This window comes from Neomonachus schauinslandi, chromosome 12 (assembly GCF_002201575.2).
Source record: "Neomonachus schauinslandi chromosome 12, ASM220157v2, whole genome shotgun sequence".
Taxonomy (NCBI): domain Eukaryota; kingdom Metazoa; phylum Chordata; class Mammalia; order Carnivora; family Phocidae; genus Neomonachus; species Neomonachus schauinslandi.
This window is the reverse complement of record NC_058414.1, coordinates 33,419,498-33,563,676: the sequence shown is the minus strand read 5'-3', so window position 1 is coordinate 33,563,676 and position 144,179 is coordinate 33,419,498. Positions and strand designations below refer to the sequence as shown.

The following is a 144,179-nucleotide window of genomic DNA, read 5'->3' as shown; positions in this document are numbered from 1 at the left end:
AAAACATAGTGAGCTTTAGTGGCTTTGTTAGAGTCACAGGGGTACAACAATGAATGTGACAGATAATGTTCCTGCTTTTGTGGGCCCTCCCTGCTTTCTAGTGAGGTAGACTGCTAAGTAAAAAGCACAATAATTTTAGTTAAGGAAAAAAAATGAGCAGGGTAATGAGAGGGAGAATGACTGCTGGGTGGGAAGGGGAACGGAGACAGTAGATGAGGTGCTCAGAGAAAGGCCTCTTAAAGGAGGTGACATTTGAGCTGAGAGCTGAATAACGAGAAGGGGTCAGTCAGGATCTGGGAGAAGGGCATGTTAAGCAAAAGTAATAATTGCCAAGCCCTTAAGGCAGGAGAATGTTAGCCTCAGCTAGGAACTGTCCAAAGCCCAGTGGGACTGGAGTTGAATGAGCCAAGCAAAGAGCCATCAGGGATCAACACAAAGGCAGGACCAAGAAGGACTTTGCAGACTGTGAGAAGGGTTTGGATTTTGTTCCAGGTGCGTTGGAAAACCATATTGGGATTTGCTTGCTTTGTGAAGAATGAATAAGGAAGGGAATAAGAAAGCATAAAAGGAAAGTCAAATCACATGTTTCCAAAATCATAATTCTAATGCAGATACAATTTTGTGCCTACTTTTTTATTCTATATCATGAGGACACAACCATGTCATTAAAAGGCCATTTGAAATAATTTTTTAAATGAATGAGTGGAAGTCCTTTCTGTGTCTTACCTTAGTCTATTTCCCCTATTATTGGAAATTAACTTATTTCTAATTTTGTCTGTGTTAACTATGACAGCCCTATTATATTTTTATTTAATCTTTGGCTACATTTTCCACTTCATTAGGATCCATTCCTAAGTGTGGAATGGGACTACAGGATCAAAAGATATGGGTGCTGGGTTGTTCTATTCTCAACTTTGTTACACTGGAAACTATATTACCCAGAATTCCTTACCCTGCACACTTAGAGGTAGAATTGGCCAAGAGAGGAACTCATGTGAAGTTTGGGAAAGAGAAGTGAGGCAGCAGCTTGGCTTACTCTTTGAAGATCTTTGTTGTCAGAAACTGAGCTGCTCATCAGGTTCCTGGTTGTCCCCACACTTCTCCTGGTACCTTGGCACCCAGCCTTTCTTCTTGTCCCTTGGCCCTGCTGATGGATAGTGGCCCAAGATCAGCCATCCTGTCTGGCTAGGGATCCTCAAAGCAATGGCCCCCCAGAGACATTCCCACAAATCCCCTTTTGCATATCTCCATCAGTTTCTCAGATTTGCTCTGCCTTGTCCACCCACCCTGGTGCTTGAGTATTGGTTAGTGACTCCTTCTCTGATTCTCAAATCCTCTCTGGGCTTTTCCCACAACTAACAGCTCTATTCATATAATAAATCCCATTTTCTGTAACCCTCATCGTGGTTCTACCTGCCTGACTCGTACAATTTATGAGTGTTTAGATGGTTCGTGTTGCATATTGCTAATTGCCTTCCTGAAAACTCATACCCAGTTAAACACCCACCAGAAGTTTATGAAAATGCTTATCTCACCACCTCTTCAACAGTATTGATGTTTTAAATCACTTTCGATTTTATGAGGAAAAGTTGGTATCTAGTTTTTATTTCTCTTTGATTACTGATAAAGTTGAACTATTTTTTCTGTGATACTCTGATATTTCCTCCCTCCGCCCCTCTTTCTTTCTATTGGGGACAATTACCACGTTTGTAAAGATCTTTGAAAACTTTGTAACAGCTTTATTCATACTTGTCTCTTTCCGTCCATCTTTTCATTTGTTGGTATTTCCTGACTAAATTCTTTCATAGGTTGTAAGGTTGTTGTTGGTGGTGGTGGTGGTGTGTGTGTGTCTGTGGTTTAGTTTTGAAGTCATAGTTCAATGTGGTCAATTTATAAATCAATAGATAGAAGGTGAATCATAGCTTTTAGAATGAACACCACACAAATCAAGTCTGCTGAATAGAAGGACAATGGAATTATATGAAAACTCATAGAATTTATGCAAATTTTGGAGGCCTGTGCCTAGATTCAGTGAGTAAAGTGCCAGTGCAGGAATAGTACATCCTATCAATGTCCATTTCATTTTTACTCTATTCAAGATTTAGATGCCCAGGCATTAGCTTTAAGTTGACGTAGCTTACATCAAGTGTTAGCCCCCAGCTCCAACTGGTTGTAGAATAAAAGGCTCTGGTAAAAAAAAAGAACCTCCAAAGGCCCCTTTCTCATCTGTAGGCGGCAGGGAAGAGACCTTAACATATCAGTTTACCAGGAGTATTTCCAAAGCAGAAGGAGTAATTTCTCAAAGGAAACTGGGTGCTGTTAAGAAGGAGGAATGAATGCTGGGTGGCCAAAGTCCAAGGACCCATGAGCAAAATCTAGCTGCCTCGGTGCATTTTCACTGACATTGATTACAGAGTAAATAATTTTGGAATCTCAGATTTCTTTTTATCCACAAGTATTTATGGATTACCATTTAGAAACCTCTCTAGGAAATAAATAAAGTACATGAATTTCCCTTTTAAACTTTTATATGATCATCTGAGCTTTGTGGCTTTCAACAACCACTGGTAGATCAAAATTTTGACTGAAATATTTTGCATGCATTTATCATACCATATAGGAAAACCTTATTGCTAAAAAAACTACAATCATGTGGTAACAATTTCTAATGTGTGTGGCACCTTTTCTAAGAGGACTATTTCTTTTAAAGGATGTTTTACTAAAAAATAGAAGGGTTTAACACGGTTAGCAAGCCTTGTCAATAACTTTCAGCCTCTTTTATACATTTCTTCTTTTTTAAAAAATACATGCCTTCTCTTGTGGTCACATAGTTAAAAAACCAGTGTATATAATCAAACAACTGTGAAGCTGACTTTTTTCCTACTTGTCATTATGGCAGTCTTTTTTTCCAGTTAGAATGAGGACTAAGACATAGTTTTCTGAATTGTTGGTTGAAAGCAAGCACTTGTCTGGCAGGTAAATGGGCATTGTAAATAGGAAGGTCACTCTGGAAAGAAACTAAAACTTGAATTTATAATCAACTTAGAATTAAAAAATAAGGACTAAGAGAGGACTAAGGAGTTAGAATCGGGATCTAAAAAGCTGTGGAAACCAGGCAGTTTCCTTCTCATTTGCCCTCTCTCTGGTCTTTGGTCTCTAGTTTCTATCTCTCTGTGCATCTGTCTTTTTCCATCTCTTTCTTACAACAGCCTTGGCTGCTTCTGTACCCAATGCCCCTTTCTCACTTAGTCCATTACATAAAGTCATTGCCTGTTTCTGGCCCCTGTCCCCATTAATTGTCCCCCAATACGCATTTGCTCTTTTATCCACAGGGAATCGTGTTCTAGCTAGGCCCATGACTACTTAGATACGGACATTTTCTCAGCCTTCCTTGAAGCCACCAGTGGATTTATGACTCTCTTTTGACTAGAAGCAACTTCCAGGTCATGCCCTTAAAAGGAGTGTGTGTTTCCCTTTCCTCCTTCTTGCTGGCTGTGATGCGGAGGTGGCGGTGAGAACCAGAGGAACCACCCATGCCAGACAGAAAGTGAGTGCTGGGATAGCACACAGCCATCCAGTGGGCCTGGGCTGCTCACCTTGGAACTCTGACGTGGGAGAGGAATTCCCACCTATTTTACGTCACAGAGGCTTAAACAGCATTCTAAATAAAAGATGCCCCTCGAGACTGAAGCCTTTACAAGGGTAAAGCTGTTCCCAATCTTTAAAATAGCTCATATGAGGTACTCAAAAAAATATTGATTAAGTGTTGTTATGTGCTGCACTGTCCTCCCACCCGCACCCCAAATTAGGATGTTTAAGTCCTAAGCTTCAAGTACCTCAGAACATGACTGTATTTGGAGGTAGGGTATTTTAAGGAGATGATTCAGGTTAAACGATGTCATTAGGCTGGCCCTCATCCAATACGAAGGGTGTCCTTATAAGAAAAGGGAATTTGGACACAGGCACAGAGGAAAGACCATGTGGAGACAACAGGGAGAAACACAGCCATCTACAAGCCAAAGAGAGAGGCCTCAGGAGAAACCAACCCTGCCGACACCTCAATCTTGGACTTCTAGCTTCCAGAACTGTGAGAAAATAAATTCCTCTTGTTTAAGCCCCCCAGTCTGTGGTACTTTGTTATGGCAGCCCTAGCAAACCAATACAAATGTTTAAATGATAAGGACGTTTTTATAGACGTTTGTTTTTGTTTTCTGTTTTAAATAAAAGAAAGCATGGGGAATAAATCAAGGTTAGAAAAAAAAAGGGCAGATAGAAAATACTTCTTTTCTTTTACTCAAGGACAACGTCACTGTGTGCTAGAATCACTGAAATATAGAGTACATAGAGACCATTAAAACCAAGAAGTGAAGGTCAATATCTTCAAGTTTGCTGATGATTTGAGTCACTATGGATTTTAGCAATTGATTAGAGATCTAATTATTGTTGAGAAATTCAGGGGAAAGATCTTTAAAATTCCATGAACATTGCAAATTACACTATTCACATTATCCACAGTAAAAAGGACTGCTTTAAATAGGACTTTCTTGTTCTTTCTATTCAAGAGCAAATTCTTTTTTTTTTTAAAGATTTTATTTATTTGAGAGAGAGAGAATGAGAGAGAGTGAGTACATGAGAGGGGGGAGGGTCAGAGGGAGAAGCAGACTCCCTGCCGAGCAGGGAGCCTGATGCGGGACTCAACCCAGGGACTCCAGGATCATGACCTGAGCCGAAGGCAGTCGCTTAACCAACTGAGCCACCCAGGCACCCGAGCAAATTCTTGTTTAGACAATAATTGCAGAATTTCAGAATATGCTTAGACCAAAACAAGTCACTCTTGAGATTTTCTTTAAAGTTTAATGAGCTGAAAATCCATGATTGTACACAAATTAGAAGACAAACTTTTATAAAGCATATGTTTGTTAAGAATTTCCATTTGAATTAGCAAAAACCTACTGGACCTAGCCTAAAGAGGAAAAAAAATTTTTTTTTCTTGGAAGTCTATGGGGAATTTCTCAGAGCTAATAGGCAGGAATCAAAGGTGGACCTCAGATGAGAGTAGAACCAGGAACTGAAAGCTGTCAAGATCCTTGGCCATCACTCTTGCTTTGGGTATGCAAGTCTCTTTGTGGTCTCTCATCTTGGTCTGTCATCTTTGTTTCTTTGCTTGTCAACTTTATTCCTGCTCCCATTCCCTTCCTCTCTGTGGCCAAAGGTGAATGCAGTGGTGATGAGGCATGTGTATGAATAAAGCAGACATACCTTCCATCTATGGGAGCAGGGGACAATTTTTCTTAGATAACTAGGGATTCATTGTAGTTGGGTTAATGTCCAGAGAAGTTTATGTTGTGATATTCACTTTTAAAAATATACATGTATGGCCCCATCTTCAATACTTTTCTTGGTTAAAAAAAAAAAATCACACACTTCACTGGGGCATGATTTCATGGGGAAAGTAGTGATATATCAATTGAAATTGATAAAGTATTTTCTTTCATTTATTTATTCATTCATTCATTATCATGTAGTGTTCTATATGACCTCAGAAAGTTAATTTCTAGGGTTTAGAGTCTCTGTTAGGGGGCCAGAATTCTGAGCTGAACCTTTATTAACTGGGGCTAACATCAGATGGGCCATTGGAGATGGGAACTAGGAAACAAAACTTTGTACACAAATACACATCTTCTTAAATTATGAATGCTACCTGTCAATAAACAAAAGAACCAGTTTTCAAAATAGGAGTATTTATTTCCTTTCTACATGTTTGGACTGTCCTTACTGAGGATGCTGATAATGAAGAATTGATGCTTTCAAGACTATAGTGTTCATTAGGTTGTTTGAGTCTTTTCTTTGTGGTTTATCACATTGAGGCCTATTTTCAGTTGGCTCAACTTTTGGGTGTTATAAATTTAGCAATGCTTTAATGAGTGGATTATTGTTTGGCAGTTGAAAGCTCCTTCCATTTACAAACTAGGAGAATGTAGGTATGAGGCAGGCTGGTCCCTAGGCAAATGGGGCTGACAAAGAAGAGATTGTCAAGACATTGGACATGGAAGCCCCTCCCCACCAGGGTATATGGGAGGAGGTAGGGGAACTCTTTCATTTGAGGAGATTGGTTAGATCAAGGTTAACCCCACAGTCTTAGGAAGCAGAGCAGCCCAGACATGAGTCATTCACACACCACCATTAAGAAGCCTATATCAGACATGATTCTTTCAGTTGGCAAGTGACAGAAATCTCACCCCAAATTGGCTTAACCAAAAAAACAAATGAATCAGCTCATAAAATGGATAGTCCCAGGATGAGGTTAGCTTTAGGTGTGGCTTATTATATGGAGTCTCATGTGATATAAACATAACCCAGTTACCTCCATCTCTTGGTTTGGCTTGTTCCTCTTTGTTATGTTGGATTTATTCTAAGATAGGTTCTACCCTCATGGTTGTAAGATGGTTTCCTGCATCTAAGTGCTACCCTTAGATCCAGGCAAAAGGATCCCCTCCCCTGGACTTTGCACTATAGAGAGTTTTTCTCCGGCTCTCCTCCAGCCATGTCCCCTCCCCATGGTGCAAAGAGCTCTGGAGCCAAAGGCATGTACTCCCCTAGAATCTTTTCATATCCCTCTAGATTATAATCTGGGTACCACAGACCCAAGAATTCTCTGCCAAAAATTTCCAAGCTAATTCTCAGCCCTATGTAGGCCTCTTCCTCGAGTCTATCCACCTAAGGGTGAACTAAATTGCCAATTTGCCTACCTTTAGGTCCAAGAGTTGCTTGTTTGCAGAAGATGTGTATAGAGTTCGAATGAACAGTCTGAGGTATTCATACATGGCTCATTAATCCTCTTGTGGTACAGAATTGAGGCAGGAGTGAGAAGAAGAGATGAGCTAAACTATGTGTGACCTTTTCATGTTCCAAATTAGAAATCTAGGTCTGAGAATTTTAACCTGAACTTACAGGTCATTATGAAAATATATTCATCCAGATAGGAGAAAACAATAATTTGTTATTTAACATTGTGTTTGATTTTATAATTTTTACATATTTAGGCATATGTTTCCATGTTTAGAACATAGACCTGTATTTGTTTTATTGTTCTGTAACCTGCAAATATTAAGGTCAAACTTGCTTCAGTTATAACCTTTCAGGTTTAAATTTAACCAAAGAAGAAAAAGCAACTATCCTACAACTTCTAGGGGAAGTCCTACCATTTTCTCTGCTTCGTTCATTTTAGGTCACATTCCCACCTCTGAATCAATTATTGTGGGAACAGGCTCTCTTGGGTCCCAAACTTCATCCTCTAGGGCTTAGAATAGAGGCCTACCCTGTCTATTTGACTAAAATGGGGGGGGAAAGGTGGATCTCAAACAAAAGTTGGGACTGCTTCTGAAAGGAGGAGGAATAGTGTTTAAGCCAGGAGGCCAGCCATAATACTGGAAAATATTGTCTGGTGCTCAGTTCTAAGATATCGATGACTTGTTTTGCAGGATTGCCTCACAGGACCTGCTTGATCCTAGGAAGAGAGGCATTACTCTTAGCTAAGGAAGGTGAGAAGGCAAACAGGGTGACTGAGGCAGATGCTGTATTCATGGACAAGCCCACCAGGGGAAGGGAGAGAGGAGAAAGGAATCTAAGGCACGGCAGAGACTCCAAGCTTGTCGAAAACAGACGTTTGAGTGAACAGCTCAGAGATTCAGGTCTGGTATGATGAGCTAACTCCGAAAAGCTTGCAGATAGTCTGCGGAATTTATTACTAAACAGAATTATGGGTGGAATTAGGAATAGAGGGCAACCTTGGAATAGAGGGCATCCTTGGAAAAGACAAAGGAGAGGAAATGAGGCAGGGCGATGAAAATGGGCTGGCTTTCCCTAACATTACGTCCAAAGAAGACTCTGGTCAGAGAAAACCTGTGGTTTTGACAGTGATATTTGCGATGTTAGAACCATTATGACCAAAAGAGAGTTTGAGCACTTTTTAAAAAGCATTTGGTGAGAATATCATTAGTTTTAAGATTCCCAAGTCAAGCTTATATTTGCTCTGCAATAATTCATAACATTTTAAGTCCTTTATAAACAGGTAGCTTTTATTAATAGCCAAAAGCATTCAATGTACTATCATTTTATAGATGGGAAACTAAGATACAATTTAATTTAAGCCACAAATTGCAGGATTTTCTACCTACCCCTTCCTGCCACTAGCTCTGTCACTTGTTTTCTTTGTCCAGGGTTTCTAAGATGATGTCTACATTTCTATTGGCTTAATTGTCTGGCCCTAACACTTTAACTTTTGCATAAAATAAAAGCATAGCACCTTGTACATTACAGGTATAAATATTCAATTTATATGAAAGAAAGTAAAATAGCCTTTACTAATTTCCTAATTCATATCATAATTATTCATAGAAATTTGAGCCTGGAAAAATATTTCAAGAGCCCTCTTTTCCATCTTTTCTAGGAAGAGGAGAAGCCTATCCCAGGTGGAGGTTAATTGCCTTATGTAGGCATTTCAAGCACAGATGCTGGACAAATAGGAACATCCCAAGACACCTGAAAATCTCCACTTCTTGGCCTACACATAAGGCAGGCTTTAGATGGATTAAGACTTAAAAACTTCCATTTCTATCAATAACTTGGAAACACTGATAGTTGCTTTTGAAAATAGAAAAAATTCCATTGGGGAAAATGTTTACTTCTCAGGGATTCTCAAGAGTGGGATAGGCCTTGCATTTCATTTAGCTTAAAACCTCATTTGATGTAAAATCCTTTTTTTCTTTTCTTTTCTTTTTTTTTTCTTTTTGCCTTGAAAATAAATAGTAAATTCTTGAAAGGTCAGGCAATTCTGAAACATTAACACACCCATACCAAGAGAAAATGGTTTTGAAACATTGGATATTAGTTAACAGGTGGTAGCAGCAACACCACAGAAAGCAAAAGAGATAGAATAGTTCTCGTGACCTCCTGGTGCAAAAGACAATTCCATTTCATCTCATTTAAGCTGAAATTTCAAAATTGTAAAGTCAGAGTAGCGTGAAAGTCACCAAGTTACAAAATACCTTAATAAGAACGTCTAAGGACCCAAAGAAAAATGGGTGAGGTGAGATTGCCTGGCTTAGCCCATCTCTTTTTTTATATTGTGATCAATATAATAACAGGAATGTTGGGAGTTCCAGCCTAGGTTCTGCTTCTCAGCACTTCCTTGAGCTTCTTACCAATTATTTCTTCCATTATGATAACACTGAGCATGTATCAGCTTTTGATATTTGGAATGCCTGGAAATCTTTTAATAGCTTGGCCCTAGGCAACTTTTAAAACTCGTGTTCCTAGAAATGACCCTGAAAAAATCATGTTAGAGTTTACTAATGTTTGCATTCCCTGGGTTATATATTTTCACCAGCAAGAAGAGTGCAGTAACTTCATTGAAATGGTTTATGGATTTTGAGAACCATGGGATGATAATGGAGCTGAAGGTCCCAGTTGGATCAAGTCAAAAATTCATCTTCCTCATTTTATAGTTGAGGAAACTGAGGCCCAGATCAATCTTCGAGATCATTTGGCTGGTGAGTAGTAACCCCAGGGCTGGATAATTTAGTGTCTCAATCACGTCATCAAGGGCCTAGGTTCTTTCCAATTTTCAGTTTTGCTCTTCTCTAGGTATCAACTTTTTCCAGACTTGTTTGTCTCATGATAGGAAAGTCGTGGAAGCAGCTCTGGGAGTCACATTTAGATATAATATTGCCCAAATAGAGAAGAGGAAGGTGTCTTTTTTGTGTCTTATCTAAGAGTGAGAAATCCTTTCCTAGAAACTTCCAGCAGATTTCTCATTTCTGATTGGTCAGAATTGGGTCATGTGTCCTTTCTAAAACAATTACTGGCAAGGAAAATGAGAATGCCCTAGACCAATTAGGATTTACCCTCTGGGGCTGGGAATGGGACCAGACTCTCTGAGTAGATGGCCACATGGAGGACAGCTATTTGAACAAAATCAGGGTCATTTTAACATATGCATATAAGGAAGTAGATATTGAATAGGCAACCCATAGAATCTTCTACACTCTGTAAGTAGCTAGAGCGTCAAGTAACAGCTGAAGATCACTAAAAATGATTTATTTTAGAAACCAACAGAACATTTCTCTGCTGTCTCTTGCTCTCCTATGCCTATTTTTTCCTTCTTCCCTATCTGCCTTACTACCTTTTCCCTCTCTCTGCTTCCCCTAAACCAGCTATGAATCGAAATTAGTCTATGCCACTTTGATGGCCTACTGTATGCAAAGCATCATATTAATATAACTTAATCTTTAAGGAGTATTTATTAAAATGCTATAAGCCATATTACTTAAAAGGCAGTTTATTATTTTATAATATTAATCAATTTCTAAACTAAATTGCTACTTAATATCAAAGATTTGCTTGTTTCTTTTTACCCTGTTAATAAAAAAATATCTTCCACAGAGAAAAGATTTCCACTGAGTTGCTGGCACCAAAATACATAAAAATCCATATCAATGCATGGACTTTTTTTCTTCTTAAGTGTTCACTATCTCAAAATGCTTATAAGTATATTACTATCTTCTACTAGTCATTTCACTCTATCCTCAGTATTATATTCTCCACTAGTGGGAGGTCTTTTTTTTTTTAATTGACATATAATGTATTATTTGTTTCAGGGGTACAGGTCTGGGATTCATCAGTCTTACACAATTCACAGTGCTCACCATACACATAGCACATACCCTCCCCAATGTCCATCACCCAGCTACTCCATCTTTCCCACTCCCCTCCACTCCAGCAACCCTCAGTTTGTTTCCTGAGATTAGGTCTTTTGTTTTCTTAAAATCCTTTTCTAATACAGCTTCTTGTCCCAAAGACCATATTGGTACCACTGAACTAATTGACAAAAGTCAGTTTCTTTGTGTCCCAAAACTTGCTGGAGTATTGAAATGAATATTATTCTTCGGCTCTGAACAAATCTATTGTGAATGATCATGAATTATGACATAAATATATAAGGGATGATCATAAATAAGATGATTATTTTTTAACATAATAATCCTTCATTAAAGAGAGACCAGTTCTTTCACTGGCCTGAAAAGCATAGGAAAGCACATAGATTTTTCAGGAAAGAAAAAACTAGCTGAAGTGTCCATGGAAATATTTACTATTTTTGTGGCTTTTTGCAAGTTGTTTATAGTCTTAGTTTTCTTTTCTCTAGCATTAAAAAATTAAAAATACAAAGGATAGGGTCATCCTTTAATTTACTTTCCAACTGGAACACTTCCTGCATGCTTCCCTCATGGAATATTTCAGGCTTTTTTTGGGGGGGGGGAATGTTTTGATTGAAGTATAATATATATATACAGAAAAGTACACATATTATAAGTAGATTTTCACAAACTGAATAAATCACAATACCCTACTTAAAAATCTATGAAACCAGCACCCAGACTAAGAAAGAATAATACCAACATTTGAGCTGAAATACCTTTGAGAGTGAAAGGTGGCATTTTTAAAAATGTGTAATTGAGGTATAATTGATATATAATAAACTTTACCCATTTAAATTTACACTTTGGTAAGTTTTGGCATATACTTGTGAAACTCTTGCCACAGTCAAGATGATAAACATATTCCTCATCCCAAAAAGTTTCCTTGTGTCACCTTGTAATCTCTCCTTTCACCCCCCTTTTCTATTCCCAGGCAACCACTGACCTCATTTTGGTCACAAGTTTGCTTTTTTAGAATTTTATATAAACAGAATCATATACTAGGTCCTCTTTTGTTTGACATATTTCACATAGAGATTCTTATATGTTGTTTCAATAATTTTTTCCTATTTGTTTCTGAGTAGTGTTCCTCTGTACGGCTATACCATAATTTGTTTGTCCATTCTCCTATTGATGAACATTTGGGTTTCCAGTTTAGAGTTATTACAAAGAAAGGTGCTATGAACATTCATGTAAAAGTCTTGGTATGGACATATGTATTCATTTTCCACATGTAAATATCTAGGCATAAAATGGCTGGGTGGTATGGTAGGTGTATTTAAGTTTTTAAGAAATTATCAAATAATTTTCCAAAGTGGTTGCACCATTTTACATTCTTTACACAATGTATTAAAAGTATAGTTTCTCCACATCTTCATCTTCAGCAACAATTGGTAGTCAGTGTTTATAATTTGAGCCATTGAGTGGGTGTGTAGTGATATCTCATTTTGGCTTTAATGTGCATACTCCTAATGACTAACCATGGTGAACATGTTTTCATGTGCTTATTTGAGGGGGTTCTATTTTTAATTACCCCAAGACAACAGGTATAAAGTAGGATGGTCCTGGGAAAATTGGGACATATGGTTACTTAAACAAACATAAATGAAAGACTTATTTGCAGATATTGAAACATCCTTGCATCCCTGGAATAAATCCCACTTGATCATAATGTACATGATATAAACATTAACAACATGAAGGATAAAAATCATATGATCATGTCAATAGATGCAAAAAAAGCATTTGACAAAATTTAATATCCATTTCATGATAAAAAAAAAAAACTCTTTCAGAAAACTAGGTATAGAAGGAATGTACCTCAATATAATAAAGGCCATTCATGTCAAGCCCTCAGCTAACATCATGTTCAACAATGATAAGCTGAAAGCTTTTCCTCTAAGATCGGGAACAACACAAGGATGTCCACTTTTGCCACTTTTATTCACCATATTACTAGAAGTCCTAGGCAGAGCCATCAAGCAAAAAGGAGGAAAGAAGGGGGTACCTGGGTGACTCAGTTGGTTAAGTATCTGCCTTTGGTTCAGGACATGATCCCAGGGTCCTGCTCCCCACTCAGCAGGGAGTCTGCTTCTCCCTCTCTCTCTGCCGCTCCCCTGCTCATGTTCTCTCTTGCTTGCTCTCTCTCTCAAATAAATAAATCTTAAAAAACTTTTTAAAAAGGTGAAAGCAAGGAAAGAAAGAAAGAAAAAAAAGAAAGAAAGAAAGGGCATCCAAATTGGAAAGGAAGAAGTAAACTGTCTCTATTTGTAGATGACATGATATTATATATAGAAAATCCTAAAGACTCCACCAAAAACTGTTAGAACTAATAAATGAATTCAGTAAAGTTGCAGGACACAAAATCAATATATAAAAATCAGTTTTGCATTTCTACATACAAATAAACTATTAGAAAGAAAATTTCAGAAAACAATCCTATTGACAACTGTATCATAAAGAATAAAATACCTATGATTTAACCAAGGAGGTGAAAAGATTTACAGAATAAAAACTATAAAAAAATGATGAAAGAAATTGAAGATACAAATAAACTGAAAACTACTCCAAGTTCATGGATTGGAAGAATTAATACTGTTAAAATGCTTGTACTACCCAAAGCAATATACAGATTCAGTGCAATTCCTGTCAAAATTCCAATGACATTTTTCACCAAAATAGAACAAACAATCCTAAAATTTGTGTGGAACCACAAAAGAATAGCCAAATCAATCTTGAGAAGGCACAAAGCTGAAGGCATCACACTTCCTGATTTCAACCTATATTACAAGCTGTAGTAATCAAAACACTATGATACTGGCATAAAAACAGGCACACAGATCAATGGAACAGAATAGAGAGCCCAAAAATAAATCCACACATATATGGCCAATTAATTTATGACAAAGTAGCCAAGAATATACAGTGGGGAATGGACAGTTTCTTCAATAAATGGTGTTGGGAAAACTGGACAGCCACATGCAAAGGATAAAAGTGGACCCCTATCTTACACCATTTATAAAAATAAATTTAAAATGGATTAAAGATCTGAATGTATGACCTGAAACCATAAAACTCCTAGAAGAAAACATAGGGGGTAAGCTCCTTGACTTTAGTCTTGGTGATGATTTTTTTTAATTTGACACCAAAAGCAAAGGCAACAAAAGAAAAATAAAAAAGTGGAACCACGTTAAACTAAAAAGATTCTGAACAGCAAAAGAAATCATCAACAAAAAGAAAATGCAACCTGCAGAATGGGATAACATAATTGTAAATCATATATCCAATAAGGGGTTAATATCTAAAATATATAAAGAACTCATACAACTCAATAGCAAAATATGAACAATCCAATAATAAATGAACTGAAGAACTCAATACACTTTTTTCCCAAAGAAGACATACAATGGCCAACAGGTAAATGCAAAGGTGTTCAAATTACAAATTACCAGGGATACACAAATCAAAACCACAGTGAACCACCACCTCACACCTATTAACATGGCTATTATTCAAAAGATAGGAGATAACAAGGGTGTGGAGAAAAGGGGAACCCTTATGCACTGTTACTAGGAAAGTAAATGTGCACCTGCTATGGAAAACAGCACGAAGGGTCCTTAAAAAATTAAAAACAGAACTATCATATGATCCAGCAATTCCACTTCTGGGTATTTCTTCAAAGAAATGAGGTCACTCTGTCAAAGAGATATCTGCACCCCTGTGTTCATAGCAGCATTATTTACAATAGCCAAGACATGGAAGCAACCTAAGTGACAGATGAACAGATAAAGAAAATGCAGTGTGTATACACACACACACACACACACACACAATGCAGCACTATCCAACCATAAAAGAGAAGGAAATCCTGCCACTTGCAACAACATGGATGGACCTTAAGGGCATTATGTTAAGTGAAGTCAGACTGACAATGACAAATTCTGTATGATCTCACTTATATGAAGAATCTAAAAAACTGAACTCACAGGTACAGAGAACAGATTGGTGGTTCCCAGAATTGGGAAGCGGAAAGTGGGTAAAATAGGTGAAGGTAGTCAAAAGGTAGAAACTTGCAGTTATAAAATAAGTAAGTTCTGGATATGTAATATAAAGCACAGTGACTGTAGTTAACAACACTATATTCCATATTTGAAAGTTGCTAAGAGAGTAGACCTTAAAAGTTTTCATCACAAGAAAAAAATTGTAACTATGTGAGGTGATGGATGTTAATTGAATTTATTGTGGCAACTGTTTTGCAATATGTACATATGTCAAATCATTACGTTGTATACTAACACTAAATGTAATACGAGGTCATATGTCAATTATATCTCACTAAGACTGAGGGAAAAACCAAAAAAATGAAGGAGGTAAAGGGAGAGGACTATGGGGAAAGAAGAAAAAAGCCTCTTGTTGGGTTATAAGATTCTGACAATGCTTTGTTATCATAAAGTTACACAAAATTTTACCCTTGTTATTGCATAAGTTAATAATAATAATTAAATTGATTCATTTTCTTGCCAAGGAGAAGTATGGCAAAATTATGTTCTTGATTAAGGGATCTGAGGGTCAGTATTTTTATAAAAGTTAGCAAAATGTTATGTTTAAAAATGTATATATAGGGCGCCTGGGTGGCTCAGTTGGTTAAGCGACTGCCTTCGGCTCAGGTCATGATCCTGGAGTCCCGGGATCGAGTCCCGCATCGGGCTCCCTGCTCGGCGGGGAGCCTGCTTCTCCCTCTGACCCTCCCCTCTCTCATGTGCTCTCTGTCTCTCTCATTCTCTCTGTCTCAAATAAATAAATAAAATCTTTAAAAAAATAAAACAAAATAAATAAAAAAATAAAAAATAAAAATGTATATATATATACACACATTATTATATACATTTATATATAAATACGTATATATCAAATGACATATACTACGTAACACTTCAAAAACTTTATACTAAATAGAATACTGTAATCATCTCCTAACATCATACTTAATGTGGCTCAATGTCATAGAACATTGTAAGTGGTTCTTTCTCCTGAAGCAATCTAGCCTTTCTTTTCCCCTTAGTACAAACCAAATGTGCTAGATTGTAGAATGATGAGGGCTCTTTTGGAGAAACTTTGCCAGGCATCTTTGAGGAGACAATTGGAGAGAATGAGAGACATTTGATTAAGCATTTTGAAACATGGATGTTTTGTTCTTCTGCCCTCTTTTCATACCAAAAAAAAAAAAAAAAAAATCATACTGGCAATTGCAGATGTTTATAAACACTCAATCTTTTTTTTTGGTTGCAATTATCTTTTCAAATGAAATAACCTCCATCTACAACAGTAAGTTTATGCAAGAGGATATGAAAATATCCTTTTAGTTAGAATCTGTATCTACAGCGTATGATATCCAGGGCATTATGTAATATTCTTATATGCAGTGTTGTTATTGAAATTATTCTGAACAACCTATAATGCTTTGTACATAGTAGGGTCTCAAATGTTGTTAGGATTAAAAACTCAACATAAATTCATTTCTAAATATAGAACCTGATTCCTCATGGAATTTGATTTTCAGATGACTAGAGGACTGCCCTTAATATATATTAATTGTATGTGCTTTGGGAATTTCACAATGATGAACAAAGAAAACATTTGAGCTGGAAGTCACTGGAAGTGTTTGAACCAAATAAAAGGGTAATAAAAAGTAAACCTATCCTTAACTTTATAACCAAGCATGGATTTTTCTGGTTTACTGTTGCACAGTTGAGAAAGCATTTCCTCCAGAATTGTTCAGTTTCATTGACAGAAGTATTTTTCTAACACAATAACCTCCTTCTTGTGTGATTTTAGACAAACTTAAAGGAAATTTTTTAGCTATAATCTCAGAGAGAAGCAGTTTTCTTTTTTTTTAATGATTTATTTATTTATTTTTGAGAGAGAGAGAGAGGGGAGGGGCAAAGAGATAGGGAGGGGAATCTCAAGCAGACTCCCTGTTGAGTGCAGAGCCCAAGGGGCTCAATCTCACAACCCCGAGATCATGACCTGAGCCCAAATTAAGAGTCTGACATTTAACCGACTAACCACCCAGGTGTCCCAGAGAAGCAGCTTCCTATGAGACAAAAACTATGTCTTTTCAAGCTTAGCTCCACTTCTTAAAGCCAAATGGTCTTGGGCAATTCATTCTACTGTGTCAAGCTTGTTTTTCAAGTTCCTTAACTATACAATTGGGGCACTCTTACCTGTCTGTCTCAAAGGATTCATTAGAAAATGAGAAAAACCACCCTTTTCTCGAAGAAATCTGTCAAGATCACAAGTAGTTTAGGGTCAGACTAGGTCTCCAAGTCTAAAACTTGGTCTCTTCTTCCAAGCATAACATCAATCTCACGACATAAGACAAAGAAGTTTGGACAATTAGTATGAAATTTCAGCTGGCAACTGGTATTAAGTTGATCTTTTTTTTTAAGATTTTATTTTATTTATCTTGAGAGAGAGAGAGCATGTGCACACACACTGGGGGTGGGGCAGAGGGGGAGGGAGAGGGAGAGAATCTCAAGCAGACTCCACGCTGAGCACAGAGTCCAAAGGGGGCTCAATCTCACGACCCTGAGATCATGACCTGAGCGGAAACCAAGAGTCGGAGGCTTAACAGATTGAGCCACCCAGGTGCCCCTAAATTGATCTTTTTTGATCCCTCCCCAGATTGTAGCTTCTGAAGTTGAAAACCACCCCAAGTTCTGGTTAGAATGGTGATTCTCTCTGAATCTAGGCGCCTTTCCCTCTTTTCTAAAATTTGCTTCACTCCTTTTGTCCAAAGCTGACATTTCCTAGAGCCATCTTGACTCAGCATTACCTATGCAAATCAAGAGGTTTCTGAAACTCCACAAAGCCAAGAAGATGTCTCCTCAGTAAGAATCACACAGGATGGTACAAAAGGGAGAGTAAGGGAGTAAGGTTTTTGGCCTAGAATAGAGCCTTAGGAAGAATTAATCAGAGTCCGTTTTAATTTATATGCTGTTCACTTTAAATCCCAATGTGGATATATTGAGCTCAGAATTATAAATGAAAATCATTTAAAACCTCAGAGCTTCGTGGGCTGCCAGTACTTCCAAATGATTGCATTCTTTCAAAGCAGTCACCATGAAAAACACAACTCTTTTTTCAACTGCTGCAAACATTTTGGATTTTTCTTTACAAATGGCTATCATAGTTGGTCTGCCCCCCCCCCCTTTTTCCTCCCTGCTTTTTCATTTTCTTCCTTTCCTGTGCACATAAGTTCTTTATAGTCTAAACCTGACTTTGACCAAAAATGGGTTATCTGCAACAATCTGTTACCTGTTCATCACATATGGCTCTGAATGCCTTTCTGCCTTTCAAAAACAAATTCTTTGTTCCCATTCTCAGCCATCCTCAAAGAATGATGACCTGTCACTACTAAAGATGTATTTTAAATGTTTTGCAGGTTTTTAAGGACATTTCAAAGGAAGAGGTCCAAAGACATTTTAAGTAATATCAGCAGCATTGGAAATAAGTGAATAATTTCTAATGGTACATACTCTTATGGGAGAAAATTAATTTTGGTACTTAATTTTAGTGTTTGTTAAAAAATGAGTAAAAGTGGGGCACCTGGGTGGCTCAGCTATTAAGCGTCTGCCTTCAGCTCAGGTCATGATCCCAGAGTCCTGGGATCGAGCCCCGCATCCAGCTCCCTGCTCCGCGGGAAGCCTGCTTCTCCTTCTTCCACTCCCCCTGCTTGTGTTCCTGCTCTCGCTAACTCTCTCTCTGTCAAATAAATAAATAAAAGCTTTTTTTAAAAAAAAATCTGTTTCAAAAAAAAATGAGTAAGAAAAAAGATCCGTCAAATTAAATTTTTGTTATGCTTTATATATGGATACACACTATGCATGCACATGTATGTATATAAACTTAAAATCTCTTGCATATTTTTAAAAGAGTTAGAATTGAAAGCCAGCAGCAGCAGAAAAGCCAGCATGTAAAATGCCATGGGAGGGCATACCTGCTGAGAAAATATAAATGTAAGAGATCTGACAGACTTCCTTCATAATTTTACCCAAGGAAGCAGTAATAGGAATAAAAATGCCATTAAAAAAAAAAAAAGCAATAGCACTTCAATATTTTGAACACATTTAAAGGCTCTGGTTCCATAATCAACCTGTCAGGAATCTAAAAACCTTTAAGAACCCTTTGTTTTTTCATTTTTTTTTAAAGATTTTATTTATTTATTTGACAGAGAGAGACACAGCGAGAGAGGGAACACAAGCAGGGGGAGTGGGAGAGGGAGAAGCAGGCTTCCCGCTGAGCAGGGAGCCTGATGTGGGGCTCGATCCCAGGACCCCGGGATCATGACCTGAGCCGAAGGCAGACGCTTAATGACTGAGCCACCCAGGCGCCCCCCCTTTGTTTTTTCAATAATCAATTTCAATATGCATTTTATTCCATGATTTTGCTTGTTTGTTTTAATTAGTGAAGTGTTTGGGATAAGTTTTAACTTTATCAACTTTAAATTTTATGTCTTATTGATATACTTGTAAAGACCGCATTTACATTTTATCTAGGTGTTTCATTTGTTATGTACTGCTGAAAATTCAGTAATCACAAATGCAAAAACCTTTTACTCCTATAGCACACACACAGGGTCTTTTCAATAATTCAAAGAGCTTTCTACAATGATGAAGTCATACTGATGAACTCAATAGGAAAATTCTAATACTATTACATGTAACTTAAATAATTCACTGTTAGAAGCCAGGCGTAATAGAGCAAAAAAATAATAATAATAAATTCTAAGTGCTCAAAATATTTTGCTTTTTCTTATGCCAAGGCATATTTCTTAAATCATAGTGACAATTTTTCCTCTCTTTTGTTGGAGTACATGACAGCTACTCATATACTGGGGCAGGTGCCAGAGATAAATGCTTCCCTATTAAAGTCAAGAATGTCAGCATTCTGTGTTCAATGATGGGCAGCCCTCTATCATTTTTGCATAAGATCTCTCCTGGGAAACCTATCACCAGACCTTATTACTACACTATCAACTTACTCTCATCTCAAATTGTTATTCTTCAAAGACAGCCAGCTGAGTTGCACTTTACTTTTTTAGATTCTCTAATAGGTGATGAAAGAAAAAAGTCAAACAGAGCACAAGAGAACAAGGTTATTCATAATTTCATTTAACACCAAACAAATCCAAAATCACTAATTCTTTAAATATAGTATTTTATGATACATTGATAATTATTCAATCTGATCATATAAAGTAAGAAAAAGTTGAAAAAAGTCAGTAAATAATTTTTTAAAATATAGAATTATAGTAGATTCTAGAATGAATTAATTAGGGCCATTAATGAAGAAATTAATTGAAAATTCTACTACAATTACAATAAAATAAATAAAGCATGGCTTAATACTTTTTATTTCCTTTGGTGTTTATTTATAGAAGTCTTTTTTCACGTGGTTATAAATCAAGAGCCATACTCAGGTTGTGTGATTAAAGGATGATTTTTTTTTCACAATTTATTGGAGGTGACATGACATTCTACAGAAAATAACAGTCCATACTAAATTGTTTTTGAAGTGAGAAATGAAATTGAAATTTGTTATGGTGAAAGGAGAAAAAGATGAAACTCTCCCAAAGACATCAATTAATAAGATTTTGAAAAGTTTGTGAAAACAGCCATATGTAGAGAATTAACACAAAATGGATATATTTTTAACATTTTGAAAGTTAGTATGCTTTGGAGATATCAATCTTTCTAATAAAAAAGATATATTTAAACCTGTCAAATGGTAATCTTATAAACAGGAAAACAAGTACTCCTGGTTATTCTTCAAAATTTTTCTACACCTTTACCTAGAATTATGAGCATAAAGCTTCCGTCTGTAACAAGTTTAATAAAACTTGCATTTCCTGGGCCCCATCTGTCTGCTATCTTAGAACCAGCAATGCGTTTACAACTGAAGAATGAGGCTGATTGGGTTCGCATTGCATATATAAGCCCAGAGAAAGCTACTGAAAAACATATTACCAAAAAAACCCATAAAGGCAAACTGAGAGTTCTATAGGACTATGTATTCTTTTCACAGTGAGGTTCAGTATTCACCCTAAGGGGTGTGTGTGTGTGTGTGTGTGTGTGTGTGTGTGTGTGTAACAATGGAGTATTATTCAGCCATAAGAAAGAAGAAAATCTTGCTATTTGCAACTATGTGGGTGAACATGGAAGATACTATGCTAAGTGAAATTAACCTGCCAGAGAAGTACCAACTACTATATTATCTCACAAGTGGGCTCTGGAAAAAAAAAAAAAGGCCAAATGCACAGAAACAGAGAATAAAGTGGTGGTTACCAGGCTAGCAGGTGGAGGAAATGGAGAGAAAATGGTCAAAGGGTGCAAGCTTTTAGTCATAAGATGAATAAATTCTGGAGATGTGATGAGTGATGGTGAGTATAGTTAATAATATTGTATTTCATACTTGAACTTTGCTATGAGAGTAGTCTTAAACATTCTTATCACACACACAAAGGTAACTATGTGAGGTGATGGATGTATTAACTAAACTGATTGTGGTAATAATTTTACAATGTATATGTATGTCAAATTGTCACTTTAAATATATATGATTTTACCTGTCAATTATACCTCAATAAAGCTGAGGAGAAAATAAAATAAGGACAAAGTCCAGGAAATGAGCTGAAGTGGAAAGACATTACCTGAGGCAGACAGGAGAGAGCCTCGATTGACTAGATGGTCTATCACTTCATGGGGGAAAAGACAGAGGAAGTTCTTGGGTTTTGGTGGAACAAGACAAATTACTTATTTCTATATTGCTGCTTCAGTTCTTCAACCAAAGTCAAATTTTCTGCCAAACATAGAAATCAATCTTTGATCCAGTGCAAGATGTGTCTTGCTGTATGTTATGGCCACCTCAACTTAGACAAATTTGGTTTCTCCTAGCTCTAGTAATTCCAGTCTTGATATCTTGGGCAGGGGGGGGGGGGGGAGTCTAAATATATAGAATCAAGCTTTATTCATCCTCATTATGACAATGGATCATTTTCTTCACAATTTTTGGTATCAGATGATCCTCCCTCCCCTGTCAAATTTAACTAAAGCCACATTAGTTTTATATCAAAGTACGGCAAATAGCAACAATATCACATATAAGTTTATGCTTCATCTTCCAAATTTTGCCTAAAAGGCAGAAGTTAAAAAAAAAGTTGGTGAAACACACTTATTAATTAATGTATCAAAACATTACTGAATTTTAATGAAAAAACTACCTGGTATTGGTAGTCTGGCATAATTTTGCTCTATTAAAAAAATCCTCTAGTATTTTCCTTAAATTAAGAGGTTAAGAGTCTTCACCTCTTTTAAAGTATCTACAGCATTAAAAATATGTTGTCATTAATCCGCCCAAAGTGTCATCAACACAGATACTAATGATACCAAATATTACCTCAGATTTGCTATTCCAGGGAAGATTTTGAATAGTGGAGCAGGGTTTTTTTGGTAATAATAAATATAAACAAAATTAGAATTTGAGTGTTTATTGTCTGGTAACACTGATTAGAAAACAACAATGTCATACGTAATCTTGGGTGTAGCCTCTAATCCCTATGCCATATTTAAATTTACATGTTGGATGTTTGAACATTCTATATTTATACCACTTTATGTTCCAAGGAAAGAACATTAAGATCGTAAAACTAGCTAGGAAGGAGATTATTTAGAAGTTTTTAAAAGGTTTTTGAATTCACCATAAAATCTTGTCTCAAGAGCTTTTTCAACCCTTATGATCTCAAATTACTGAACAAGTCATAATGTAAAAGTAATGAAATACTCTACAAAAATTTTCAATAGAATTTAAAATTTTAACTTAAGGGAATTTGAAAGTTCAATCATTTTCAAAGAGGCTGTAAGGATGATTAAAATCCTGAAGGAAGCCTGAAAGAAAAAGGACACAGTCATTACGGAAAATGTAATACAATGTAAACTCTCAGGTTTCATGTTTAGACTAGAAAGCTTAAATTCAAGGCCTTTACACCAATTTTCACAGAAACGTAATGCTTTCCAACTCATGGTCCAACCACTGAAAAGCTGTGCATGGCTAATAATGACTATCAGCTCAAGTTAGTCACACACACGGGGGTAAATTGGAAATGAAAAGCCTTCAGTTACCAAAACTAACATAAATGATTTCTTTCCTTCTGCTGACATGAAAGGAAAAGAGTTGAATGTTCGTGAAGGATAGCATTTATGCACCCTGCCCGAAGGTCAGAGAGCTCACTCAGCACAAATATTCCCCGAAAAAGTTCAACTGCTCAGAAAAGAAACCATCTCTTCCAAAAGGTCACCACGTCAGGTTGACATTTTGTCTGCTCTGAGAAAGAGCCCGTCAAAGTTGGCTACTGTAAGGCCGTCGCTGCGCTATATATAGTATGATGCCCTCCCAAAGAGAAGCTTCTCATACGCACCAATCAGCTCCTCTTCAGACTATTTCTTGCCTTCCCTGACACCATTCTTAGTCACAATCCCATGACTTTGCTCTTCCATCTCAAATACCTACTCCCCTACATTTAACATAGGCTTATTAAACCCAGCTGAGAATCACACCCTCTCAGTCAAGTCTAGTGCAACCCAAACTCCTTCTAATGGCCTATAAATGCCCACACTATCCGATCCTTGCTCACTCCAGCCAGGCTGAACTTCAGTTTCTCCAAAACGGCAATCTCTGTCTCATCCCAGTCTCCACCTGGTAATGTTCCTTCCCCCTACCTTGCTCCTGGCTAACTCCCTATCATATTTTGGTCTTTGCTTAAACCCCACTCCCTCAAGGGGGCCCTCCCTTTTTTCCCCAGCCGGTTCCCCCCCCCCCCCCCCCCCCCCCCTCAAATTCCAGTCCCATCTTTTCTTCCAAGCAACAGAATTATATTCCTTTGCTCCTCACTTTTTTTGTATCTACACTGGGATCATTGTCTTTCTTTCTTTTCCCAGCTTTACTGAGATATAATCAACATACAACGTTGTGTAAATTTAAGGTGTGCAGTGTGTTGACTTGATACTTATATATTGCAAAATGATTACCACCAGAGCCTTAGCTAACACCTCCATCAGCTCACATAATTAGCATTTCTTTTTTGTGTGAGAACATTTTAGTTCTACTCTCTTAGCAACTTTCAAGTATATAATACAGTATTATTAGCTATAATCACCATGCCATATATTAGATCCTCAGAGTTTCTTCATTTCTTTTTTTTTAAAGATTTTATTTATTTATTTGAGAGAGAGAGAGAATGCACATGTGAGCGTGAGCGGAGCGTGGGGTGGGATGGGGGCAAAGGGAAAGGGATTCTAAGGGGAAAGGTAACATCTGCTGAAGGGAGACCAGGAAAATTTGGTTGAAGGTGACATTAAGGTGAGATTTGAAAAAAAGTTAGAGTTTTGATAAATGTGTACCAGGAATTGGTGTAAGAGGCCCTTATCAGAAAGAAAATAGAACAAAGATACAAGGAAAAGATATAATAAGTGTGCACAGGAGATAGAGATAGTAGAGTTTTTACATGTTGTCCCATCTCTTGAGCCCAAATAGGGAAAGCCCTTGCCTTATCACCGAGAATTTATCTGTTGTCAAAAAAGGAATGAAAATATAATTAAGATTTTAAGATAATAATTACTTCGGACCTATTCTCTAAGTTTTTGGTTATCTCCCCACTTCATTATCTATTTCTGGTGGTTATTCTCTCAGCAACTGGATTTTAAGTTTTTTGAGGGCAGGCACCATGTCTTACACTTTTGTCAGAGGGGTTGAAAATAGCAGCGAACACGAGGAAAAGTCAGAGAGGGCTAGAGAGCAGCTGGGCGCTACACACAAGTGACAGCAATGGTTTGGTGATAAAATAGTGCCCTTGCCGTCAAGGGGTTTATATTCTGACACAGGGATGAAATGATTGGTATAGTCTTACGACACAGTAAATAGGTTAGAAGAAATACAAGAGGCTATAGAGCACTAGAATTCTGCAAAGCAAATCATTTTAAAATTAATTCTAGTAGGTATTTAAATTATAATGGTATTTTCCAAGAGTGTTTATGGACAACCTTTTTAAGACTGAGAACAGTAAATTTTAGGGATGAAAGGCACAGCATAGGGAACAGAGTCAATGTTCCTGTAATAGCCTTGTATGATGACAGACGGAGGCTACCCTTTTGGTGAGCACAGCATAATGTATAGAGTCATCAAATCACTGCGTGGTACACCTGAAACTAATAGCACATTGCTTGTCAACTATACTTCAATACAAAATGTTTTGGGGGCGCCTGGTGGCTCAGTTGGTTGGGCCGCTGCCTTCGGCTCAGGTCATGATCTTGGATCAAGGCCCGCACCTGCTCAGTGGGGAGTCTGCTTCTCCCTCCCCTCTGCTGCTCCTCCGGCTTGTGCTCTCTCACTTGCACTCTCTCTCTCAAATAAATAAATAAAATCTTTAAAAAAATTTTTTAAAAATGTTTTAATTAAGAAAAAATAAAATGAATCAATCTATTCTGTATTGGGGTTATTAAAAAATAAAATTAACCTAGTGAGTCATTAAAAAAGACGGTAAATTTCTTTGATAAGGAGTCCTTATAAAATAGAAGTTTCTCTACATCAGTTATTCACATAGAACAGTGGAGAGTCTCATCTAAAACTTTATTAATGTGGTTACCATAAATTCCCCTCAGCGAATAATTCAACTCAGCGTTTGCTCTTTATGTTCCCCGCCTGTGGTTTTCTATAATCAAAGTCCTTGACTGGAGAAATTTAAATAACCTTTTTTCATCTTACAGTAAAAAGCAATTACTTTCAATTCCCTTTACATAGTCCCACTGTACTCCCAGTAGAACATTTATCTAAAGTCCCAAACAACTAAATACACACAGACACACACAGGCACACATACACACTCCACACTTGCATTAAGTAGTTAAAAGCTGAGTTGAAGGTGTGCAGTCATTCTCCCTTATATATTCTGCTGAATGCACATAATTTTTTTTCATTTCATTTATTCACTCTAGAAAGCCCAACATCCAGCTTCATTTTACAAGTCCTAGCACTGGAAAACTGGGCTACAAAATCATGAAGAGTCATTTGCTTTTTTAATTTTTTTTAGTTGATGTGTATGATAAATGGGGTTCTGAGAACCATAGAAATTTAGAGTTTTCACAATACCTTAGAAAGCATCTAATCAAGAGAAGACCAACTTAGAAACAGTATTCCCTACCCCTTTCAGAGTGGAGATATTGCTAATAGATCTCAGTGTTCTTTCCCACTGAGCCTGCGCATTGCTCAGATTCTACATGATGCTCCAGGCAACCTGTATCCTGTCAGATAAACCATTTATTGTGCATGGCCCTTCCCATAGGACAGAAAATGTATCCTGAAATTTAAGGCACTTTAGAAAGCTATAATCTATTTTCAGCTACCATAGTGCCTAGTACTTAGCAAAGTGCTATTCAGTATCCTGAAACATCTTAATAGTATAAAAACATGACTGCAGTTTACAAAACAGACTATGTGTATGGAGACCTCTTGCCTGTGGCATGTGTGTGGTGCTTCTGACTGCCCTTATTCTACACCTTAGCATTACTACCTCCTGGTTTGCTCACTGTGTGAGTTGCTCCTCCATCTTCTTGCCACATCCTAGATTAAGGCCATCCTGAAGGAGCCATCCTTGACCTTCTGTTCTTCTCTTGACACACACCACAGTATTTTCACCCACACCCGTGGCTACATATACACTGTTTCCTCATTTAGGTCTCCAGCTCAAATTTCCTCCATGCCACACCCATGCTCCCAACTCTCCGTCCTTTTTTTTTTTTTTTTAAGTTTTATTTATTTAAGTAATCTCTACACCCAACGTGGGGCTCGAACTCACGACCCGAGATCAAAAGTCGTGGGCTCCTCCGACTGAGCCAGGCAGATGCTCTCCGCAACCATGCTCTCAACTCTGGAGTGTCTACATGCATTAGAAACTTGCTATTACCACAAATTCAACATAAAAACCTCCTCCTTCTAACCAAAACTCACATATAATCTGTGCTTTTTCACTTTCGTGACCTTTATTGCACATTCTGCTTCCTCTTCCAAACATTCTCCCCCTAACAAGCTCCAATCTCTGCCTGTAAATATGCTGCCCACCCTCAAACTCAGCTGAGATGCAACAATGGCCACCATGTAGTACTACTTGATCCTGCAAACACAGGTTCTCTAGACTTTAACTCATCTCTCAGGTACCTATGGACCCCCATTATGGAACCTACTATATTTTATACTACAGAAACTTATACTTATCTCAAGGTCTTATCTTCCTTAAAAGATTTTAAAGTGTCTCAAGTTACCCTCTAAGGTTCCTTTACATGTTCCCAAGTGCCTACAGAACTATAGTGACATTATAGGCTTATAATATGCAATAATAGAACCCTTTATTGAGTACTTACTAGGTGCCAGGTACTATAAAAAAGTGCTTTACATACAGTATTTAAGTTACTTCTCACACAACTTTCATAGTTTTATTATTTCCCTTTTAGATAGGAAGACTTAGTATTTAAATAATTTGCTCAGTATTAACTAGCTAACAGGTGATGGGCAGAGAACAGAACCCAGGAGCTTGCTGGTTTGGGGATTGGACTCTTTCTACTTGATGGTGGTATGTTGTCTGGCTCTTTCCCCTGCTCAAGAGCTAGCATTTGTTGATTAGATATTATCCTCCAGGAGCTTTCCTACATTATTCCTAAGCTTCTTTGCAAAATGATTATTATTATTTCTATATGCATAAAGAAATCAAAGCTCAGCGATGTTAAGCTATTTACCTTAGATCTCACAGCTAATAAATTCCAGATGCAACTTTTAAACCTGACTGCTTAACTCCCCTGCCCCCACCAACCAAAAAAAGCACTTGTCATATTTTAGGAGGAGTCCCTTAAGAAAAAAAAAAATACTACTGCCTTTCTGATTATAATAATAATTATTATTTTATTAGTCACAGGGTTTCATTTATGTGGTTCTATTTCATTTAGATATCCTTTTGATAGAACCATCACTGTATACATTTATAGAAAAAATGTTACTCCTGCATTACATTTTTTTTTAAAGATTTTATTTATTTATTTGAGACAGAGAGAATGAGAAACAGAGAGCACGAGAGGGAAGAGGGCAGAGGGAGAAGCAGACCCCCTGCTGAGCAGGGAGCCGGATGCGGGACTCGATCCCGGGACTCGATCCCGGGACTCCAGGATCATGACCTGAGCCGAAGGCAGTCGCTTAACCAACTGAGCCACCCAGGCGCCCTCCTGCATTACATTTTGTCAACTTTTTTCTTTATATATTGACTACACAATCTTACATAACCCTATAAATAACTTGTCCAAAAAAAAAAAAGCTTGTTCTTCCAAGAATTTGATGGAGTTTTACATTAAAATGATCTTGACATCAGAAAGATAAGTTATTGATAGAAAATGATTGCTTATGTAAATAACACTAGGTCAGGAACATGCTGAGGGATCTATATTTAGTACTGTCTTTATTAATTTCTCCAGATCATTATGTTTTGCCTGGTACTTCTATTGCATTCAGCTTGGAAGGTCAAGATAAAATACTACACCTAAAGAAATAAGTGGGTACTGATATAAATGCCAAAATGAATCTGAACTAAATGCCATGCACAGAGAGAAGAGAGGGAAAAGGAAATATGCAGTATCAGAATTAACCATTAGATTTTAAAGGAATACAAGAATATAATTTTGAAAAGGAAAAATTAGGGGATGGTGATTTTACTAGAAATTGCCTGACTTATTTATGAGAAAACAATACTCAATACCAAATTAACATGCATGCAGTAACTACCAAGATAATTAAAAGATACTTAAAATACAGATATTATTTAATGTTACATGACTTGAATGTCATTATTCAATTTTGCCAATGCTACTATTCGATTGGGAAAATCCTATTGGTTTTGAAGGGGGAAAATGCAGGTGAATGTTGAAAATTAATAAAAACAAAATCATTCCAAGCAAAGAAATAACTCCAAAAAAGTATCCGTCGTTATAAAAGTACTAGTTTCTAGAGCTCCCGGAGGATGCTTTTTTTTTTTTTTTAAGATTTTATTTATTTATTTGACAGAGAGAGACACAGCAAGAGAGGGAACACAAGCAGGGGGAGTGGGAGAGGGAGAAGCAGGCTTCCCACTGAGCAGGGAGCCCGATGTGGGGCTTGATCCCAGGACCCTGGGATCACGACCTGAGCTGAAGGCAGACGCTTAACGACTGAGCCACCCAGGCGCCCCTCCCGGAGGATTCTGAGTAAAACTAGACACACTTGCAATGCATTACAAATGCGTAATTACCATTTAAATGGAGGGAGAAAAACTGGTGAGTGAAAGGAGAAAAAGGCATTTTCTTACAGCCAACCAGACGCTGGCATTTCAGGCAATGATCATCTAATCTACAGAGTCAGGTTAACAAAGCTATTGTCATTCTGCCACTCACCCTCAGTCTTTTAACTGCCCCTCTCCTCCACCAGAAGGACACCCAGGTTAAGACTTTCTCCTTGATTATCAGTCACAATTTGCTCATTAGGCTCTGGTATGCCTAATACGTAATTCAACAGCATATGTTTCCCAAAAGACAGCTAAGAGACATAAAGCCTTCTGATTCCCGTTTTTAATTACTTGGGCACCGAAATCATAAGAGTGAATGAAATTCTGAAGCAAATCTCTACTGGCTGTACAATTGTGATTGTTAGGATCATCTCTTCTCCCCTACAGTCCAACAAAGGCTTTCCTTAATAACATCCCTGTTTGTGGATTTGGCTGGGTGGCTACTTAGATGTGAAAAATACTGCCTTATTCCAAAAAGGCATTGAACATCATTTTCAAATGAGTTTAAAATGTGTCACGTAGATTTCAAAACTCTGGAAAAGTACCAAATGTGTTTTTATCAGATAGCTGCATAATAAAGTGTAGGAGGGTAAAAGATTTGTCAAAAATCACACAAATTAAGTGGAAAGATCCCTTCCCTGTCACGTGTATTCCTGAAGTCTAATCTATTCCTTTGGGTTGCTGCTACATTTCTTATCATGAGATTAGCTACTTCTTATGATGCGTTTGTTGAAACCCATTTGGATTTATCAGGGTGGCACATGTTGGTTGGATTAATCATTGCTTCTATCTCAAAAACTGATTATTTCCAAAGTAAGCATATAAATGTGAAGCATGAAGAACTTAGGAAATCATAAAGTGAAAGGCTGTGCATAATCAAGCGTGTGACAGAAGGGATGGGGTTATGAGTTACATGTGGCTACTTTATTCTAGCTTTCTCTTTGTATCTTCCTTTGGCTATTTTATTTGGTATCTTTAAAAAAAACTGTCACAGTGGTGCATGGGTGGTTCAGTCATTTAAGCATCTGACTCTTGATTTTTGGCTCAGGTCATGATCTCATCTCAGGGTTGTGAAATAGAGCCCCTGTTGGTCTCCACATTAAGCGTGGAGCCCGCTAAAGATTCTCTCTCTCTCCCTCTCCCCCTTCTCCTGCTAGTGTGTACACACTCTCTCTCTCTCAAAAAAAAAAAATATATATATATATATATAGTCACAAATCAGTGTAACAAGTTAGTCAAACACAGCCATTCAGCGGTCTTTTTTTGCCATCTAAACCAGGGGTCCACAAACGATGGCTCAGACCAAATCTGGCCCTCTGCATGTTTTTGTAAATAAAGTTTTATTGGGACATAGTTATGACAATACATATTTATGTATTGTCTATGGCTGATTTTGCACAATGACAGCAAAGCTGAGGAGAAGACCCCAAAAGCCTAAAATATTTACTATCTGGCCCTTTATAGAAAATGTTTGCTAGTCTGTCTTCTAAACTGTTGCATCTCTCAATGTTCTAGAAGGAGATTATACTCTCTGGCCACAATCTACTCCCCCAGTTCCGGTCCCTTTAGATCTGTTTGCTTCTACTTCCTCAAGACATCCCATTTTTCAATTACCTTCTTTTTCGAGTAAACCTACCATCATCAGTTTACGTATCTTGCCCTTCTCAGTCACTATCACAATTAATCCCATTCCAAAATTTATTTAACCTGAAAATAAAGCTGGTCACATCGACCCAATCTCTGCATTGGGTCAAATCATCCTCCCCATCATCACCATCATCAATTCAATAACAATGGAAAGATAGAATTAAAAGAAATGTAAATATTTACTGAGGTTGTATAGAAAGCATTTAAGTGGTGAAGGAGGATTGTGCCCTTAATGAGCAGTAGAACACTTCAAAATCCTGTCTTCCCAGCATCACTATTCTTAGTATTCCCCCAAACCAATGACAACTGCTGTGGTAGATGCTACTGTGCACTGCCCAGCCCACCGTTTCAGGATCAGGCACTCATTCTTCCAGCTGCCAGGCTCTTTTTGGGAATTGCCTTCAAAGGGAGTCGCTTCACTCCATATTAAGCCTCCTTTTATTTATTTATTTATTTTTTAAAGATTTTATTTAACCAACTGAGCCACCCTAAAGATTTTATTTATTTATTTGACAGAGAGAGAAACAGCGAGAGAAGGAACACAAGCAGGGAGAGTGGGAGAGGGAGAAGCAGGCTTCCCGCAGAGCAGGGAACCTGATGCAGGGCTCGATCCCAGGACCCCGGGACCATGACCTGAGCCGAAGGCAGACACTTAATGGCTGAGCCACCCAGGTGCCCCTAAGCCTCCTTTTAGAGAGCGTCCCACATCTAAGGATGGTTGATTTGGGGTTTGGGCTCCTGTGCCTCAATTAGGGACACCATCCAGGTTCCAGAGCTCACCTTAAGAGTGTCCCAGGTAGTGACCGTATGACGATTCAACTCTTCCCCCTGCCCAAGTCTGTTTATCTCTCTTACAAGTGTTATTCCTACAAGCATTCCCCAGTAAAGCCCTGTAGGCCAATCTCTGCCTTGGAACCTATTTACCAGGGAACCCAGTTTAAGACAGCTGCTTTCTTCAAATGCTTTCTCATCACCCAAACGAAAGCTTCCCCAGTCCCAGTCTTACTCTTTCTGTCTCTCTCCTCACAGTCCTGTGTCCTAACAAGCCTGGTCAATTCCTCTTCTCTCAATAGAATTCACTATCTTTTCTTTAAGTCTACTAATTCGATATGAAAAAGAATCTGTAAGTAGTTCTATAATTTGTGCTAGTATGTTTTCAATGTCTTATTCTAAGATTTTAAGGTGTTGCCATAAAGAAGTTTTACACTAGAATATCAGGTCTAATTTTTTAAATGTTTCACTGTTTTATTTTTAACACAATATCTAACCAAAAAGCATTAAATATTGCCTTTTATATTATGCGCTTAAAGTCTTTATATGATTATCATAGGGTCAACTGTATAGTGAAAGCTCTTCTGCAATAATCCCCCACCCTGCAATAGCATTTTGATTCAAAGTCAAATGTTCTGATACAAAAGTTAGACAACAACACAGCATGAGAAGACATAAAACATTTTAAAACAATCCTATTATCATCAAGTTCCTCTTTGATGAGTCTGCTTCTGGATGGAAGGAAGGAAGGGAGGAAGGAAGGAAAGAAAAAAAAGAGAAAAAGAAGAAAGGGGAAAAGGAAGAAAGACAAGAGAAGGAAGGGGAAGGGCAGGGAGGGAAAGGGAGAGGAGGGGAAAACTAAGGTGAAAGAAAATCAAGAGGAAATCATTGTAAATTCATGAATTACTTCGCATGCGGCACACACACACACACACCAAGCCAAATTAGTAACTGTTTCCATCCAAGTGACAGTCGCAAGCTGTTCATCATCCAACAGGCTGGAGATGTTGATAAGAGGGTCCTAGCACTGGATGAGGGTTTGGGCAGGATGACCTTTATACCCTGAGATGTAAGTGCCAAGATTCGGTGACTACTCTAGGAACACTGGTGGTAACAGTAGTAACAATGTCGGGGAAAATTCTAAAAATTTTACCTGTAAAATCTCATTTTGTCCTCAGAGCTACCCAATGATTTAGTCACTATTATTAGCTAATATTAACAAATGGGTAAACTAAAGCAGAGACAGATTTAGTTAGTTGTCCAATATGACATACTTAGTCAATGAAGCCCAGATTTCAACTAAGGCAGCCTGACTGAGGAGCTGTTATATCTCCTTTTTCTGCTGCCTTCTACTACATGTTTTCAGGCACTGAAAATCATTTACATTTTACAGATTTGGTTTCAACTTACTTTCTTAATTAACTCTGATTACATTTCTTAAAAGTTGCTTAATAGGAGGAGGGAAAAGGCATGCCGACAATTCATACAATACAACTGGGAAGCTTACCATTGCAGAAACCATCTTTCTCTCTCTGGAAATCTATCTTTTCCAGTTATCTATTCATCATATCCTATGAAAAAAGAAAATCAATTTACCTTTACAAAGTCTTTCTGAAAAGTCAATGATGACTTACCTAATTTTTAAAATGCTAAACACAAAATATTTGTAAATAACAATATGATCTCTACTCTGAGATTTTAACATTACTGTGATTTTAACATTTAGGGCTCCAAGAGACTTAAGGTCTTAACCGGCTTGGGTATGAATTTAACACAGAGGAAAAGGTCAAATATTTTGTGGTGACCACAAGACTAGTTGTCTCCAGTGACAGAAAACCTGTGGATACTCAATGAATCCATAATCCCAGCAAATCATCTTCTGAATTCACTTGCTAGAGAAGTATAGACCAAGGACTAAGTGGGGGGGATATTACCATCACTCCTGGAAAACAAATGTGGGTGAGGAGCATCATGGTCAAATAATACAAAGTGTATAAGGTTACTTACTTTCCTCTTCCATAAATCAGAAGTCCACTTATTCTATGTCTCAAATAAATAAATGCTCATTAGACTATCACCTGCAAATAGGTTACCAGTAACTCCCCAATTTGTAAATCCAAAGAACACCCATGAATCTCTCTCCCTCCATATTCACACCCTCCTTTTTTGATCTCTATGACACCACTATCTCCCATTTTTCCATCTTCAATTCCTTTTGAAGAATCCTGTCTCCTTTACTCAACGCTTTAATACAAGCATTCCCCCCCGGGGTTTGCAGTTTATTCACTTGGGCGGAAAATAATCCTGCCTTGTTAATTTGATTTCATTGTAGTCCCTACAATGAATCTAGTGTCACTAATTGTTCTCAATCTGTGAATAGATAACTGTTTCTACCAAAATAAATAAAAACCCAACCCTGTGCTCTTTTCAAAGCTTTTCTCCTAGCCCAGTTTGCTGTGAAGTTTTAAATGGAGGGAGAAAAACTGAAACACAGAACTATTCTCTGCAGTCCTCCGGTTTGATTTCAACCCCAGGAAACAGCAATCACCCTGAACTTCAGCTCCCCAACTCAAATAGCTTTTTGGAACACCTCACGATCCTGTTTACAAAAAAAAAACAAACAATTTTTACGTAAGAAGATCTAGGAGTTGGCAATGGAATGTGTATGTGTTTGGCCTTTCATCCTTACCCCTACAAGGTTCACCCTGCTTCTTGTTCAGATTTAGTATTGTGTCCTACAGGGCCAGAACAGCACAAAAACCTGGATGCCCCCCAAAGTTATTTTAAATAGTAATTATGAAGCACTTTGTAGTTGTCCTATTTCAGTTATAAAACACTTTCCTCAGCCATATTCTGACCTAAAATTTTTTATGGTCCAATTACCCAGGTGAAAGGAGGTGGGGAGGGTACAGTTCTGACTCCAGTTGGGGTTCTAGGATCCAGGCCTGGGTAGCAGGGGAGTCGGAGGACCTGCCCAGGAGCTATGCATGGTGAGCTGAAGGAAGCCAAGATTTGAATTTTGTAAGTAAGGGAAAGTTTAAATAATCAAGTTGAGAAGAGTGGATAGAGGGTCAGCCAACTAGGTAGGATGAAGTAAATTAATTCCTCAAGGCAAAGGTCATCTTTTGTTGAATTGCTTTTGTGGAGTGGGAGTTGGGGGAACTGGGAAATCTATTAATATCCCATTTGGATTGGAAATTTTTACCTCTTCTCTATCAACATTGTGGCTTTACCCATCCTAGACTAACTACTGAGGTCATAAGAATGTGTCTTAGAAATTAGAACAAAGAGGGCGCCTGGGTGGCTCAGTTGGTTAAGCGACTGCCTTCGGCTCAGGTCGTGATCCTGGAGTCCTGGGATCGAGTCCCACATCGGGCTCCCTGCTCAGCGGGGGGTCTGCTTCTCCCTCTGACCCTCTTCCCTCTCGTGCTCTCTGTCTCTCATTCTCTCTCTCATAAAATAAATAAATAAAATCTTTAAAAAAAAAAAAGAAATTAGAACAAAGAAATCTGCTATTGTGTTTTCTACCCACACTTTAATTTTGATGCCTAAAAAAAAGTAAGGGCAAGACTTCCATCTGGGGGTTACTGAGGGTCTGCGACATCCCATCGAGTAAATGAAAACACTTGCCAGCAGTAGGCCCACGGTGAATATAAACTGTGCGTGGTCTTCCAGCAACACAGACTTGAGCTCTGTTCAAAATGACGATGAACTTAGAATTAAAGAGGTTTATGTTCAGAATAGTCAAGGTTATCATTGAAATTACAGTTAACCCTTGAACACCATGGGAATTAGGGGTGCTAATCACATGGCTGAAAATTCATGTATCACTTTTGACCCCCCCAAACTTAACTACTAAGAACCTACTATTGAGCCTCACTGATAACATAGTTGATTGACACATATTTTGCATGTTATATGTAATATGTACTGTACTCTAACAAAGTAAGCTAAATAAAACATTACTAAGAAAATAAGGAAGAATACATTTACAGTACGGCACTGTATCAATTGAAAAACATCTGCATAAAAGTGGATTCACACAGTTCAAACTTGTGTTGTTCAAGGGTCAACTGTATTTCATTACATTAGACTGCATTTATGCAACTTTTTATTACTATTGGTTTATTAAATTAAATTCTCCTTTTATGTATCCACCATGGGGATTTTAGTGTTTAAGAAAAACACAATTAAAATAAGTGGAATATCAATGAAAATATCAATAAGTTAGCAATAGAATTAACGATTGCTTGTTTGACTTGTCTGTGTCCCCTTAGTAGAGTATATTCTCACCATGAAGGTAAGGATGTGATCTTTTTTTTAGTGACAACAACACTGCCTAGGGCATAATAAATACTCAATAAATATTTGCTGATATAGATGAGAGTCAAGGAGGCACTAAGTACATTAGCAGTTAAACATTTATATTCTTTAACATTTGGAACTTTTAAAAGTGCTTTAACTTTTAAATCACATCTGCTGAATAAAAAGAATATTAGATCAAATGTAGTCATCAATATTTTGATGCTCCATTAGTCATTCAAAGGTATTTTTTAAATGAAAGATGAATATTTCTGGAATGCAACCAGGATTTTTGGATTATGGAGTGCAATAAGTCCTTAATATGACAAATTCTTCTAACAGTATACAGTGTTCATTGAATTAACAATATCTAGAAGATCTCTAAAGGAAACTGAAAAGGACGAGATGGTGGGTGAATAGCAGAGCTAACCAGAACTGAATACAATTGTTGGACCGTATTTGCTGAGAGGCTTCAGGGTTTTCCTTTGAAACTACATGCAAAAGAAGCTTCAGTGATGTATGTTTGCTCAGGTCCCTACTCTCTTGTGGGCATAATTTGCCACTTTACTCAGCACTGTACAAAAAAAGGTATGACACTTTAAAGATGCCAGAATCCTGGGAAGAAAATATAAAAAAGAAAAGTACAATGTATTTGCCACAACTTCTTACCACACATGTAATATATACCCTATTGGTTCTTCCTTCTGGATATAATTTTGTTCTAGAGGTAAAGAATAAGAAATGATCTTCCATCTTACGTTTTCTTTTATTCTTGTTTGTTAATATGGAAAAGATATAAAATCTGAAAGCCAGAAAAAATATGAAGTCCTAGACAAAGTGGAGGTCTCAGGTAAACAAACAGGACATTTGGCTAATCTTTATCTTTTCATAGGGCATATTTTCCTTACAGATGAGCCTATTAGTGTGCACCTACCTTATTTATGGGTCTTTCTATCTTGTCTATGGGTCTTTCTCGGAAAAGGTATACAATATAAGGAAAGAAAGTAATGCAATGCTGGCTAAAGGAAAATGGAGAAAAATTTCTCAACATGTATGAACTATGGAAACACTTTACATATCTTCTGTGAACTCCTTTTGAAAAAGTTGCTTGAGGAATATTCCAGTAAAAGGGGAAAAAAAAGAATTCTAAAAAGAGGAAGGTACAGGATCCAAAAAATTATTTTAGCTCAGTAGAGCCCTGAAAAGAAACTAATTTTTATAAATTAGAAAAAAACTCAGACTTTTAGAAGAGTGTCTATAAGATGAAAATGAAAATATTTTTCCAAATACTAAGATGAATGATCACAGTGATAGGAATAAATATACATGACGATCCTTCTTGACAGGAAATAATGAAGGTAATTTAAAACCCTAGAAAATGCAAAAGCTGTATAAGAAAGTCACAATGTAAACATGAAACAAAATGAAATGTAGCATGATTTTGAGAAATGGAGAGTAAGGAAAGAGAATCTATTTGATCAGACACTAGATAATTCTCTTTCAAGTAATATAGCCAATGACACAGAATCACATTTTCTATTTTCAGTTTGGTCTTTACTGAGCAATATTTATACAATCATGATTTTAAAAATTATGTTTATTATTTTTAAAATTTTAGATTCAAACTATAGAGTAAGCATTTCAGGATATAAAGATATAGTTACAGAACAGAAAGTAAACGTTATATACTTGATAAGGTCAAATGAGTGAGAGGGTGCCTGGGTGGCTTAGTTGTTAAGTGTCTGCCTTCGGCTGGGGTCATGGTCCCAGGGTCCTGGGATCGAGCCCCGCATCGGGCTCCCTGCTCGGCGGGGGGCCTGTCTTTCCCTCTCCCACTCCCCCTTGCTTGTGTTGCCTCCCTCACTGTGTGTCTCTCTCTGTCAAATAAATAAATGAAATCTTAAAAAAAAAAAAAAAGGTCAGGGTGCCTGGGTGGCTCAGTTGGTTAAGCGACTGCCTTCGGCTCAGGTCATGATCCCGGAGTGCCGGGATCGAGTCCCGCATCGGGCTCCCTGCTCGGCAGGGAGTCTGCTTCGTCCTCTGACCCTATCCCCTCTCATGTGTTCTCTCTCTCTCAAATAAATAAATAAAATCTTAAAAAAAAAAAGGTCAAATGAGTGAGAAAGCTTACAGAGTTTAGGAGATAGAAGGAGGAAAGAATAGACAGAAGTACAGGGTTCCAAATTCTCTTATTTAAATAATGGGTGAAGACTTGGTATATAGGGACAGAGCACTAAACCAATTACTCAAAGTAATCAAGTCAATCAAGTTGAAACAATAACCAATAGAAGAAATATTAGAAATCTTAAGAGCCAAGAATGAAAAATGATAGTTAAAATTCAAAAATAACAAAATGGTAATACCCACTAAGAGCAAAATAACAGAAGACTATGGATAGTGTAAGATAAATTTTCAGATTTCATTCTGGGGACTCAATAGATAACATCTGAAGTTAATAAATCATGAGAAGGAGTCATAACCATATTGTTCAAATATAGGAAGTAACCAAAAGAAGAACTGCATTAGAATCATACTAGAAGGATTACTTCTGGGGAGGAGGTGTAAGAGGTAGAGTAGGGGGTGGGCAAGTTAAATTTTCCTTTTCATTTTATAATCTTCTGTTACCTTCTGAACGTTTTTTTCCCCTATCATATAGATATGTTATTTTTATTACATAAAAAAGGTAAAACATTTCCTGATAACTAGCTTAGCATTCTCTTCAGTGATATTATCCCCAAGTGCATTCTTACTAAGGAGAAAATGAACATACTCCTGCAGGTAATAGTGAAAGATGCAGCAATACCAAATGAGTACTGCAATTAATATTATGATGAGTAGAAGCATCAGGAATCCAAACATGTCAACTGAAATGCATGAAAAGAAATATATTTTAATAGAAGAGCAATAATTTCTTATATTTTTATCTTTTCTAGTATCATGCAGTTTGATTCTTAAATACAAATTAACAAGTTATGGAAAAACGGTATAACATACATCATCATATACTCCAGTAAAACTACCATTAATACAACAATCACCAATATTAGAAAAGAATCTGAGCTGCTAAAAGGATGTAGCATTTAATGTCCTTCATCTCCAGATTGGTAAACTATTAGGCCACTGGCTTATTTTTTTCCCTGTATTTTCCCTCTAAACTCATTCCAGGCAGTATCTCAACAGAAAGGAGCAGATCCCTCAGTCTGCCGTTTCTGTAAAGATGCATGCAGATAGCAGGGGGAGGTTTGTTGAGTTAAGGAGCTCCTTATCAAAGAGACAACAAATGCTTGCTGGGAGAGCAGAGTTCTAGCATTTGCAGATTCCATAGCCCCCACCCCCAGTGGATATCCGTAAAATGAAGCTACAAGGACAGAACATGAAATGGAAACTTGGCTTCCCATTCATACTGAATATATGAACCGTTACTTGTTTATAAGCTCTTTGTTCCAATCAATTATGATTTAAATATACCTGATAGTACCTGAAAGAACAGGGAATTGAGGGCAAAATTCATGTGGTTTTTTTTTTCACTTCAATTAAGAAATAAACATAGATTCTAGATTGGGTTTTCTTATACAGTTAGGGTTCACTAGGAAAGCTTTCATTTCGCCTTTTTTTGGAAACTTATTATAAGGTTTTAGTACATTTCCCTGCTTTGGTAAGTACCATATAACATACCAAAAAAACACATTACGGATATAAAGATGATTAAAATTTGTTCAGTCCTAGGGAGTCACTGTTCTGAATGGCAACTGTCAGTATAGATTATATTAGTTGAGGAAATGCAAGTTAGAGTAATGTTCCTGGGCATATTTCAGTATGTCCTCACCCCAAGACTAGTGTATAAGAAACTCCTGGAGTTCTTAAAACAACATGAAACACCTCCCTTCACTGGGTAATGGTTATCATTATTAGAGTACATTAGAGCTGAAACTTAAAGTAGCCAACTAGTATGGTAAGGTACTCACCAATCAGAATGAATGTTGACCTAGCTTGAACCAACACTGGTTGGAAACAACCAGTATCAGCCTGTATCCAGGGAAACATCAATGAACAGATTTGCTATATTTTTAATAAAGCAAATATAATAATTTATAATCCTCCAAATATAGTGAAATATAGTATTTGCAAGTTAACTGGAAAAAAAGTACATAAAAATTCAAATAAAGACAACTCACCTCTACAGTTTGACCAATATACAGAACTGAATTGACACCCGAAATATGGAAGACACATTTTTTTGCAAGCCCCTTCTTCACTGCACCAAAAACACTATATTTGGAAAGAAAAAAAAAATGAAAGCAATGTCCTCATGATTTGAGCTGAAGGCAGACACTTAACTGACTGAGCCACCCAGGCATCCCAAGACCATATCTTTTCTTGGCTCTTGTCCCTTTGTTGTCCTGAGTCCCTTATTCCATAGAATTTTGCTAAAGAGCAATCATTCAAGAAATCACATGCACCTGAATCCCTTTCTTAGGCTCTATGTTTAGAGAACTAAACCTGAGACATGATTTCATAACAACTACAGTAGATAGGGTTTCTCTCTCTCTCTCTCTCTCCTCTCTCTCACCCCTCAATACTCATTCCCATTCCCCTTGTCTATAGCACTCACTCCTTCCTCTGGGGATTCCTCTGTTACATGTGGGCTTTGTGGGGCTGTCAATCAGTCATACCTCATGCCCTTCTCCCTTCTGCTCATTGGTGTTGAGATAATCACGTGAAAAATAGGAAAAGTGAATTCTAAGTCCCCTGCTGAAGTAAGCAAAAGGAAGGTACAAAGGTGGAAACCATTGCAGGAGATAAGACTAGAATCTGGAAGAGTAAAAAAAAATGAGGACAGAGTGGTAAAAATGTCACTTAAATAGAGCCTACCATGTGACGGGCATCATTCTAAGCCCTTTTATATATTAACTCATTTCATCCTTATGATAACCCTGTGAGCTAAGAAAAATTATGTCCACTTTATAGATGAGGACAATAAGGCACAGAAGAGTCAAATGACTTACATAAGGTCACACACCTAGTGAATAGAGGAGCTTGGATTCTAACCTAATCAGTCTGGTTCTGTGCTGGTAACCAATCTTATAAGACTGATCCCAGACCCCTCCAAATCACGTCCTGCTGAACATCCTGAGACCAGCAGAGATAATGACTCATTCCAAGTAAAGAACCATCCCTTAGTCACTGCCTGAGAGCAGGAGGTATATCTAAGGCCAGCTTTTCTCTCATGTTAACCAAGACCAGGAGTCAAATGGAGTCACTTAGGTTGAATGGGTCCTATCCTCTTGGACTGTTGCTTAAAGACTAGAACTGCAAAGTCAAAGCCTAGATTCAGATTATAGCCCAGAGACTTCTCACCTTGGTTAAGAGTTCTCAGCGTTTCTAGGAATCAAATCCATGCCATCTAGCAGGTTTTTATGGGAGATGAATTGACAGAAAAACCTGTACCTGGGGTGCCTGGGTGGCTCAGTCGTTAAGCGTCTGCCTTCGGCTCAGGTCATGATCCCAGGGTCCTGGGATCGAGCCCCGCATCAGGCTCCCCGCTCCGCGGGGAGCCTGCTTCTCCCTCTCCCACTCCCCCTGCTTATGTTCTCTCTCTCGCTGTGTCTCTCTCTGTCAAATAAATAAAATCTTAAAAAAAAAAAAAACCTGAACCTGTCAGACAGGACCTTGTGGTTACTCAGTGCTAAGCTGATTCCCAGGCCCCAGTAACCAAGTCCACATCAGGTGAGCTCCTAAAGAAGTGCAGTCCCCAAAGGAGACATTCTCTCCTGTGCCTCTCTCTGACAGAAGCTCAGAGAACAATGGAACAGGGAGTTCCTTCACGGGTTGAGCCTAAGGCAGCCAGATTGGTGACCAATAACTCACTGCTTGGCCAGGGACAGTCAACAGAACATCCACACATCATGCACACCACTCTGAGATTCCAGACAGAGCTAGAGGGCAATAACTAACTGACTTTGGGGAAAGACAATTTTAGTTGAGGGTTATTTGTATTATTTGCTAGGAACATTTTTTAAAATGCAGAGGTAGGGAAAGTAGGATCTTCACATCCTGAAAAGTCGAAGGGTGAAATACAGTAGACTAAGGTCGTTTTTTTTTGTTTTTTGTTTTTTGTTTTTACTCTTTTGCTCAGCTTGTGTCACCAGCCTTGTCCTTCTGGTAACCACACCTTCTCTCCTTTGTGGCTGTCATCCGTCAGTTCTAAGTGGTTCTGCAGCTGTCAGTCAGTTTTGCTTCACCATTTCTATCCTACTGGAATCATCTAACCCAGTCAGTGGTACTCAGGGTAGCCCATCCCTCTGGCCCAGTAACTAGTGCTGGACTGGACAGAAGACCCAAATAAAGCCAATTAGAATTTTCTTTGAAGTTGTATACAGACGTTGGGACGTATCTGTTGGGAGCCAGGCTCTTTCGAGCTATATGGAAAATGTCCACATTTGCCATAGGAGAAAAGGAGGTCAATACATAGAGGGAGGCAGAGCTGAAAGATGAAAAGAGAGAAAATGGGAAAAACATCCTTGGAGATTTAGCTGTGCATGATCCCAAGGCCACCTCTGGACTTCCCACTTTTGTGAGTCAATAAAAATCAGTTTGAGTTGGATTTCTGTTTATTAAATTAGTTTGCGGGGGGCTTCTGTAACATACCACAAAAAAGATTTGACTAACACCTTAACTAAGTCTAAAAAGTCTTCAAAGAGCAGAACTTCACATTATCCAGAGGAACAGCATATTATATTCAACATCCTTAAATTGGTAATGCATAATTTAAGACAATTACATGGATTTTTTTCTTGTAGCTAAGGAAAATGACCCACATAAATACGAAGCCATGCCAACCTGACTCTCAAGAGAGTGACAACTGAGAAGTCAGCTAAAAGACTTTAAAATGATGGTAAATACTGCTCCATGGGAAAGCTAGAGTATTCATTTGGGGTAGAACTCTGTTCTAATAAGCATATATGGACATAAAAATTGACATTTTTATAAGCAAGTATCATTAAAATGAAAATAAATGCAGAAAGGGGAAGGCATACTAATGTTTAGTGGTTTGTTAACATTGTATAAACCAAGCAATATTATACTTACAAAAAATATTAACTGTTACTGTGCAAAGGGAGATTTTAAAGTAGTGGACATTGGGAAGATCAAAAGAGCATTTACTCATTATTTATGGGCAAATACTAAGTAAAGCAGAGGTTACACAGATATATAAAGCACTGTTTTTGCTTTCTAGAGAGTGACAATTTAATCAGCAGGTGCAATATGTACACTTTACAAAAACAAAATCGGTGATATCCATGTGTTCATTGGCATATCCAGATTTGGATCTATGACCCTATCTACCTCCCCTACTCCAGGCCCTAATACACACACATACACACACACACGCACATGCACACACACCACACACAAGTCTTCAGAAAAAATAATATCAAGGTGGGCATCTTTGTGGGATGTGACGAATGGGATTTATAAGCGTATTTTACAAGCATGTGAGTAGTGGTCATTTCTTATGAATTGTGCAGTAGATAAAGTAGTTTGTGGAAGATTCCAAAAAAAACCCACTGGGTTTGCCGTTACTTTATTCCTTTTTGTCCCAAGCAATAATCCATATCAAGATGCAATGAATGAGAAAGATGTGAGTATGGGGAAAACCTGGAATCTACTAAATTGCAAAACTCGGTTTTCTAATTGGCCCTGGCAAAAAAAAAATTACTTATGACATGATTTGTCATTGTAACACTATGATTGAAAACTATCACTCCAAAGATTCAAAGTGACACATAATGATTCTCAACAGCAATGAAAGCCCAGGTGAGACTTAGCACTAAGTTTCTTAGCATGGTTTTTGAAATTTTATTTCTTATGAAGAGAAGAGACCAATAAAAAGATGTTTTCCATATGCTGTGTTATGAGCTATGTGTTGGGGGGTAGTATTGTTTTTGGTAAGAATGTTTTCTAACTCTTAAAAGGCTAGCCATATACTATTAAATCACAAGGAAATGTTTCAGATGGAATCTGAGGAAGATTCCCTTACAGTTAGAAAAATAAGCATATAATATACCATTCAAATTAGAATATTTGGGGAAATGAAAAGGAGTCAGTACAATAATTTCACCAAGTCAATGGTGGTGAACCACCATAAAATAGGACAGTCCTAGGCATACCAGGCCATCTCTTCCAGTCCTTTATAGTGCAAGAAGAACTCAAATGTTCTTGGTGGCTTCATGAATTGCCATTTATAAATTTTGGCATTCCCTCTGGGAGGTGGCAGGCATTGTCACCGAAAGTCTGGGAGGTACCAACAGGTACCAGCAGAGGCCATCTTTTTGCAAAAGATAACACCCTAATTCTGTGTTGACCATATGGAATTATCCCTTAGTTCGCTTCTATGAGATACTGGGAATATATTAAAAATGACACTCAAATAATCCTATGCCCAGAATTGCCAGAATGGCTATGTATATAAATATTTTAAGGTAAAATTCTCTACCTTCTTATATTATAGAGTATATTAAATATAATTTAATGACTTCAAATACCTTCTAGTGGCTCAAGTGTTAATTCAAATCAATAGTTATCAAAAACTGTCATGTGCTGGGAAATGTGTGAGGTTGTTAGAGATGCAAAGAGGAATAAAACATGCACTCTGCCCTCAGGGAATTGAGAATTGGAGGAAGGTAAATATGCAAACAATCTGAATGCTATGAGTTACAATCCAAAAATGTACATGTTCAAGATCCAGAACAGAAATTCAGGGGAACTGAAGGAAGTATTCTTCTTGCTTTAAGAGGAAGAGAAGAATGCATAAGGATGAGGAAAAATGACAGAAATTTTATCAGTTTGGGGAGTAAAGTTTGCCCCTGGAGGCTCTACTTTTGTCTATAAAATTAGAGAAAAACCCATCTGTTGAGAATGAGGGAATGTGAGATTACATTGGAACATTAAGGATGGCAAAAAAGTTTTGGAATTGCTGCTGTGGGAAATTTGAGGGAATGTTGCTAACCAAAGGCAAGAAATGGGTAGTCTTGGGACTCAGGTGAGATGAGAAACTATGGATTTGTAGTTGCATTAATGCAGACTTTGGTGCAATATGCTCCAGCAGCAATAGGCTAATAATGTGTAACAAATGAAAAACAGACCAAAGGACCAATCAGGTTTAGGGAATGCAGATCCAACACAGCTAAAGATGAGAAGGCAAGGACATTAAAGCAGTGGTGATTTCTGCAACCTCCAGTGAAATAAAATAATTTGTATAGGCAAGGATCATCAAGGCTGCTGACATCACAAAATGTTCAACAAACTTATTTGCTTTCTAATGAAAGTCCTCAGCATGAGATATTCCTGCCAAAAAACTAAACTGAAGCTGATCAAGCCTCTATATGTAATCATCAGTTTACAAGAACAAAAAATAGGAAAGAGGAACATGATAGAGCACATTACGGAGCACAGGATAAAGCAAAATCCAGGTTGTGGGAAATGCAATAGAACAAACAATTCAGTTTCTACAACAAATAAGTTACAATAAAGAAAAAAGAGGGAGAAGGAGCATATAGATAAAAAGAGATTCAAGGGATATATCAGCCAGTTGCAATGCATGGACTTTGTTCAAATGAACTTCAAAAAAATTATGAAACAACAAGAGAAATGTGGTTATTTCCTGGATGCTTGATGATATTAAGAAGTTAATTTGGGGGCGCCTGGGTGGCTCAGTTGTTAAGTGTCTGCCTTCGGCTCAGGTCATGATCCCGGGGTCCTGGGATCGAGCCCTGCATTGGGCTCCCTGCTCGGCGGGAAGCCTGTTTCTCTCTCTCCCACTCCCCCTGCTTGTGTTCCTGCTCTCTCTCTCTCTCTGTCAAATAAATAAATAAAATCTTTTAAAAAAAGTTGTTAATTTTTAGGTATAATGATGGACTTGTAATATTTTAAAGCAGAGTATCTATTATATATATACACATATACATATACACATGTATATACACATATAAATACACACATACACACACACACACACACACACACCCGGAATGAGAGCAAGAGGGAGAGGGGGAGAGAGTGATAAGTATTTGTAAGTAAAATGATACAGTATCAAAATCCTTATTTGTTTCAAAATAATCCATTTTGGCTGGGAGAGAGCATATATGAAAGATGGATCTTGCAGTTATTTGCAAATGACATTACAGATAAAGGGCTGGTATCCAAGATTTATAAAGAACTTCTCAAACTCAACACCCAAAAAACAAATAATCAAGTCAAAAAATGGGCAGAAGACATCAACAGACACTTCTCCAAAGAAGACACATGAATGGCTAAAAGACACATGAAAAAAATGTTCAACATCATTAGCCATCAGGGAAATTCAAATCAAAACCACATTGAGATACCACCTTACTCCAGTTAGAATGGCAAAAATTAACAAGGCAGGAAACAACAAATGTTGGAGAGGATGTGGAGAAAGGGGAGCCCTCTTACACTGTTGGTGGGAATGCAAGTTGGTACAGCCACTTTGGAAAACAGTGTGGAGTTTCCTCAAAAGTTAAAAATAGAGCTACGCTATGACCCAGCAATTACACTACTGGGTATTTATCCCAAAGATAGAAATGTAGTGAAAAGAATGGGCACATGCACCCCAATGTTCATAGCAGCAATGTCCACAATAGCTAAACTGTGGAAGGAGCTGAGATGCCCTTCAACAGACGAATGGATAAAGAAGATGTGGTCCATATATACAATGGAATACTACTCAGCCTTCAGAAAGGATGAATAACCACCATTTGCAATGACATGAATAGTACTGGAGGGGATTATGCTAAGTGAACTAAATCAAGCAGAGAAAGACAATTATCATATGGTTTCACTTATATGTGGAACATAAGGAATAGCATGGAGGACATTAGGAGAAGGAAGGGAAAAATGAAGGGGGGAAATCAGAGGAGGAGACGAGCATGAGAGACTATGGACTCCAGGAAACAAACTGAGGGTTTTGGGGGGGGGGATGGGTTAGCCCAGTGATGGGTATTAAGGAGGGCACATATTTCATGGAGCACTGGGTGTTATATGCAAACAATGAATCATGGAACACTACATCAAAAACTAATGAAGTACTGTATGGTGACTAACAACAACCAAAAAAAAAAAGGTTAAAAAAAAGATGGATCTTGCAGGTATACAGTTCTATTATACCATTTTCTCTGCTTTTATGTGTTTGAAAATTTCCATTGCAACAAACAAAGAAATGTGGAAGAACATTTCATTCAAGTGAACAGCCATGAGAATTCACAGGAAGGATGCTTGAAGGAATCCATAGGAGAGGGCCAATAAGCTGAAGGAAAAATGAGAGATTAAAGGACTAGAGGGCAGTCTAGCTGACGCCAAAAAGTAAGTACAGTGTAAGGGGAACGAAAATTTAGGAACCACTGTAGACTGTGCAGGGTTCAGGGTGTGGCCAGGGAAGTGACTTCTTAATGCAGACCTGAGGAAGTCAGGAGCCTGAGGGATCAAGTGTGTCTGGGCCTTCGCCGAGTTTAAAAAGCACGTAGGTTAGATGGAGAAGTCCATGAGCCAGGAGCCCAGGTCCTCATTAAATGAAGGACTGGCATGGATGACCATAAGAAGGCGCACAGAATTGTGCATCCAAATCACTATGACAGATACCAGTTACTAGAGTATGCTCTTTTCTAATTAGTGATTTCATGTCTGTCTTTGGTGTTAATTGTCAGTTCTCCAATACTGGTTGAATGGTTTTGTAAGGGTTGCTGCAAAGCCCTCTGTAACACCATACCCCTCAATTCTTATGGCATTTCTACTTTCTTCCAAATCTGAAGTGAAGAACAATGTCAGCTACCTAATCATCAGAGAAGGGAACTTAGCTACATTTTAGTTAAGGAACAATGTGTCATCCTTTCTAGTTTTGAGATAATAGAGTAGCAAGGAAATTTTCACTGCATCTCAAAGGGCTTATCTTTTCCTTGACTTACAAAAAATTCTTCCCAAAGTATAATTCTTTTCAAGCAAAAAAATTTTTTTTGTTTTTAAAGCATAATTTTCTAGAAGGAAGTACATTTACAACTGTAAATTATGTGACTTTATAACATTCCCAAGACAATTTTCTCATATATAAGTTAACTTACTTTCTTATCTTCTGTGCATAATTGACAATTTTTCTTTACAGCACATGCTATAAAAAATTAAGTGCAAAAATGTAAATGCAAAGACCATTTGTTGCTTAATTTTATATAAAAGTGCATTTCATTTAGTCATTCCTGTTTAATGGCATACTCATCTATACCCCAATGTTTTATTTCATTATTTTCACATATCTAGACACTTTTCCCATTGGTACTATTTAAATCCTAACTCTCTTATTTTCTACTATCGTTGGGAAAAATGTGAAATGGCATTATCCAACTTTGATTAGCCAAGTTAAGTTCTAAGAAATAACTTCCAAAAACCAATAAGGAAAAACAAATTGGCAATATCACTATATATTTACAACATCATACTTTAAAAACCTCTTTTAGTAATTCCTTTGTTATTCAACATGGTTTTGCTAAGATATTCCTGGCTAATTAGTCCTTAGTGGCAGAGGGAGAGGGACAAGCAGACTCCCCACCGAGTAGGGAGCCCGACATAGGGCTCGATCCTGGGACCCTGGGATCACGACCTGAGCCAAAGGCAGATGCTTAGCCGACTGAGCCACCCAGGCACCCCAGGTCTTTAAATATTAAAAAAAAATTAATTCTTCATTTTGTTGTGCCACAAGTTTTAAAAACTTCTCCCAGATGAGGATTTTCATTCTTCTTGTTTCATAAAAAAATAAACAATATAATTATATTTGAAAGTTCTAGAATAAAAACTCTAAGTCTGGAAAAAAAGCATTTTGATGGTTCTTTGTCTTACTCCAACATCTCTGTAAAGTAAGTAGAGCCTGGAATTAATACCCTAGCTTTCATGTGATGCAATAACAATAAAGTCACTTTATTATTTTGGGGACAGAGTTCATAAGCTCTGTGGGAAAGGTCAGGCCTTTCTATTTAATTTTAAATTGTTTGATTGGATACAGATCTGATTTGGCTGGCAAAAGACTTACGAGAGTTTTTCAAATTAAGCCCTATTGAATATTACTTCTCCCTACCCTTTTGGAGCCTCCAAAGGGAAGTTGACTAAAAGGCAAGGTCAATGGGAAAGATTCTACTGCTTCAACTATGTTGGGGCAGCCGGCTTTAGGCTTACTTCAGGAGGCAGGAGCAGGGAAACAAAAGGCATGTGACTTAGCCACATGGGCTCTCCAAATTCTACTTGTTTCCCACAGCTGAAGTTTTTACATTGGAATAATGTTAGATTTACAGAAAAAATTCATAGATTATACAGAAAGTTCCTGTATACCTCTCACCTGTTTTCCCCATGGCTAGCATCTTACACTATTACAGTACATTTATTAAAACTAAGGAATTGACACCAATACATTACTTTTAACTAAACTCCAGATTTTACTAGGATTTCATTGTTTTTTATACTAATGCACTTTTTCTGTTCCAAGATCCAGGATCCCACATTGCATTTGGTCATAATGTCTCCTTTAGTCTGTGACAGTGTCTCAGTCTTTCCTTGTTTTCCATGACCTTGACAGTTTTGAAGAGTATTGGCCAAATACTTTGTAGGATATCCCTCAATTTGGATTTGTCTGTTTCTCTCATGATTAGACTGAAGATATGGGTTTGGGGGAAGAATACTGCAAAGGTGAAGTTGCCACATCACATCATACCAGCATGTACATGATATCAACATGGTTTTCATTTACCTTTTTTATATTATATACATTAGAGAAAGTTGAAGATGTAGGGCTGCTGTTAGCACTAGTTGAAGACAGGGCATCTTTGTTTAAACTAGGAAAAGGTGACTCTCTGAAAGAACCAACTAGAAAAATGCAAACCCTTTCTGAGCAGCCACAGCCAGCAATCAATCCAGCTTCATGGGAAATATAAATTGGCCTTCACTCTCAGATTATGTGGAATCCTTATTAAGCAATTTATAAACATAAATGTTTATTTGAAAACAGTTATAACCAATATTCACAATCCTGAAAGGTGGTTATTATTAACCTCACTTTATTGATGAAGAAACTGACCTCAGAAAAGTCAAATAACACATTGAAGTTCACTTGCTAATAATGACAGAATGTGGGTTTAAGCTGTTTTGACCACCAGTACCTCTCCTTTCTCCTGGGAAATATAACCCATCCTTCCTTGGCAGGACTGCTCCTTCCCAGCAGTAGACACATGGTACAATTGGTAACTGCCCCCTCCTACACAAACTCCCTGGTCCCAGCCAGGCATGTAAGGCACACCTGAACCAAAGGGGGCGAATCCCAGACCACACTGGTCTAGGGAGAGGGAATATGACCAAGTCAGGCCAATGAGAGTCTTCCTCTGACGATTTACAAATGAAAACATGAGGGTTAAGAGGTGGCAGGGAGCCACTTTCTCTTTGTTTGGGAAGTTGAGAAGATGGAGCTTCCAGTGACCATAGAAGCCCTGAGGAGGAAGCTAATAGGAGTGAATGAGGTTGATAAGCAGAGAAAAGGAGAGACAACAAAGGAGAAATAAGGAGATGATGGTGATTCACTCATTTCTGAGGTCCCATACATTTCTTTTGCTTCACTTAAGCAAGACAAATTATGTTTTTCTTACATGTAAAATCTTGGTTTCTTACACTGCATCTAAAAACATTCCAGTTAGTATAAAGTCCACAGCTTTGTTTCTTTCCACTAAGTCCTGATATTTTCCTTATTTTCATTCCTGATACTTATATTTTTTCCAAAATTAAAACAGGATTATTGTCTTTCTGTAGCTATAAAAATGATACATGTTCAATATAAGAAATATGTACACAGTAAAAACAAACATTGAAATTCCACCATCCAGAAAAACTCTTGATTCTTCATCTTAAGCAAATTATTTCCATAATCCCAACTTAGATTTTGGCATCATTCTGGATGGCTCCAACCATGAAATCTTAAACTCCAATATTCTATTCTCTAACTGGAATCTTCTTTCCTTTCCTCTCTCACTTGCATTTTGACCTCACTCAGAACTTCACTTTCCTTGACCTTGAACTTGTTTGCCCCTCATGGCCTCATTTCCCTCTCTTTTAGCTTGACTCTCATGTCAGTGAATGACCTGATATGGTCCATCTCAGAGGTTTAGACTAAACATTTGTATAACTACCCAGCAATTTTTCCTATAGTCTTTCCTGCCCTTATTGGAGAACCAGTGAGGACCAGCTAACCTACATGATCATATTTTACATGAAGCAATAGGTTCTTTCTTTCTTTCACTCTATTCCTGAAGAAAGAGGTACTAGCTATTTAAACAGCTAGCTACCAGATTCTTCCCTTACCCCACAGGCCTGATTTTTGTACATCTATATTCTATCTAGTCACTTCCTTCCTCTTAATTATATATTTTTTCACAACTTCTGCAGCATCATTCTCTTCTAGTTCTCCTGGAACATCTCTGGCCACTTTTTTTGAATTTCTTTGACTGGTTCCACTTCCTCTACCAATGTCTAAAATGTTATTCCATAAAGTTCCATCTTTGGTCCTCTTCTCTTCTTCCATGAGGACCACAATTTGAAACACCTAGAGATGCTAGGCATCAAAATATATTATACCAGATATCAAAACAAGAACTTTCTTTTTGATTGGCATTGCAATGAATTAATAAATTAATAATTTAAAAAATAGAACAATTTAATCAGACAAGCTGATTCTAATGTTTACCTGGAAGGGGAATTGTTTTGAGAACAGCTAAGAGGGAAAAAAACAAAACAAAACAATGGGAGACCAGATCACAAGGCTTTATATATTATAATCTCTATGTTGTAGCCTTATATTTTATATACTTGACCTGTTGATTTCTGATATAGGCATGTAAAGTGATCCCATGTGGATTTAACTTGTCAAATGCTCTTTCTATTTCTATCAACTTTTGCTGTATCTATTTCAAAACTATGTTGTTTGATGAACAAAGCTTCATATGTCATCTTCATGTACTGTGCTATAATATCAGCATGGACTATCACTTCTACTTAAAGATTTTCTTTTACTTAAATTCTATTTTATCCAATATTAAGATTGCTATACTTGCTTTCTTTTTCAGTGGCATTTTTGAAAGGTATATTTTATTCCATCAGTTTATTCTTTGTTCCCTTATTTCCTCTAGTGGTTTTGAAGCCACACCTCCTGTTTCTATTTACATATAAGCTATTATTTAAAAATTTTTGAGACATATATTTTATATGCCTTTTTTTTTTCAGTAGGCTCCATGTGGGGCTTGAACTCATGTTCCTGAGATCAAGACCTAAGCTGAGATCAAGAGTCAGATGCATAAATACTGAGCCATCCAGGCACCCCTTATATGCCTCTTTATAATCTTTGCCTAATCAGGATCTACATTCTCTACCTATATAAGGATCCTAATATGCTTTTGCTTTCTTCCTTTTCCTCTCCATACCACTTCCCAGGTAGATATAATCAAGAATTCTAATTACTATTAAATACTTATGAATCATTATTAAATTATTATTATATTTAAGTTGCTGTTGACTTAAAATCGAACATTTAAAATTAACTCTAAGTTTTATTGGTCTCTTTGTTTACTACTCTTTCTTGAATGCTACATTTCCCTTTGGTTCATTTTCATTTTTCTAAATAATATCTTGGAGTATAAATTTCAGAGAGGGTCTTGAGTGATAGCAATTACTCTAAGTATATATAATATAGGAAACTTAGTACTGGGAATTAGGGGTACAGGTGATGGAAGAAACTGAAAAGTCCATGAGGGGAAATACAGTGAAACCCCACTTCCTCCCAGATATCAGCAGCCCCTAGGCTAGAAGAAAGGGAAGGAGGCAGCTATCAGAGCCCAATATAATATGCATACTTTAGAGTGTAAATGACAAATATTCTTGGTGTGTTCAACATTAGCAGAAATAAATGGGTACTTATGGAAATAAGGAGAAAACCTGGAAGCCTTGCCTCATATTCATATTATTTAGCCTTCAATGTATTTCGTCAGAGAAATCTCCCTTTTTACCTCATTCTGATATCTTTACTTTGAGACTCGTTTCATTGAATCTATTTTTTTTAAGATATTATTTGAGAGGGAATAAGAAAGACAGCATAAAAGCACAAGAGCAAGAGCGCAAGAGCAAGGAGAAGCAGACTCTCTGTTGAGCAGGGAGGCCAGATGTGGGGGCTCGATCCCAGAACCCTGGGATCATGACCTGAGCTGAAGGCAGATGCTTAACCGACTAAGCCACCCAGGTGCCCCTCACTGAATCTATTTCTTATTTGGTGATTCTCTAGCTAAAAGCACTTGTGGGGACATTTGCATTTGTTCCTTGAGTTACGTTTTATTCTAGGGTACATTATTTGTTTTCTACATGCTACCAAACTCCTTAATTTCATTATTTAGTTAGCTATGCAGTGTTTGCATAGTTGCTCTGTTGTCTATTTTCACCTTACTAATGCTTGGATTGTTGGGTTCAGACCTTCTATTTGTGCTGACATGATGTAGGTGACACCTTGACCACCTAAAACTATCCTTGAGATGTTTTTCTGAGAAACTACAGTTTTATGGTATTTTATGTTCTATTCATTCAGTTGTTCTCAGGACCTGACAAAGGGAAAGAACTCAGGTGAGGCTGTGCCAGACTTTGTTAGAATATCTGGGCTCTACACTCTTTTAAGATTTTGTCATTTTCCTCTGCCAGGATTCTAGCTAATCGGAGGCATTACCCATAAAAGGGACTGTAGATCTGCCCCTAAATCGAGTTTGCAGCCCAGGAACTGACCTTTCCATCCATTGTTCAGTTCTTCTTTTTCCCTTTGTTCTCCTCTGTAACAATTTCCTCTGTTATTCTTCAGAACGGTAAAGAATAGGATACCCACTCAATTTGCATCTCTCTAGTTCCAGGAGTATTAATGAAAATTCTTGGAATTTAGTTACTCACTAGTGACTTCTAAAGGGTGATAGTGGTATTTGGAGCATTGTCACGCTGTACTATTCTGTTCTGATGCAGAATCTTTATTTTTTTTCCTTGGTTGCCAGTGGCTTTTTAGACTATGCCCCTTTGTTGTTTGGTTGCTCCTGGTGAAAGAACATCACTACATGTTAGTGTGGTTTTTTACTCTTTCATTAGATATTGGAGGAAAAGATTCCTAACCCAAAGTTCCAAGTGCAACTATAATTTATAGGAAATTGCTTACTGAGCTCTCGGTTATAAGTGAGTATCAGGGTTAAAAGCTCTGGGGATCAAAGCAACGCCCTTTGTGGTAGGTCTCACTTGTTGTGGGATCATTCACAAAGTCCTGTGGGAAAGGCCTATCAACCTGAGTGCTAGGAAGGGTGGAGGTGGGGATCATAGTAGGGGTTAGAATCATTTTCTCAGATTTGGAGCTGAAGGAATAATGTCTAAGAAACCATGTCCCTGTTAGATGGGAAGGTTGAATGCAAGCACAAAGGGGAAATGCCTCAGGCTAGGAAGCAAAAATTGGGGGGTGAGGGGAGGTCCAGGACAGGCTGAACTAGGCTTTCCCTCACAAAGGGAAACTGTTTCCACAGAAACATTGAACAGGGTTGGTCAGTCCTAGAATTGAGCTACCTAGAATCAGAACCTTCAGTCTTTGGAGACCAGACTATATTACCTATAATTCTTGATTTGTTTGTGTCTTTGTTCACTCCCTTTTAGTTCTTCATCAGCATTTTAATAAAGCCTTTAGAAAAATTCCAGTATGACTCCAATTTGCTAGGGAACAAAAAGAAGGATTTGTTTCTATGCTTGGCCTATGTTTTTAGGTGCTGTTTGTGTGGAGAACATGGTGGGGATGGTACTAGAACACTGTTCCTCTTGGAGTATGTATGGGGATGACCAAAGAGTCAAAAGAGAAAAATCTATGGGAAAGATGAAACCAAAGGAAACAAGCTAGGCCTTTTGATTCAGCCTCTCCCTACTCCCCATCCTCTCAAAGGGCAGTCTCATTTCAGGACAAAGCTGAGAGCTTTGGGTTTGGTTTTAGTAAGGAAGACCAATTTCCTTATAGATACTAACATTCTTTCAGACTCTAGAAACCAGACAGCAGTAGTTCTTATAGTCTTCATGCAAATAGCAATCTTGGCTTTACAGGGCATTTCCCAAGTAATTCAAATCCTGTCCTTATTCTATCTATACAATCTCAATTTAGGATACTAAAAATCTTATTTCCAGGTTCATGAATTCAACTCAGCATGAATTTTAATGTTCCAAAATTTCTTCAGTTGGGGAGGAAAACTAAGGGAAGTCTCCAGACCAAAGCAATTCTTTCTTAAGACACAAATTAAGGGGCGCCTGGGTGGCTCGGTTGGTTAAGCGACTGCCTTCGGCTTAGGTCATGATCCTGGAGTCCCTGGATCGAGTCCCGCATAGGGCTCCCTGCTCGGCAGGGAGTCTGCTTTGCCCTCTGACCCTATCCCCTCTCATGTGTTGTCTCTCATTCTCTCTCTCTCAAATAAATAAACAAAATCTTAAAAAAAAAAAAAAAGACACAAATTAAGGAATGTATTAAATAAAACCTTAAACCACTAAGACTAGCCATGACTATTGAGCAGAGTCTGATTAGCTAATTTACAGCTTACAGCACAAACTTTATGTGCTTTACAGGTCATGTAAAAAGTGAGAGGGGTGGGGGGGGCACATGCTTTCCCAAATTTTTAAACTGTTTTAATCCACTCTTCACATTTCTGATAAAGCAAATTAATTTGAGTCCAATTAAATTGGATTTCACCAAAAACATATAGAGCCCTAAAAAATATCTTACCACCAACACTAAACAACAACTTTGAGATGAAAATTTCAGGCTGCCAGAGTGGCACAGCCAAAAGGAAATATGGTGGCAGTGGCGTGTATAGGGCATCAGCCTCTGGGCTTGGAATGGCTCACCATCATCCAAAGACTTTGATCTCTGCTTGCCCCTCTGTCTGGCGATGTGGGAAAAATGATTCTCAGAGAAGCTGATAAGCAGTTGAATAAGAAAGAGGGAAAGGAAAACTGGCAAGAGGATTTGGCGCCATGCCCGCAGCCAGCACATCACTCCTCCAGCCTGGGTTCCGCCAGTTCCAGGCCAGTTGGACCGTGGTGGGCACCAGGTACCAGGTTGGACAGGAGGATCCCTGATGGGACTGTGACCTGACCAAATCACAGCACCTTCCGAGGCAGCCCCTTCTGAGCCGTAGACCCCAGCATAATTCGCAGAACCTTAGAACTTGTAGTGTTCCAGCCAGAACGTGGAATGTTGGTAATGCAATCCCGGCCTGCCCTGGGCTCAGGCTTCCTAGAGCCCTGACCACTAGGGAAAGTTCACCCACTGGACTTGATGGGTCCCTGTTACCCTATTGCTTTTGGAGCAAGGCTTGATTCTAATGTCCACCACTCAATAGCATGGAAAGCACTTGTACCTTTCTGTGCTGTTTTCCTCAGATATAAATGAAGCTACCATCCACCCCACCCCATGGGGGGTTGCTGTGCTGCAGATAAGCAGTGAAACTGATAGCTCTGTAAATCCTTGATCTTCTCCTTGACTGGTCTGTGGACCTAGGGCACGCTTTGATGTCGTTTCCCAAAGTATGGTGTATTCCAAGTGGTATGCAGACGGATACCCTTTACTATCACAGTTGTGAATTTATTTAATAAAAGATTTATTTCTTTATTTTAGAGAGTGTAAGGGGGAGGGGCTGAGGGAGAGGGAAAGAGAAACTTAAGCAGACTCTGAGCTGAGCGTGGAGCTGGACATCTCCATCTCGACCCTGAGATCACTACCTGAGCAGAGACCTGAGCTGAAACCAAGTGGGTGGCTTAACTGGCTGCACAGCCCAGGCGCCCCTGTGAATTTATTTTTAATGTGTATTGGAAAACTGTAACTAGTGGGTATAGTGATAAAATGGCAACAACATAAACTTTTAAAATAAATCTATGTTAAAATGCCAAGTTTCAGAAATATAAATAGTAGTACAAAATTTAAAGGATACAACAAAATTGTTAAGGTGGTTCCAGAATTACTGAAATTTTAGCAAGGATGGAGCATGGAAACTTGTGCTTCACTGGGTCCTATCTTGCTTTGTTTTTCCAGTTGTCCCAAGGTTGATGCAGTTGTCCCAAGGCTTGGCATATTGATCTAAACTGCACCCTGAGGCCTATGATCTAGTACTGACTATAAAGATGGAGATGGGCAAGACATAAGCAGAGTTTCAGGCTCTTTGCTTGCCTATCTGCAATGCAGAGGACAGACCAACCGAGGGTTATTAGCTATAATATGAAAAATATAAACTGACAAGAAAAGGACAAAAAAAAAGAGAAAAACAATGGAAAAATGGACAAAAGATGTAAAGACACTATGTATAGAAAGGTAAATCCAAGTAGCCAATGAATGTGTGAAAAAATATTTCAAAATATGCTAGTACTAGGAAACTGTAAACTGAAGTAATAATGAGCTAGCATTTTGTATCCATCAGGTTGGCAAAAATATTAAAACAAAGTTAACACATATTGCTGGTGAAGATATGGAGAAAAAGTACCATTTTTTCCTTTTTGGTGGAACTTTGAATTGTTACAATGTCTACAGAAAGCAACCTGGCAATAGCGTTTAAAATTAAAAATACATATATTCTTTATGTGCATGTTTTTGTTTGGGAATCTGCCTTTCACCACTGCTCAGTTCTCATGGTATGAATGGGGCCCCAAAATCTATCCTGGAAGTGGGGCATGAAAACTAGACCTGAAAAAAAAATTAGAACATGCTATTTCCCTGGCCACCATGAGGTAGATAGGTGGGCACATGACCCACGCTGTCCAATCCAAGTTAATCTCAGGGCTTCTGCTAGAAATGCTAGGACAAAGATGTTTATCTTTCTCTGGATTCAAACTTGAAAGGATTTAATCCCTGTAGCTGCTAAAAGCCATGCTTGAAACCCTGTAGTGTGTGGCTGTGAAAATGCCCAGTTTAGGGACGCCTGGGTGGCTCAGTCGGTTAAGCGTCTGCCTTCGGCCCAGATCATGATCCCAGGGTCCTGGGATCGAGTCCCACATCGGGCTCCTTGCTCAGCAGGGAACCTGCCTCTCCCTCTCTCTCCCTCTGCTTGTGCTCTCTCTGTCAAACAAATAAAATCTTTAAAAAAAAAAAAAAGAAAGAAAATGCCCAGTTTAGAGCATAAGTGACTAATGGCCTCGGCTGTTGTCCCTCAGATGTTCCACCATATTCATGCCAAAGCCATGCTTCCTACAGGCTTCTCTCAGCCAAGACTAAACATGCTAAGAACATTAATCCAGAATGCCTCTAATGGAAGATTTTGGCTTGAGGACTCCTCATCAATCTGGTTGAAATTTTCTTAGAACTAGGCTGTACTCTGAAATCCTTCCAAACAAATCTCCATTCCTTCACCTCACCTTCACCTCATCCTACAGGTGTCATCCCTGTATCACTGTTTGAAGATTCTCTTCACCTTCACTAGCTCCCTTTCTGTTATCTTTCCCAACTGTTTCCCCAATAAACCTCTTGCACTTCTAGTAGCATCTTGGCAGCTGATCCATGAAGGATACAAATTAATACAAACACCACTAGAAGTTTTGGAGGAAACAAATGGTAAGGTAAAGCTTTGAAACTGGTTCAGTTACTATTCAACGGGTAAAAATGATGCCATCTTGAGCAGTATGTGGAGTATGAATAGTCCCTGGAGAGAGACGACAGCTGAATTGCTAAAAAAAATTCACTAGTGGTAAAATATTTTCCATCTAGGAAAATGATATGGTGGAGAGGAATGTCCTGGCAGGTGTAATGATTCAATCATTTGAAAGATAAAGGGGAGTGGTGCCTACAAGGACAGCAGAATGGGTTGGTTATAGAGTTGTATTGATGCCCTACAGAGGGGTAATGAGAAACCAAGGGCTACTGACTAGCAGTTAAAGACTAAGTGTGAAAGCCAAAGGATCTCTTTGGTAGCCTTTGTCTCCTGTAGTGGGAATGGACACAGCTAAGCAGCAGAATGAGGACCTGATAGTGACAGAGTTCCAGAGACATTTATGTGTCGAGCCAGGCAGGTCTCATGCTAAGCCAGAGTTCTGGCTGGGAAAGCTTGACTGAAACATGGCTTCTGTGTTTAAGTACCACCACCTGGTCTCTATTACTTTGGAAGCCTCATTAATTCCATGGATATTAATGAGCCCAGTTCTGTGACTATCTCTACTATCAGTTTTGGTTTATGGAGGAGAGCTACTGAACTTCTTAGTGATGCAGTTCTCTTTTTACCACCATATACCTGATGGCCTTGGTATATGGATGGATCCTCCTGAGGATGTGATGTTGACTCTACAGGTCCCCTTGAAACCTCAGAGCTTGTGGAGGTGGACTACCCATATGCTGGGAGTCCCTACTACCCCTTCTCCTGGCTGATAGGCCAATAACTAGAGTTAAACTCAGTAGAATCCAGATGCGGACACACTGTGGCTGATAAGAGAGGAAAAAAACTATATTCCATCGTATAACTAGCTTGTATTGGAAGGAGTCAATGAGTATCACTGATACTGAATTTTGAAGATGCTTATCCAGGCACTAGAATGTTAAACTGGATAAGTGAGATTTCATCGACTTGGGGGTACTTTCATGGGACATGGGATTTAATACCCTAGCAAGACCCCAGGGCATGGGGCAAATTCATTGTTAGGCTGACTTTTAGAAGTCTGAAGAAAGTGAGGGCCAACCTGGAGGAAAGTGGTAATGCCTGAGTTGCCTACACAGAAGGAAGAGGAAGGAAGAGAAAGGCTGAGAGAATTGGGCTTACTAAAATAGATGCATTATGTGAGGCTAGAAAAACCACCAGATGATTATGTTCCAGGAGAGGGTCCAGAGAAAACATCAAGGCCATCAGAAACATGCTGCTAAGAGGGCACTAGTGTTTAGTGATGCAGGCCGAGACTGATAGTAGAAGCAGTCATGGAACTGGGCTTGCTTATAGCCAATGGGAATGATGGAGCTCCCAAAGTAATAATGGTCAAGTGGTGGTACTTAAACACAAGAATTCAGGAGGCCACAATAATCAAAACAACAGCCAAAGTCAGAGGGCCGGCAAATGGGGGCTTGAATCATAGGAGACGGCTAAAAGAACATGGCATTCCTTGGGGTAGAATAGAGGGGCATTAATCAAGGGTGCTGCTTAACATCCACAATCAGAAAAAGGCAGGAATGGAAGAGCAGGAGGCTGAGGTCATAGCTCCAATAAAAAGTCACAATCCCTTCCTCAGCGTCCAAACTTTAGCCAATTTTCAAATCCAGAACTCATTGACTGAAGAAGTGTCCAGGTTCTAGAAGGGACTCCACAAACAACTGCATCAAAAATATACTATAATGATTCTTCCAGTCCTTCCCCATTCACTACGATTATTTACCAGAGTGGCTGTAAAGTGTAAAAAGAGGAATACCTGACATTTTTGAGGACTTTTATACACAGGGCCCAAGTTGACATTGATTCATGGAGACCTGAATCATCACCATGTCTAATTCTGTGTCGGCATCTGCTTCTCAAAGGACTCTACTACATAAGGGAATAGCCTGCATGAGAATGGAGTCATTTCAGGAGAAGAAACAGAATCCTGCTGATCTATCTGGAAACTAGATCAGACAGACCCTGGAGTCAATTTGTTCTATTATCTGAATCAGTAATTCCCCTTTTGCTTAAGCCAGTTTAACTTATGTTTTCTTACATCTCTTGAGCATTCCTTCCTTGAAAGCAACATATTAAGATTCCTCAGAGGAAGGAAAAATGATGATAACAGACGTGATTATTGTTCTTAAGCAAGGTCCCTGTGCTCTTTCCTAGAGTTGATCTGAATATCTGCAATGAGGAAGGGAAATATATAAGTCTACAAATCCCATGTATAAAGCTCCTTTGTTCATAAATCAAGCTTGCTATCTTGCTCTTTCTAGCCATATATGCATTTCCATACAGGTATGTATACTTATATACACATACTACAAAATGAACAAAAATTATCTGTTTATCCAAATAAATAAAAGATAAAGGGAAACTTTTTTGATATTGTCCCAAATTAAGAACAGAAGATTGTGATTGTTGCCTGTTACAGAAAACCCATAATTTTCAGGGCAGAACAGCAGAAGAGATCAGGACACTCCCTCCCTCAGAGCGTCACTTTGCTGTCCCTAACTATAAGCCTCCCCTTGCCCAAATGTATACCTCACCAGCTCTGAGTCCCCGAATCTGTTCAGATAATTGCAACATCCCACCTCAGGCAGAGTTGAGAAAGTGATGTTACCACCCATCATGCCTGAAAATCTTACACTGACATCAGTATCTTGGTGCTTTATGAATGACATTTCATCGCTTCATCTTGCCCAGAGAGAAATTTGCCCAGAGACGTAGCCCCAACTCTCGCTGACTTGGAGTCAGCAATCTCACACACTCCTGACATAACGGTTGTCCCTTATTCATCACCCTCCCAAACCAACCTTAGTTGATGACTTTGTTTATTATCTCAGACAAAATAGAACCAGTCAAGAGGATATCTAGACTCCACCTCCACATTTACCCTCGTGCCTCCTCTCTCATTCTCTGCTTTTCTGCCTGTTGCTATAGAGGAATTATTCATGCTCCTATTCAAAACCAAACCTGCCCCAAGGGCACTAGATCTCACCTTCCACATCTCTCCAATAGCATTGCTCCAACAACTCTCCTCTACTCCTCTTCATCCATGTGCTGCTGACTCCTAAGTTTATATCTCCAGCTTGGACCTTTCCTGTCTCCAGTCAAATATTTCAAAATACTTATTCAACATCTTCAAACAATGTCAAACAAACATTTCATCTCTACATGTTCAAAACTTATGATCTTTCTCCCCCCCAAAAAAAATCAACCCAAGGAGGTCCACATCAAGACACAAGGGGGGGGGCACCTGGGTAATTCAGTCGGTTGGGTGTCTGCCTTTGGCTCAGGTCATGATCTTAGGGTCCTGGGATCAGGCCCCGCATTGGGCTCCCTGCTCAGCAGGGAGTCTGCTTCTCCCTCTGTCCCTCCCCCTGCTCATGCTTGCTCTGTCTCTCTAGCTTGCTTTCTCTCAAGTAAATGGATAAAATCTTAAAAGAAAAAAAGACACATAGTAGTTAAGATGACAAAAAGTAGTGATAAAGAAATAATTTGAAAAGCAACAAGAGAAAATAAAGCAGTTACATACCAGGGAAACCCCATAAGGCTACCTGCTGATTTTTTAGCAGAAATCTTGCAGGCCAGAAGAAAACGGCATGACATATTCAAAGTGCTGAAAGGAAAAATTCTGCAGCCAAGAAAACTCTATCTAGCAAGTTTATCATTCAGAATTGAAGAGATAAAGTGTTTCCCAGACAAAAAATAAAGGAATTCATGGCCACTAAACCAGCCCTACATTACTCTTAGAGTGGAAAGCAAAGACCATAAGCAAGAGTAATAAAAAGTAGGAAACACAAAAGCAGTAAAAATGAGTGTATCTGTAAAAAGCCAATCAAGGGGACTCACAAAATAAAAGTATATAAAGTATGACATCATATAACTAAAACGTGAGGAGGACAGGAGTAAAGAATGGGTTCAAACTTAAGCGACCATCAACCTAATATAGACTGTTATATACAGAAGATGTTATATACAAACCAAATGGTAACCACAAAACCAGTAATAGATATGCAAAAAATAAAGAGAAAGGAATCAAAGTATATCACTAAAGAAAGCCAACTAATCATGAGAGAAGAGAGCAAGATAAGAAAGGACCGAGAAAAACTACAAAAACAACCATAAAACAAATAACGAAATGGCAATAAATACCTACCTATCAATAATTACTTTCAATGTAAGGGGACCAAACACTCCAATCATAGGACTTAGGCTGACAGAATGGGATAAAAAAAAAAAAAGACCCACTCATATGCTACCTATAAGAGACTCCTTTCAGACCTAAAGATACATGTAGATTGAAAGTGAAGAGATAGAGAAGCATTTATCATGCAAATGGCTGTGAAAAGAAACCCAGGGTAGCAAAACTTGTATCAGGCAAAACAGAGTTTAAAACAGAGACTATAACAAGAGACAAAGAAGGACACTATATAATCATTAAGGGGACAATCCAACAAGAAGATATAACAATTGTAAATATTTTTTATTTAAATTCAATTAGCCAACATATAGAATATCATTAGTTTTTAATATAATGATTCAATTGTAAGTATTTATGCACTCAAAGTGGGAGCACCCAAATACTTAAAGCAGTTAATAACAAATATAAAGGAAGTAATCAATAGTAATATAATAATAGTAGGGGACTTTAACACCCCACTTACATCAATGGACAGATTATCCAAACAGAAAATCAACAAGGGAAGAGTGGCTTTGAATGACACATTGGACCAGCTTGATTTAACAGATATATTCAGAACATCCCATCCTTTTTTTTTTTTTTTTTAAAATTTTTTTTTTTTTATTTGAACAGCAGGGGGGAGGCATGAGTTGGGGGGGAGGGGCAGAAAGAGAGGGAGAAACAGATACCCTGCTGAGCAGGGAGCCCAATTCAGGGCTCGATCTCAGGACCCTGAGATCATGATCTGAGGCAAAGGCAGAGGCTTAACCAATGCAGCTGCCCAGGTGCCCTTAGAACATCCTAGGTCGGGCGCCTGGGTGGCTCAGTTATTGAGTGCCTGCCTTCGGCTCGGGTCATGATCCCGGGGTCCTGGGATCGAGTCCCGCATCGGGCTCCCTGCTCGGTGGGAGGCCTGCTTCTCCCTCTCCCATTCCCCCTACTTGTGTTCCTGCTCTCGCTGTCTCTCTCTCTGTCAAATAAATAAATAAAATCTTTAAAAAAAAAAAAAAAGAACATCCTAGGTCAGCAGAAAACACATTCTTTTCAAGTGCACATGGAACATTCTCCAGAATACATCATATATCAGGCCATAAGGCAAGTCTTAACAAACTAAAAACGATCAAAGTCATGCCATGCATGTTTTCTGATGAAAATGCTATGAAACTAGAAGTCAACCACAAGGGGTGTCTGGGTGGCTCAGTTGTTAAGCTCTGCCTTCGGCTCAGTTCATGATCCCAGGTTCCTGGGATCCCAGCCCCACATTGGGCTCCCTGCTCAGCAGGAAGCCTGCTTCTCTCTCTCCCACTTCCCCTGCTTGTGTTCCCTCTCTCGCTGTGTCTCTTAAAAAAAAAAAAAAAAAAAAAAAAAAAAAAAGAAAAATCTGAAAAAAGCATAAATACATGGATGTTAAATAACATGCTACTAAACAATGAATGGGTCAACCAAGAAATCAAAGAGGAAATTAAAAAATACAAGGAGACAAATGGAAATGAAAACACAATGGTCCAAAATCTTTGGGATGTAGCAAAATCTGTTCTAAGAGGGAGGTTTAGAACAATACAGGCCCACCACAAGATATAAGAAAAATCTCAAATAAACAACCTAACTTTACACCTAAAGGAGCTAGGAAAAGAAAAACATATGAAACCCCAGACCAATAGAAGGAAGAAAATAATAAAGATTAGAACAGAATAAATGAAATAGAAACCAAAAAAAAAAAAAAAAAGGAAAGAAAGAAAAGAACAGGTCAATGAAATCAGGAGCTGGTTCTTTGAAAAAATCAATAAAATTGATATCTTTAGCCAGACTCATAAAAAAAAAAAGAAAGAAAACTCAAACAAATTCAGAAATGAAAGAGGAGAAATAACAACTGACACCCCAGAAATATGAGGGATTACAAGAGAATATTATGAAAAATTATATGCCAACAAATTGGACAACCTAGAAGAAATGGATAAATACCTAGAAACATATAACCTCCCAAAATTGAATCAGGAAGAAATAGAAAATATGAACAGACCTATCAGCAATGAAATTGAATCAGTAATCAAAAAACTCCCAACAAACAAAAGTCCAGGGCCAGATGGCTTCACAGGTGAATTCCACCAAACATTTAAAGAAGAGTTAATACTTGTTCTTCTCAACTATTTCAAAAAATATAAAAGGAGGGAAGACTTCCACATTCATCCTATAAGGCACGCAGATACCAAAACCAGACAAAGACACAAGAAAAAAGAACTACAGGCAAATATCTCTGATGAACACAGATGTAAAAATCCTCAACAAAATATTAGCAAACCAAATCCAACAATATATTTTTAAAAATCATGCACCATGATCAAGTGGAATTGATTCCCAGGATGCAAAAAGGTGGTTCAGTATTCACAAATCAATCAACGTAATACATCATATCAACAAGAAAAAGGATAAAAACCATATGATCATTTCAATAGATGCAGAAAAAACACTTGACAAAGTACAACATCCATTTATGAAAAAACCCTCAACAAGGTAGGTTTAGAGGGAACATACTTCAACATAATAAAGGCCATATATGAAAAACCCACAGCGAACATCATACTCAATGTGAAAAACTGAGAGCTTTCCCTCTAAGATCAGGAACAAGACAAGAATGTCCAGTCTTACCACTTTTATTCAACATAGTACTGAAGTCCTAGCCACAGCAATCAGGCAACAAAAAGGAATAAAAGGCATACAATTTGGTAAGCAAGGAATAAAACTTTCACTATTTGCAGATGACATTATACTCTATATAGAAAGCCCTAAAGACTCCACCAAAACTACTAGACCTGATAAATAAATTCAGTAAAGTTGCAGGATACAAAATCAATGTATAGAAATCCATTGCATTTCTATACACTAATAATAAAACAACAGAAATTAAGAAAGCAATCCCATTTATAGTTGTTCCAAAAAAGAATAAAATACCTAGAAATAAACTTAACCAGAGAGGTGAAAGACCTGTACTCTGAAAACTATAAAACACTGATGAAAGAAATTGAAGGTGACACAAACAAATGGAAAGATATCCCATGCTTATGGATTGGAAGAGCAAATACTGTTAAAATGCCCATGATACCCAGAGCAATCTACAGATTTAATGCAATTCCTATCAAAATACCAACAGCATTTTTCCACAGAACTAGAACAAATAATCCTAAATTTGTATGGAACCACAAAAGACCCAGAATAGCCAAAACAATTTTGAAAAAGAAAAACAAAGCTGGAGGTATCACAATTCCAGATTTCAAGTTATACTACAAAGCTATAGTAATCAGAACAGTATGATACTGGCACAAAAATAGACATATAGATCAATGGAGTAGACTAGAAAGCCTAGAAACAAATCCATGATTATATGGTCAATTAATCTTTGACAAAAGAGGCAAGAATATGCAATGGGAAAAAGACAGTCTCTTCAACAAATGGTGCTGAGAAAACTGAACAGTTACATGCAAAAGAATGAAACTGGACCACTTTCTTATACCATACACAAAAATAAGCTCAAAATGGATTAAAGACCTAAATGTGAGACCTGAAACCATAAAAATCCTAGAAGAGAGCACAGGCAGTAATTGCTCTGACACTGGCCATAGTGACATTTTTCTAGATAGGTCTCCTGAGGCAAGAGAAAAACAAGCAAAAATGAACTGTTGGGACTACATCAAAATAACAATCTTCTGCACAGCAAAGGCAACAACCAACAAAACTAAAAACAACCTATAGAATGGGAGAAGATATTTGCAAATGACATATCTGATAAAAAGTTAGTCTCCAAAATATATCAAGAACTTATAAAACTCAACACCCAAAACACAAACAATCCAGTTAAAATGGGCAGAAGACATGGACATTTCTCTAAGGAAGGTATACAGATGGTTAACAGACACATGAAAAGATGCTCAACATCACTCATCATCAGTAAAATGCAAATCAAAACTACAATGAGATATCACCTCACACCTGTCAGAATGGCTAAAATCAAAAACACAAGAAACAATAAATGTTGGTGAGGATGTGGAGAAAAAGGAACCCTTTGGCACTGTTGATGGGAATGCAAACTGGTGCAGCCAATGTGGAAAACAGTATGGAGTTTCCGCAAAAAGTTAAAAAGAGTACTACCCTATGATCCAATAATTTCATTACTAAGTATTTACCCCCAAAATACAAAAACACTAATTCAGAGTGATACATGCACCCCTATGTTTATTGCAGCACTATTTACAATAGCCAAATTATGGAAGCAGCTCAATTGTCCATCAACTAATGAATAGATAAAGAAGATGTGGTGTATATATATATATATATATATAAAATTCAGCCTTAGAATGAAATCTTTCCATTTGCAATGAAATGGATGGAGCTAGAGAGTGTAACGGTAAGTGAAATAGGTCAGTCAGAGAAAGACAAATACCATATGATTTCACTTATATGTGGAATTTAAGAAACAAAACAAATGAACAAAGGGGAAAAAAGAGAGAGACAAACCAAGAAACAGACTCTTAATTATAGAGAACAAACTGAGTGTTCCCGGGGGAAGTGGGTGGGGAGATGGGTGAAATAGGTGAAGGGGATTAAAAGTACACTTATCGCGATGAGCAATGAGCAATGTGTAGAATTGTGGAATCACTATATTGTACACCTGAAACTAATATAACATTGTATGTTAACTATACTGGAATTAAAATTCAAAACTTAATAAAAAGAATAAATAAATAAGTAAATAAATAAATAAAAATAAATAGGAAGGAAGGAAGTCAGTCAAGCTAGGGAACACCTCTATTCAGAACCTTCCATCTGACTCAGAGTAATACCCCAGCTTTTTACAAAAAGCTGACGCCTTTGTGATCTGACACTTCTCCACCTTGCCTCTCTGGCATCATCTACTATTACTGTCCTCTTGTGTGATTAGGCTACAGCCATGCTGGCATCTTTGTTGTTTCTCAAATACATCAGACATGCTGTCATCTCAGAACCTTTATGGTGGCTGGAACACACTTCCTTCAGATAGCCCATTGGCTAACTTCCTCAGGTCCTCCAAGTCTTTGCTTAAATGGCATCTTCTCAATGAGGCTTAATCTGAATCACCTCAGAGAATATTGGAACCCACATCTGTTCATATCAGCAATCCCAATCCCTTTACTGTGCTCTATTGTTCCCAGGTATCATATTACCTAAAACACTGTATAATTTACTTATTATGTTAATGCTATTTTCCTTTCTCCTGTCCACCAGAATATAAGCTCCACAGAGTAGGGGTTTTTTTCTCCTTTGTTTACTGATATAACCCAACCTTAACAATAGTGCCTAGCATATAGTAGGTGCTCAATAAATACTTTTAAAAATTAAAGCTATATCCCAAAATCATTTATCACCTTAGTTCTGGTCTTATACTGCAAGTTCCATCTAGAAATCTCTACCTGAATGTCCTTCAGACACCTTAAAGTCAGTATGCCCGAAGTCAGAGGCATCTTCCAGTAGGGCCAAGGACAGGCCACCCCAGGATGGGCCACTTGGGCATGAAGATTATTCTGAACTGAAGGCAATCAGCAATCAAGACCCTACAGGCTCAAGAGAAACTTTTGCCTCTCCCTTAACTACATAGAAGAATCTAAATTGGGGAGTCTCTCTCAGAATAAGGATTAATAGCAGGGATAAATTTTATCTGAGTCACCCATTTGTATGGCAGAGCAAACGTCTAATTACCAAACATCTGCTCTTTTTATCACTCTGTGAAGTGCATTCCTTTCCTCTGAAGTCCCAGACACCTACCCACTTGGGGTAGGATGACATATATTCCTCATTTTGCCTGACTATCTTTGGAACTTCCATGTCTGCATGGATTCCTTGGGCATACACTATTACATTCGATTTTCTCCTGTTAATCTTTCTCATGTCAATTTGATTCCTAGTCCAGCTAGAACGACCCTTGAAGGGGACAGGAATTCTTGTTCCCTGACATTTTCTATCAAATTTGTTCTTCCTCCTGTTTTCTGAATTTGATTCATAGCATTAATATCCATCCAGTCACCCAGGAGAGAAGCCTCAAAGTCATTCCTCATTTTAAGTTTTGGAACAAATTCCTAGCCCTTTCCTAATGCTAACAGGCATTAATTGTGTTAATTATGATCCTTTAGTCACACACACACACACACATTTTTTTCATTGCCTCAGCCTCTTGGATTAGCCTTTTGTGGATTACTATTTGTCAGTACATAAGAATTTCATTCCTTGTGCACATGCAAAATTTGTTCTTTTCTTTCTCCTTTGCATTTTTTCCAAATCATCTTTACTCTTGCCTTTATCAAAAGTAAATGTGTGCCTATTAAAATAGCTTTTCAACTCTTTCACAGCTTTTGCTTTTCTCAGGTAGATAGAATTAATGTTTGTATAACATTTTAAAAATAGAGAAAAATAGCTCTTTTAGGTTTTGGTCACCAATTTCAATGTGTAGGTAGTGGGGGAAGGGTAGTCCCCCCAACACCAGCAAACAATACTCTGGACATCAGCTAAGTTTCTACAGTTCAACTCAATTCTGACACTATTTACCCAGAGGTAGCATCAGATTCCACAGGTTAAGGGTTCAGTCCTACAAGACTGTCCCCACAAACTTCAGATACCAATCACAAACCCAGGCTATCACCTGTGCCTCTGACCAACCAGCTATAAATTAGGGGTTCCCATGACCTCCCTCTTGAGTTTGATTAATTTGCTAGAGTAGCTCACAGATCTCAGAGAAACACTTTACTTACTAGACCACTTGGGATTAAGTCAGGAACAGCCAGAATGAAGAGATGCACAGCGCATGGTATGGAGAAAGAACACAGAGATTTCATGCCCTCCCCAGGCATGCCTCTCTCCCCAAATCTCCATAGGTTCACCAACCTGGGAGTTCTTTGAACCCAGTCCTTTTGAGTTTTTACAAAGGCTTCATGACGAGGCATGACTGATTAAACTTTGGCCATTGGCAATTGATTCAAACCTCCAGCCCATTTCCCTTCCCTAGAGGTGGGGGAGGGGGGAAATAGAAGTACAAGTTCCAACCCTCAAATCACAGGGTTGGTTCTGGCTACCAGCCCCCATCCCTAGGTGCTTTCTTTTTTTTTTTTTTAAATTTTATTATTTATTAGAGAGAGAGAGAGTGAGAGAGAGAGCGCAAGAGGGGGTAGGGTTAGAGGGAGAAGCAGACTCCCCGCCAAGCAGGGAGTCCGATGTGGGACTCGATCCCGGGACTCCGGGATCCTGACCTGAGCCGAAGGCAGTCGCTTAACCAACTGAGCCACCCAGGCGCCCCCCTAGGTGCTTTCTAAAAGTTGCCTCATGAACATAACAAAAGACAATTTTATTGCTCTTCTCACTCAGGAAATTCCAAGGGTTTTAGGGAGCTCTGAGCCAAAAATATGGATGAAGACCAAATATATATTTCTTTTTATAAATCACAATATCACAATAGCCAACAGACTCAAAAAAAAGAACAATGCACAGCCCTACATGACTGATATGATTGCTAATGCCACCTGCTGGTGGCAAGAGAAACATGTTTTTAGCTGGGATAATAACTTTGCTCCGATTTACCAAAGTGTATCTGTAGAACATTCAAAGGTATAGGAACCTCCATATTATCTTTCTTGACTTTCTGTATTCCTTCTTTCTGTGTCAGTCAAGACACCAGCAGGAGAGTTAAATGAAGAGAAGTCAAGCAGAGGACTGAATAGTGAGGCATGGGCAGGAATGACAAGAACAAAGGATGGTGGAGCACCCAGGGATGACCGACCACCAAAGGGAAGCTCTTACCAGTCCTGGAACTGAAGGGGCAAAGTGGGGCCTGAGAGACCACAATCTGAAGAGAACTGGAGAGGGACTGGCTGATAAGAGCTGCGGTCATAAAGTTGGGGAAACGTAGTTTGGCTCAGGGAGCAGAGGGAATAAATACCCCGAGCTCTCTCTACTATCTACCTTCCCAAAGCCAGAGGGACAAAGAAACTCGGGTAAGGCGATCTGTAGAGGTCAGGGCAGGGAAGAGAAGGGTCAAAAATGGATTTGGAAGGTGAGCTGGTAAATAAGCAGCATACCTTTCCTTCACAAAGTGAAAAGTCCTCTCCTTTGATTTATAAATCCTGTGCGCAAGGGCACATGTCTGTGTCTATGTATATATATAAAATCACCTAGTATTATGGATACTTATTTTATGTATTTCGCTCTCTATATTCAACCCAGATGGAGTTCTTACAAATCTCATTCATAGTGGTAAGTGTGCCAGTACCCATATATATATATATATATATATAGGAGGAACTCAGAAATAAACATTTTTTTAAATAAATAAATGAATGAATGAATACTTCTTATCTGTCCATTGGCTTAAAAATCTTGCTGTGGGTAAAAAGGGCAAATGTACCTTATTTTACCTTATGTCTTAACACCCAGTGAATTTCCTCTGGTTCCTGAATACAATAAGGCAAACACGATAGTTTTTCTTGATCCCCAGCTATAAGTTTATGTGAGCAATAAATTTAAATAGCAGATTCTAAGAGAGTTTCTCCCATGGATTGGCTTTTAAAAATAAAATTTGCAGCATATTTTAAAATAAGACTAGCTCCCTTGTCTTTGCTTCTAGATTAAAAATCCACACTTTTAAATGCAAATGTTGAATTGAGTTTATTTCCAAAGGAAGCATTAAGTCAGTACTTAAAGCATTCAAATGGAGTCTCAAAGCTGAACTTTAATAACTAAACAGCCTGTTGAAGGCCAGCAGATGAAAAGTCTCCAGGATACTACGGATTAATTAGTGAGCACTATGAAAGCCAACCCCAACACACAGAAATTATGTTTATGGTGACTGATATTCCTTTGTTCTGACCATTATATCTGTCAATCTCTGAGCTGTGGAAGTTGTCTGAAATGACATTTGAGACAAATATGCAAGTGTACTCATTGCTTGCTATCTAATTACTACAGTTGGCTTAATGACTGGGTTTCATCAATTTTTCAGTAGTACTGCAACAGTAGAGCAGGTAGTTCTCCAAATGTCATATTCCCTTTTACACGGCCCACCAGGGGAAAGACAGCATGGTGGAGACTGTTTTCTTGTATTTTGTTGCTGTAGAAAAGGAATGCTTATAAGCTATTAGACATTTTTGAGGGCACATATAACATGAAAGGGACATTTTTTTTTTTAAGATTTTATTTATATGGGGCGCCGGGGTGGCTCAGTCGGTTGGGCATCTGCCTTCGGCTCAGGTCATGATCCCAGGGTCCTGGGATCCAGCCCCGCATCGGGCTCCCTGCTCTGCGGGAAGCCTGCTTCTCCCTCCCCCACTCCCCCTGCTTGTGTTCCTGCTCTCACTATCCCTCTCTGTGTCAAACAAATAAATAAAAAAAAATCTTAAAAAAAAAAAGATTTTATTTATTTATTTGACAGAGAAAGAGAGTGAGCACAAACAGTGGGAGCAGCAGAGAGAGAGGGAGAAGCAGGCTCCCCGCTGAGCAGGGAGTCAGACTCGGGGCTCTATCCCAGGACCCCGGGATCATGACCTGAGCCAAAGGCAGAAGCTTACCAACTGAGCTACAAAGGTGCCCCGAAAGGGACATTTTGAAGGAAAACATATATTCTGGTTGGTTAGTGTTGTTAAGTGCATTGTTCAGCAAATGTTCTGCTATATTGAGTTTCAGGCATCAGTTGAATTATATTATGGTGAAATTTGTGATTAAGGTAAGCTAACTCAAAATGACAAGCCAAGGGCTTTTAAAACCCACATTTCAATGAAATCTGGCAGCCCAAAAACAGCTGCTCTAAGTCTGCTCCTCTAATATTTCAAAGGAAGAATAGCAATGGATTTCTGATACCATATGTGCCAACTGCAGAAATTCTAGAACAGCCTGAGAGACCTGGGTGAAAGGTCACGCTCTACCTTATACAGATGGCACGTTTAATTATTAAAAAGCAATTTTAATCATTTAATCATTCCAGACCCTGAAATGAAAGGTCTTCTCAGATATCTTGAAGCTTGTCGCAACCTAAACTCTGCTGTCAAACTTCTATAGAGCCAGTAAATAGCATATGTGATTTCATATCTTAACTTGATCTACATTTTCATGTGAGTTAACTTTGTTCTGCAGGCTCTGAAAGGCATTTTGTGGGGAAAAAAAAAAAAAAATTGAAGGTCACGTCTTTGGCAGAGAATTTTTCTACCCCTTGCAGGAAAATTAAATCTAAATCCTTGCTTCAGACTTAAATCAGACTCAAACTCCTCAGGAGGATGGCTAAGTGGCCCTTTTTTTCAGCAGAACTGTTTGCAGCTCTGCTGGAAAATTGTGCATCTAGCTTCAAAAAGTTTTTCATGAAAATCCCCTTAGCTTTTGTTCATTACAAAAAATAAACAACCCCAGCAAAGTGTCTGGTATGTAATGTTCAGTAAATGTTAGGCCCTCCTTTCATCCTCTCAGCAAATGCATGCATGCACACATTCACACACATACACTGGAATTCAAATTTATGTAATTTGGCAAGAATCATGGAATAAAATCAAGGATAATTCCACCAATTAAAGGACAAAATCAAATGCAAATCAAAGGACAAAATCAAATGCAAATCTTGGAATTAGTATTCTGTTAAAGTAAGAAAATTCTACTATTGCTGAGCAAATAAAAATAGCAAATATTTATTGATAACTTATGTGTCAGGCGCTGTGCTAAGCTCTTTACATGTTAATACTCATAACAGTTCAGATAGAAAAGTGCTACAACTACCTCCATTTTACAAATGAGGAGACTGAAGTACAGAGAAGTTAAGAGACCTGTGAGTTCATATAGCTGGTTAATGGAGCCAGAATGCTAAACCAGGTCACTGAAATTTCAAAACCCATGATTGTGCCAATACCCTCCAGCTAAAGACCACCAGGAACACACCTGAAGTTGAACACACGGGGTGTATTTCTTAGAACAGAGCAGGAAGATGCACAACATGGGAAAATGTGGGGTATCTCAGTAAGAGGGTGTTTGAAAGGAGTTGTTAAAGGATTTGGCCTTGTGCTTGGGGAAGAGCTTAAGAAAGTAAGACTTTCCTCTGCATTGGATGCTCTCAGGAAAAGGGGGTAATACTATGATTGGGTATCTTAATAAATGTTACAAAGAAGGAGGGAAGACTGGAGAGCTAAAAGTGATTAGATATTAGCAACAACGGTCACTCGGATTAGCCAGGATAGGGATATAGAGGGTCACCAGAAAGTAGGTAGAAGGTGCAGGATTTGAACTAAGGTGGTCCACTTTGGAGTCTGCACATTTACCTGCTTTATAGGCAAAGGCAACGGGAGCAGCAACAGAAGCAAAAAAGGATGATGGGAGAGATGTTTTAGGGAGAAACCTCCCTGGCTATGTAGTGGAGCCGAGGCATCAAACAGGGAGACAGGCACCACAGAACTCCCTTGGCAGAGCTAGCTAACTGCTCTAACAATAGTCTGAAGTTAAAAAAAAAAAAAGTCCCTTTAGAGGACCTTTTTGCTTTCCTGGAAGCCATCTAAGTCAACCTACCCATAAGTGTCCACCAAGCAGACACTTCTCAGTTCTAAAGCCTTAGCCCCGGGGCCCCTGGGTGTCTCAGTCACTTAAGCATCTGACTCTTGATTTCGGCTCAGGTCGTGATCTTGGGGATCAAGCCCTTGGGTTGGGCTCTGCACTCAGGGCAGAGTCTGCTTGTCCCTCTCCCTCTGCTCCTCTCCCTGTTGGCACCCACGCTCTCTCTTTAAAATAAATACAAATCTGGGGCACCTGGGTGGCTCAGTCGGTTGAGCAGCTGCCTTCCGCTCGGGTCGTGATCCCGGGATCCTGGGGTGGAGTCCTGCATCAGGCTCCTCGCTCGGCCAGGAGCCTGCTTCTCCCCTGCCTGCCGTTCCCCCTTGCTTGTGCTTGCTGTCTGTCTGTCTCTCTCTCTCTCTCTGTGTCAAATAAATAAAATCTTTAAAAAATAAATAAATAAATACAAATCTTTAAAGGCTTAAGCCCATTTCTCGTGTGTGTGATAAGGCTACTTTCTTCAAGAGGACTCAGATCCACGCTGGCAGCCTGCTGTCCTTGGTGGACTTGATGGAGGCTCCCTTCCATACATTCTCAGGACCACTTTCAGAGGCGTTATCTCCTTCCAGGGTCTGAGACCCCTTTTGTGCCACTACCAAGAGGCTCTGCCAGGAAACCTCTGCACTGGGCTTTGATAAAAGCATGTGGAGGAGGAATGAAGTATCTATTGTGTCCTCCTGTACAGCAATTCTCCCCTTTACTTGGGTAAGAAAACCCTGATTTCCTGGAAGGACATGGAAACGAAGGTGCCCTCCCTGCCACCCTTCTTCAGTCCACCAAAAACACACACCAAGGAGGGGCCACAGAGCATGAGTCAGGCAAACCAGTCTCTCTCTTCCAGGAGTCTGAATCTTGAGTGGGGTAACACAGACAGGACTATGTGTAGGGCTGACAAGCGGCAGTTCTCTGCGGAGACTCTCCACTCATTCCTAGTTGCCTAGATTCCCAGAAGTGCCTTCATCCCTTTCCCTTCATCAACATTCCCTTTGACTCTCTGAGCTACCTAGACTATTGCCAATAACTTTTTGCTTAAGTAATCAGTTCCTATTGTTTGCATCCAAAGAGGCCTAATTGACACATAGTGTGTATTTAATAATGTCTTCTATTGAGCAGAGTTTTAGAAAAATGTCCTTTAACGATGTCAGTTCAAAATAATGGGAAAAGACATAAAGTTAAAACTCTGGCTCCCAGTTCACATGCAAACCAGAGTATGCTTTCCCAGGAGACTTGCTTTATTAAGACAACTGGTCTTTTTGCCCAGTACTGATAGGTGGTCAGAATAAATGGCCACAAAGATAATGGGTCTTTGGTCTTGATTTTCATTATCTGACTCTTTAACTTTTCTTCTCAATGGGAACAGATGATGTTGAATTCACATCTCATCTCCAACTTGTTTTATTAAAAAATAAAAAGAGAACACCTTTCTTTCAATTTACAGAGAAATCTGATTAGGAGCTTCTTAAAGCTAAAGACTATTTCTCCAAAATATTTCTCCACTGTTCTATAAAATCACAGATAATGTTAAGTGGGATAATATGGTCTTTTTGAAATAAAAGTGACCCATTTGCTTCTTGTTCTTGAAACTTCTGGTGCTCCATTTGAAGTCACACCAAGCAATAATGTCTAAGAATAAAGTCTTAGGGTGACAGAGCAAGAAAAGAATATGGTTATAACTACACCTTTTGAAAAACATGCAGGACGGGGGAAAGAAGGCATTTCCTGAATATCTGCACTTGAACATATGCTTGTAGATACTGGAGAATGATTTTATTTCAGAAATCAGATATCCTGGGAGCTTTTTATTATGTAAAGTAGCAGGTCACACTGAGAAATAAGATCATTTAAAAATTCTTGCCTGGACTTATTTTCAGATGATTGCCCACATGGAAATGCCAAGAGAATCTACAAGTTATTAAAACTAATAAACGAGTTCACAAAGTTTCCTTGATCCCAAACCAACAGTGTTCTCATATACCAGTTACAAACAAATAGGAAATGTTGAAATGAAGATCCCATCCACAATATCACAAAAGCTAAAGGCATATATCTATTAGCTTTCAAACCAGCATGAATCCCAAAACAACACTGAGTGTAAAAAAACAAATTGCAGAATGGTAGATACAAGATATTTATGTAAATGATAAAATTTACCTTTTTATATAAATACCAAAAAAACCTGTATTTAGAACATGTAAACGCAAAAGTATTATATAAATATTTATGGATTAATATACAAAATTTAGTTTTCTGGTTTTACCTCTGGGTAGTGCAAGAAAAGAATGGGATTGGGAAAACACTGAGACTTTGTGCTTGAGAAAATATCCGAAGCAAATATGGCAAAATGTTAAGGCATATCGTAGGTGGGTTATTATCCTCTTTAAAAGATCATCACTATTCTCTATAACTTTATATTTCATAACAAAATGTTTAAAATAGTATTGTAACTGTGAGGAACAGAACATTTTGCTTATTGTTCTCTTATGCCAAGTACACAATTTGAGAACGAAATAAAAATCAGTCTGAATGTGTGGGGTTTGTTGTTCTTAGAAACATGAAGTTAGCAATTAGCCAGCAGATGAAGTTATACATGAGACAACCTGGAGCCTCTATGACCAGAGTCGATGCTCTTTATTTTTTTTATTATTTATTTATTTATTTATTTTTTAAAAGATTTTATTTATTTATTTAAGAGAGAGAAAATGAGAGACAGAGAACAGGAGAGGGAGGAGGGTCAGAGGGAGAAGCAGACTCCCTGCCGAGCAGGGAGCCCGATGCGGGACTCGATCCCGGGACTCCAGGATCATGACCTGAGCCGAAGGCAGCCGCTTAACCGACTGAGCCACCCAGGTGCCCAGAGTCGATGCTCTTTAAATAAACATCCTTCTACATTTCCCCTTAGGAGAAACTTCTCCCTCAAGCTTTTATAAAACAGAGGTGGTAATATTGGCCCTGGACAAGGGGAGAGGAAATGTCCTGAGTCTTGGTGCCAATTTTACCACTACTTGGTGACCTTGGAGAAGTTACTTTCTCTTGTCTTCATTTGTAAAATGTGGGTATTCAGTTTCCCTTTCTCGCGGCTTGTTATGCAGAGAAATGAGGTTATATATACACAAAACCATTTACTGTTATAGAAATGTTAGAGGATTCTGTGTACACAGTTTTCACTGATTTCTGGATTGAATTTCATGAAAAGCCAAATATAGTTGTTGGGAAGTGCAAATACAATTCCATTTTGGAGAAAAGGAGTAGATTCTGCCTAACATTAAAGGCTTGCTATCAGGAAAATGATAATTTAGGTTTTTTTTTTTTTAAGGTTTTATTTATTTATTTGAGAGAGAGAGACACAGCGAGAGAGCGAACACAAGCAGGGGCAGAGGCAGAGGGAGAAGCAGGCCTCCCGTGGAGCAGGGAGCCCGATGCGGGGTTTCGATCCCAGGACCCTGGGACCATGACCTGAGCCGAAGGCAGACGCTTAACGACTGAGCCGCCCAGGCGCCCCAGGAAAATGATAATTTGTAAACAGGACATAATCTCGTGGATTATCTTTGGAAGAAAATGTACCAAAGTGTTTGTTATTGTAGTGCTTTTTTCCTAAGTTACTAGAGAACTTTATTTGAAGAATTTCATTTTTCTCGTATCAGACTAAGACATTTGATAGAAATTAAGATGCAATAGGTTATTTTTGTTGGGATAAAGGCTAACCTCTGAAATTTAATTGGAAAAAGAATGTCAGCTATTATTTTTATCCACAGATGTAGAAAGGCAATGGTTAAAAGCAGTAACTCAGGAGTTCCACTGGGTTTGAATCCAGATTTTGCCATTTACAATTGGATGCCAAATAATTTAATGTCTCTGCTTCAGTCTCTTCCTTAGTAAAATGGGGATGATAATGGTGCCTACCTTTAGGCTATTGGGCTTTTAGGGAAGACAATCATACCTCTCTCTACAGATGAACCTAGGTTTTGTGGGACCTGAAGCTTATATTTTTGAAGAGTCTCATTAAGCGCAAGAATTTGACATTATAAATACAAAGTAAGTTATGAGGTCACAGAAGGAGTCCTGAAGCTTTATTAGCTTCTTGGTATACCTACCTCTGCTTTCCTCTGCTCTGCAGGCCAGGAACCAACTGAAAAAGTAGACACAAAAGTCACAGTTAGAGATCAAAACACAGTCAAGCAATCTCTTATTTACAATTCAAAATCCAAAAAGTTCTAAAAGCCAAAAGTGTTTTCATAACTCATTTGGCAGAAAAATCCAATTTAATCTGAACTCATTTGACAGTAAAATCTGATCTGAATTGATGTGATATGGTCTTAATTTATCCCACTCAATGTGAATATTCATACCTTTTAGTGCAGAAATAATAATGTTTGATAAGGGAGAGTTGTCCCAGAAACCATAAATGAACCATACAACATTTCTTTTTTTTTTTTTTAAGATTTTTATTTATTTATTTGAGAGAGGGAGAATGAGAGAGAGCACATGAGAGGGAGGAGGGTCAGAGGGAGAAGCAGACTCCCTGCCAAGCAGGGAGCCCGATGCAGGACTCGATCCAGGGACTCCAGGATCATGGCCTGAGCCGAAGGCAGTCGCTTAACCAACTGAGCCACCCAGGCGCCCCTGAACCATACAACATTTCTAAAATCTGAAAATTTTTGAAGTTTGGAACCCACCCACCAGGTCCCAGGAGTTTCAGATAAAGGGTTGTGGATAGTGCGCATTTATTACGGACAAAGCTGAATTGAGAACTACATCAGAACCCCACAAGTATAAGGACAGAGCTCTCCAGAGCAAGCTTAGTACGCAGGGGGCCAGAGAAAACCCCCACCTTCCCAGTCAGGAGAACAAGCCTTCCCGGGGAAGGCGCTGCAGCTGCCCTTCCTTCTCTCAAACTCACCAATTCTCCCAAACTCGTCCAAAGGAGGAAGAAGTTACTAAGGGGGCAGATTTGAGAAGCCCAAAGGACTACTCCCCTCTGTTTCCTTCCCAGGGAGTCAAGTGGAAACTTGGAAAGCAGGAATAAATGTTCCCCACTAACAATGGGATTATTGTGAAGATTAAACAGAACCAGGACTTAAAGAGTTTAGCTTTGTTCTTGACCCACAGGAAGCCCCAGTTTACGCTATTGTCACAGGTAAACCTCCTGCACCTAAATAATTTCCCTCTGGCCTCAATCTCAGGACACCGTGACCTTTTCAAACTCCAGTCTCTTTCATAGGGGGTGGGTGGTAGTGGTGAGGGAGCTGCTTAGAAAGGTTAATTTCACCCTCAAGAAGAGTGCTGATCCTTAAGGGCTAGATTTCATCTTATCACTCTTTAGCTCTTATTTTCTTTGTTCTGATTTCTTTGCTTGTTTATTTTATATTTTACATCATCTGGCTACATTTTATTTAGCTTTAAACTTTGTGAGTTGTTACTCCTTTAAATTATTTCTGGAACAGGGTGAGTATAATTATATAAATAATTTTTAAGTAATTCAAAGAACAGAAGTATTTGCTACTTATCCCACATAAGATATAGATGAAATCAGTCAAGTATGGAAGAGAAATCTAAGGATTAAGGGTCTTGCATGACTGAAATTTGGTGGAAGAAATAACCTTCATGTCAGATATTTTTGTATCCAATTATCTTCTGGCTCCAGGAACCAGAAATTTCTCTTTTTAAAGGTATTAATGGAGTATATCATCTTATTTTATAAGAAATGTCTGATGAATCAAACTTCTTAAGAATGAAATAGGTCCGTGGAGTGGGGAATAGAGAGAAGGGCAGTGCTAGGCCTTTGCGTGAATACAACATAAGCTATATGAAATCATACTTAAAGTACTGTATAGAAATCTATATACAGGAATTAATTCTGATAATTTTTTTTACTTTTTATAATCATAAAGTAATATAGTGCATTGTAGAGTGATTAAAAATAGAAATTAATAAAAAATAAAACAAGTTACTCAAATCCTTCAACTCTGAGATCATTAACATTTAGGTGCATTTCCATACAGTCTTTTTTGTTTGCATAAACATTCTTTTATTTTCTAAAGTGGGATTATATTTTACAATTTGTTTTTTCAGCTAACTATAGATCCTAATTATCTTTCCATGGTATGAAATATTCCCTTAAAATAATTTTTATAATATAATTCACATTCATATTAATATCTTCAAGTAGTAGAGAATTGTATAGAGACAAAAGCAAAATTCTGCGTATCTTGCCAATATCCCATTTAAAATATGACATAAAATTAAAATTATAAAAGGAAAAATTGTTATATCTGACTACATAAAAATTTAAAATGTTACAAAGTAGAAAACAATCACAAAGTATAAACAATAAATGACAAAAGGGAAAAATGTTTTCAGTGCAAATGACAGATAAATGACTAACTTCCTCAATACGCAAAAACCTTTTACACACATGCACACAGAAAACATGCTCAAGAACCAGTACATTTCTAAAAATGGGATAAAGATGTGGGCTGGTACCTCACTGATAAATGAAATGCAAGTGGCCAAAAAAAAAAACAGAAGAAAGAAAAAGGAAAAAAAAGCCATAAGAGGATGAACTGCCCCATTTATATAGAAGTTAAAAATAAAACAAAAATGAATGCATTTGGTAATACACATTGTTGGGATGATATGAATAACTACTCCCAGTCATAGTGGAAGTGTAAATTGGTACAAACTTCTTTGAATGGTGAATTAACAATATTAACATTCTAAATACATACATCCTTTCACTCAGGAATTCCACTACTTGGTCTTTGTCCCTTATGATTAAGTATGCAAAGATATTTGTACAGTATTGTATGAATAGCAAGATCCCGTATTAAAAGAATTTAAGGAAAACAGCATGTGAAACCCTTCAGTGGAATTACTTAGTTTAACCACCAGATGTCACAATTGTTGCACAAAAATTAAACTATAGCCAGGTAGATAAGAGAATTTGAAGGTTGGAAAAAACTTTCCATATATGGCCTTTCGCTTTAAAATAATTGGTACTTATACATGCTTCCCAGTGCAGCTCTAAAACAAGAACTATTTTGCATATCACAAAGTATTCTGCAAAATACAGCATTTCATAAAATCTTCAAATTATCTTTTAAAAAATATTTTTTCCATAAAGAAGTCTCAACAAATTTTCATATGCTTTGACTAGGCTTTAGCCTAAAATACACTAAAATTGGGTAGTTTCACATGGTCTGACTTGCGAGTTTCCAGGAGAAACTCAGGCTTCAAAGAATCTTACTTCTAGCATGAATAATACCTAAAATTCCACTGTTGCTGATTAATTTTGAAGAACTTAAGAGTTTCCAATCTTGGGGAGCCTGGGTGGCTCAGTGGGTTAAGCGTCTGCCTTCGGCTCAGGTCATGATCCCAGGGTCCTGGGATGGAGCCCCGCATCGGGCTCCCTGCTCAGTCAAGAGCCTGCTTCACCCTCTCCCACTCACCCTGCTCATGTGTGTTCTCTCTCTCTCAAATAAATAAATAAAATCTAAAAAAAAAAAAAACAGTTTCCAATCTTTAGGAGTGGCATATTAACTGTAAAATATCTCTGGATGGAGTGACCCTTCAAGGACTTACTGTTGAATAGTTTAAAAATTCACTGGGTTCGCCTAGAAAGAGACGGGCGGGACGACAGCACACTAGGAAGAGGTGCCTCTTAATCTGGGCTTTGTATGTCTCCTGTATTGTCCTTTAAGCTAATGACGATACAATTCGGTGCGATCTTACTACTGAGAAGTATGAATACACGGGGAAACCTAAGACCTTATACAATAGTCAGCTTATCAAAATCCATGTTGTCACAAGTATTTCCTAATGCTCTTCTTCAAGTGACATATTTTATGTTGATCTAAAATAAATAAGTACAAATATATTAGGCAATAGATGTCATTTGTTTATGTTCTCATAAACTAATTACTAAGGCAGATATTGAAATGAAATCCATATTTAGTTTCTGATTAAGGCTCTCCAAATATAAAAATTGCATGTAGACACAGGGTTACATAAATGTTTGAGAATTTCTTCATCAAAGAAAGAAGCAGGAGATGCCAATTGAACAGGAAAGTGAATCAACAGTGTTAAGTGATAAGTTTCAGAAATAGCTGTTCATTTATTTGGGTTTATATCAAGTATAAAATAAAATCATAATAATGAAAAGGGCTGAGAAAATCTCGTCTTGGCAAACTAATGTGTTTGGCATTGCCAGGCATACCAAACCTGAAGATGCAACTACTTTTTAAACATCTTTCATTTGAAAGGAATTATGGTAACAAAGTGATATTTGTAAGCATATTTATCTAGAGATACCAGTCAATTCCTAATGCTTTCTGATCATGGTACATTCTACAATTTTCAAAACAGGTTTAAATACCTTATTTGATTTTTCTCCTGAAGAATTACTTTTTTTGGTGTTCATTTAAAAAATACTAACAGCTTATTATCGACTTTCTCTAGCCTATCTATAATTCTACTAAATTAAATATCTTTAACCTTAGCCACTTTAAAAAGAAGAAAATAAATCTACCTATTAAGTTTGTGGACAAACTGTAAAAGCTAGAAATGACATCAGTGCCCAGTCCCCTGTCTGGGGGGACCCACTCACAGCTCTGGCATACATCTCCTTCAGATGGACAGAGCTTACAGATGATGAAATAGGGATGACTCTTCATGGGCCACGGCATATTCCATATGTCCTGCCCTAGAACTCAAGGGTTAGGGCTGCATCTTTTTCCTAATGTGATGGAAGAATAGTGCAGTAGCTCTGGGCTGGATCCTTTAAAAAAAAAAAAAAATTTCTTCTACTTCACATTATTGGAGAACTGTGCAAAAACAGACCCTTTCTCTCTTACAGACCAACAGTCTCCTAAATGGAATGCCCCCCATGATGATCTACTAGGGCAGGGGCTAGCAAATTCCAGCCAGCCAAGTCCAGCCCACCACTGGTTTTTCACTTTTTATTTTTTCTAATTTTTTATTATAGTAAAATACACATAATAAAAAATTTACCACGTTAGCCATTTTTAAGTGGTTCAGTGGTACTGAATATATTCTTAATGTTGTGCAACCATCGGGGCGCCTGGGTGGCTCAGTTGTTAAGCGTCTGCCTTCGGCTCGGGTCATGGTCCCAGGGTCCTGGGATCGAGCCCCGCATCGGGCTCCCTGCTCGGCGGGAAGCCTGCTTCTCCCTCTCCCACTCCCCCTGCTTGTGTTCCCTCTCTCGCTGTGTCTCTCTCTCTCAAATAAATAAAATCTTAAAAAAAAAAAATGTTTTGCAACCATCACCAAGGATTTGGTCCTTTGTAGTGTCTCCTTCATCCACCCCAACTCTTGCACATCAGAGTAGGGTCAACTTTTCACTGCCCCCATCCCAACACTGTTACATCACGAGTATTTTCACTCCCATATTTGTCCCTAAAATCCTAGAAGTAGGGGTAGGTCTTAAAACTATTGGCTCAATTACTTTATCTTACTTAGAAAGGACAATTTAACCAGAATATACTTATATTATATCCCCTTGGATTCATAATGTGTTTTTTTTTTTAAGATTTTTTTTTATTTATTTGAGACAGAGAGAGAGAGAGCATGAGCAGGGGGAGGAGCAGAGGGAGAAGCAGGCTTCCCCGCAGAGCAGGGAGCCCGATGTGGGGCTCGATCCCAGGACCCTGGGATCATGACCTGAGCCGAAGGCAGACGCTTAACCGACTGAGCCACCCAGGTGCCCTCATAATGCATTTTGAATGGAAACATACTTATTATCCAAATCCAAATATTAGCATAGACTTGGCTTTTGTTTTTTCTGAGAAAATAAACCATCTACAAAGGAAGATTCTGATACATAATATGACACCTTATGGTTTATGGTACAGATGGTACAGAACTTAAAAATCCATTGGACCCTCTCAACCACCCTTTGAAGGAAGACAGATGTTTTTGGTCTCAACATACAGATGTGGAAACTGAGAAATAAGAACATGGAGTTTCAGATGCCTACCCAAGGTTGCCCAGCTGGTAAGACCAAGATGAAGAATTGTAGAGATCTCAGTTCTCCTGACTCCATGTCCAGGGTGCTCTCTGCTGCATCTTTCTGGAAAAGGAGATGAGAAAGACGGCTGGATCTCCTATCTGCGTGCATCTCTTAACAAACCTACTGGATTTTTTTTCTCAAGTCCACTAAGGTAGTGAAATCACTCCCTCTCAATTTCCATATACACATGGATTCCATATGGATTCCATATTTATAAATTTGCCTACTCAGTAAAATTTATTTGTAACCCCCAAATCAATACTCATGAGCTTTCATGGTCATTCCTGGACACAAGTAGAGCAGCAAAAAATTCAAATGACCCATCTTGCTCGTTCCTAGCTGAGGTCAAAAAGCATAACACTGTCTTCTTTTACAGCTCTCATAAACAAGTGTCCTTTTTGCAATCTATTTGGTGCCAGGTTTTTCACATTTGGGGGTTTTTTATTGGTGATTTTACTGCTTAAAAGCACCCTCAAACATAGTGCTTAAGTGCTGTCTAATATTCCAAAGTACAAGAAAGTTCTTATATGCTTTAGGGAGAAAACACATGTGTTAGATAAGCTTTGCTCAGGCATGAGTTATAGTGCTATTGGCCTTGAATTCAATGTTAATGAATCAACGATAAATAAGGTGTTAAACAGACATACACATAAAACAAGGTTATGTAGTCATTGACTGATGAAAACGTTATGGCCAGAAGTTTCCAGGAAACGAACTCTCTATTTATCCCAGGAGCAATGGGTCAGTACTAATTCAGTGTTCACTGTGATCTGATAGAATATAACGACCATGAATAATGAGAATTTACTGTATTTAGATACAACCTCATATGTGTTGGTTTGAGGTACATTATCTCAATCCTGTGTAACGTCAGGACCTATCTTGGCTCCCTGTCCTCTCCCCACAGTAAGGACAACTTGAGCTGCTCAATGTAGTACTTAAGGTTCGATTGGTGCTCCAATATCACTCTTTTCTCCAAAGTAAAGAATAAGTATGTTTCCCTGATTGCAGTTATTTGGGGGCTGGCTTAAAAGATGAACAATTTGTTTGATCACTTTAATTTTTTTTTTTAAAGATTTTATTTATTTGCAAGAGAGAGAATGAGAGACAGAGAGCACATGAGAGGGGGGAGGGTCAGAGGGAGAAGCAGGCTCCCCGCCGAGCAGGGAGCCCGATGCGGGACTCGATCCCGGGACTCCAGGATCATGACTCGAGCCGAAGGCAGTCGCTTAACCAACTGAGCCACCCAGGCGCCCTGTTTGATCACTTTATACGTTTTCAAATTTATATTCCCTTCAACCAGAGAGGGGGCCTGCTGCTTTGATAGTGGAGAGAGTAGAAAAATCCTTTGTCCCAGACTATCAGAAATGACACCATAATAGTATGGTATATATAGTCACCTTTATGTTTTCTTAGAGAATCAGGAATCACTGAATTCCTTGTTTCTCAGTAGAATCACGAAAAACATAACTACCCTACATGAAGTAGCTAACACTTAAGAAAATTATTAATTTTTTTAGTCTCTACTAAAGGCTCCAAGTAAAGTAATAAGAAGGCATGAGGATCCTAGCAGAAGTGACAGCAGTGGTAATGTAAATCCATAACCACCTCTAAAATGTAAAGCAAAAATAGAACTATGTTTTTATAAAGATACTTATTTTTATGGCCAACACTAACATCAGTTGGGATCTGAGATCTAGACTTGGCTTTCATGAATAATACTCATAGTAAAACCAGGCATACTGTACCAGGTGCTTGATCTGCATTCTTTCACAATGATGTCTAATCCCAAATCTGCATGCCCCCAAACTGGTGTATTGCCTTTCCCACAGTGACCTCATGGAGGACTGGCTAGATAATTTTTGGGGCCCAGCACGAAGTAAAAATGTAGTGCCCCTTGTTCAAAAATTAAGAATTTCAAGACAGTGACCACAGAATATTAAACCAGGGACAGGGCCCTTCTGAGCACAGGGCCTTGTGGGCAGCACAGGTCTCATGCCCATGAAGCCTGTCCTGCCCTTATGTCACAATGCCTTCCAAAAGCACAGATGTAGTGGGAATTGGGGAAAGGGGTGTTCTTATTTGTCCCTGTTGGCATGATTCATGTCTATGCCACCATGGAAGCATTGCAAATTTCTCTTGGCAACCTTAGTGACTTTGCTTCTAACAAAAATTTCAGAGGCATCTGTAGAAACAAAAGCATATATATAAATACAAAAAGACAGGCTGCCAGTTGCTTGATATGCGACTGACAATAGCTGGTTTTTTTTAAGTAAAATGTAAGACTGAGATGATTTTCTTTTTATTTGCCATTTTTCTCTTTGGAGAATCTTAAAAGTTTGATTCCTTTACTTCCTTAACACTCATATACTTTTGTTCTCTGAACAAACTGCATTTTTGTTCATCATTCTTTTGCAGCTTCATTTCTAAGGACACAGGGTTTCACTTGACTTGAGCTAAACTACCTACCACAAGGTGTTAGGACTCCCTTAATTCCTACTCTGTTCTCTGTCAAAGCGCTCTTAAGTCCACAGGCATTGTGGTTCTACCTGGGGAAAATTTACCAGTTTCCTCCAATCCACTTTAGCATTTATGACTTTCTCCACTTCAGTGCTTGACAAGCTCGGTGGGGAGAGAAGCAACCTAAAAAGAGTAGGAAAATTTAGCTTTTGACGTTTTGCGTTGCTGAGCCATCCCTCCACTCAGGTCACAGTGTCTCCCTGGAATCCCTTTTATTACCCAACCAAGGAGCTCAGTGTCCTTAGGCTGATTGCCCTTTTCAGGGCAAGTGTTGAGAGCAATCAGATTATATTCACTGTAATGAAATGTCTTTGCAATTCAGTTTCCCTCTAGCAACCCTTCTCTCAGGACTCCTGCCACAGGCTCTTTGTCTTGCTATTTGTTTTTACTAGAGGGAGGTATTACTTGTCATCTCAACTGCCTGGTGAGTCTTAGAATCAGCTATTTCTTCTACATAGGCAACTATCTGTTTTGTATTCTTCCAGTAGAGCTGGATGTAATTGGATGGTTAGATAAAAACAAGTTATGTATTTTTCATAAGTATGGCTTATTTATTCCTGGTAACCATAAAACAACATAACCACTATGTGCATCAGATTAATTTGACTATAAATGTATTTAACTTCTATTCCAAACTCTGTGTATGTTTATTCTTCAGTTTATTTCTCTGGTAACAAATGTAGCCACTCACAACCTAACCAAAATTAGAAGGAGCTCTGCTAAACTAAGCTCAGATCTTTCTCACCTCCCACTCCCTATATACACACTTCAGATTAGACTGTTTTACCACACTTGGGCAACATTCAGCACTTTTCAAGGGCATCTGGGGTCATGACAGATTTTTTTCTAATAGTGAGCAAGGAAAGTTCACAATATTTTTCACAGCATAAAAACAAATAACTCTTAAAGACTGGTCCTCTGCATTTGCTCTACGTTTTTTGTATTAGTCATCTATTGCTGTATAACAGGCCCCAAACGTAACATCTTAAAACAACAATAAGCATTATTTCAGTTAGTGTGGGTAGGAAGTTGGGGGCAGCTTAGCTGGGTGATTCTGGCTTGGGGTCTCTCAATCAGGTTGCAATCAAGATGTTGGCCAGGAATGCAGTCATCTGAAGGCGTGGCTGGGGTTAAGGAAATCTGCTTTCAACATGGCTCTCTTACAAGAGCTGCCAGTTTGGTACTGGCTATTGATATCCTCCTATATTAACCATAGGGTTTTCCACATCTTCATAACATGGCAGCCGGCTTCCCCCAGAGAAAGTGATCCAAGAGGGACAGCCAGAAGCTACAATGTTTTTTATGACTTTAACCTCAGAAATCACACACTATCATTTCTGCAAAATGTTACTGGAAACATAGGTCAGCCCTGCTCAGTGGCATGGGACCACAAAAAGGTATGAATGCTGGAAGACAAGGATCATTAGGGGCCATCTTAAAGGCTAGCTATCATCATGCTACTCTACCACATACAAAATATAAGTTCCTTGAATAAAGCATGTGACCAGTCTAGTCACTGAAAAGGGGTATTTCCTATTATTTATTATTGAATTTGCATTCTTTGTTACACATTAGACTTGGGAGATATTGTTAGTGTAAACAATCGCTAGAAGTCTGATCAGCTATGGGCATGGGGATAAAATCCCCTTCCAGATAACTCTTGTGTCATTGTGCTATGCCAGGGAGTTCACTTTGGCTGGCTCTATGTTCTTTGGTGTACCCTGTATTACTGTATGAGACCTTCCATTCGGACTTAAGGCAAGAGCTTAGATTCTGCTCTGAAGGGTAGCTGCTGAATTATTTTAAGTAGGGGAGAGGCTAGGTCATATTTGCATTTTATTAGGTTCATTGTTACCTATGTACAGGATGAAGTGGTGGTGCAAAGGAGGACAGCGCAATACTGGAGATAGACCTGTTAAGAGTCTATTTCAGGGCGCCTGGGTGGCTCAGTTGGTTAAGCGACTGCCTTCGGCTCAGGTCATGATCCTGGAGTTCCGGGATCGAGTCCCGCATCGGGGTCCCTGCTCGGCGGGGAGTCTGCTTCTCCCTCTGACCCTCCCACCTCTCATGTGCTCTCTCTCTCTCATTCTCTCTGTCTCAAATAAATAAATAAAATCTTAAAAAAAAAAAAGTCTATTTCAGAGAGTCCCTTTATCACAGGTGAAGTTTTACAGCTCTAAGCACTCACTATCATCACAAATTTCTTAATCAACTAGGCTGAAGTTCAACGAATTGAAAGAAAGGGAAAAAAAGAAAAGCTCTAATTTGTAGCATTTGCTAATTTCTGTGACATACATACTTCCAATATGGCCAGTGTCAAGCCACCAACATGATGTCATGGGATAGAGAGCTGGGAAGAGATGTGCAGAATTGGCAGGTATCACCTGGCTCCAGCATCCGCTTGGACCTTTGAGTTCTTAAAACAGAAGTAGTCAGGAGCAGGTTAGCAGCTCTAGGACATGAGGGACCAGTTAAGCCAAAGCCCATGTCCACATGGCCAGCAAGGGGGAAGGCAGGATTCCTAGACACCTGCTTATCCTAGAGGGGGCTGATAGGACCTGGGGGTCCTATCCTACAGCAAACTTCTGTTGCTACAATTCCAGATCACAGGAGTAGGTTCTGAGAGTGAAGGCAAGAAAAGGAACATGGGGGTAGAGGCAAAAATTATTTTTAAATTTAAGTGAATTATCTTGATTTATTTACTCTAAGTATCCTTTCAAACTGTTGAGAGTGAATCTTGGAGTGAGGCCACTAGTTAGAACACAGTTAAAGTATCAATAATACCTTTTCTCTTAATGAGCAGCGGCTGTTACCTTTTTCCATAAAGTAAAACTCTGGAGACATGAAGATACAGTCTTTCTACAGAGGATTTTAATGAACAAGGACCACTCAAAATTCCAATTACCAGATTCCTGCTAACAGTACCCAGTCACATCGGTTTTTCATACAAAATAAGGAAAATTTTCTCTTTTTCTCATCCACCATCTCATGTTCTTCCTCAGTATTTGCTTAAGAATTTGTTTTATAGGGGTGCCTGGGTGGCTCAGTCGTTAAGTGTCTGCCTTCGGCTCAGGTCATGATCCCAGGGTCCTGGGATCGAGCCCCACATCTGGCTCCCTGCTCAGCGGGAAGCCTGCTTCTCCCTCTCCCACTCCCCCTGCTTGTGTTCCCTCTCTCGCTGTGTCTCTGTCAAATAAATAAAAATCTTTTAAAAAAAAGAATTTGTTTTATAGAACAGTCTGAAGGTTGGCATATTTCCAAACAAAATACAACAAACCAACCCAAATTCCCCATTAAGATCAGATTTGGATATGAATACTAGGCAGGCTACAGTTGTGCTTTTTCTACCCAAATTCCACAGCCCTTCTAAACTAGAGGGTGGGGAGACATCCAGCAGGTACAGGGGGAATGACCTTCGCCTAGAAAGGTTCCTCCAATGTGGGGGAGGGGGAGCAAGGGGAGACTCGTAGGCTAACAGGTCAGTATATCTTAGGACTGAAGATATTTTCCTAATCGATGGAAATGGGACAGCTAATTAAGACCCGAGTCCTGTGGTTCTGTGACTTTGATTTACAGCTCTTCTGCAAGGGATCTTTCCTTTTTAGTTTTTCAGAAGACCTAACACAAGCTCTTCAAAATCCCTCCTAAAAGAGTTACTGTGCACAGTATTTTGGAGACAACTTAGTAAGTTTTTATGCTTTTTTATAAAACTGAAGAAGAGTGACAGCAGGATAAAGAGAGGAAAGCAAAAAGCAAAAATGGAACTGACAAGCTGCACGTCTTTCCTCAAAATTAATCTCAAGCTATGTATTTTTTTTTTAAGATTTTACTTATTTGAGAGAGAACCCGCACGCACACATGTGCACGGGGGGAGTGGGGGGGGGCAGAGGGAGAGGAAGAGAGACAAACAGATTCTCTGCTGAGCAGGGAGCCTGATACAGGGCTCGATCCCAGGACCCTGAGATCATGACCTGAGCCAGTCAGACACTTAACCGACTAAGCCACCCAGGCGCCCCTCAAGCTATGTTTTTGGATTTTTTTAATGGAAACACCACAAAAGCAATGGTGTGGTCTTACTGCATCATATCAGGAGGTGAATGGTGTTGGTCTTATTATCGGTGATAAATTTGATCACTTGGTTAAAGCTGTGTCTGGCAAGTTTACCCACTATAAAGTTACTATTCTTCCCTTTGAAATTAACAAGTCATTTGTGGAGCAGAATTTTGAGACTAAGTATTTACAGGATATTTATCCCATTTTTCATCAAGCTTTCACCAACCAGCTTTAGTTCTATTGATGTTTTCCTAACTCCATCTTTTTTTTCTATATTTATTTCTTGGTATTTTACTCTAACAAACAGCTTTTCTTTCTTTCCATTTCTATCAGTATAGACACACAGAGTTTTGCTTTATTCAACAGCTTATAACCCATTACTGTTTATTTTGATGCTCAGATTGTCAGATTTGGTCAGTGGGAACCTCAAGCTGGCTCCTATGTAATTTGATAACTCCCCATCATTCTTTGAGTGTTTCCTTACTTTCTGGAAGAACAAGATATGCTGAGCTTGTCTTGTACTTTCCCTATCCCAGGACTGGAATCAGTTTTTTCTTGAAGGAAATCTGTTTTACAGTCTATTTTTATTTATTTTTTTTTATTAAAGATTTTATTTATTTATTTGAGAGAGAGAATGAGATAGAGAGAGCATGAGTGGGGAGGGTCAGGGGGAGAAGCAGACTCCCTGCTGAGCAGGGAGCCCGATGTGGGACTCGATCCCAGGACTCCAGGATCATGACCTGAGCCGAAGGAAGTCGCTTAACCAACTGAGCCACCCAGGCGCCCAATTTTTATTTATTTTTTAAAAAGATTTTATTTTATTTGACATAGAGACAGCGAGAGAGGAAATGCAAGCAGCGGGAGTGGGAGAGGGAGAAGCAGGCTTCCCGCTGAGCAGGGAGCCCGATGCGGGGCTCGATCCCAGGACCCTGGGATCATGACCTGAGCTGAAGGCAGACGCTTAACGACTGGGCCACCCAGGTGCCCCTACGGTATATTTTTAAAAACAGTTCTTGGATAGTGTTTGTAAGTAATCTGTATTCATCATTTCTGGTTGGTAAATCAGTCTCTTTTGAATTTGATTAGCATGAAGGGATTCTCTAGCACATAGTCACCCTCAATGAACCTGTCCAACTGAGAGGCAGACTCTGAATTGTTACCGTATTCAGCTGGGGATGTCCAACCTGAAGCAGCTTCAGATTTCTAGTGCAATGGATGGCTCTTCCATCTAAGGTGCTACCATAGAGCAGGGGTTCAGTGAGGAGTGCATGTGAGAACTATCCGAGAAGGCTGCAATCCAAAAAACTAAAAGCTCATCCCAAGCTTCAGAAATTTTAAGGTGACTTACCTATCAGGACCACCTCTCCTGGAAACCTCATGTTCTGAAGAGTAAGGAAAGGTCCTCCTACCTAACCATTTGAGAACTCTCAATTTTCAAGAACACAGACCATTAGAAAACTCCATTGATGAGGCAAATCTGGCACACCAACTTCACTCAGTGTTTTTTTGTGGAATGTTCAAACAGTCCAGTGAATTCCTAGGACTACTCTTAGAAATGGATGAAAGGTCTTGATGCTTCTGGAATAATAAATCCATGTTTTCTAATTCCTTTTCAATTGCTATCCTGTAGGGCTTTAAATGGGGCTGTATCTTTTTCAATTTACATATATTTGAGAAACATTTCTGAAAATATTTTATTTATTGATTTATTTATGTTGAGAGAGAGTGCACATGTGAGCGGGGGGAGGAGGAAGGGGAGAGAATCTTAAGCAGGCTCCACTCCCAGCACAGAGCCTGACATGGGGTTCAATCTCATGGCCCTGAAATCATGACCTGAGCCAAAATCAAGAGTCAGAAACTGAACCAAGTAAGCCACCCAGGCGCCCCTTAAAATATTTTACCTTAAAGCATTGAGGAAAAGGATAGAAACAAAAACTTGTAAAAATACATCTTTTAATAAACACCAAGAAGTACAGTGCAGTTTCACTGAGGTTTTACATTGCAGCTTACAACAAACATTATTTCTTATAGTGTATAATTACAAGTAAAGTAAACTCAGAGTTGTTTTTTTTTTTTTTTTTCCTCTCATGGCTGGATAAACCAAATCTGGTGCATGATACCACATTTAAGGTTGTTTCAAGCTGGCTTCTGTAAAAGGCCCTTAACATTAATAACTTGCAGCAACAACAACAAAAAAATCCATATCCCCCATCACAATGATAGCCTCATGAGTGCTCAAAAATTACTAAAAAGAACTGTAAATACTTGTTTTCCTTTGATGGCCTTGAAGAATAGCTATTGAGAGCAAATCTGAAATATTAAAGACAATAAGGGAAACATTTGTTTCTTTTGCCTAATGTAGCCATAGTAAATACTAATTTGAAGCTATAGATTATGAAAAGACTGCAAAAGATGCTTACAGAAAAAGCTTCACATTTACATTTATGATCCCATGGACTAAAACCTGTCTAGTGTATTAATGGCTGAGTCAACTTTTCTTTAACATTGCTGATACTAAGAACAGGAAGATGGTAAATTCTTGACACTTCTGGACAAATTTAGTGAGAGTGAGGACTGATATTAATTAGCAAAGGAGGAAATTAATCTTAAAATTCTACCTGCCATTGTCTTGAAGTGATCAAGATTCAGCTACGTCTGAGAGGAGTAAAAAGGAATGGAACTGAAGGTAATCAGAAGCTGTAAATAAAAAACCCAGAGTTTTGCATACTTTATACTGATGGCATTTAAAAATTCTACAACTGGATTTATTTGCTATATACATAAACCAGTGCTATAATTAGGAAAAAAAGGAAAGTAGCACTTACATCCACAGAAGTACCAGAATCATATCCAGATTTGCAAAGAGGAATAATCTGTTTACCATGCAACTAGTGGTTTGTAAAATTTGTAATGGTTAATAAAACAATATCCTTATGAACATGATACTAATATATAGCAAATTATACCAAGTAAGTCAGCAGCTCAAATTCATGAGGGTAAAGACCCAATATCCCTGAATTTCTAAGCATTCATCTCAGTGTTAATGCAGGTGCATCTAAATGTTACCCCATTAGAAGAGATTTTAAATACTCCTCCCTCTTCAATACATCATCATACTTTCAGAGGTGAAAAGGGAACAATTTAATTTCTTTACCACTTTTGCCCATTCTCATGAATCTGATATAGTGTTATTACAGTGTCTAGGCTAAGGTAAGTGCTAAAGGATCCAATGAATTGAATTTCTAAGTTCCAGAATATTGCTGGTATTGTACAATAAGCCTGTCTGTCAGAAAGCCATGTTGAAATATATTCCTGGATCAATGATTGAGAAATTAAGACCAGCTGCCAATAAAGTCAGACTGTTTCCTATTGTTAGATAACAGTTTGATCTTCTTTGTTATATTAAAATTTCTTAGTGGATGGGACCGGATCTCATACTTTTTTCATGTATCCTCTATAGCACCCACTAAAGTGTGGAGCAAAGATATATGCTCAAGGAAATAATCAGTGATGAGGGCAGGAACTGAATTAAGAGTGAATGTGGTCATGGTGAAGCCATAACTTACTTCACTCATCATTCAAAAGGCAGTCCACCAGAATGAATCTCTGATGTTGTCAATGAAGAATAGATGCTTGTCCCCTACCACAGTCTCAAAGAGAATACACCACTTGGGCCTCTTTCTTTCTCTTTGTCACTAAGAGATTATACAGGACCTTGAGTACTACTTGGTGGATGCTATCTGAAAAAAAAAAAAAAAAAAAAAAAGGCTTTTCTGCCTCAGAGGGAAAGCACCGATCCATCACATGGCCCATTTTAACTCTAACAATACAATTTATAGAATAATTAACTTTTAAAATTATGTTAAATGGTATCCATACTAGTAGTTATTTAAAATGTTAGGCTTATTCTCTATGACATCACTTAAAATGCATTTTATTTTTAAACACTGCCATGAGGTAGAAGATAAGGAACGCACAAAAGAAAAGTATCTTCAAAATATGAAACTCTGTTTTATATAATTAGCCCCGAGAGAGAAGTAAGAAAAGTTACAGCCTTAAGCTGGTAGACTGACTACTGTTAAAATATTACTCTTACCTGAAAGAAATTTCTTATATTTGAAATTGCCCTTTTTTCCCAGTGTAAGGTATTATAGAAAGAGGACAATACATATTCTAAAATACTCATAAAGATCATGTACAATAGCCCCTCTTAGTCTTCATTTTTTACTTTACCATGTTGCTCTAAATTACCTCAACTGAGACACAGGCCCTTTCCACTTGAATAATTGATTAGATATCAATATAGAGGTTAAAAATCTTTCTAGCATAAGAAGCAAGATAAAAGGAATGATTCACATTTAAAATAATGTACTTTTCATAAAACTAGCAGCACTTCATTCTACCAGGACATACAAATTTGGCTTCATTGACTGGTCAGAAACAAAGGAAAATGTATACGGGTCCTTGTACAAGGGAAATGTGAGGCTACAAGTTTTCTCTGAGAACTAACAATTTCCCCATTAGGTGGTGTGTGAAACTACTGGAATGTCAATTTCGATGGCAGAGAGGCGGGAGCGTGCTGAATAGGGCTGTGAGTAGGTATGCATACCGGGAGGATGGGAGTACAATGGTTGCCAGAAAGGAGAAGGCAAAGATTTGCATGCACAGTACCAAATAAACAGCAGAAGGGAAGTCATATACAGGCCCCCAGCACTGGCCATAGTGACATACACTGCGTAGTCAAACGTAAAGACTGGCTCGAACTTCTTGTTCAGATGAATGTTATAAAAGATGACCCAGATGGAAGGGGAGAGGCTCACAGTACCTGCCAGGAAAAACAGCAGCCCGGCCACCAGGTGGCAGCCTGCACTATTGACCAGACACTTGGCCAGTTTGATGTTGGGCACTGAGGACCTGAAGGCCGTGTTGCACATTCCGATCAGGCAGAGCAGCAGGGCACCCATCGCAATCAGGATGCTGAGAGGCAGGGCAAACTGGAGGACCCGCAAGTCCAGCTGGTCAACTGATGAGTACCAAGTAGTGTCATACATCAGGCAGTCACTGCTCCCATCATATCGGGCACACTTCACCCACAGGCCAGTGTACACAGTCAGATTCTTCTCGTTTCTGTTGAATGTGATCAGTCGTAATTTCCTCCAGTTGGGAAGCAGAGTCCCTGCAAAGAGGCCTGCTACCGAGGCGATTCCACACAGGAAGGAGAGGACTGTGGCTGCATGGACATCCCGACAGCCCATGGCAGGTAGGCTTGTGCAGCACCGTCAGTCAGACTGGGGGGTGACACACAAGAGGACAAATCATGAGGGGACAATAGGAGAGCAGAGCAGGAAGGGTGGTGCTGATTGGCAGCACAACTAACGATGTCAATGCAAAGAGGCAAAGTCTGTCCCTGGTTCCTACGTACAATATGAAGGCACATAAACACATGTGCCTGTGACCCCAGAGCGCAGGCACGCTCACATATGCTTGGTTACCGGTGGCCGGGCCAGGTAGCGACCAAAGAACTAAAGTCTTTGGACCTGAGTATTTTACTTCCCAGCAAAGCAGAGGAACAATCAAAATAATTTCAAATCCTTTTAACATCACATATGAAAATCTCTCAATTGTCAATAATCACTCATTCAACACACATCTACCAAATACTTTCATGTGTCAGCCACTCAAATATATAAGGTCAGAGCACTCATCAACCGTCAACAACACGCAACACAAATTCAGCCCCCCGTGCTCATGCAAATGGAAAATGAAACTAGCATGCAGCTGCGGTGAAGTTGGCTCATAAAAGACAAAGACGTAGAGAAAGAAGGATCACAGGACAGCAGACTGGCTGAGGGAGGACCCTGAGCCAGACTGCTAGGGTTCTAATCTCCACTTCCTCCCTTACTAGCCAAGTGACCTTGGGTCAGCTACAGAACTCTGTGATTCCTTTTCCTCATCTGTAAAATGGGAAAAATAACAGTACCTACCTCACAGAGTTAAGTATTGAGTGAGTTAATATACTGTCCACTGCTTAAAACATGTCTGGCACATTTTAAGAGCACTTCAAGTGTTAACTACTTCTTAGCACTCAGTGACCAGCTCAGTGCCTGGCATACTGGAGCAGTTTAAAGAACATTTGCTGAATAAATGTTAAATAAGAAAAAGCAACATCTCATTCCTATATACTAGGCATACTGGATAATTACAAAATGTAAATGAACTCCTCTCCATTGAATTAGTCAAATGAAAAGAAGAGAACAAAGATCCCTGAAATGATTCTACTCAACTACTTCCTGGCTGATTCAAGATGACTTGCATGCTTTTCCGGTTATTACACTTGTGGTTATTGGTTATTATATCATTACTGCTCACATTCCTGAGGTAACGACAACCTATCTCTATTAACGCTATTGTAAGAAAAAGAAAAAAAGTAGCCAGGCCTTTCTCTCATTCCAAATTAAAACACTGTGTTCTTTTTCTGCATATGACAAAGTATAAAGACCAATATCTTATTCAGCTTTAGTTTAAGAGTTTGAAACTCACTCTCCAAACACCACCCAAGTATGTTTTCTCTGCCTTCTATCACGCCCCCAATGAGGCAACACAACAGACTACTTAAGGTAGCACATTTACTTCTTTTAGTCAGATCATGATGAAGGGGCAAGGTTGAGAATATTATTGTTTCTGAATACAGTATGTGTTCAGAGTAACCATGATCCTCTGCAGAGTCAAATATTATGTGCTGCGATGGTGGAATAGCATTTCCAGGAGTTCAGGGGCCAGAAAGAAGATCAAAATGCTAAACTGGGTTAGGACTTGATCAAATGTGTCTGAATGGGAAGGCACATTTTTTTTTTCTTTAGAAAACAACATATTTGCATATTTAATCTGATCATGTAAACTAGGAAAAATTTTACTAGCAGAAAATATGTAGTTACACATACATACCTATATAACTGTACAATATAAAATCAGTTTAAGCACAAGTGAACCATTTTTCAAAGTCCTCAAGTTAAGCATAATTAGTTCTAAGTTTCTCCATTAATATTAGTTTACTACTTGTTTATCATGTTGTCTTCTGTCAATATTACCAGAAGTAGCAATTACTTACAAATATACTGTTTACATATGAAAACAAAATAATTATAGTCCTAATTTATATTTTTCATGCAAAATGGGGAGAAAAACTGTCTTGCTTAATTTTAGCAATCAAACTACCTTGTTCCAGCAATGGAAACTGTGGTGCAGGTTTGAGGATGTTTACACTGGAAAAGGCTACTAATGATGTCAAGCTCCAAAATGCAGCTTCTTACTGGCTTTTGCTCATTTACCTGTCTGTCTCCCCCATACACTGTTAGCAACTTGCACAGTGCCCAACACATAAGTCATTCTAGGAATATTTGAATAAATGAGTACTGGGCACTGTTCCAAGACCACAGTAACTCACAAAGGTAGGCTATTGATAATAGAATTGGACAAGGAAGTAGCTATTACCAAGTAATAATTCATTCAATGAATCAATTCATTCAACTCAGGTATTTACTGAGTATCCAGCACATGCAAAATACTGTTAGGCCCTGGAGGGACAGTGAAGCCACTAAGATCTGGACCTTGCTCCAATGTGTTAACAATCAGACTGAGGGAAAGAATATGCTGTTCTATGAGAAGTCAATATGCTGAGAGTGAATCAATTGTATGATCACTACATGTCAAAGGATAATTGTTAGATATTAAGCAAAGTGAACCAATAAGGTACCTGTTCATAAAAAATGTATCACCCAGGGTTAGAGAAAGACTGAGCAAGGAAAGAGAATAATGATTTGATTAAAGCTGTAAAGACATAAGAAAAAGGTTCCCTCTGTTTCTCTCAAAGCTTCAGAACTCCTTCAGGCGACGTACTCAGAGTCCTAACCCAATCATAAATTTCTCTTGCTTTCACAGATAGGGGTAAAAAACTTGGGAGTATCAGAAATACTGAGATTTCTCCAATCAAGCTGCCTTGTACCACTAATTCCTACAATGAAAAGGGAATGAGAAACAAGATCAGAATGAATGACTTATTATAAATAAATTCCTGTAGTTCTTAGATTATAGACTATCAAATGACACTAATGAACAGAGGTGGGTCAATATTTACTTCAGGATCAAGTGTGTTCGAACTTATCCCGCATCAAATCAACACAAATGTTCTATCAGTCCCCTGAACTTGCTTTTACTGAAGCATTCTTAGCTCAGAGCCCAGAGACTGACGAAAAGTCCTAATTTACACAGTCAACAAGGATACCATGGCATTTTTTCAGAAGGGAAATACTATTAACCTCACTTCTTTAGCTAATTTCAACCTCAGTGCTGGAATTAATGTCCCTGTTCTTTTTAACCTTCTTTGGCTACTTTCCTTTTTATGATCTGTTCTTAACTCCACATCTGCATGATTTGATAAGTCATATATCTCACTAGAGGGATGAAGTATCATTTTATAGGGATAGTTGGGAGATGGAGTATGTTTAGTGATTTAAAACTGAAAATAATGCTCTCAGGTTAGGATTTGTTCATATTAAGAAGATGAAAGATCTCTACTCTTGTCCTATGCCAATTAATTTTTAATCCAAAATAACTTGTTTCAAATGCAAATCTGATTATTTCACTATATTTCCTTTTTAAGATTTTATTTTTAAGTAATTTCTACTAATAGTAGCCCCAACGTGGGGCTCAAACCCATAATCCCAAGATCAAGAGTTGCATGCTCCACCAGCTGAGCCACATTTTTCACATTCACTACATTTCTCACATTCAATGCCTTCTTATTTCCCTCAGAATAGTTTCTAAATTTTAAAACTTCATAGTTTCCAAAGTTTCAAATCCCACCATCAGTTCCTGTCAAATTCTCAATTTCCTTATGTGTCACTCTCCCATCTAACATGTTACAGACTATGTAGTCATATTACTTCTCAGTCTTCAAATTTGGCACTTTTAAATTTGGCTAAGGGCTTTACTTCATGCTATTCTTCCTTCTAGAACTTTCTTAATTCCATTCTATTCTTTGCTTACCCAAAAGGTATTCATTTTTCTAATTTTCAGGGAGGCTGGCCCTAAACCTGTTCTCTCTTCCCTGATCCCCTACCTTCCCCAGCCCTGGTTAAATGCTCTGAAATCACCTTTGCACCTTCTCTTTGGGAGCAGTGATTATGCTTATAATTCCTTGTTCAGTATTTATCTTTCTCACTAGTCTGAATTCCAGGGGGACAGAAAGCTTTCTCTTTTATTCACTGTGTCCCACACTGGTACACAGAAAGCACTCGATTATTTGTTAAATAACTGAACAAACAAAGAAACAAATGTAAGCTCCATATGGGTATGGTCAGGATCCAGAGAGAAAGTTACAAATCTGCTCTGTTATCATTCATTCATTCATTCATATCTTACGTTTTGAAGCTTCCAAGTTGCTTCTAAACCATGCCCTCCACTTTCCACTTTATTGGCCAGTCTCTCCCATTTTTTAAAACAAAGGTGATTTTCTTCCCCTAAAAAATTCCCCTAAAACTGAGGCGATTCCCAAGTATTTACATAAAGACTATTCTTCCAAAAATGCATAACTAAGCTTGGCAACACTGGTTAACTTTCACAGTGGCCAAGGAGTCAATCAATTGTACCTGTGTTGATCCTCATGTTTCCAACTCAATAGGCTTGTTACTACTGGATATACCCCCTTTTTATTAACAGGTTAATATATCAAATTAATGCCTGTTTATCAAAGCAAAACTATTTTTTAAAGCAGAACAATTTACTATATTTGTATTTATATTTTCTTTTTAATATAGCAATGGAGAAAAAAGATAAACATCTTTTTGCCATATGAAAATCCCTTATTAGGGACTGTAGAAAATATGCCAGGTTAAGAACACACTAATCCAACAAATCTAAGTAGTACTCTTGAACACTAACTAGGCAACAGACTTAAGCTGGGTCAAATATATAGATGTCTGGGCTTGTTGTTTCCATGTGAGAGGCAACTTGGTACTACAGTCCAGGCAACCAGAGACCCAAATGCCAGTCACAACCTACCATTTACAAACTGGGCAAGTCATCTATGTCCTCTGAACCTCAAATATCTCAACAGTAAAGTGTCCCCCAAGGTATCTATAAGATCATGAATAGTAAAGCCCTTTGTAAAACAGAGTATGGTAAGAAATTTAAATTTATAATGATTATTAGTAGGCTTATTTACTTTCTTTAGCTAGGAATGTGCTTTTCTTCTGGGTCTCAGCAATCAATCACAGATGATTACAGCCATGTAACAATAATAACAGAGCATTCTCTATGGAGCAGTTACTGACCAAATCAAATAAGGACTCGTTTCAAAACAAGCACTTCACATTTGTCATCTATCTGTTCCATGGTGACTTTCAGAAGTAGATGGATAAAATTCGGTACACAGTTAAAGTTATCAAATATATCATTTTCAACTAAAAGTATTTTCAAAAAGATACCTGTTTTGTGGTTTTGAATAGCATTCAAAGAAGTCCGAGGCAGGAATAATGGCTAACAGCTTTAGGAATTCACAGACCAATCACTATGTAATTTTTTCTGGGACAATCCCAGGAATAGCTATAGAAGACATGTGTAACAGCAGCTACATTACTTCTTGATGGTAAGACTAGCAGTCCCTTCCACCTGTAATTGGAGTTTTCTTAGAAACTACAGGTTATCAATCACTGCTCTCACAAGGGAAGTCTATCTTATAACTTCATTTTTTTGAACAAGAGAAAAACATGCCATCTGATATATGGTGGAAAAAGGAAAAGGAGTAAAATCAAAGAATGTACTTACTCTTTGAGGTACTTGACAGATATAAAACAACTTTAATCAACTTAGGGAAGAAATATATGCACATCTGAATAGACAGTAGAGATGATCTGGGCCTAAAGAAATAGGAAAAATGTCCTAAATTAATATAATACTTCTTTAAATTATATATATATGTGTGTGTTAAACACACACGCGAGCGTGCACACACACACAATGGATTTTTTAGATCCTACTCACAACTAAGAATAAGGAGGCCCAAGGAAACACTGTGCAGTTAGTTGTCTTGGAAGTAAAAGAAACTCATTGTTTCTTTTGTACCTTTTAAAAGGACACTGATAACAAAACTAGGCTAAGTTGATATGCATTGTGCATCCTAAAATTTGCAACTAGGATGCTTTTTTAAGTTTACAGTTCCACCAATGGCTCAACCTGCCATCTAAATATGTTTCTATAGATCTATTTTAGGCACCAACAACTTCCTTTTCAAATACTATTTATTACAATAGGCAGGATGCAAACTTATAAACGCCAGAGAACTTCCTAGATTAAGGCATTTATCACTAGCCCCATTATTATTATGTAGAATGTTGTCCTCAACAGTCTGCACGGAAGAGATTTCAAATTATGATTTTTCTTTTCTAAATGTATGTTTCTTAAGTTGGTATCAAGCATAACTGCTCACTCCAAATTAAGGGAAAATCGTTTTATAATTAAAAACACACACTAGGATCCCTGAGCTTTCATTTTAAGTGGGGTCACCAAGTCCGGCCTTTCTCTAACGTGGTAACCGGCCCCTCCCAAGGCCTATTACACACAACTTGGGCTTCAGAGTAAAGCAAACCAAGCTTCCAAGGCAAACCGCACTCCCCCTCCTCTCCTCTCCTTCTCTTCGAGCCCGGTCCTTAGGAGCAACAGAGCTAGCAGAAAGAAAAAAAAGGAGGGGGTCTCTCCTGGTTAGAGCCAAGAGAAAGAGACCGCAACAGTGACTGTTACCGCTCTCAGAACAAACCCATCCCTGCAACACTGAGTGGGTTTGAACCGCGAGCAGGTCATCATTACACAACCAACTGGTGATTCAAAAATAGCAACTTGCAGCTCCACACCGCACACCCCGCTGGCCAAGCCCAAGCCCTCGGCTGCTCCGGCAAGACACCTCGACATTTCCACACTCCTGTGTACACAATTTTTTAAAAGCCTGATCAAATACCTCCTCATTCAATTTTCACGTCCACAGATGTAGGGTCAACAGTTTTCAGTGTCCCTGATTCCCTTCGATTTAGCTATTTTACACAAAATCCTCAACGACTTATGCAAAAGACCCAAAAAATCAGATTCCTGACCACACCTACCTGTTTCTCACATCCAAGACATTTCACTCGCCCACACTGAGAAGCTTCTTAGAGCGTCTCCCTCGCAGCGTCCCAGGAAGTGCGTTCCCAGCGAGCCGCACCGGAGGCTTCTGGGAGCGTAGTCAGGTTTTCCCGAGGCCCTAATCAGGAATGCCCTGGATGACTGGGAGACTACAATTCCCAGAAGCCACTGGGCCGCCGGCCGCAGGCAACATCCTGCGATCACCTTCTGCCTTTCTTTCTCCCTGGCCCCTGGGCCCCCTTACTCCCCTTGCACCTTCAGGTCCTTCCAGATTTGGGTTACAGGTGTTTAAAAAAAAAAAAAGTTAAACGAAACAAAACTAAAAATAGTTTCAGGTTGGGTACCCAAGTAAATATTTACTACTAAATGTGATTTCCCCGTAAGGTTTGTTAGCAAAAATCCTTAAATACTTTTTTCCACAAAGTATTTACCAAGGCACAAAGTAGAAAAGCTCAAACTCTAGAACTGACTTTGAAAATGTTCAAAGATACAGATAACTTGAATAGTACAATGGACACCTGTATGCTTACTCTCTAGATTCAACAACTATCAACATTTGCCACATTTATCTTATCTCCACTTATGTGTGTGTGTGATCACTAAGGTGATAGGCATCATGACACTTCAGCATCCTTTGTTTTAAATATTTAAAAATATATTTAACTGCCTGGTTTAATATGGGGTTTTGCTACATATTAGTTGGGTGGCCTTGGGCAAGTTAACTCTCTCTGAGGTTATCTGTAATGAGGATAATAAGATCACCTACATCATAGAATTGTCTTGAAAATTAAGGAACTAAATACAGGCAAAGCACTGAGCACATAACTAGCTATTAGATATTTAAAGTAACTTTACTCTTCTGCACAATTCCAACTATCCTGGCCCTTTCTTTGTGGCTTCTAAATATGAAGTACTGCATTAGTGAATATCTGAATTAAAGGTTTCAGAAGTCTTGTATAGGACTGATGTATTTTATATGTATAAGGGATGTTGAGAGGGGCCTGGGTGGCTCAGTCGTTAAGCTTCTGCCTTAGGCTCAGGTCATGGTCCCAGAGTCCTGGGATGGAGCCCTGCATCGGGCTTCCTGCTCAGTGGGAGCCTGCTTCTCCCTCTCCCACTTCCCCTGCTTGTGTTCTCTCTCTCGCTGTGTCTCTCTCTGTCAAATAAATAAATATATCTTTAAAAAAAAAAGGTTGTTGAAGTGTCACGTTACGTACTAATTTCAAACGATCACACACCAAATGGAGATAAAGTAAATGTGGCAAATGTTGATAATTGTTGAATCTAGAGAAAGGAAGTATATGGGTGTTCATTTACTGTTCCAACTCTCTGTATCTTTAAAATTTTTCAAGATAAAAAGTTTGAGGAAAAGCATCACAGTCTTATTTATTTTTTTATTATTATGTTATTTTAATCACCATACATTACATCATTAGTTTTCGATGTAGTGTTCCACGATTCATTATTTGCATATAACACCCAGTGCTCCATTCAGTACGTGCCCTCTTTAATCCCCACCACCAGGCTAACCCATCCTCCCAGCCCCCTCCCCTCTAGAACCCTCTGTTTTTCAGAGTCCATCGTCTCTCATGGTTCATCTCCCCCTCCAATTTCACCCCCTTCATTCTTCCCCTCCTGCAATCTTCTTCTTTTCTCTCTCTCTTTTTTTTTTTACCATATAATGTATTATTTGTTTCAGAGGTACAGATCTGAGATTCAACAGTCTTGCACAATTCACAGCGCTCACCATAGCACATACCCTCCCCAATGTCTATCACCCAGCCGCCCCATCCCTCCCACCCCCCCACCATTCCAGCAACCCTCAGTTTGTTTCCTGAGATTAAGAATTCCTCATATCAGTGAGGTCATATGATACATGCTTTCTCTGATTGACTTACTTCGCTCAGCATAACACCCTCCAGTTCCATCCACGTCATTGCAAATGGCAAGATTTCATTCCTTTTGATGGCTGCATAATATTCCATTGTATATATATAACACATCTTCTTTATCCAGTCATCTGTCGATGGACATCTTGGCTCTTTCCACAGTTTGGCTATTGTGGACATTGCTGCTATAAACATTGGGGTGCACGTACCCCTTCGGATCACTACATTTGTATCTTTGGGGTAAATACCCAGTAGAAAGCATCACAGTTTTAAACAAAAGTAAAGGGTTGCATCCATCCCTATCCCACTCTGCCTGTATTTAACTTGGGCAAGTTAAGTAACCCCCTTCTGGCTCAGGATTTACCTGTAGTAATAATGTTATCTACATCAAAAAAATAATGGTAAGGATTAAATGAGTTACTATACGTAGAGAAATTTACACCAGTGTCTGACATTGTTTTTACCATTTTTCATTTTATGTTGCTCGAGGAACTTTTTGTTAGTGATAGAAAAGGGGAAAAGGCCACTCACTATCTGTCCATTATAACCACCTTCTAATCTTCCATACTGCTTCAGAGGATGGATAGAGTTATCTAAGGCCTGAAGCAATCCAATCCCAAAGTTAGACCTAGAAATGTAATTATGAGAAAGAAAGTTTGGGGGTAAAAGGATCTCTGAGCGCAGGCCAGCCAGATGGATGACAGCAATATGACACAGCATATCTCACTTCTTTGCTCTGAATTTCAGTTCTTTCATCTATAAAACTGAATTGAATCCAATAACTGTATACAAAATCATTTTATAATTTAGTTCCCAATCACTGATGAATTAACTTGGTTAGCAGATTTTAGCTGGGATGAATATGTAGTTGATTATAATGATAAAAAAAAAAATAACAGCACTGAAAGGAAGTGAAGGACTATTTCTAAACTTACTGGTAAGTTCACATCTATGGTTAGCCTGGCCTTTAGTATAGCAAAGATAGAACAAAATACTTATGTACCCTAGTGGGACTAGATTATTAGAATGTCATTCTCAGAAGTACTTTAGGTAAGACTTTATTTTTTTCTTTTTTTTTTTTAAGATTTTATTTATTTACTTGAGAGAGAGCGAGAGAGAGAGAGAGCACAAGTGGGGAGGAGAGGGAGAAGCAGGCTCCCTGCTGAGCAGGGAGCCCAATGTGGGGCTAGATTCCAGGACCCTGAGATCATGACCTGAGCTGAAGGCAGACGCTTAACTGACTGAGCCACCCAGATGCCCCTAGGTAAGACTTTAGATCAGCAATTAACAATCCTGGCTTTCCATTTTTTCTCAACAGAGACTCATTAAGGAGTAAGTCAAATCTTAAAACAAATTCACTGCAATATACCACCACCAAAATTCTACAAATATCTGCTTACTCTATTAGTTTCCTATTATTGCTGTACCAAATTACCACAAAATTCACTGGCTTAAAACAACCACAAATTTATTATTTTACAGTTCTGGAGGTCAGAAACCTGACACAGATCTTACTGGGCTAAACTAAAGGTGCTGGTAGGGTTGTATTTTTTCTGGAAGCTTCAGGGGAGACTTTCCTTGTCTTCTCCAGCTTCCTGAGGACACCTGCACTCCTTGGCTTATGATCCCCTTCCATTTTCAAACTTGGCAATAGCTGCTTGAATCTTTCAACATCTAAATCACATCACTCTGACATTCTTCTGCATCTCTCATCTTTCAAGAGCACTGTGATAACATTTGACGCACTCGGACTACCCCGAATAATTTCTTTATTTTATGGTCATCTGATGAGCAACTGTAATACTCCCTTTCCATGTAACTGAATGTATTCACAGATTCTCAAGATGAGGATGAAGACATCTTTACAGGACCATTATTCTGCCTGCCACAGTCACTAATCACTTCTTTCTATTTGAATCCAAGGGTCTCTTTCTGGTCCTCATTCTCTTCCACCTCCTTTAGGTCCACATTGCACAATTCTGATTGCCTCTTTTTTTCCTAAACTCTGCTTTCTCATTTTTGGAAACACCAACATTTCTACTTTTCTTCTAGTTTACCTGATTTGTTCCCTGTCTACCTGTTGCTTTCACTTTCTCCTCCTCACTCCCCAATTATCAAAAGGCTCTGTCCTGGGGCCCTATCAATAAAAACTTCTTCAGAGGGCAATCCGTTTTTTATCTCCCCAAATCCACATCTGGCTAAGACTTTTCATAACTTCAGTACTGTTTCTAATTACCAGCTCATATGATTAACTTATTACTTTAATTTCAACATTCTCCAAATAAAAAATAATGATTGTTCTGCTTAGTCTTCCATCATTCCTTATTTTGTCAGTGGTTTCCTCTTTCTTATCTTTTGTTTGTTGATATCTTCTTCATACCTTTTACTCAAATTAGGAACCACATCCTGATTCTTTCTTTGAAATATCCATTTGTCCCTTATTCACTACAAAGAATTGTCACAATCCTATTTAAAGCCCTCATCTTGGGGTGACTGGATGGCTCAGTCAGTTAATCATTGGACTCTTGGTTTTGGCTCAGGTCATGATCTCAGGGTCATAGGATCCAGCCCCGTGTGGAGCCTCAGCTCACAGTCTGCTTGAGATTCTTTCCCTCTTCCTCTCCCTCCCTCTCTGCCCACCCCCACTCACACGCACTCTCATGCTCTCTCAAATAAATAAAATCTTAAAAAAAAAATTAAGCCCTTACCTCTTCACATTAAGATATGTGCAATAATTTCCTTACATATATATTAATGTCGATTTAAAAATAATAGAGAACATTCAATATTTATTACATTCCAAGGATATTTTCTATGAATTATCTAATTTAATCACAATGAATCTATATTAATGACAAAGAAATTGAGATGCAGAGAGATTAAATAATGTGCTGAAAATCAAGAAATAGTAAGTGGAGGATATTCCCAAAATGTTGTTGTCACCAGTCAGAACTCTTCAGATTCAGGGCAGTCTCCTTATTTTGGATTTCTGCAGCTAAAACTTTACTTACTCTAAATGCTTATTGAAGCTATTCCTGAAGTTGGAATATCTTTCTACTACCTTTCTGCCCACCCAAATCCTACCTACCTTCCCCCTTTTCTGAATAATTTTATCTTCTGTAAATTACACACATCAACTCCAAATGGAAACTAACTGGCACATAATATTCCTTTTTTATGTGTTAGTCATATTTCACCATAGTATTTCCAAGTCCCTGACTGAAACTCAACAAATTCAGATTAATTTTAAAAACTCTGGGGGCGTCTGGATGGCTCAGTCAGTTGAGTGTCCGACTGTGGCCTAGGTCATGATCTCGGGGTCTTGAGATTGAGCCTCACAACGGGCTCCATACTCAGCAGGGAGTCTGCTTAGGATTCTCTCTCTCCCTCTGGCCATCCCCCACACCATGCACGCTCTTTCTCTGAAATAAATACCTCTTTAAAAAAAAAAAACCCTCCCCATATACTATTTTTTAGAGGAGCCTATCAAATAAAAAATAATAAATAACTATCTATTAATTGGGAAGTTGGGAAGTATAGAGAGAAAAGTAGGGGAATGTTATGGGTAGAAGGTGTTCCTCAAAAATTCCAATGTTGGAGTCCTAACTCTCTCAACATACCTCAGGATGTGACCTTATTTGGAGACAGGGTGTTTATAGAGGTAATCAAGTTAAAAAGAGGTCATTAGTTTGAGTCTTAATCCAACATGACTTGTTTCCTTATAAAAAGGAAAAATTTGGAGACAACAACACACACAGGGAGAATGCCATGTGAAGATGAAGGCAGAAACTGGGGTGTTGCTTCTATAAGCCAAGGAACACTGCAAACCACTAGAAGCTAGGCAGGTGACACGGAAGACAATCTCCCTCAACAGCCCTCAGAAAGAACCACCTCTGTCAGTACCTTCATCTCCTACTTCTAGTTTAAAGAATTGTGACACAATATATTTCTTTTGTTCAAATCCCTCAGTTTGTGGTACTTTGTTAACGTAACCTTAGCAAACTAATACAAGAAATAAGGGAAGAAGGTTCTGGATAACCAAGCAGTGAGCTGTCACTTTAAAAATGGTTAGGACTTTGTTGTCTACTATAAAAGAGGTAGGATGACCGCACATGTTTCCAATCTTCTTTAGTAAAGTTACTGGTGAATAGGGGAGGGAAGGAAATTTTTTTCTTAAGTTTTTATTTTTTTAAACTAATTTCTTTTTTAATTTTATTTATTTGACAGAGAGAGACAGCAAGAGAGGGAACACAAGCAGGGGAGTGGGAGAGGGAGAAAGAGGCTTCCCGCTGAACAGGGAGCCCAATGCGGGGCTCGATCCCAGGATTGATCCCAGGACCCTGGGAACATGACCAGAGCCAAAGGCAGACACTTAAGGACTGAGCCACCCAGGTGCCCCAGGGAAGGAAATTGTACAAAAGAATTGGCTTAAAGTAGGATAACTGACGGCTTTTGCCTGTAATTGCATTCAGGTGTTGTAAATCTTTGTCATTTACCATGCCTATTACGTTCTCCTTCCACTGCCACTATTTTTAATATAGTTTTTACAGATAAACCTGTATGTTAAACTTTTGATGAATGTGTTACAAATTTGGAATTACACCATTAGTGATTCTTTAAAGCAGGTGAGTTTTTCTGGTTTCTATTTTTATAGGAAAGGCCATGCGTGCACATTACATTGTTCTTATAATTTCTCTTGACCTCAAGGTAGTACTGGTTCATGTTAAGATTTGTTTTTGAAACTGAGGCTCAATTATTCTATAGTACTCTTATTTCTCCCCTTTAGGATTTGGTTGACCAGAGGCTTTTATCTACTGTCATTTAATCATGTTGCAAATCCATTGAAAGCCAGAAGCTTCTACTCAATGCCTGCTCTTGATTTAAAGTATTTTCAATCTCCTCAATTTGTAGCAAACCATATACAAATAAACTGAAGGCATATTTTAGATTTATAATCATACCCTTTTTCTTAAGAAAATTACACCATGGTCTTCTTAAAGCCTTTCATATTGGAATAATACCGGTAATAATGTTTGATAACAAGAAAATGAAGGCACTGGTCAGAAGATATTGGCAGTTTCAGAAAAATATATTGAAATATGTGCCATGAACAAAGGAAGCTTTGTTCTTCGCTTTCAACTTTCAATCACTTAAAGCTTACAAAATAAATAGAAAAAAACCCCAATTTTGCCATATATTGCTCCAAAATTAATTATAAATAAACTGCATATGCTGTTCTTCAAATTCTAAGTATTTCAGAGGACTGGATTCAAATAATAGCTGTGCTTCACATAGCTTAGTATCTGGGGCAACCCAACAAATTTAATTTCTTACAAACACGTTAATAATATAAACAAAGGTGACTGCTTCTCTGAAGTCTTCCACAACTATTAATTAAGCAACAGTCATATAATGAGAAACCGTAAAAGTACAAAAATTTGAACTGCCTAAAATTAATGATTGGTTATGGTCAGAAATGGTAGTTGAAATTGCGCCTGGCTTTTTCATCCGTCTGACAGACAACTGAGGCAATAACCCACATCACTCCTGAATTATCCACAGGGAAATACTACAACTTTCCAACATACATGCTTTTCTTTCTTTTCTCTCTCCTTTTCTCATTTCTATTACCTGCTTGATTTTGCTTTTCCTTCAGCTGGCTTGTGACACCCACTTACAGCTAAAGAGATTCCTCTGATACTTTCCCTCTACTTGCCAAGCTCCAATCACAAAACAAAACAAACACAATGCTTCTCTGACATAGCTATTTAAGAAAAAAAATAAATTTTTCATTATTATTTAGCTTTGCAGTAAATATTACAGCATGTTGTCTGCCAACATTTGTTCACTATGTTTATCTAAATGGCTTATTCCCAAGGTATAAACTTATAAGGCAAAGACATTTTTTAAATTATAAAATACAGTAGACTCCCCAAAAGGTTAAAAACCCCCAAAACAGGGGTGCCTGGGTGGCTCAGTCTGTTAAGTGTCTGCCTTCAGCTCAGGTCATGATCCCGGGGTCCTGGGATCCAGCCTTGCATTGGGCTCCCTGCTCAGCGGCAAGCCTGCTTCTCCCTCTCCCTCTGCCCCTCCCCTCTCTGCTCGTTCTCGTTCTCTCTCAAATAAAAAAACCAAAAAACCCCAAAACATTCATGTACCCACCACCCAACTTAGTAAATGACCAAAAAGCAATATAGTGTAGTGTTTAAAAGAGATATTTGTGAACAACTCAGTACACTGCCCAGCATATGGAAACATTACTGTGTTAGATATTATTACCAGCACAGACAATGTACTGTTTCTCGATCTGCTTCACTTGTCTATTCCATTAGGAGAGACAGATTTAAACTAAATTTGAGATACTCAAAGGTTTAAAAATATACATTAAATTCACCACTTGGTCTTCAAACAAAATGTTACCATGTTTTTGAAATAAGATGTTTTCTGTATAAGTTTTACAATTTAAACTACTGCTAATTTTCTTTTTTTTATTATGTTATGTTAATCACCATACATTACATCATTTGTTTTTGATGTAGTGTTCCATGATTTATTATTTGCGTATAACACCCAGTGCTCCATGCAGAACATGCCCTCTTTAATACCCATCACCAGGCTAACCCATCCTCCCACCTCCCTCCCCTCTAGAACCCTGTTTGTTTTTCAGAGTCCATTGTCTCTCATGGTTTGTCTCCCCCTCCGATTTCCCCCCCCCCCTTTCTCCCCCCCCTGCTAGCTTCTTTTTTTTTTTTTTAACATATTATGTATTATTTGTTTCAGAGATACAGATCTGATTCAACAGTCTTGCACAATTCACAGGGCTCACCATAGCACATACCCTCCCCTAAACTACTGCTAATTTTCATTTCATTTTTAAGCTATAGTTTGTGAGCTAGCTTATAGTGCTGCTTTGAAACATTTAAAAAAAATTATTATGTATGCTTTTATTTAAATAGCTGTCACTTATTATCTATCCATCTATCTATCTATTTATTTAAAGTAAGCTCTGCATCTAATGTGGGGCTTTGACTCACGACCCTGAGATCAAGAGTCCCAAGCTCTACTGACTGAGCCAGTCAGGCGCCGGAAACATTTTTAATGTAACTTAATGATATTACAAATTTCTACAGGGAGCTTACCTTTAACTGATTTTTTTTATCTGAACTTTGCAAACCCTATGAAACTACTTAGAAAATAGTCCATGTGTTTATGTACATGTTGGCAAGAAAAAAAATCTTTAGCTTTCATTAACTTTCTCAAAGGAATCTCTGTACTCCATCCTCCCAATGACATATAACTTTACAAGAAAACTAACTAGATAAAACCTGAAATAAAATACCCTTGGCCCGATTTTTCCCATTATGAAGACTTTCCCCCACCTCATTACATAATACATGTTTATCACTTAAAAGAAAACATTAGAGGTCCCGGGGTAGCTCAGTTGGGTTAAGCGGCTGAGACTCTTCATTCCAGATCAGGTCATAACCTCAGGGTTGTGAGATCAAGTCCCGGATAGGGCTCCGCACTCACTGCAGTGTCTGCTTGTCCTTCTTTATTCATCTCCTTCTGCCCCTTGCCCGACTCATGCTCGCTCTCTCTCTAAAATAAATAAATAAAATCTAAAATAACATTAATTTTCCATAAAGTTCACTTTGCTAAGAATAATATGGATATATATTGCAAAAATAACAATATATTTCTGGAACATTTTTATTCATAGGTGAAATCTTCGAAGCACAAATCCAACTTCACAGTATGATATACTTAATACTTGACAGTGTCTGGTGGTATAAACTTATAATTCATCATGGTAAATGAATCTGACACAGCAAGCTCTTCAAGAACTACTGGGACTTGGTAAAAATTTATTATACATAGCACATTGATACCCTGGCTATTCAGTAATATAAAAATTAAGTCTTCCAAAAAGTATATATATTTTGAAAGATGAAAATGAAAAAAATCTTGCTTAAGGACAGAATAAATGGCATCTGAGATGTTAGTATATTTCAAAATAAATCTTTAAGTTTTTAAAATGTATTTGTTTGTAAAATAAAAAGGGATCCAGATTTTCTCCTTTTGTTTAGAATAAAAACTATCAACTTTCAGTAACTAGAAAATACAAATCATGGAACATTTTAGTGAGTTACATAACACAATGCTTCAGTTAGTTGTAGAGTAGTAACCTGACCATTACTGACAGAGCAAGTAAGATCTAATTCCTCTTAATTCTCAGCACATATCTACTATCCTTTTCCACAGCAGAAAATAAGATTATGGTGTCAGAACTTCAGAAATTCACCTGATGAAAGTGACCTCACATTGCTCTTTCTTTATATTTAGGAAATATTAAAAGTAAAAGAGAAAAAGGATACTAAAGTTGTAAGTGTAAAACATACCCAAAATGAAACATGGTCAGAATGATCAGTACTGATGTTTAAATTCCAAATGCTCTTCTCACTCTTATTTCTTTGTTGTAAAGCAGAACCAGGCTATTCTAATCCCCTGCAGTTTCTGCTTGTGAATGTGAGATCCATAAGGGCAGCAGTCCTGTCTTTAACATTGTACATGCTGTGCCTTGCACCGTGCCTGACACATGGGAGACACTCAATAAATACCTGTGCAATGAAGGAAATACCAAAAAAGCCACCAATCTGGGGCCTCGAATGGGACGTGGGAGTGGAGAACAGAAAACAGAACAAATAAAAGTGAAACAATGCTCGTAAAAACTCAGTGTCACATCAGAAGAAATTTAAGTAGAACAATACTTACATCATTTTTATGTAACACTTATTACCATTATGTAAAGGCTTCACTGAGCCTTAAATTCCAAAATAATTTCTAATAATTTAAAAGCAGCTTTGAAGTATAATTTTTAAAAGCTCATTAACTTGCTACTATATAAAAAAAAACAAAAACAAAACAAAAAAACCCAACTTAGAAAAGGTTTACATGATGAACTCATTTGAGTAAAAAGATAAATGAATAAAAAAATTCTGTAGGAATATAAGAAACTATTAACAGTGATTTTCTTTGGGAAGGATCAGAGGGCCCAATGTAGGAAGATGGGAACTTTTTTTTCCTTTATAAGATTTTGTGTGGTTTAAATTTTATTTCCTACAATGAACATGTATATTTTATAATAAAACTTATGAAGAGAAAATGTCCGATTATATTTTTGAAACTCAGAAATTTACAAATTTTAATCTTAATATATTGATGATTGATAATATTGTTTCAACTTTGTACTTCCTATTACTTCTCTTTACTAAAATATGAAAATAGACAACAAGACAGATTTGAGTGCAAGAAAATGAGACATATATCAGTCTGCTCCAAAGCAGGAAAAAATACTTTTACTTAAGAAAGAAAAATTTCCAAAAGGTGAAATTGTAAACATGTACCTGCTTGTTTCTGTTAAATATTATTAGTGATCTTTATCATCACTGAACATATGTTGAAATTTAGGGTTTTGAGGTTTTCCAAAAAAGGTAACTATTATATATTTAGTAGAATCAGATACATGACAGACTCAAAAACAAACAAAACCTGGTTGCTCATTTTAATAATATTCTAGAGAATGCTCTTCTGTATATTTTTATATATATATATATATAAATGTATATTTATAAATATAAATGTATTTTTATTTTATTGTTTTATATTTTATTATATTTTATATTATTAAATATAAATATATTTATATTTATATAATGTAATTATATATATATATAAATGATCTCACTAGAGACATCATAAATACAGGCATATCAGAGGATTTTATTATAGGTGGATTGGCCATAAAATTTTAAGTTGTCATTTTTAGGTCTCAGTTTTTTACTATCTATACACTTAACTATAAAACAAGAAGGTATGGTTCTTGAATGATGGCATTTATAGCAGAAAGTTAATAATAACTAACCTTCTAAAAAATACATGTCCGTGGAAAAACTTTCAAATGAATATAATTTCGGTATCATTTTTAATAGGTTTAAATTACATCTATCTGGGGCTAGTAACAGAATTCTTTGGTGGTGGCTCACTAGAAAATATTGTATTGGAAATCTGCAAATTAAGCAACTGTTTCTTATGATATGCATCATCTTCCTGATTGGCATGTTCATCCAGAGATTTTCTTATATGGTTCTTTAATTCATCAATTCCTTCTCCTGTAATTGCAGAGATGGGGATGATATGTTGGAACTCCATGGTCCTCTCTGGAATCATGTTTTTTTCAAATAAATGCAGAAAATCTGAAACAAGGAACACAAAACTAAGCTGATTTTCATTGTCTTTGAAATTAAAACTATGTTAGAGGTCTGATTTATGAATCAAGGTACCAAAAACTTATTTTTAATCCTTTTTTCCTTCCCTCATTAATAAGCTCTCAGAAACTTTTGTTTTTACAAATGACAATGGTAAGATTCTTAGCACATGATAGGTGCTTAGCAAATATTTGTTGGATGAATGTATTTTAAACCAAATTAAGTATGAATAAAAGATAATCATATATGATTTACTTACAGAAGCAATAAATTTGCTTTTTTTGGAGGAGTTCAATGAAATCAGGCAACACAGATTTTCATCATTCATGACTGGGATATAGTAGCTTTCCCCAGTACACAGGTGTACATGCTGCCCTAAACTACAGGCTTATCACTGGTGTTAGGAGCCATACTAAAATTGAAAAGGTTTGGCGACAGTTCAAGGGGAGATTATTTCAGGTGAGTCCAATCTATCACCCCACAGGGGCTGACAACTATTATATTAATTTTTCCTCTTCCCTGCCCTCAAGACAATGGGAAGGGAGATGGCACACTGATGGGATGGGTTAACATGGATATGAACTGGAAAGGCTGGACTGAGAGAGACTGTACAAGTCAACACGGAGCTTCAGTTCTGAGATCCATATGTCCGCAAGTAAGTCCAAAGAAGCTAACTCAGGAATTATCACTGAGGGCACTATATTTTGTTTTATGACAGTCCAAGACAGGCACAAACAAGAGAGTTACCCTCCCTTCTGATACCTCCTCTGAAAAGTCCCTTTTCTGCAACACCAACTAGCAATGACCTCATAAAGCAAGTGACATTAAAGAATAAAGAGTACTCAGTAGTTCCAGAAGTATTTATATCCTGAAAGTAATTTATTAACTCAAGGACAGCTCCAATACATAAATTACGCAGGGGAAAGATTTTTTCGAGGGAGAAAGGATCTTCTGGTGATGTGTGCTAGTCCTAGTACACTATAATTTACTTCCCCCCTTTCTATCAGAAGGATAAAAACAGAGAAGTTAGTACTATTTAAAAACATACTGGCCACCTTCCATCCACCTGACTTTTCCTCATTTGTGAAGAGGTCCTCTACTAGACTCAGAAAAATGAAAGCATCATTACTGTAGGATAGGAAGTGTTCTACAAAGGTCAATATTCAAAACTGTGGAGAGTCCCTTTAAGTTCCTTTACACAAAGTGTAAATTTAGGAACAAATTTCAAACAAATAAATCCTTTTGCAATAACAGCATCTATTTTTCTATGTCACACACACGTAGGTACTCAAGTTCTTTTTAGAAGATTAGCACTCTTCACAGTACTTTGATGGCATTGCAAAGATACATACCTCTTTAGAACTATTTGCTCTGGTTTTAAATTTATGGTGTATTAGGGGAATGAAGGTCTAGAACTTGTGAGGTATGTTAAAGTAAAAGAATTTACAGGTAGATGTTGACTTTCTCCTTTTGTGATCCAAATCCCATTAACTCTTTAAGGGCCCGGTTTAAATTTTACTTCTTCATGAAGCCTGACTTTTCCTTTTGTCTCTTCTAACTTACTGTCCATATCACGATTCTGAAACTTGGTAAGTATTATGTTACAATGTTATTGAAAGTTTCATATTAATGTGTTCTTTCTTCAAACATAAGTTTTTTTAAGAGTAGCAACTGTCAGTTTTCTCTTCCATTGATTATACCACTTAGCACTCTCTGCACCCAATAGGTAATCATTAAATTGGCATTAAATGAACAAATGGGTTTACCTTTAGGATTCTGGAGTTGATTCATCAGTACATGGAATTTATCCTGAGCATCTGGCAAGTCCATTTTATTAACTGCCAGGAGTGCAGGTTTTGTCTGAAGTTCCTCTTTGTACAACTCCAATTCCTTCAAATCAAAAAAGAAAAACGACATAATTTTATTAAAGAATCTATATAGATTATCTATTTAGTAATATCTTTCTTTACTTTGTAGGCCTAGGTAATCTAGAGCACACTCACATTTCTGAAATGCAATAAACCTCAACAACCACAAAATTAAGTGACAAAGAAAATTCATAAAATGCTCACTGGTTAGGTCACATGTTAATATATTTTAACTCAAATGACATCCTAGAGACATTGTGATCTGTGCATAGGGCCAAATACAAATATCTAGACTTCTATTAAGCACATTGATAAAATTCAGAAGTAAATAATGACAATCTAATGCTATACTTATATTATTCTTGGAAAAAGTAAGTGTGCTTAGGAGTCAATCTTCATGACCATGGATTAGGCAATGGTTTCTTAGCTATGATACCAATGAACAAGCAAAAGAATAAACAGACAAGGGCGCCTGGGTGGCTCAGTTGGTTAAGCGACTGCCTTCGGCGCAGGTCATGATCCTGGAGTCCCCGGATCGAGTCCCGCATCGGGCTCCCTGCTCAGCAGGGAGTCTGCTTCTCCCTCTGACCCTCCCCCCTCTCATGCTCTCTCTCTCTCATTCTCTCTCCCAAATAAATAAATAAAATCTTTAAAAAGAAAAAACAGACAAACGTAACTTCATTAAAATGTAAAATTTTGTGCTTCAAAAAGTATCATAAAGAAAGTGAAGACAAGGGCACCTGGGTGGCTCAGTAGGTTCAGTGTCTGCCTTTGGCTCAGGTCATCATCTCAGGTTCCTGGGATGGAGCCCCCTGTCAGGCTGCCGTCTCCCTGCTCAGCGGGGAGCCTGCTTCTCCCTCTCCCTCTGCTCCTCCCCCTGCTCATGCACTCATTTTCTCTCTCTGAAATAAATTAAAAAATTCTTTTTTTTAAAGGTTTTATTTATTTATTTGACACAGAGAGAGACAGCGAGAGAGGGAACACAAGCAGGGGGAGTGCGAGAGGGAGAAGGAGGCTTCCCACTGAGAAGGGAGCCCGATGCAGGACTCGATCCCAGGACTCTGGGATCATGACCTGAGCTGAAGACAGACGTTTAACGACTAAGCCACCCAGGCACCCCAATAAATAAAATCTTTAAAAAAAAAAAAAAGTGAAGACAAGTGAAATGGGAGAAATATTTACAAGTCATGTACCTGATAAGGGACTTGTATCCAAAATATACAGAACTCTTACAACTCAACAATAAAAAGACAAGTAACCCAATTTAAAAAATGGGCAAAGAATCTGAACAGACATTTCTCCAAAGACATACAAATGGCTGATAAGCACATGAAAGGATGCTCAACATCATTAGTCACTAGAGAAATGCAGGTCAAAACCATAATGAAATACCACCTCCCCTACTAGGATAACTAAAAATAAAAAACACGGACAAAATAACAAGTTTTGGCATTCTTGTGGAAAAACTAGAACCCTCACATACATTGCTAGTGCAATTATAAAATGGTACAATGGTGCAACCACTGTGTAAAAGTCTGGCAGTTCCTCAAAATGTTAAACATTGACTGACCATATTATCTAGCAATTCTACTCCTAGGTATATACGCCAAAGAGAAATGAAAACATGTCCATACAAAAACCCATATTCAAATGCTCACAGGAGCATTATTCATAATAGATAAAAAGTGACAAGGATATAAGATATACAAAGTCCTGGAGATAAGCAACATCATGTTGTGCTAGAGCGAAATCATGTGGCTGAGAATAGAAAGTAAGGCAGGAAGGGCAGAGATGAACTGCTAGGTAGGAGCCAACCCTTGCCAGACCTCAAAAACCATGTTCAGGGTAAGACTTTAACCTAACAACAGTGGGGGACCATTGAAGTGTTCTAAGTAGAGAACAAGCATTGGCTTGGTTCTTTCACAAAGATCACTCTAGTGGCCATATAAAAAAAATGGACTGGAGAATGATATTATAATAGCATTGTGTGGTGACAGATGGTAGCTACACTTGTGGTGAGCATAGCATGATGATGTATAGAGTTGTTGAATCACTATGTTGTACACACCTGAAAATACTGTAACTGCGTGTGTCAACTAAATTTCAATTTAAAAAATGGACTGGAAAGAAGTGAGACTGGAAGCAAGGAGATGGCACAGGAATATTTAAAGCATTCTAGTGAGGGGGACTGATGATTATAACAATGTGGATGAATTTCAGAGAGATTTAGGATATAGAACTGACAGGGCTTAATGCAGGTGGTGAGAAAGACAGCACTGAAACCAAACACCCTAGTTTACAAAACTAGTAAAGTTCAGTTGTATACATATTAAGTTTGAGAATGTAATGGGACATCCAATGAAAGATATCTATTAGGCAGCCAGTCTAAAGACAGACCAAAAAGATGTAGGTATCAGAAACAGATTTGGCCGTCATCAGCATATTAACTGTAACTGAATGCTACCTAAAGAATAAACAGGAAAGAGCATAAAAAAATAGACTGAGCGGGGGTGCCTGGGTGGCTCAGCTGTTAAGCATCTGCTTTTGGCTCAGGTCATGATCTCAGGGTCCTCGGATCGAGGCCCACATCGGGCTCCCTGCTCAGCGGGAAGCCTGCTTTTTTCTCTCCCACTCCCCCTGCTTGTGTTCCCTCTCTCGCTGTGTCTCTGTCAAATAAATAAATAAAATCTTAAAAAAAAAAAAAAGACTGAGAGGCATCTGAGTGACTCACTTGGTTAAACGTCTGCTTTTGGCTCAGGTCATGATCCTGGACTCCCGGGATCAAGCCCCACATGGGGCTCCCTACTTATCGGAGAGCCTGCTTCTCCCTCTGCCCCTCACCCCACTCGTGCTCTCTCTCCCTCTCAAATAAATAAAACCTTAAAAAAAAGAAAGATTGAGAAATAGTCTAAAAAGTAGGAATAAAAGTTCAAGCAAGATAAAGTGTTGAGAAGTATGTAATACGGATTTAGAATAGAGGAGGATTTCATTGGATGTAATAGGTTGAACAGTGGGTTAATATAGAACTGGAGAAAACAAGTTTAGATGATTCTTTGACATCAAAGCTTCAAAGAGCAGAGGTGGGATATGTATTTATTCTAATTATCTGTTATTTAATACAGGTCTATATGCCTACATATTACACCAAATGCAGAACACAGTAAAACAGAAAACCTACTTTTGTAAGCAGTATTATGGTTTCAAAGGCAGTTCTGTATTGAGTTTGGGAAGAAAGCTGAAATCCAGAAATATCGACCTAAAAAAAATATGGAAAGAGACAGTCTTTAACATAAAAACAATAATTACTTCAATGTTTTGAAATGTTTTACTTTCTCAAGCCAAAAATAATTTCTCAATCTATACACTATTGGTAATGTAGTAATTCAAAATAAGTAAGAGAAACTGTGGTGTCAAGACAGCCATAATTATTCTGATAAAATTACAATCATTAATGAAATGAGAAACTAGTATAGATAAAACAATCTGCATGTACTATACAGACAATCTCATATATAGCTCTAGCACCACTAGTGAAGTAGGAAAGAGATACTATATAACATAGCAGTATGTTGACAATCTTAAGGAGGTAAACCTTGACAAGTATGGCCAAATTTACATCTGATACAGTAATGCCATTTCCACTCTGTATTATAAATGAAGATTACTTACTGTATTTTGACCCCCATTTAAACACTTAGTGGAGTAACATATGATAACTACCTTATCTTTAAATCTTATTATTATAAAAAATTTCTAGGAAAACTAAACACATTGATTCTCACATTCATTTGAACATTACATTGGTACACATATGACTTACAACAAACAGTAGTTGTCTAGTTCTTTCTATATGCTTGAGGAATTTGTGGCCCATTCCTTTGTTCATATGTGCTCCTTCTATTAAACCAGGAAGATCAGCTACTGATATCTAATAAAAAGTTAAACGGTTTGAAAAAAAGAAAACAATTACATCCTAAAATTTTCATATTTCAAATACAGTTACTAATTTGTGATTATCATTGCATCTTTATTTATTTATTTTTTAAAAAGATTTTATTTATCTATTTGACAGAGAGAGACACAGCGAGAGAGGAAATACAAGCAGTGGGAGTGGGAGAGGGAGAAGCAGGCTTCCCGTGGAGCAGGGATCCCAATGCGGGGCTTGATCCCAGGACCCTGGGACCACGACCTGAGCCGAAGGCAGACGCTTAACGACTGAGCCACCCAGGCGCCCCTATCATTGCATCTTTATAAAGCCAAGGTATTAAGAATCAAAATCGGGGCGCCTGGGTGGCTCAGTCATTAAGCGTCTGCCTTCGGCTCAGGTCATGATCTCAGGGTCCTGGGATCGAGTCCCACATCGGGCTCCCTGCTCTGCGGGGAGCCTGCTTCTCCCTCTCCCACTCCCCCTGCTTGTGTTCCCTCTCTCGCTGTCTCTTTCTCTGTCAAATAAATAAATAAAAATCTTAAAAAAGAAAAAAATCAAAATGCTTTGTTATCAGAAATTAGAGTCCCATTTTTACTTACTAATCTAACAGTTTAAGAATTCTAGGGATTAGTTGAACATTTATTAATCACATAAATTCTCTTTAGAATTCCATCAATTATATTGTTCAATATGAACCTGTCATAGAATTTCAACTTTATGAATTCTTAAAAGTATAGAAGGATATTAATTCCACAGATGTTGACTTAGTATAGCTCTGTAGTTTCAAGTTTTAAATTCCATATGTAATCGATTATGTGGCATAATTATTCCTTTTCTGTTTATGTTCTACCAGGAGGACTACTGACCATTTTTGAAAGTAAAGGATATAAGGTTCTTATAACTCCTTTTTGAAATTATAAGTTATTAACCATTAGTCTACATTTGTGGTTTTCAAACCTCACTGCACATTATAAACACCCAAGGATCTTTTATAAAGTAGAGATACGCAGGCCCTACCCCAAGGAATTTGGTTTCAAATCTGCGGGCCCCAGGCTTCATTTATCATTGTTGTTCTGAAGCCACCCAGTTAATTCTGATGTGCAGTAAGGGGTGAGAAGCACTGCTCTTCATACACTGCCCCTGTGGATAGGATTTCAGAATTTTAAAGGAAATTGTGGCTATGTGACAAAGCAGTCACACAGAAAAATACAACAGAGGTCTCATGTCCTGAAAATATTTTTTTTTCATCATGTCCTGAAATTTTGTTTGCAGGTTCTCCACTGAGAATTTTGCTATTGAGAATTAAGTTTCCCTTAAAATATACAATGTTCTCTTTTCCTCTAAATATTGTTCTCCATATTCATACTATCCTGTATTTATAATTTTACTTATTATTCTATATAACTGCTGAAGTTTTTTTAAATTTTTTACTATTATATAACTATTATATAGTTATATATAATATAGGTGTTGTCCATTCTATGGGCTTTGACAAATGTACATCATCATGTACCCACCATTATCGTATCATACAGAATGGTTTCACTGCCCTAAAAAATCCTCTGTGCTCTTCTATTCATCCTTTTTTTCCCCTTAATCCTTGGCAACCACTGATCGTTTTGCCTTTTCCCAGAATGTCACATAGTTAGAACCATACTGTAGGTAGCCTTTCCAGACTGGCTTCTTTCAGTTAGTAATACATATTTGAGGTTCTTCCATGTCTTTTCATGCCTTCACAGCTCAATTCTTTTTAGTGTTAGATAATATTCCATTATTACCATAGTTTATTTATCCATTCACCTACTGAAGGACATCTTGGTGGCTTCCAAATTTTGGCACTTATGAACAAGGCTGCTACAAACATCCATGTGCAGGTTTTTGTGTGTATGTACGTTTTTAATTCATTTGGGTAAATACCAAGGAGCATAAGTGCTTATCATACATTACACATTTAAAAAATTTTACTTTCCTTTGTTATTTGTTTTTACTCTAATTATTCAAAAGATCTATAGTTATTCCTTATCAAGAAAAAATAAATTTTAATAACTAGACCAGAATCCCATTCAATTAAAAACTTTTTTAGGAAAGAAAGTTGGAATAAAATCAATTCCATGAACTTCAGAACATGTTTTTAGGAAACAAAAATCAATAATCAAATATGGCAGTAAAATATGGACTTGCAATGAGAACAAACAGAGATCAAAGAGATAAAGAAGATTCTATGCTGTAATGATAAACTGGACCTAACTTTGGAAGGACAAAAAGTTGTATTTTTATACAATATTTTACTATGATCGTGCTTAGCAGAATTGATTCGATCATGGTCTCATTTACCAAAAACAAAATTTTGGTACTTTTTCCCCCTCTAACACCACAGAAACAATCAAATATTACAAAGTCCAAGTACCAAAAGCAAGTACTTTCACTTCTAACCAAGTGTCTTACTTTAAAAATACTCACCTGTTTGAAATCGTTATACATAATCTTTCCAAGTTGAGGCTTTAATGTTGTAACTAAAAGAAAATAACAAATTAAGGCTAGAATAAAGGCTGGTACTCTCAAAACTGTCTTAGCATTATATATAAAATAAATAATACTTCTTTTTTATAAGCAATTTAATTCAGATTATGTTCTCATTTGTTGGAATAGAAAATACAATTATAATCTGCATAGGCATAGATCTAATCTAAGTAGGCTTCAAAATTCTTTGCTTGTACTTTAAGGAGCGTGATAAAGGTGATGGTGGGTAGAACAGAATTTAGGTTTCTATCACTGGGTCTGTGGGTGAAATTTGTTTAGTTCCTTCTCATTCATTTATCCTCAAGCCTCATCAATTCTGCACTAGCCACCTTCCTATTCCTATGACTGAACTTTTCTTCCTCTTTCCTTCTCAAGAGTCCCTGTATTATAACAATAAATATTGGTCATGTAATTTATAGCAATTAGCCCCAAATTAACTCTATTTCATCAGAGTTTTAGAATGGCTTAATTGTATTTTCCAGGTTAATGGATGCTTCTGTATCTTGTTTAATGAGGGCAGAGATTCCATCACATTTATTCATTACTTGGTCTAAGCATATTTCATCTAGCTACTGTAACAGCCTAACTATTCTTTCCAGACCCATTTATATCCCACACCAATCAATTTTCTATATTATATGCAGAGAGATCTTTTTGAAAAGCAAATCTAATCATTTTATCCTTTGATTAAAAGGCTATCAGCTGCTCTTTAGACATAAAGAACAAATAAAGCCTACCTGGTCTATATGATATGGTCTCTACTTACATCTTCCACCTCATCAATTCCCTCTTTCCCTTACTACATGTTCTCTAGACACACAGATCTCCCTGCCACCACAGAGCCTTTGTGTACCATGCTATTTCCTCTGACTGAAGCACCTTTCACATCCACTGTCTGTCACTGATTAACACATGTATTCTTCACACCTCAGCCCTGGCATCACACTTTCCCAAAGAAATTTAAAGCAGTTACCTACTCTTTCATAGAATCATAATATATTCCCCCACAGTCAGGTGTGATATATGTGCCTTTCCCTACTAGTCTGTAAGCTCAGTAAGAGTCAGAACAGTATCTGTTTCTGCTTACCAGTCTTTGTAACTCCAGAACCCACTGCAGTTCACAGAAACAAATACTTGTTAAATGAAAGAACAGTGCTTGATAAAGGGTAGGTGCTCATAAAATCACAACTAAATCAAATAAATGAATATGCAAAGGAGAAATAAATGCAAAAAAGCAAGTGTCTAAAAAGTACTAGGAACTTTGCTGAGAGCTAAAGAGATTTCAAGGATTAATGGGAAATGCATGTATTCTAGCGGCCAAGAGTTTTCCAACTAAAGCCCTCCGAGTTGTCACTTTATTCATACTCAAAGAAAGATTAGTCTTTAAAAATTTACCACCACACATTAAAACACACAACAAATGATACTTACATGCATAATCTGCAATTGCAGGTTTTGCATGAGAAACCTGACCTAGCAAAGAGGATTTTCCAGCATTTGGGAATCTGAAATGAAAAAATAATATATTAAAACAAATATTAGTATTATTAATAATACTTGCTTATCTCTGAATTTCTAACATTTCAGGAAGTAGATTTCTTGAATATTTCCAGGAATAAAAGTAGAATATAAATTAAAAATAATCCTGAAAAACTTGAATGAAATATACATATGAAAAAAGTAAAGAGATATTCATGCTGGGCACTAGAGATGCTTTAGTATTGGGAGTAAATAATTCAATTATCTTTAAAAAGCCTGCAAATCATAGAAAAACAAAAAGAAACTAATAAAAATACCAACAATCCACTAATTCTAGCCAAACAATGACAAAATATTGCTTATATTGCTTTGTAGATTTTTCTTTAATATGTTTTATATGGACATTTCCAAATACATACAAAAGTAGAGAGAAGTACTGAATCTCATTTAGCAATCACCTAGCTTCAACAAATAACACATTCCCAATACTTTTTTTGAAGCTGGTTTGTAAGGGACTCACCTAAGGTCCATGTATTACAACTGATCGATGTATCCCTTAAATTTCACTTGGTAAAGGTCTCCCCCCATTTTGTTTCCTCTTTGCAATTTTATTTTATTTATATTTTAAAAAAGATTTACTTATTTGAGAAAGAGAACGTGTGCGCACTGCAAGCACAAGCAGGGGAAGGGGCACGGGGAGAGAGAGAATCCTCAGACTCCCCGCTGAGTGTGGAGCCCCACATGGGGCTTGATCCCAGGACCCAAAGGCCATAACCATAGTGGAAATCAAGAGTTGGCCACTTAACTGACTGAGCCACCCAGGCGCCCCTGCAATTTTATTTTTAAGGAAACTGGGTCATTTGTCCTATAGCGTTTCTTTCCCACAGTCTGGATTTTTTTTTGCTGACACCCCCATGATGTCCTTTAGCATGCTCCTTTGCCCCAGTTTTTTCTATAAATTGTTAGTTTGAGATAAAGCCTTGATAAGGTTCAGTTTTGATTTTTTTTTTTCTGGAAGATTACTTCATAGTTGGTTGGCCTGCTTTTTAAACTGAGTAATATAAGGTGAACGCCTTTCAAGGGCATACTGTAACTTACTTAATTTCCTATTGTTAGGCATTTAGGTTATCTCCAATTTTTTACTATTATAAAGAACATTGCAAAAAAACTGTATGCAGCTAGAAGGACATATACCAACATTAACAGTCACCCCGAAGTGGTGGAATTAATAGATAACTACTTTTTTCTTTCAGAAAATTTTCTTTCAGCATTTATTGTCTAACTTTTAAAACTTTAAACACTACAGCTATTATCCTTGAACTTTCATTTTAAAGATTTTACTTATTTGAGAGAGAGAGAGAATGAGCACACGAGCGGGGGCGGGGGAGGGCAGAGGGAGAGGGAGAGGGAGAAGCAAACTCCCTGCTGAGCAGGGAGCCCAATCCAGGGCTCAATCCCAGGACCCTGAGACCATGACCTGAGCCAAACCGACTGAGTCACCCACACGCCCTTATCCTTGAACTTTTACATACACTTTTAATCTCTTTTTTGAGATACATTTTTTTTTTATAGATTTTATTTATTTGACAGAGAGAGACACAGCAAGAGAGGGAACACAAGCAGGGGCAGAGGGAGAGGGAGAAGCAGGCTTCCCGCGAAGCAGGGAGCCCGATGTAGGGCTCGATCCCAGGACCCTGGGATCATGACCTGAGCCGAAGACAGATGCTTAATGACTGAGCCACCCAGGCGCCCCTTAAGATACATTTCTTGATAAGAAAATACTGAATTACAATATAATTAAAATGTATATTGTTTTAAAGGCTTTGATTTTATTGCTAAATTTGCCTTGGGAAAGGCCCACCTTATATGAAAGAAAGTACTAGGAATAAGAGTCACTTAAGAGATGATTTCCTCGGGGCGCCTGGGTGGCTCAGTCGGTTGAGCGTCTGCCTTTGGCTCAGGTCATGATCCCGGGGTCCTGGGATCGAGCCCCGCATCAGGCTCCCTGCTCAGCCAGGAGACTGCTTCTCCCTCTCCCTCTGCCCCCACCCCCCACTTGTGATCTCTCTCTCTCTCTGTGTCAAATAAATAAATAGATTCTTAAAAAAAAAAAAAAAAGATGATTGCCTCAATTCCATTCAGATACTTTCATTAAATTTATCCAAATAATATTTACTAATCATTAACTTGTACCAGGCAATATACTAGGCATCAGAAATACTGCAATCAATGAGAGAAATGTGATCCCTGCCTTCACAGCTTTCATTCAAACTGGAGAAAGCTCTTCTTACAAAACATGCCAAACTTTCACTTGGACTAATGGTATAATATTTTGAAAATATTAATCTGAAATTCTATAAAAATTTATAACCTCTTAGTAGAGCTCTTTTAACATTCAAAATAAATCTAATTAAAATATCTCATTAAATATATCTTCCTAGAATGAATTTTAAGTAAAATTAGGTGAGATATTTTAATGACTCATTTTCCTGTGGAAATACAGTATTATCTTATATCTTATTATACCCAGGCCCCTGTAACTTTTTGAAATGCAAATTGCAATAATTTTTATTCATGATTATCCCTAACTAGACTTGCTTACTTCTTTCCATTATCCTCATATTTTCCTAACAGTATTAAATGCAGAAAAAGGCCAGCGACTATTTCCAAAGAGATCAAAATATGAGAAAAAAAAAAGGATGTTAATGGTTGAAGAAATGATAGTTGAGATTTGTCCTGAAAAGTACTTAATAAAAATTTTAGAGGCTGAAATCCAACCTATGCAAAGATCAGATCTGACAACAGCAGTACAAATATCTTTCTTTCTTCCCACCTTTCTTCTAAATTTCAGTTCATTCCTGAAACCAGCAAACAGGTATCTGTTTATGCTGGTACGCACAGTAGTAACTTTTTAAGAACAGTTGCCTAATTTAAAAGCACTAAAATACATACGTTAAGCATTGTACTTAAGAAACTTGATGCTTTAAAAAAAAAAGTGATGCTTTAATTATTGACTGTAATATCAAATCCACTTCTAAAAAGCTTAGTATTTCATTATATGTACTCTCCAATAAGTTGGCAATGTAATGATGATGATGACAGCAGCTACCACTCATTCATTAAGCATTCATAAATCCAAGGCATGTGTTGTGCTGTAAATGTGTTATCTTACTCACAACAACATTTTAACAACATCTCCAGCCACTATTAAAAATGAGAAAACAAAGGCTTAGAGACGTTCCAAAATTTATCCAGTATTTTCCAGGTGGTCTCCAGAGGATATGAGATTCTAACCCAAAAAGTCTCTCACTTGAGTCCCCCATCCTCACCCGATGTTTACTACTCAGCCTTGTGAGGCTCTTCTTAGTCTGCAGAGGTGTCTCTATGGAACTTGAAACACATTTTTGTAACAAATGAGACTGTGAATGGCTAGATTCCCAGTCTTGTCCACAAAATCCTACTAAGCCCACAACATTGTGAAAAATATACATTATTACAGAAACTATGCCTGATAATATTGTTTTATGGAAAAGACTAAATGCAAATGACAAGTTTGAACCCCAGGATCACATCTTTCCCTGTTATGTCAGCAGGAATGGGGCCTTTATGAATTCTAAGCCACTGATGTTAAGACCTAGTAGCTAGACAGGCATGGCAAGAGGTGAGGGATTCAGACTGATGACTCTAGTAAAGAAGCAGTGAGGTGGCTGGAATGGTAGATAAAGAGAGTTAGAAGCTATGTAAGGCGAGGAATGGAACTGGAAGTTTGAAGTAGAGCCAGCTATAAGGCAGTGTTCCCTACCTTTTTCTTAGGTGTTTCATGTGACTACTGTGTAATGCTGAAGGGGGGCCAGGCAGAGAGGGAGAGAAGAAATGCAAAGTTGAAGTCTTCCCTTCCTTTACCTACTTTCTATCTTGCTAACTGTCCCCCTCAGTCAGGTGCCAGTATTGCAAACCCTACAGCTAAACAACATTGTCTGAGGAAACAATGGAAGCCTGTGAAAGAGGACAACACTGGGGGGGTCTGCAGTACTGAGAATGGACAGAGCCTAAGTAAAGCATGAAGGACAGGAAAACATCGAGATCCAACTTGGTGCTCAATAGTGTCTAAGTCTGATAGTTGAGACTGTCTGTATCAGCCATTAGCCACCTGATCAACAATTTAGTGATACCTCTATTAAGACTTATAAGAATATCTAAATCATTTTTTCTCTTTTTATTTCCTCCTATACACTTCATAAAATGTGGTTTGGAATTTTAATTTTATTCCTTAGTATCTGGTAACTTTCTTTCACCTTCTTATACTACTGCATTTGATTGATTTTTCTTTCTTGATTCATTCCCTACCATTCCCACTAGCCTACTCAATTGCTATGATCTTCCTTTCTTTTTACAAATAAATATTAATTGTGAAACTCTATGTTTGCAATATTAAAATAACTATATTTAGCAGCATCCTCAAAGTATACAAAAAACACACAAATTCCATAAATAACACTGGTCCCAAATTACCATTTATATTTATCTCCCACTCATGAACTATCTCTCTGAAATTATAAAAATAAAAATACAAATGATACTTACCCCACTAGGCCTATATCAGCTATAAGTTTTAGATCAAGGTGAATGACTCGTTTCTGGCCTTTCAGTGGTAAGAAATTAGTGAGTAATTTACCGCCAAGACCTCCTTCAGCTACCAAAATTCTGTCTTTCTCTTTATTGAGCTCTCCTTAAAAAGACAGAAAAAGATACTTAGAACAAAGATTACTAAGTGAGGTTAATCATTAACGACATTTTTCGTTCAGAAATAGATGCCAAAAAATTCCAATTTATAAATCTCAAGAACTGTATCTTTACAATAATCTTAAATCTAGCAGTTAGTTTTGAACATTTTTAAAAAAGATTTATTTATTATTTGAGAGAGAGAGAGAGCGCCTGAGTGAGCACCTGCACACTGGGGGGAGGGGGAGGGCCAGAGAGAGAGGGAGAATCTCAAGCAGACTCCCCGCTGAGTGAGGAGCCTCACACAGGGCTTGATCCCAGGACCCTGAGCTGAAGTCAAGAGTCAGACGCACAACCAACTGAGCCACCCAGGTGCCCCTTAAACAACTTCTTTTTCCCCTTGAACAACTTTTATATAAAGTTTTCAAAATCTCTTATAAATTAGCAGTTAAAATAGTTTTTAAAAAATTTAAAGAGGAGCTATTCCCCACAGCTCCCAAACAATTTTAGAAAATATGTAAACTTTTCATAACCTTAGAATCTACAGTACAGGGGTGCCTGGGTGGCTCAGTCATTAAGTGTCTGCCTTCGGCTCAGGTGATGGTCCCAGGGTCCTGGGATCGAGCCCCACATCCGGCTTCCTGCTCTGCGGGAAGCCTGCTTCTCCCTCTCCCACTCCTCCTGCTTGTGTTCCCTCTTTCATTGTCTCTGTCAAATAAATAAATAAAATCTTAAAAAAAAAAAGAATCTACAATACACTTACCTATAATTTTACCATTTTCATCAGTTACTGAAATACCCACAGGTACAGGAATTTCACAGTCTTTTCCTTTAGACCCTTTCAGTGCACTAACTCTACAAAAAAATAAAGCTAAATTAAAATAGGGAAAACCCACTATATTGAATGGACTATACTCAAGCAAATATAATGGTTTACAAAGACTAGCAACCAACTTGTCTTGTTAATGCAGATGTTAAATGGCCAAATATCAGAGGAAGAGAAAACTATCGCTATTTATTTGCATTCTAGACTACCATATAAAAACAATAAAAATAAAATAAAAACAAGTAATAATAATAATAGGTAATGATTTAAGTTACCAAGCTAAGTGCCAAGCCATTTTAACTCATAATGAACTAAAATATTATATGCCTAAAATAGAGAGATCATTGCTATAACACAAAGAAGCTAGAAAAAAAATGGAAAATCCATTAAGTAACAAACATTTTAACAAATTGACCTCAAATAAGAGTACTTTAGTTATAAGAGACTCATCTAGCTACTCTCACATTGCTCATGATAGAATTAATTGGTACAAACTTTAGCAATTCTACTTCTGGAAATTTATCCTAAAAAAAATAACTGAACAATCATGTAAAACACTATATACACAAGGATATATATTACATTGTGACTATAACAGTGAAAAAAGTCTATAATTACTTAAATAAATGAATGCCAAAAAAGTTATTTCCAATAGTATTTTAGTATGCAGCCATTCTGAACAATTCTCTGGCATGGAAAAAAAAATGTTAAGAGAAAAGAAAAGGCTGGAAAATATTGTGCTCTCATTTTTGTACCCCCAAATTTTATATACATCCACATAATTACAAGCTAACTGCTACAAGTCATTTTGCATAAACATATAGAAAAGACTTAGGAAAGTCAAGAAAAGATTAATAGTGGTTATATATGGGTGGAAGAATTACAGGTGATTTGACTTTTTTCAAATTTTTAAATTTTATCTGATATTTTTACAATGAGCTTGAATAACCTTTATGTAGAGATAAAATGAAGAAAAATATACAAACAAAAAGATTATACAATTACACAATGATAACCACATTAAGGCTATTATATAATCATCTACCACTTATTCAGCCAATAATATGTACCAGGCACTATTAAAAGCTTTATTTATATTAGCTTAAGATTCGGGACAATCCTATGAAATAGGTACTGTTATTTTTTTTAAAGTTTTTATTTTATTTTTTTATTATTTTTTGTAAAGATTTTATTTGACAGAGAGAGACACAGTGAGAAGAAACACAAGCAGGGGGAGTAGAGAGGGAGAAGCAGGCTTTCTGCGGAGCAGGGAGCCCGATGTAGGGCTCGATCCCAGGACCCTGGGACCATGACCTGAGCCGAAGGCAGATGCTTAACGACTGAGACACCCAGGCATCCCTATGTTTTTAAAGTTTTAAAATTCCAGTTAATTAACATACAGTATATTAGTTTCAGGTGTTCAGATTCAACACCTACATATAATGCCCGGTGCTCATCACAAGTGCACTCCTTAATCCTCATCACCTATTTCACCCATCCCCCTGCCCACCTCCCCTCTAGTAACTGTCAGTTTGCTCTCTAGTCTATTTCTTGGTGTGCCTCTCTCTTTTCCCCTATGCTCATTTGTTTTATTTCTTTTTTTTTTTTTTAAAGATTTTATTTATTTATTTGAGACAGAGAGAATGAGAGAGACAGAGAGCACATGAGAGGGGGAAGGGTCAGAGGGAGAAGCAGGCTCCCTGCCGAGCAGGGAGCCCGATGTGGGACTCGATCCCGGGACTCATGACCTGAGCCGAAGGCAGTCGCTTAACCAACTGAGCCACCCAGGCGCCCATTTGTTTTATTTCTTAAATTCCACACATGAGTAAAACCATGTATTTGTCTTTCTCTGATGTATTTCACTTAGCATAATACTCTCTAGCTCCATCCACATCCTTGCAAATGGCAAGATCTTATTCTTTTTTATGGCTGAATAATATTCCATTATATATGTATACCGTACCTTCTTTATCCATTCATCAGTTAATGGACATTTGGGCTCTTTCTGTAATTTGGATATTGTTGATAATGCTACTATAAACATCAGGGTGCATGTATCCCTTCAAATTAGTATTTTTGTATTTTGGGGGTAAATACCCAGTAGTGTGATCACTGGATTATAGGGTGCTATTTTTAATTTTCTGAGGAACCTCCATATTGTTTTCCAGAGTGGCTGCATCAGTGTGCATTCCTACCAATAGTGTAAGAGGGCTCCCCTTTCTCTACATCCTCGCCAACACCAGTTGTTTCCTGTGTTGTTAATTTTAGCCATTCTGACTAGTATGAGGTGATATCTCATTGTGGTTGTTATTAGTATTTCCCTGATGATGAGTGATATTGAGCATCTTTTCATATATCTGTTGGTCATCTGTATGTCTTCTTTGGAAAAGACACGTGTTCTGCCCATTTTTTAACTGCGTTATTTTTTGGATGTTTAGTTTTTATAAGTTCTTTATATTTTTTGGATACTAACACTTTATCAGATATGTCATTTGCAAATTATCTTCTCACTCCATAAGTTGCCTTTTAGTTTTGTGGGTTGTGTGCTTCACTGTGCTTTTTATTTTTATGAAGTCCCAATAGTTTATTTTTGCTTTTGTTTCCCTTGCCTTAGGAGACAATCTAGTAAGAAGTTGCTATGGCCAATGTCAAAGAGGTTACTGCCTGTGTTCTTCTCTAGGATTTTAATGGTTTCCTGCCTCACATTTAGATCTCTAATCCATTTTGAATTTATTGTTGTGTATGGTGTAAGAAAGTGGTCCAGTTTCATTCTTTTTTCATGCTGCTGTCCCGTTTTCCTTACATAATTTGTTGAAGAAACTTTTTTTTCACTGGATACGCTTTCCTGCTTTTTCCAAGATGAACTGATCTATAGTTGTAGGTTCATTTCTGGATTTTCTATTCTGTTCCACTGAGCTATGTGTCTGTTTTTGTGCCAGGACCATACTGATCACTACAACTTTGTAATAAACTTGAAGTCCAGAATTGTGATGCCTCCAGCTTTGCTTTTCTTTTTTTAAGACTGCTTTGGCTATTTGGGGTCTTTGTGGTTCCAAACAAATTTTAGGATTATTTGTTCTAGCTCTATGAAAAATACTGTTAGTATGTTGATAGGGATTGCATTAAATATGTAGATTGCTTTGCATAATATAGACATTTTAACATTATTTGTTCTTCCAATCCATAAGCATGGAATGTTTTTCCATTTCTCTGTGTCATCTTCAATTTCTTTCATCAGTATTTTATAGTTTTCAGAATACAGACCTTTTACCTCTTTGGTTAGGTTGATTCGTAACTATCTTATGGTTTTTGGTGCAACTGTAAATGGGACTGATTCCTTGATTTCTCTTTCTGCTGTTTCATTACTGGTATACAGAAATGCAGATTTCTGTACATTGATTTTGTATCATGCGACTTTACTGAATTCCTGTATCAGTTCTGGCAGTTTTTTGGTAGAGTCTTAGCAATCTTAGAGAAAATCTTACAGGTTTTCTACACAGAGTATCAGGTCATCTGCAAATAGTAAAGTTTGACTTCTTCCTTGCTGATTCGGATGCCTTTTATTTTTTTGTTGTCTGACTGCTGTGGCTAGGACTTCCAGTACTATATTCACTAACAGTGGTGAGAGTGGACATCCCTGTCTTGTTCCTGATTGTAGAGGAAAAGTTCTCAGATTTTCCCCATTAAGGACAGTATTGGCTGTGGGTTTTTTGTATCTGGCCTTTATGATGTTGAGGTATGTTCCCTCTATCCCTACTTTGTTGAGGGTTTTTATCATAAATGGATGTTGTACTTCATCAAATTGCTTTTTCTGCATCTTTTGAAAGGATCATATGGTTCTTATCTTTTCATTTATTAATGTGGTATATCATGTTGATTTGCAAATATTGAGCCACCCTTGCAGCCCAGGAATAAATCCCACTTGGTCGTGGTGAAAGATTCTTTTAATGTCCTGTTGGATTTGATTTGCTAGTATTTTATTGAGAATTTGCATCCATGTTCATGAGGAATTTTGGCTTATAGTTCTTTTTTAGTGCAGTCTTTGGTTTTGGTATCAGGATAATGTTGGCCTTATAGAATGAATTTGAAGGTTTTCCTTCCATTTCTATTTTTTGGAAAAGTTTGAGAAGAATAGGTATTAATTCTTTAAATGTTTGGTAGAATTCACCTGAGAAGCCATCTGTCCCTGGACTTTCGTTTGTTGGAAGTTTTTTCATTACTGATTCAATTTCTCTGCTGGTTATCAATCTATTCAAATTTTCTGTTTCTTCCTGTTTCAGTTTTGATAGTTTATGTTTCTACGAATTTATCCATTTCTTCCAGGTTGCCCAATTTGTTGGCATATAGTTTTTCATAATATTCTCTTAGAATTATTTGTATTTCTGTGGTGTTGGTTGTTATTTCTCCTCTCTCATTTGTGATTTTATTTATTTGGGTCCTTTCTCTTTTCTTTTTCTTAAGTCTGGCTAGGGGTTTATCAATTTTATTAATTTTTTCAAAGAGAAATAGGTACTATTATTATCCCTACTTTATAGTTGAAGAAACAGACACTTTTAGGGGCACCTGGGTGGCTCAGTCATTAAGCATCTGCCTTCGGCTCAGGTCGTGATCCCAGGGTCCTGGGATCGAGCCCCGCATCGGGCTCCCTGCTCTGCAGGAAGCCTGCTTCTCCCTCTCCAGCTCCCCCTGCTTGTATTCCCTCTCTCACTGTGTCTCTCTCTGTCAAATAAATAAATAAAATCTTAAAAAACAAAAAAAGAAACAGACACTTTTATACAGATCTTAAACACTTTAAAGGTATTTACATGTTGAAGGCATGGCTTCTTCAGAGCAGGAGTTTTCAATTTTCAACTGCAACTCAGTAAGAAATGATACAGTCATTCATATATATGTATATATACATATATACATACATATATATGTACACACACAAATCATATATATATATATGACTTTAAAGTTTTGTGAAACCGTACTTACTATGTGATACGTGCTAATGTTTCCTATTCTACTTTTTATATGAAATCTAATAAATTGATTTTACAACCCTAAGGCAATGTTTTTCAAAATGCAATTATAATCAGCACTTAAAACGAGATAGGTGATTGCTGTACAGCAATATGAATGTAGTACAATGCCACAGAACTGTACACATTAAAATGGTAAATTTCATGTTATGTATATTTTCCCAAAATAAAGGAAAACAACAATGTACAATATGCCACAGAACAGAAAACAGAGATAATACAAATGTTTGGGTAAAAGTATAAAATGTTTCTCAGTATGGGTGGCACTAAAAATGGTTTGAAACTACCATATTAAAGAATTGAAAGACACAGTCTAAAAACACTACTTGAGAGTACTTAAAAGGGAGTCTAATAGTTGAGCTCTTTTTCCCATGATTAACTTCTTCATATCCCAAAAACTAAAGCACATAAACAAATCTTTCAAGGAAAAGAAGAGAAGGGAGTTGAGATTTATACTCAATAGGGAACAATCTCTGTAGATGGAAGGAAGTGAGCTTCGTTTGAAAAACAGAAAATGAGGAGAGGTGGGAGTAGGTGCGAGGGGTGAGACTGTACTGAGAAAGCTCGGTTGTTTGGGGTAAGGACACAGCCTGGTTGGAAAGCACATTCTTGAAGTAAAAGGGGAGATAAATGAGGCAATGTGTAGATACCAGTATATAAAAAAACTCCCTTGTATTAAATATTAAACTCCAAATACATATTTCAAAAAGTTAAAATACCAATTTTCAAATCAATCATTTATGATTTTAACTAACTTACACAATGCTTTTGCACTGCAATTTACATAGCAATACCTTAAAATCACAGCATGATATACCATACCCCATTGTATGAGTTCATCTTTGAGTCTACTACATGTAATATATTGTTTTGGTATCTTGTTAACACTTGATCCTCAAAAAGTGTGTGCTGAATTGAACAAAATAGACACTATCTCTGTTACCACTGCAAAATGAAAATAAATGATGGCTCAATTTCATCATCCAAGAATCTCATCCTTTGGTCCTATTGCCAGAAACAAAATGTCATATAAGGTAACTTGCAAAACTCTTGTAGATTTCTGAATATTGATAAAAAACAACATTGAACAATTGATTGTAAAAATAACATTGAACATTGCATGCCATAGCGGGCCATAAAAATGCATCTTAGATGTGACTGCAGGGAACATCAAAGACCTATGGCCCCAGCTGGTATGCTCTGAAATCTTAAAGAGATGATGCTTCCCACAGTCTACTTCCAGCCAATTACCTGGTACGGCAGGGTTACTAAGGCAGCCCCTTTGTAGGAGACAAGGATTCCTCTGATGGGCAACTTCTGCTTAAGGAGTCACCATCAGCTTTGCCTAAACTTTCTCAGAACTGTACAATGGACTAAAACTTTGCCCTTCCCTCTCTCCTTCATAAGGCTTAGACTTGCACGTGGTCCGATAACTTTCCCAACTTCCTTCAGGTCCCTCCCCAATTTGCCTTTATAGATGTTTTCCCCATAAATCTCTTATTCATCAAATCCTACTTTGGTACCTGCTTCTTGTAGGACCCAAATAGAGACATATGATGGCATAATTCATAAAACTATAAAATAGTTCATTCAAATTCTGGCATTCAGTAAGTTTATTCAACTTCTTGGCTTAATCAACCTGAACTCCACAAGATAAATAAGACTGTTACCTCCTCCTTTAAATTCTTCCCTAGCTCCCATGACATTAAGTCTCTCCTGACTCTCTATTTTAGATCACACCTTCTGTTTCTTTTCCTTAAATGTTGGTGAATAACAGAATTTGATCCTCAATCCTTTTCTCTTCTGTAATGCACTTACTCAAGTCCATGCTTATGATCAATAAATTTATCTCTAGACCTGACCATATTCCTGAATCACAGACCTGTATTTCAAGTGCTTGCTGACATCTCCAAGGGCCCTTCACAACTCCCTTTTTCTACATCTCAGATGCCACTTTCTACTGCAGTCCTTCTCAAAGAATGATACTATCATCTACCCACTCCTCAAGTCAAAACCAGGAAGTCATCCTTGATTTATCATTCTCTTTCAATACTCCATCAATCACGAAGTCTTATTTATTTTACTTCTTTAATATAGTTCCAATCCATCCATTTCTGTCAATCTAATTCATCACTGAACTAATGTTAACTGAGTATCTACTATGTACCAATCACTGTACTAGATATCTGGGAAGAAATGATGATCTAAACTGTTATGTTCCCTGTCCTCATGGACCTCAATGGTAGTCTGGCAAGAGAGCAGACATTGATCAAATACATGAGAAAATGGAAAATTATAACTGACAAGTCTTATGAATTAGAACTTAGACATGTGAGTTCATATTGGAATCCTGACCTAAACAAGGAGATCAGGAAGGACTTGAGCTTAAATCTAAAGGATTCATAGGAGGCAGCTGGATGAAGGGGAGGAAAAAGCATTACAGAAAAGATAACACAAACAAAAGCCCAGTGATAGAAGACAAATACCAGTATAAGATACTAAAAGAAAGCCAACATGGCTGGAATGCAGAACACACAGAACATAGAGGGAGATGAAACTAGAATGATGGGTATAGGCCAGACACTGTGAACTTCATCATTTCTGAAATATTGCAGTATTCTCCAAATTGATCTCTTGTCTCTAGTCTCAATCAACACCTCTAATTCATTAACCAATTAACCCTAGGGTGATTTTTCTAAGACATTAATTTATTAATGTCACTTGTCTATTTAAAATCCTTCAATGACTCCCCATCACTCTAAGATAATCTTCAAACTCTGTAACACAGCATATCAGGCTCTTCATGATGTGGACTATAATGTCTTTATTTTAAAATGAGCCACCCCATTTGTACCACAGTTATGCTAGAAATAAGTATTATTTCACCAAACAGTTTGTTCCCTCCTAATGCACTGCCTTTATAAATGTTGTACACTTGCCAACACACCTTTTCCTGCCTTGATTATCTGGCAAAGTTCTATTCCCCTTTCAAGACTTGGTTCAAGTACCACTTCCAAAATAGATAACTGAGTAAGATTTTTCTTCAATATCTTTGTAACGAAAGAAAAAGTTCTTTTCCTATTTTGAGGGCGGCATAATATGTTCCATAAAAAATAACAAAAATTTACAAAAAATAAACGGAAGGTTTTGATGTCACAGAGAGAAGACCAAACAAGCCAAAGGAAAATACACAAGGGACTTATGAGTGAAACAGGCTCTAAATCTTAAGATCCTGGTAGAACTATCGGTGATGGTAGGGTGGGTAGAACAGCTGAGATTTGAAAAAGGTTTCCTAAAGATTGCTAAAAATTTAATTTTAGAAGAAAACAGTGGAGATTCAGACCATTTTTCTGAAGTGCAAAAGAATATAAACAGACACTGAGAGAAGAAAAGGATAAAAATGTTTTAAAACTCCAAAACATTCCTTAGTATCTACCTTTTATCTTTACTAGAGTCGAGACAATTATTGTAGACTTTTGCTCATTTACAAATATAGACTATACTTTCCTTCAAATTACCAGTTCAATTTTGATCTTCTTTTTTTTTTCCTCTGGGAGGGATTAATTTTCTAAAATCAAAGTCATTCAGTAAATACTTACCGACTATTTGCTCCTTCTCCAGCCACAAACCGTTTCTGAGGATATTTGTCTTTAAGTTGTTTCAAAGTCATTTTGTTATGGGCTACAACCCAGACGTCACCACCTTTTCCACCTTCTCCACCTAAGCGAGGGTAACCCATTCCACCACTTCCTCCTCTGGTGAAGAGTCTTAGGTTATCAATGAAGTTTCCATACTTAAAAAAGAGAAAGAGATCATTTGTATACCAAACATGCTTACCAAGTTAGAACACCTAATCCTCTGTTACCACTAAAGCTCCTAAAAAAATCAATATAGGCTTTCTGAATGTCAAATCCATAGTCTTTTCTTAGTTCACCTCTGGTCTGACCTCCCTTTCCCATTTGATTAACTCTCTTAAGATCTTTTTTTCGGGGCGCCTGGGTGGCTCAGTCATTAAGCGTCTGCCTTCGGCTCAGGTCATGATCTCAGAGTCCTGGGATCGAGCCTCGCATCGGACTCCCTGCTCAGCGGGAAGCCTGCTTCTCCCTCTCCCACTCCCCCTGCTTGTGCTCCCTCTCTCACTGTGTCTCTGTCAAATAAATAAAATCTTAAAAAAAAAAAAGATCTTTTTCAATTGTCAATTGTTGTCCCACTTTCTGTCTCAAGGTTTCTGACACCGTCCCACTTTTTTTAAGATTTTATTTACTTACTTACTTTATTTAGAGAGTGCATGTGCGTGCAAGCACAGGGGAGGGGCAGAGGGAGAGGGAGAGAGAGAATCTCAAGCAGACACCACGCTCAGCGGGGAGCCCAATGCAGGGCTTGATCTCATGACCCTGAGATCATGAGCTGAGGCGAAATCAAGAGTTGGACACTTAACCAACTGAGCCCCCCAGATGCCCCTGTCCTACTTTTCAATCAAGACTTTCTCTTCCAGGTGATATCAGACTATACCAGTTAACTATCACCTAGGTAAGATATTATCTATGTCTAGTCTGTTGGACATCTCCATCAGGAGGTAAGCTTAATAGTCTAAAGCAACCAAGAGCAAGATCTGCATTTAATTTATATTTGAAACCTCTCAAATATGCAACTTTTTCTTAGATACTAGTTGAAAGGATAATAGTCACCTTAGATACATGATAACATGGCAAAATCAAACTTTTCCTCAGGTAAATTCTGTTCCCCCAATATTCTCTCAAATAATGGAACCACAGTTTATCTAGTCATTGAGTCTACATCGGGGAATCTCTGACTATACCTGCTTCTTTTCTCAAAGCTCTATTACCTATTTCTCCTTTCTGGTACAAGTGCCTTAGTATTTTGACCATTACATTGGCTCCTAAAATGCTCTTGCAATGTCTAATCATTCCTTTGACTCAGCCTTTGTCCTGCTGCCTGAGATATTTTTCTGAAAACAAATCTGATCTCTACTTATATTTCTCCCTACTCAAAAACCATTCATGTTTTTTTGTTATGGCTATTTATAAAATAAAGTCTAAAATTCTCAGTAGTAAAAGTTCTTAACTGGGGCGCCTGGGTGGCTCAGTTGTTAAGCATCTGTCTTTGGCTCAGGTCAAGATCTCAGGGTCCTGGGATTGAGCCCCGCATCGGGCTCCCTGCTCGGCGGGAAGCCTGCTTCTCCCTCTCCCACTCCCCCTGCTTGTGTTCCCTCTCTAGCTGTCTCCCTCTCTGTCAAATAAATAAAATTTTTTAAAAACCTTAAAAAAAAATTAACTTACTCTTCCAGTTTCATTTTCATTTGTCCAACCTCTACCTCTCCTTCCTCTCTTTGCTCTGTACTACATAATCTACTATCACATTTCCATGCCACTCTGCTCATGCTTTTCCTCCACTGTCATTTGTTCTTTTCTATCATAAGCCCACCCAAATCTCACATTTTCTGATGTCTTTCTTTATTCCTCTAGTCAACACTTAGCACTGACTTTGCTGGACTCTCAGCAATTAGATCATATCTTTATTATTATACCTTTTGAAATCTTACACTGCATTTAGTATTTACTTGTTTTCCTCACTAAACTTCTGCAGGTAAAGATCCTATGTACTAACCTCTCAAACTATCAAAATTCCTTACAGAGTAATTTCTTAAATTCATGGTCTTTAGTCACTTAGCACAGGTTAAGTATCAAAAACATCTGGGAGCTTTTTCCAAAATATGTATAGTCCACTGACAATTCTACTATACTCTGGAGAAGGGGATAAGGATAGTTCTAACCAGGACATTTAGCAAAAGCTCCCTTGGTGATGCTGATGCAGTCTAGAGCTCAGATTGCAATGGATGGGAGCACAACAAAGATTCAAAGTTCAGGTTTTGAGTATGCAAATACACCCATGACATAGAATGTTGTAAGGGAACAGGGTGGAAGGAATACATAAAAGATGAACTTGAGGGCTAGCCAGAGTATTTTTCTTGGAGGTGAAGAACTTATAATTTGATTCTGCCAGGCTAGATCAGAAATGCATCACATATAAGTGAATAGATTCCCCTTGTAAACAACATTTAGTGGAGGTGACTGTTCATGGCAGTAAGGCTACACAAGCAGCCTTTCAGAACTGAACCACAAAAAAAAAAAAAAAAGAAGAAGCAATTTCTTTTTAGCTGAAGAATTAGTTACCTCATATACCCAAATACAACCTTTCACAAGTCTCTTTTCTACTGACTACCTATTTTCTGGAAAATTGAGGACTGGATGAAGTATGATTTAATTTGGGATGCCTGGCTGGCTCAGTCAGTAGAGCCTGCAACTCCTGATCTCAGGGTCCTGAGTTCAAGCCGCACATTGGGTGTAGAGCTTACTGAAAAAACAAAAAATTTCCAAACTCAAAAAAAAAAAAAGTATAATTTAATTCAGAAATATTACTAACCATGCCTCTCTCTCCAGTAAAAGAAAGTTTCTGTTTTTAAAGTTTGTTCAATGTGTGACACATTTCTTACTACTCTAGATTCATCATATTCAGAGGTTTAGAAACCAAACTTAAAATGAGTCTCTGACTCTTGTCATTTTTTTTTAAGATTTTATTTATTTATTTGAGAGAGAGAGAATGAGAGACCGAGAGCTCGAGAGGCAAGAGGGCAGAGGGAGAAGCAGACCCCCTGCTGAGCAGGGAGCCCGATGCGGGACTCGATCCCAGGACTCCAGGATCATGACCTAAGCGGAAGGCAGTCGCTTAACCAACTGAGCCACCCAGGCGCCCTGACTCTTGTCATTTTTAATGATGCCAGCAAGTTTCAAAACATTACTAGTAAGACTCTTTAAGATTTTTTAATTTTGAAGCAACTGTAAATTTTTACAGAAACGATGTCTAAAATGAGCACTGCATAAAAACTGACCTAAATTTCCTGCAAAAAGGCAAGCCAATTACATTATTTTCGTTTCCTGATGAAAAGTAGTTTTTAGAAAGCTCTTAAAAAGAGTGCACTCCAGGAAAACATATATAGGAACAGGCTATGGGTATTATTACCTAAAAGAAGAAAAACAGACTATTTGAGCCAAAAGAAAACGTCAACCTACACGCTATGTATACCATATTGCAAGTCTAAAAGGCAAGCAGGTTATCCCAGCTCCCCATCCCACATGCACACAATTCCCCTGAAGAACCGAAAACCCTATGCCCCCAAACAACCGTCCTAAACCGTGCCAGGTAGATATACTCTTCTCACCCCTCACGGGCCAAGTCTGACTCCCGGAAGAGCTGAGACAACTATAGGAGAACCAAGCAGGAAAGAGGCCCCCAGAAAGAAAAAGGGGAGGGAAGGAGGGAGGAAAGGAGAACCAGAGTTCTCAAGTGGGGCTACAGGCACCAAGCTCTGGGGAACAGGATGAGAAACACCAGTCACGGACCTTTCTGAACCACACGCAACTGCAATGCACCATCACTGCGATTTGCCAGGGCTCACTCCCGCGTAAGGTGTGCGCATCGAGGTAACGCGCGGAATTTTTACGTCACCACCGGCGGCCGGCACTTTTTTTTCCATCGCACGCAGCAGCAGAGACGGCGCATGCGCTGTTTGGCGAACTCCCGCGGACACGCGCCGGCGCAGGCGCTGAGCGGTGTGCCTTACTGGTAGGTGGGAGAAGCTAACCTGTGTAGGGATAAAGCAGCGAAAAACACCGAGAAAATGTTGAGGCGCGCTGAGGCACGGGATAATCAGGTGCAGAGTGGATACCTGAGGAATTAACATTTTGTATGGGATGGCACTGGACACTGAACTGCCTTGCACGAATTTTTATGCGAATCGAGGTGACCAAAGGTACCACAGTCTTCACTCCGGGCAGCGGAGTGGAAAAAAACCAAACCAAACAAAAAAAAAAACCGCCAACAGACAATAAAGCCAAACGCGTAGAAGTCACAAATTCAATTGCGAAAAAAGAGCCCGAAAAGCTGTTCGTTCATTGACGAGTAATCTTTAGTAAATGCTCGGAGACAATGCATCTAAAACTTGGGACACAAATGTCAGGACCTAGGGCTGGAACAATTTCATTGTGTTTAGTGGGGAAGGAAATTTGTCTTAAACAGTGAGACGTTAGCTTCTTGGAGGTGGGTAGACAAGGCTCTTTCTCCACCTCACATTTAAAGCGCGCCTTTGTGAGAATTAAAAAGCATAACTTTTCCTCAGCCTGAGCAGGACCTGCAGCAGAGTGGCCGCCCTGAAGTCAGCTCCACCCACCTCCTTTCCCTCAAGGCCTCGTGCAATTAAAAAGAAAAAAAGTCCACAGCCAAGTTAGGCGGACCCGCACCACACTGCCAGTCTTACTGGAATCTTTCTTAACCACTCAGACTTCATTTCTAGAATTCTATTCATATTTTTCCGCTCTTTTATGAAAGTGATTATTTGGAAATACAAAATGTGAAAAATACCCCTTTCTGTCTTGATTCCTTTGTTGCTACTGAACCTCACTCCCC

The 144,179-nt window shown here is 38.0% G+C and overlaps 3 protein-coding genes across 5 annotated transcripts; all 3 read right to left on the bottom strand.

Moving 5' to 3' along the window:
- Positions 1-21,984: 21,984 nt before the first annotated feature.
- On the bottom strand, positions 21,985-56,167 carry PTTG1IP2 (PTTG1IP family member 2). Its single transcript, XM_044920161.1, has 7 exons — positions 55,867-56,167; positions 48,018-48,064; positions 40,059-40,152; positions 38,679-38,747; positions 35,212-35,271; positions 33,089-33,152; positions 21,985-22,699 (listed from the first exon to the last, which is right to left on the bottom strand). The coding sequence occupies exons 1-6, from the start codon at positions 56,012-56,014 to the stop codon at positions 33,139-33,141; spliced, it is 432 nt and encodes a 143-aa protein (XP_044776096.1). The 5' UTR covers positions 56,015-56,167; the 3' UTR covers positions 21,985-22,699; positions 33,089-33,138.
- Positions 56,168-94,750: 38,583 nt separating this feature from the next.
- On the bottom strand, positions 94,751-103,218 carry CLDN12 (claudin 12). Of its 2 annotated transcripts, XM_021689708.2 has the most exons (3): positions 103,150-103,218; positions 101,822-101,913; positions 94,751-96,285 (listed from the first exon to the last, which is right to left on the bottom strand). In XM_021689708.2, the coding sequence occupies exon 3, from the start codon at positions 96,250-96,252 to the stop codon at positions 95,518-95,520; it is 735 nt and encodes a 244-aa protein (XP_021545383.1). In that variant the 5' UTR covers positions 96,253-96,285; positions 101,822-101,913; positions 103,150-103,218; the 3' UTR covers positions 94,751-95,517. The 2 variants fall into 2 exon arrangements, with proteins under 2 accessions (XP_021545383.1, XP_021545384.1); XM_021689709.1 differs by lacking the exon at positions 101,822-101,913 and having other exon boundaries at positions 95,309-96,285; positions 103,150-103,167.
- Positions 103,219-114,740: 11,522 nt separating this feature from the next.
- GTPBP10 (GTP binding protein 10) lies at positions 114,741-143,171 on the bottom strand. 2 transcript variants are annotated; one of them, XM_021689710.1, is made up of 10 exons: positions 143,117-143,171; positions 139,295-139,488; positions 130,606-130,697; positions 129,705-129,849; positions 125,073-125,146; positions 123,582-123,634; positions 121,014-121,121; positions 120,372-120,449; positions 117,092-117,215; positions 114,741-115,313 (listed from the first exon to the last, which is right to left on the bottom strand). In XM_021689710.1, exons 1-10 carry the CDS (start codon positions 143,147-143,149, stop codon positions 115,063-115,065), a joined length of 1,152 nt encoding a protein of 383 aa, XP_021545385.1. In that variant the 5' UTR covers positions 143,150-143,171; the 3' UTR covers positions 114,741-115,062. The 2 variants fall into 2 exon arrangements, with proteins under 2 accessions (XP_021545385.1, XP_044776026.1); XM_044920091.1 differs by lacking the exons at positions 129,705-129,849; positions 130,606-130,697.
- Positions 143,172-144,179: the final 1,008 nt, after the last annotated feature.

Bases quoted from the DNA above. Each gene is read 5' to 3' on its own strand.
- GTPBP10 (XM_021689710.1), bottom strand. From the start codon at position 143,149: ATGGTGCATTGCAGTTGCGTGTGGTTCAGAAAG. The intron at 125,147-129,704 runs GTAAGTATCATT...TTTTCATTTCAG, and splicing joins GCTGATATAGGCCTAGTGGG to ATTCCCAAATGCTGGAAAAT. The intron at 123,635-125,072 runs GTAAGTATCATT...ATTTTCTTTTAG, and splicing joins TGCAATTGCAGATTATGCAT to TTACAACATTAAAGCCTCAA.
- CLDN12 (XM_021689708.2), bottom strand. From the start codon at position 96,252: ATGGGCTGTCGGGATGTCCATGCAGCCACAGTCCTCTCCTTCCTGTGT.
- PTTG1IP2 (XM_044920161.1), bottom strand. From the start codon at position 56,014: ATGTGCTGGCTGCGGGCATGGCGCCAAATCCTCTTGCCAGTTTTCCTT. The intron at 48,065-55,866 runs GTGAGCCATTCC...AATTTTTTATAG, and splicing joins ATCAAAGTCTTTGGATGATG to CATGTGCTGTAAAGAAAAAT. The intron at 38,748-40,058 runs GTGAGTTGTCTT...CATGCATTTCAG, and splicing joins ATATTGGTCAAACTGTAGAG to TTGACATGTTTGGATTCCTG.